General features: G+C 40.6%; 1 protein-coding gene across 2 annotated transcripts; it reads right to left on the bottom strand.

The window, feature by feature from the left end:
* Nucleotides 1-32,325: 32,325 nt before the first annotated feature.
* On the bottom strand, nt 32,326-132,053 carry CACNG4 (calcium voltage-gated channel auxiliary subunit gamma 4). 2 transcript variants are annotated; one of them, XM_026678706.2, is made up of 4 exons: nt 131,598-132,048; nt 48,793-48,876; nt 38,679-38,819; nt 32,326-35,163 (listed from the first exon to the last, which is right to left on the bottom strand). In XM_026678706.2, the coding sequence occupies exons 1-4, from the start codon at nt 131,824-131,826 to the stop codon at nt 34,628-34,630; spliced, it is 990 nt and encodes a 329-aa protein (XP_026534491.1). In that variant the 5' UTR covers nt 131,827-132,048; the 3' UTR covers nt 32,326-34,627. The 2 variants fall into 2 exon arrangements, with proteins under 2 accessions (XP_026534491.1, XP_087812223.1); XM_087956097.1 differs by lacking the exon at nt 38,679-38,819 and having other exon boundaries at nt 131,598-132,053.
* Nucleotides 132,054-144,179: the final 12,126 nt, after the last annotated feature.

The following is a 144,179-nucleotide window of genomic DNA, read 5'->3' as shown; positions in this document are numbered from 1 at the left end:
TCCTTCTCTTTACTAGACTAGCCAAGCCCAGTTCCTGCAACCATTCGTTGTATGTTTTACCCAGTCCCCTCATCATCCTGGTTGCTCTTCTCTGTACTTTTTCTAGAGTCTCAACATCCAGTCCAACTCCAGCAGGAGACATCTCAGCAGTGCCATTGGGGCTGGGTCTCCCTCCTTACCCCCACCCCCCGCCCCAAAAGGCAGCACAAATCTGACTGACCAGCACATAGTTCCCTTCCCTCCTCCAGCACCTGTGAAGGGGACAGGCTTGCCAAACACTTTCCATAAATTCTCAAGAGTAATATGGTGCAACATGATCTCTGTATATTTCTGAATCGCCAAGGCGCCGTAGATAGTTTTCTGCCCTTCCTACAAGCTCACGAAGTGGCTGGGGGAGATATTTGTGAAGAAGGCAGGGCCCCTTTCAAGCATGACGTCAAAATATCATTTTTTGTTTGTTTTACATGAACAGCTGCCTTCTCTAGGGTGGAGAATACCAGGTCCTGTCCCTGGAGTTTGAAAATCTAAGTTGACAGAAGAGGGCACTGGAGGGAGAGAACCAAGAAAACCAATGGGGGTGCTTGGGGAAAAAAAATCAGTCCATCTGATTTGCAAATTACTAAGTAAAAAAACTCCATTGAAAATGCACAAGTAATCCTCGATTTAACAACCGTTCGTTTAGTGACCATTCCAAGTTACAATGGCCTTGGGGGGAAAAAGTGACATAGGAGGAAGTTATTATGAAAATAATGGAATGGGCTGAAATTAGTAAATTGACATTTGGAATTAGAGAACAAAAAGATAAACAATATTATAAGATATGGGATTTATTTTATCAGTGATTAGACAAAAAAAATATGGAAATGAAATATTTTTGAGAATTTTACAATATAAGGATAATAAAATATAGAGAATATAACATAGAGATGTCTTATGGATTTATGATGATGTAATGAAAGTTATAACATAATTTAACTTAAAATGTTGAATATCTCGCTTAAAATGATGGAATAATATAGTCAAATAAATGATTAACAATGATAATAACACACACACACACGTACATTAGATGGATAATATGAGAAGTTATATAAACTATAAGTAAGGACTATGGAGATGATGCACAAAAGACTTGTAACCAACCGACACACTGTATGTAACTGGAAGATGGTTTTATGTTTTATGTTTTGTCTGTGTATGTTTGTTTAAAAAATAAAAAATTCTTTTAAAAAAATAAATGCAATTGTTGGGCACATAAAGAAAAAAGAAAAAAAGTGACATGACTGGGTTTTTTTTTTTTTCACACTTATGACTGTTGCATCATCCCTGTGGTCACATGAGCAGAATTTGGATGCTTGGCAACTGACTTCTATTCATGACCCTCGCAGGATCCTGAAAATGTGGGGTCCCCTCCTGACAAGCAAAATCAAGGCAAAAGCCAGAAACACCTAAACACAAATTCACTTATCAACTGTCTCACTTAGCAACAGGAACGTTGGGCTCAACTGTGCTCATAAGTCGAGGACTACCCGTATTGTTTGCTCTTCCTCCTTCATATTTCTCTGTCCTTGGGAGGTTTCCCAAGGACTGGACACAGCCCAACATAGCAGGTAATGGCACACAATGCTTTATTGCAGCACACACCCCTTTCCTGTTGCCCTGGGTTAAACTCCACCCTCCTAGGCTTCGCAAATTGATGTATCCAACCATATTTGATGGTTAGTCCACAGGACAAGTAGAAAGCTTAAAGGCTTGCCATTAACATTTTTTATTGAGTTATAAAGTATTACAAAATACAAAGTAAATAGAAAAGCAGCAGAGGGAAAGGGGAAAGAGAAGTGAGGAAAGATAAGAAAGAAAAAGAAAAAGAACCCTTGATTTCCGACTCTCTCTGTTACAGTAAAATAAGGCCTTAACATCAAATCACAGCTTTTTGCTTTTTCATAATAACATGAACAAGCCATTTCTATAAAGTTCTATTGGTCTAATCGGTAAAACTCAAAGTCAGGGTTTCATTTTTTTCCACATCAAGCACGAAGTTCAGAAGCAGTTTCTATGTGGAAACATAAAATACTTATATTTCTTTTCTTTTATCAAAGTGGTCAGTTTTGCCTTTTCAGCCAGCTCCATCAACTTCGGCAACCATTCGTCCATCATAGGAAGCAAAGTGTGCATACAATAGCCTTGCTGTTCTCAACATATGGAAGAAGGCTTAAAGTGGCACACACAGCCTTTGCAGGCTGTGTTTAAAAAGGGAGTTTACGCACAGCAAATTGTGAGTTATCTTTTATGGTCGAGGCTTATCTGGGTTCCTGGCATCTTCCCAACTGTGTGTGTGTTTTGCTGGCCTTTCAAGCCTGCAATTCCTTATCCTGCCCTGTCAAGTTAATTACTGTAAATTATGGTTTGTGTGGATTTTTATTTACAGTTTGTATGTAGTTCGTTTTCGGACTGAATTTCCTCTACTTAAAGACTGTTCTTGGGAGAGCTTTTTCTCCAGCCGAAGGTAACCTGGACATTGGGAGCAAAGTTGGAGATACTAAAGGGACTTTTCTTACTTATGTGACTGTGTTGCCTTTGTGCCATGCCCCTTTGGGTCATCACACAAGCAGACTTCAAATACTGAACAATCTTGTCTGGAGTAGCAGGCAAATTGAATACCAGATTTAGTTATGTCTGAATGGAAGAAGTCCCGATTATTTAATCTCTCAAAAATCAGGACTGATGAAAAGATGTCCCATCTAAGGCTTGGCGAAGGAAGCCCAGCCAGATTGCAAAAGAGTGACAGTTACTGTAGATATCTTGCAGATCCAGCATCTTTGGGACTGTATTCCTCGTTTCAAATGTGTGCCAACCTCAGATAATAAACCATAGAATCAATAATTTTAGCCAGACTAAATGTTTCTTTCCGCTAGCATGTTGAAATTTGGTGTGTTCACCACATTTCATAAATGCAGAAAATCAGGATACTTGCCAGTCTTCACTGCTACTTATTGTCAATAATTTTCTATCTACCTAACTCATTCGGACAGTTTCAAAACTCTCTGTTACCTTGAATGTTGGAAATATGAATTCTCCATATCTCAGTTCCAGGTTACTTATTTAATCAAATATTTCCAAGCAATCCTATATCATGCATCGCAGGGTAAAAAGTAAATTTGGGGGGTTGTTTCAGATAGCAGCCTGACATCATACATTCTGCACAAACTGTGGCCCTCATACCACTCTCAAAGGTACGGAGTGAATTGCAAAATGATCTAGATGAGATGCTCCCAGAACATGAAGTACTATCACTGTCCAGGAAGATTCATAGCTGTTAGTTATCCAAAGTCAGGCAAAATTATTTAGGGCCACCAAACTTACTTTGCTCAGGTAATAAAGATGAATCAGACCATTCTCATGCTACATATTGGCTCCTTCAATGAGGGTGAGCTACAGTTCTATTCAGAATAAATTTCACCTACTATTTGGAGCTGGGAGCTGCCAATCTTTGGGCTTTGAGGGAATCTGCTTCTATTCTTTGGGGCAAATCTTGGCAAGTAGGATACCACAGCACTGATGGCAGGCAGAAATAGGGCTAAGCTTCATCTGTATATTGTACATTGATGATTTCCGAAGGCTTTTGCAGTTTCAAATAGATAAAAAGCAGAAATGCGATGGAATGGGACCTAACCCTAACCCTAAAATGAATGGTAGCTAGTGTGTCTTAGAAGACACTGATCTTGGTGAGCCCACAATTTGGTGGGCTTAACAATTTAATGGGGGTGGAAATTAAGCCAATGACCCCATAGGATTTTTTCATCATTCCTCCATGATGTCTTCAGAACATCTAATTTCTAATATTACGAGTTGCAAATTGGAGTTGTAGGACAGTGATATCTGTACTCAGATAGCTCTAGAAGATGACATCTGTTCAGCTTAAGAACTATTAAGAATTGCCAGGCATTGCTGACTTTTCCAGCGTATTCCAAAAGAAAAATTGCCACAATAATAATAATTTACAAAAATAAAAACCTTCTATTTACCTCACTAAACATTGAAACCTGAATAACTAGAGTATTACTAACATGATGAAGGAGAAAGATGATACCCTGGAGACTTTTGTAGGGAGTGCCAGAAAGTAAAGCACTTATGGGACAAGGGGAAAGTTTAGCAGAACAAATATAACCAAATGACTCTTAACCAAGGAGTCAAGGGACATGCTGACAAGGAGGCAAAATTATAGGACAACCTAGGACGTGGTGAAATTCCTTTATAAAAATAAACTATAGAGAAGGATCGGTCTTGCTAAAAAAAAATAACATGCCCTCTTACATAAGTTCCTATCCCACATTCTAGACTTTTTTTAAAAAAATCTCTATTTTAATATAGAGCAATAAATAGAAATATATAGTTGACTTATCCTAACAAGGAAACAACTAGAGAGAATGAGAGTTTTTCATTTTGTGCTCAGTCTAAGGCATGTAGGAAGTGCCAACAGATCACTGCTCTTTCTTAACTATGCGCATAAAACTTAAGAAAACTCAAGATTGAGGGAGTTTTTTCTTAAGTGTTATTTAGGTAGTTTTGTCCAGATCATTCTTTTAAAAACATTTTTAAATATGGTAAGCCACCCAGAGTCTTTCTGATTTCAAAATCTAATTGATAAATAAAGAAGCCAGACAGCCAGACAGCAGAATGGAACAACTTGGCACTGCCAATTCGCCACGGCCAACTCACCGTGGGACAACTCAACAATTCAACTGAAGTATTTAAAATTGTTTTAAAAGTATTTTAATTTTTGTCATTCACATTTCATTTTGTCCCTCCTTTTGCTTCCCTTCTTTAATTATTCTATCCCACTGTTTCTTCGATATTAGTGTAACTCTTCTCCTGTGGTGAGTTGTCCAACAGCAAATTGGCTGTGGCAAGTAGTCCCACAGTGAGTTGGCTGCACCGAGTTGTTCTAGACCCAGCCAGCCAGCCAGCCAGCACACAAACAAATAATACTCACTGTGAGATCAGAAGTGATTAAAATCCTGCTTTTCTTTTCCTCTACTCTAATAGTTATCTGAATCTCTTAGCATTCATGCCCAACTGAATGTCTTAGTGATTATTTGAGAAATCACGTATGTATTGGATCAGGAATAACTAAATGTCTCATTCAGAGACTGATTCAGCCTCATGGGAAACGTAGAAGCAAAATGGGCTAAAATTGAACCTTGGAATGTATAATGGATCATCTTTTGCAAAACTTATGCTCTGTGAGACAGCGGGTTTTGGGTTTGTTTTTGTTTTTTGACAGTAGGACTATCTTAAGTTAGGAATATTCTGACTCAGCATAGCATTCAAGAGTGCTTCAAAAGTTTTCAGTTATAATTGCCATTCCTCTCAGCCAGCAAGGAACAGGGAATGGTCAGTTCGAAGCTTATTCATCTTTTAATATTTTAGTGTTGTCATGGGATTACTTAGAGAGTGAATATTGTAGAGTGAATATTTTTCAAAGAGGAAGGGTAAATCAGAGCAGGATGCTGCAAATGGGAACTGGAACATTGACCCAATGATTGCTGTTATAAATCAGCCTACGAACATCATTACAACTCCCAGTTGGTCCTTGTGATTCCAGTCTTCTCCATGGCTCAGAAGTGTGGCATGCTCCCTGGGAATTCTGGGAGTTGCATTTTCAACACACTCTCCGTGGTGGTGACAAACACAATCATGTAAGCCACTTAATCAGATGCAAATCAACCTGGAATCCCCAGGTCCCCTGGCAGAACTACAGATTGTCCTTGATTTATGACCACAATGGCTCAATGTTTCCATTGCTAAGTGAGATGGTTGTTAAGTGAGTTTCACCCCATTTGTTAAAAGAAAGGAAAAAGGCTGTATACATCTGCTCTGTTTTGTTAAATGGACGTAGGAGTTGGGCAGCTCAGGAAAAACATAAAAGTTGAAATAATTAGGAAGGAGGGAACTAAATCTGTGGTAAAACCAGAATGTAGATGAAGACTGTAAGATTGCAGAATGAATGAGGGAAGCACAGATCTTCACAACCACTAGATGGCAGCCTAGAGATGCAAAAAATTCTAACTCATTATTGCCACCCAGTGGGGAATAGATCAATCAGTCAGTTGGCCAACAGGCTCATAAACAATTAATAGAAATTATGTGGAGAGGGTGGAGCTGGCATCACAGCGGTACAGCATAAGATCTTTAAGCTCTAATAGTGGTACTGAAACAGGTACTGAGAAGAGTGAGAGAGATAAGAAGAGAATATTTATTCTTGACCAAAGAGTTACTTAAGAGAGGAATAAATTACAGATGGCTGATACCCGAAGGTCTCATGTTTACCTGGCAGGAACAAAGACACAGAATTGATACAGTTGAAAAAGCTGAGTTATTCTATCTGGAATATCTTAGAGGAAGGGAGGAAGATACAAGAAAAGAAGAGTCATTAATTGAATTTCAAGAGGAATGTACAGCAGTAATTGAAAAAGAAGAAGGAGCCGTAGGCAGTGTACCCAGAGAACAACGAGAACCAAGATCTACTAGAGCAATAAATCCTTCTTATAAAGTCTAAAATGGATGAGAAAAAACTGATTACAATTAATGTAAATGGGCTTAATTCAGCTATTAAAAAAAGAAAAGTATTTCATAAGTTAGAGAAATTAAAATTTGATATAATCTGCCTACAAGAAGTACATATTAAAAAACAACATGATTATATATTGAAACAACAAAAATTAGGGAAATTATTTACAGCGTTGACACACTGTAAAAAGAGAGGAGTGGTGTTATACATTAGAGATACAATCCCTGCGGAACAAATATATACAGATGATGATGGAAGGATTTTGATGGTGGAGATAATGGACAATAATCTAAAGACACTTTTAATAGCAATGTATGCCCAAAATGATAATCAAGAAGATTTTGACAGGAAATTACATAAGAAAATAATTGAACTGGACTATGCTAATATCTGTCTGATGGGAGATTTTAATGGAATAATAAATGACAAATTGGATTATAAAACACAAAAAACAGCAAAGAAAACTAGAAAGACATTGCCAAAATCCTTCTTTCGAATGGTAGATGAGATAAACTTAAAAGATGCATGGAGAGAGAGAAATGCGGAAAATAAACAATATACCTTTTATTCAAATAGACATGCATCATGGTCTAGAATAGATATGATATGGATGTCAACAGAATTGCTTTCTAACATACAAGACATTGAAATAGAAGCAAGTACCTGGGCAGATCACAATCCAATAACACTTGTATGGAAAGGACAAAAAATGAGATCTAGATGGACTTTAAATAATACAATATTAAAGGAAAAAGACTTTAAACAGAAAATTGAGAGAGAATTGACTTTTTTCTTTAAAGAAAATGCAAAAGAGGATACATCATTACAGAACCTCTGGGACACGATGAAGGCTTATACAAGAGGTTTGATAATGGAGTATACAAGGAAAAGAAACAGAAAACAGAAAAAAAATCCTTAAAATATTGGAAGATGACTACAAGAAGTTGGAAAAAGAACTACAGAAATTTCCACAAAAAAAGGACATTAAAATTAAAATGGACATAACTAAGCATAAAATGGGGCTAATGGAAAAAGAAGAAATAGTACAAAAAATTAAAAATGCTAAGCAGAACTATTTTGAAGATGCAAACAAAACAGGCAGATGGCTAGCATATAAATTGAGAAAGGAAAGAGACTCGAGAAGAATAAATCAATTGATAAATGAACAAGGACATGTATGCTATGGAAATGCAGAGAAGAAAAAAATTATTCAAGATTACTATGGAAAACTGTACCATCAAGAGAATGCTCATGAAGAAAGAATTTAACAATACTTACAGGAAGCAAATTTGTCCCAGATACCCAAAGATATTGAAATAATGTTAGAAAGTAATATAACAATGATGGAATTAACAGAAGCTTTAAGAAAGCAAAACATTGGGAAAGCACCAGGTCCGGACGGTTTGCCAGTGGAATTTTATAAGACATTCCAGGAAACGTTGAATCTTCACTTATTAGAAATTATGAATGAAGTTATGACAAAGAAGAGAATACCCAAAACATGGTCAGAAGCATATATCACACTTGCACGGAAGGAGGACACAGACCCACAGCAAGTTAAAAATTACAGACCTATATCACTATTAAATTCAGATTATAAAATTTTTGCTTCAATTCTGGCAGAAAGACTGAAAAGATAAACAATTTTATTCATTCTGATCAAAATGGATTTCTGCTGAAGAGACAGATTAAAGATAATATGAGAATAATTTTAGATACACTTGAATACTATGAGGCACATCCTGAAAAACAAATGGCTCTGATGTTTATAGATGCACAAAAAGCCTTTGATAATGTGAATTGGCGTTTTATGCTGTTACAATTGGACCAAGTGGGCTTTGGTAAAAAATTTACTCAAGCCATAGAAACGATATATCATAAACAAACTGCACAGGTTATGGTAAATGGAGAGTTAACAGACTTTATAGATGTAAGAAAAGGGACCAGACTGTCGCCTCTGTTGTTTGTGTTAACACTGGGAGTGCTGAATAAGAACATCAGAGAAGAAAAAGAAATAAAAGGAATGAAAATTAAAAAAGAAGAGTATAAATTACAAGCTTTTGCAGATGACCTGGTATTTATATTAGAGGATCCATTGGAGTCTGCACCTAAACCAGGGGTGGGCAAACTTTTTGGCTCGGGGGCCGCATTGACTTTTAAAATTTGACAGACGGGCCGGGTCAGCACAAGATTTTTTGGGAATCGCCTCCCCCCTTTCCCCCCCTCTTCTCCTCCTTCCCCTCCCCTCGGAGGCTCCCCTCCCCTCAGAGGCCCCCTGAGTCAGGAGTTGCTACCGCCGGCGCGGCTCCAGTCCCGCGTTGCCTCGGGAAGGGAAAGGCAAAAAGGAAGAGCCGCGGCGGTGCTTTGCAACAGGAGCAGCGGCACCGGAGGCTCAGGCTCAGTGGCTCCTGGTTTTGCCTTTTCCTTCCCAAGGCAATGCGGGACTGGAGCCGCACAGAGCTGCGCCGGCGGTAGCAACTCCTGACAGCCCCAGCCGGACACCTGAGCGGAGCCCGGGCGAAACTGCCTGTTGCTGCTGCCGGAGCACCGCCGGGTCGCCTCCACCAAGCAGCCTGCCCGCCCACCGGGCTTCCCCTCTGCCGCGCGGCTCGGGGCCAGGCGCAAGCGCCCGCGAGTTAAAAGGAAGCCGAAAGTTGCTGGGAAGTTGCTCGGGTGCTGGGAGCAGGCTTTTAAAGTGCCGCCCGAGCAAAGTTTAAGCAGCCCGCCCACCCGCCGGGCGGAACCCTTCCTGCTGCTCGGCGGGAAGACGCTCCAGCCTGCAAACTTTGCCTTTGCAAAGTTTAAGCCTGGAAGCCCCGGAAACCCAAGCAACTTCCCAGCAACTTTCGGCTTCCTTTTAACTTGCAGGCACTCGTGCCTGGCGGAGGGGAAGCCCGGAGCCTCCTCCAAGCAGTCCACCCGCCCGCCCTTGGGCTTCCCCTCCGCTGGCAGGCTTGGGGCCAGGCGCGGCGCCACGAGTTAAAAGGAAGCCGAAAGTTGCTGGGAAGTTGCTCGGGTGCTGGGAGCAGGCTTTTAAAGTGCCGCCCAAGCAAAGTTTAAGCCTGGAAGCCCCGGAAATCTGAGCAACTTCCCAGCAACTTTTGGCTTCGTTTTAACTTGCGGGCGCTCGCGCCTCGCCCCGAGCCGCACGGCAGCCCGCTCCAAGCAGCCCGCCCCGCCTGCCGGGCGGAACCCTTCCCGCTCCTCGGCGGGAAGACGCTCCAGCCTGCAAGCTTTGCCTTTGCAAAGTTTAAGCCTGGAAGCCCTGGGAAAAAAAGGGGGATCGGCGGGGACTCACCTTTGGAGAGGTCGCACTCGAAGGTGATTTCGAACTTCCAGCCGAGGCCTTTGCAAATTTCTTTTCTTTCCTACCTCTAGATCGCTCCGCACTGTTTTGCAGCTTTGGGGGCCACGCGGCACAGGGCAATACGCCATGCCCAGCGATTTTTTTTCAGGGGCGGGCCAGATTGGACAGACCAATGGCAGCTATTTTTTTTCAGGGGCGGGCCGCATTGGACAGACCAACGGGCCGGATGTGGCCCGCGGGCCGTAGTTTGCCCACCCCTGACCTAAACTGATAGAAAAGATAGAAGAATATGGGAAAGTAGCAGGTTTGAAAATAAATAAAGATAAAACAAAGATTTTAGCAAAGAACATGTTAGTAAGATGAAAGAAAGAATTAGAGGAAGTTTTGGGGATCCAGGTCACAAACAAGGTTAAGTATTTAGGGATACATATAGCACCAAGACGTAGCACACTTAAGGAGGACAATTATCTCAAACTTAAACAACAGATTGCGATAGATTTGATAAAATTGGAAAATTTACAATTATTACTGATTGGGAGAATATCTACAATTAAGATGAATGTATTGCCTAGAATCTTATATATATTCTAGACAATTCCAATCAGATTAGGGAAAGAATTTTTTGAAGATTTAAACAAAATAGTGCTAAAATACATTTGGCAGGGGAAGCAAGCGAGAATAAAACTTAAACTGCTACAAGACGTAAGAATAAGAGGAGGATTTGCTTTGCCCAGTTGGGAATTATACTACCAAGCGGCGAGTCTGATGTGGGTAAAGGAGTGGATAACACTAAGGAATGCTAGACTTTTGAATTTAGAAGGACATGACCTGCTGTTAGGGTGGTATGCCTTCCTCTGGTATAAGGGAAGTAAAACACAGGGGTATTTTAGAAGACATTATATTTGAGAAGCATTGTTTCTAAACTGGGAGAAGATAAAAAAAGTAATATTATTTAAAAATTCCGCTATGGTTATTTACTATTGAAGCTTTTTCCTATCCAATAATATATAAAAAGGAACAAACAGTTAGATATGGTGAGATATTGAATGAAAAAGGTGAACTTAAATCTATGCAAGCGTTGGAAGAACAAGGTGTAAAAATGAATTGGTTTTCATATTTGCAAATACAATCTAGATTTGATAAAGATGTTAAAACAGAAGGTATCTATGATAAGTTGACTGATTTAGATAAAATTTTGACAGGTACTGATGAAAAAGTAATAAAAAAACTTTATGGACATTTGCTGGAGTTTAAATTACAGGAAGAACAAGTAAAAGAAACAATGATTGCGTGGGGGGAAAATTTCGGATATGGGATTGATTTAGATAAATGGCAAAAATTGTGGTCTCAAAATTAAAATATCAACTGCATATAAAGAAAATTTGTATTAGATGTTTTACAGGTGGCACTTACCCCCGACGAGAATTGCACGGATGTTCAAGAATAAATCGGATAAATGTTGGAAATGTCATCAGATACCTGGTTCATATTACTACATGTGGTGGACATGCTCAGATGCAAAAAGATATTGGACTATAATCCACACATGGTTGGAAAAAATGACAAAACAACACATAGACTTTAAACCTGAGATATTTTTATTGGGAATTATACCAGAAATATATTATAAAGAATTGAAATATTTGATTGTAAATATTTTAACGGCAGCTAGAATTGTATTTGCTAAGAATTGGAAAAATGAAAAAATACCTATGCAGGAGGAAATTATTAAGAAAATCATGGACTGTGCCAAAATGAGTAAATTGACATTTAAATTAGAGAACAAGAGGATAAACAATTTTATATGATATGGGATTTCTTTTATCAATGGTTAGATAAAAAGACATGGTAAAGAAATAGATTAGTAAGCCTTACAATAAAAGTTAATAGACTGATAAAGAATACAATATAAAATATATAACCATTGGATGAATGTATAAGATTAAATCATGATGAAAATTAGAATATCTCGTATAAAATGATGGAAAAATAGTCAAATGAATGTTTAATAATTGATATTATATAAGCACATGCTAGACCGATAAGGTGAGAATTTATATAACTTGTGAGTAATGGTAAAAAAGGATAGTACAAAAGATTGTAACCAACTGACACACTGTATGTATATAATTGAAAGAGGTTTTTATGTTTTTATGTTTTGTTCGTATGTTTGTTGTAAAAAATAAAAACTTTGAAGAAAAAAAAAGAAATTATGTGGCTATCCCTTTGGAGAAAGGGTTGAGCATGGTATTCAGCCGGTTTGCACCGGATCGGGCAAAAAAGTAGCAAGGATTTGGTGTGGCTCGCTGAACCGGTAGTAAGTTCTGGCTGGCCACGCTCCTGACCCAGTTGCCCAGTCACCGTTTGTCCCACCTGCCCGATGCTCGCTCACCCCACCCACCTGACGCTCACCCCTTAAGGTATTTCTTTCTTTTTTCCCCTCCCAACAATCAGCTGATCATATGAACAGCTGATTGTTGGGAGGGGAAAAAAGAAAGTGCCGGGATTCTCCTTGCTGAGGCCCAGGAAGGCAAAAAAAATGGAGGGAGGGACTCATCCCCCCTCCACTTTTTGCTTTCCTGAGCCCCAGAGGAGCTGATACTGTGCTGCTGTAATTTAACAGGTGTGTAATGTTAAAGTGTAATGGGAGAAAAGATGGAAGTGAACTTTGGTGGAAACCCCTATCAGATTTCAATGAACAAGAGGAAACAAAGGTGTAATAAACCTTCATTAAGAAGTACCTTGGTATCTATCCTCTTCTATGACAGAATTTGGAAAAGTATTCACGAAAGCAGGCAAATGGAATTTCAGGTATGGCCAGTTTGATGCTGGCCTAGAAACCAGGACACCGTGACTTCTAGTCCCACCTTAGCCATGAAAGCCAGCTGGGTGACTTTGGATCGGTCATGCTCTCTCAGCCCAGTTCACTCACAGGGTAATTGTTGCGGGGAAAACAGGAGAAGGAAGGAGTATTAGGGATGTTCGCTGCCTTGAGTTATGTATAAAGTGGTACAGTGATAAATAAAAGTCTGATACATAAATAAAAAATAAATAAAAGAAATGTAACTGAGACTAATCTTTCCCTTCTGGGTGAGGATAGTCAAGTTCTGTCAATAAGGAATGAAAGAAGAGCTAGGAAAATAAACTTCATCTTAATATTCTTGATATGACATACTGAAATTAGATTTGTTCCGGACAGTCCTGCTGGCTGGAACAGATCAGATAACGGTGAAGGTTATTATAGAGTAAAAACCAATTTCTGTAAAAACTTGAAAGAGGGAAAACTATTAGCACTGGCTGATGGCAAAAAAAACCCGGTGTAGCATTGTTCAGATTTACGGAATGCCACGTCTTTAGCATTGCTGATTAGATAAACATGCATCCAAACATACATTTTGAATTGTTTTTTATTTTAAAAATAAGTACAGCGAATACATTTTGATTATACGGAGAAACCAGAAGCACATTTAAAACACAGAGACTTGGAGAAGAGAAGAATGAACCCTTCGCCATAATGCAGATACTGTAGTCCTCAATTTACAATCGCAATCGGAGCTGGGACTGTCATCACAAGTCAATGCAGTTGTAAAGCAAGAGGCCACCCCGACTGCACCAATTTGCCGCAGCAATCTTAACATTCCCCACTGCAGGACTTAACTAAGATTTGTGGGACATTCTCAATTACTGAATGTACAGAGAAGGAAATTTCGACACTGCCCACTCGGGAGCAACGGTTGGAGAAGTTGACAAATTTTGCTGAAATGGATAAATTGACTTCTTTGATTAGAGAAAAGATATTACTGTAATATTTATTGGTGACTGGAAACCTCTTAAGGGCTTTTTGTGTAAAAATAAAAAAAAATGAACTTGTGATTTAAGGTTTTGATTATTGGACAGATTATTGAAAGAAGAGCAATATGATATAGCTTTAGAAAAAGAGAGAGAGATTAAATGGATTTGTAATTATAACTGCTGTGAAGAATACCAGAAGCTACTTCTTTATATTTTCTTTTCTATTTTTTTCTATTTTTTTTATTTTACTTTTCTTGCAACTTTTTGCCTTTCAAAAGTTTCTTTTTTTCCTTCCTTACTTTCTATTAGTTTGTGTTAGCTTTTATCTTCTTGTTTAAAAGTTTTGAAATAGGAATAAACTTAAACTTAAAATCCACACAATGCAAATGTAATACATTTAAGATGATCAAAGACATGATGCTCATCCAATCCCCATTTCAATCTCACAAATCTGTGAGGTTGGTGAGATTTCAGAAATAGTGACCCATCCATCCATAATCCTATGAGTTGTAGGGCTGTGTGGAGATTTAAGTTATTTATTTATTTATTTATTTATTTATTTATTTATATTTATTTTTATTTGTCAATTGCTTACAAGATAATAGGTATAAGTAAAAACATAGTTATGAATGCATGGCTACATATAAAACAAAAAGACACAATAGGACAGGGACGGTAGGCACATTGGTGCGCTTATGCACGCGCCCTACAGGCCTCTTAGGAAAGGGGTGAGGTCAATAGTAGAGAGTCTAAGGTTAAAGTTTTTGGGGTTTGGGGAAAAAAACACAGAGTCAGGTAGAGTATTCCAGACATTGACCACTCTATTGCTGAAGTCGTATTTCCTGCAATCAAGTTTGGTGCGATTAACCTTGAGTTTGTATCTATTGTTTGCTTTAGTGTTGTTATGGTTGAAGCTGAAGTATTAATTGACAGGTAGGACATTGCAATGTATGATTTTATATACTATACTTAGATTGGACCAAAGGCAGCATAGTTCTAGGTTTTCTAGGTCTAGAATTTTGAGGAGTGGAGAACTCTTCTTGTGAAATATTTCTGGACTTTCTCAACTGTGTTAATATCAGATACGTAATGTGGGTTCCAGACTGATGAGCTGTATTCGATTATTGGTCTAGCAAATGTTTTGTATGCTCTAGTTATTAGTGTAATATTACCAGAGAAAAAGCTACATAAGATTAGGTTAACAACTCTTAACGCTTTTTTGGCTATGTAGTTACAGTGGGCTCTAGCACTTAGGTCATTTGATATGAGTACTCCAAGATCCTTGACAGAGTTTGGATCATCAACAAGGTCTTGACTATTCAGCCTGTATTTTATTTTCTGATTTTTTTTTTGCCAATATGTAGGACAGAGCATTTATTTGTTGAGATTTGAAGTTGCCATTTGTTTGACCATTCTGATACATAGTCAAGGTCTTTTTGAAGGGTAGCAGTATTGTCTGTGGTGTTGAATAGGTTTACATCATCAGCAGAAAGAACGCAGTTGCTCTTGATATGATCACAGAGGTTATTTATGTAGAGTATGAAAAGAGTTGGTCCTAGAACACTGCCTTGGGGGACACCACTGTTGACAGGTACAGAATTTGATAGGACGCTCTCAATTTTGACCATTTGTTGTCTGTTTGACAGGAATGCTTCTATCCAGTTATGCAGGTGTCCAGAGATACCGTAAGATTTTAGTTTTAGGAGTAGTTTGTCGTGTACCACTGAATCAAAGGCTTTACAGAAGTCTATGTAGATTGCGTCTATTGCTTTGCCCTGATTGAGTTGTGTAGTCCATATGTTTTTGCAGTGTAAGAGTTGCAGATTACATGATAGTTTTTTCCTAAAACCAAATTGTTTATTAGAGAGTAGGTTGTTTGTTTCTGAGTGGAGGGTGATGGATTGGTTAATAATTGATTCCATGACTTTAGAGGATAAATCATAAAGAGCATAAAGAGATTGGTCTGTAATTTTCAACTAGGCTGGGGTCTCCCTTTTTGAAGATGGGGATGACCGTGGCTTTTGACCATAGTTTTGGCAAGGAGCTAGTCCTGAAAGATTTTTCAAAGATTATGCTTAGAGGTTCAGCTATGGCAGTGGGTAGCTTTTTTAAGAAATAGGCACATATTCCATCTGGTCCAATAGATAGGGATGGTTTTAGATTGCACAGTGCTTTTGCAACAATGTCTTCTGTAAAATCAATATGTATTAGATCACTGTAGTTGTCTGTGGTTCGACTAGGAAATACTGGGCATGATCCATTGCTGTTTACAAATACTGAGCCAAAGAGTGTGTTAAAGAGATTTGCTTTGATGGTGTCGTCGTTGCAGTCTTTGCCATTAGGTCCTTTCAGGGATGGGATGGACCTTGAGTCTTTTAGTTTGTTGTTTACAAAATTGTAGAAAGCGCGGGTGGAATTGGTGCGTAGAAGGTTTTTTTCTTGTTTAATGTGATAATTGGTGCATTCAGTTTTTATCTGGTGGCATAAATTTTTGTATCAGCTTTTGAAGTTGGCAACATGACCAGATTTGTTTTTTCCGCCAAAGTGATTTCTTTTTGGATTGAAGCTTCCTTATTGTTTTGGGTAATTTGTTTTTTTCTGGTTTTGGGAGTTGTTAATGGTACATATAGTTTGATGACTCTTTTGACTTCAAGTAAAAATATGTTGTAATGGTCTTCTATAGTATTGCATCCAGAGAATAGAAATTGACAATCAAGGGATGAGAGATCGTTGTTTATAAGATCATAGTTGCCTTTTTTGAAGGTATAATTGGGGATTCCGCCATTGTGATGATTTTTGTGTGGACGTATGTTGAGACAAAAGTCAATCACTGTTGGAAAAGGGTTCTTTAATTTGTATTCCATAAATTGAATTCAAACTATTGCAGAAGATGAGATCGAGGCAGTTGTTAAGTCTAGTGTTGTTGGTTACTAGTTGTTCTAGTCCCAGATTTGTTACTGCATTGTAGAAGGTTGCATGTGTGGGTTCAGTTGTTCATTCGTTAAGGGTCCAGTTAATATGAAGTACATTGAAGTCACCAAGAAAGATAAAAGCGTGTAGGCAGGATGCTGCCCATGTTTGTAGTGTATTTAGCTTGTTTGCATGTTCGATGTCATAATCAGGGGCTCTGTAACATAGTAAGAACCGAAATGTGATATTTAAGGACAGTTCACAGACGATGGTCTCAGGAATAGCAAGCTCTTGGGTAACTTGGATGTTTTATAGATGTAGGGACTTTTTATAGAAGATAGCAACACCCCCTTCTCCACAGATTTCACGATCTGATCGGTAAACATGATAGTCTCTTACTGTGGTAATGGAGTCAGGGAGAGATGCGTTGAGCCATGTTTCACAAACAAATATAATGTTGAATTTAGCCGTATTTAGTAAGAGGAGAAATTCAGGTATTTTATTTACAAGGCTTCTTGCATTGAGTAGCTTGCATTTAAGGCCAGTTGTGGTTGGAATAGAGGTAGTTAGGGACGTGCACGCCTAGTTTTGAATGATGTTGGATTGGATGGGGTGGGGTTGGATGCGAAGTTGTGGGTTGTGTGACTTTCTTTTGATACAATCAGCTCTGTAGTCAATGTATAGGTCCTTTTCTCCATTGTCATTATCCAACTCCTATTTAGCTTTTAGAATCACCTTTCCTCAATTGCATGCTTTCTAAATGCATTGGAGAACTGGATACATCCTATCAACTTAAGCCAACATATCTTCACTGAAGAAGACTGTGCTAACCATTACAATTGCAAACATATATAACTATGATTAACTTACTAGAACCAAGACAAACATGTGAAATATTTTTCTTTCATATTCTGATTAGCTAGACAGAGAGTAGGTGACTGAGTCCTAAACTTTATATGTTCATCTATAACCCTGAATACATATACTGTACATTATAGCCGATATTAAAATTGTCACCATGATTAACAATAATTAACAATTATTTCTAAAGCACATAAAGTGTGCCGGATATTTTACATAGCATTTTTCATCCCCCCAAATTCAACACTCATTCTATCTGTGCCTTAAATGCACAAAATTAAAACAAAAACTACATTAATTAGTAATACTACAAACAATTACAAAGTTTTAGCCTCCAATCCTAAATGTGGACTAAATATAGCTTTTATAACCCCAAGGAGTATATCAGTACATCTCTAACATACTTTTTAATAGTAATTTTATTAAATATTACAATTTAAAACTACCACAATAGTAAGTATTACAATAGAAACTACTACAAACTAAGAAAAATGAATAGAAAGTGCAAAAAATAAATAAATAGACAAATAAGAATAAAGAAAGAAAAAGCATATAATGACAAGGAAAAAACAATTGTAATAATTTATTATCTTAAAATAAAACAATTATGTATTCTTCCCATATCTCATCCCTTTTATAAACAAATCCTTAAAACCTCATTATTGTGTCCTGATCATCAAAAGTTTATAGAGATAATACCATTTCTATTTTAATGTTGACAAATTAAACCAACTTTATACTCTTTCCTTTTACTTCTAACAATCTTAATCTTTAATCTCTTCAAATAGTGCCCTAGAATTTGATTTGTTTTCATTTTTTTCTTTGTCCCTTCCCACAAAATTCTTCAAAACTTTAACAAGCCTTTAACATATTTATTTATTTATAAAATTTATTGGCTGCCCATCTTACCACAGGGTAACCCTGGAAAATAGGAAAATACTCTAAATCATTCTTTTGGTTCATTATCTATATATCCCTTTTAGTTATTAAGATATCTGCCAGTTTCATTTGTTTTTTCCATATAATATTCTAGTAGGCTGTCATTTATAAACCCACTTCAATACTCACTCAAAGTATTGTCTGGTAAAACTTGTTCTTTTTTCATAACATCTTTTAAAAACAATTTACCTCTAATGGCAGACATTCCTAATGTCTGGGTCCATTGTTCACAAATATCCCTCAACAAGTCTAGTGTTAAAATATTTTGCTGCATTCTATATTAGTAAGTCAAATTTAAGTCTTTTTCTCCTTAATTGAAACCTTTAGGTTCTTCTGGTTCCCTCTGGTGTTCAATCTTCAAAATCCCATCCTATCATTTAAAAAAATAAGTAATTGAAAGCAATAGCATTTTCCATAGGAAATATTCTTATAATTAATTTCAAAATCTTATTTCAAATCTATCTGGACCCCTAGTCCATTTGTAACTTTCCAAAATCAATGTTCTAATCACCTTTTTACATTGTAAAGGTCCTTAAGCTTGCATTTAAAACTTCTTTAGCTAATGATTGAGGGAAACCCACCTGGTGTGAAATGTTATCATTTCGGAGGTTCCTAATATCTGAAAAGTAGTTAACAGGCATTGACAGGGAAGAAATGGCAAACTGAAGACAGCTTTGGGGGACTTCTCTCTGGACAATGTGAGGGCTTGAGATTGCCCACAAGGGCTCCCGACAATTGCTCATCATGAGGAGACAAGATAGTGCTTGTTTAAAGCAGGGGTCCCCAAGCACCGGTCCGCGGACCGTTACGATCCGTGAAACAAGTCCTACCGGGCCGCTGGTTTGCTGGCGCGCCATCTTTTTTGATGAAAAGTGCTTCCAGTGAGCTTTTCCGGGTGAAAGCTCACCGGAAGCACTTTTCATCAAATAGATGGCGGCGCCCAGCTGATGCCGGGCCACGGCTCCCAGCTGATGCCGGTGCCGGGCGCGGCATAAAAGGTTGGGATCACTGGTTTAAAGCACAAGTTCAAACCTCTGGGAATTGAGGGAACGTCATTCGTGTCTCTTTAACACTCTTGAAATCATATGGCTATATCGTCTTTTCATGAAATGGATAGGAACCTGGATCAACTTTTCAGTGTAGAGTTAAGGTGGGGGAGGGACATAGACTCATTATTATGAAATGGGCTGAAACATTGTTCACCCACTGAAGAGAAGTTGTCATTACATGTAGTAGTTCTCATATAGTTTTCTTTCACTTTAAATCTTATACATACATGCATATAATAGAAGAGAAGCCATACATCTGAACATACTTGGAACTGCTCACCAAATTCCCTTTCTTTACAAGCTCTTAGAATATGAGAAAAGATTTGAATTTATTTAATTTCTCCCCACATTACCTAACAGAAATGTGAAAAGGATATTGCAATATACTTATACAGGTAATCCTTAAAACCATTTGTCAGTGACTGTTCAAAAGTTACAATGGCACTGGAAAAAGCGACTTATGGCTGTTTTTCACAAAACTGTTGCAGCATCCCTATATGATCAGGTGATCAAAATTCAAACGCTTGGCATGTATTCATGACAGTTGCAGCATCCCAGGGTCACATGATCCCCTTTTGCGACTTTCTTGAAAAAGGCAATGTGGAAGTCAGATTCACTTAACAATCATGGTACTAACTCAACCACTGCAGTGATTCACTTAACAATTGTGGCAAGAAAGATCATATGATATAATGGGGACAAAATTCACTTAACAACTGTCTTGCTCAGCAATGGAAATTTTGGGCTCCATTGTGGTTGTAAGACGAGGATTACTTGTAAAGCCGCTTTATGGAATTGTTAAATTTTATCTACCAGGCAGCCTTCTGTTTCTCTTCTTGTATACATATCTGGTGGTTCTTTTTTTCTAAAAAAAATTACACAATTCATAAAAAAAATTACACAACATATGAAGTGAGGAAAGGGAATCACTCCGAAAAGATGATCAGTTATACATTTAAGCTCAAGGAGATTTCACTGAAGAGAAACAGTGCTTCCTGCATGTTTAAAGAGGAAAAATAGCAGTTTCAGATATGCATAATATTATACAGGAAAAGAGAAAAAATACTGCACAGTATTTTTTCCCCAAAAACCAAGTGCAACATCATTAATCTTCTTTCGAGTGTCATAATAGTCTCAGTAGCTAAAATGTCTGGTGCTGCTGAAGAGTTACAATATTCAGTGGATGATCCGTCATCAGACCAAAGCCTTCAGGAGCAACATCCTGATCCCTTGAGAATTATTTCCTGGCACGGGCAGCTTCCAAACAGAACAACAGGCCAAAATATATTCCAAGGGCTTACAATTTTCAGTTACTTGATCACAATTAGAGATTCCATCAAATAGATACATATAAATGATGCAACTGGAAATTCTACAGTTGGGCTTCAGGGTGCATCTGCAGGCATGTCTATCCAAATTAGGGAAGCAATCGATCCAAGTTAAACTAAGATTTCAATTTTCTTCTTTCACCCTTGGTTAATTGTTCCTGGCCTCACACTGAGAGAATCCTGGAGTTCTTCAACAATACACCATTTAAACTGTTTTGTACAAGGTAATCATGTATACCAATTTATCTTGTCAATTGAAGTTTGCCCTGTTTTACATGCTGTGACATTCCCTAGAAGGAAAAATTAATAACCAGGAAGCTTCTTTAAGAATAGAAAAGGGCCTGGCTGCTTTCAGATTGGTAAATTGAATTAGGACTTCAACTTGCTCACAAGTTAAGTAGCAATCTCCTTTTCTTTCTGACTATTTTAGGACTTAATTGATTAGCAGAGACATTTTCCTCTGTAAAATTTTGACTCGTGATGTCTCTCACCTAAATTTATGATATGTTCAAAGCTAAGAAGCAAAAGAAAACAGGAATTTCTCTTCGTTTCTGGAACAGCTATTAAACCGAGTTTCTGCTTTCAAAGCCTTGATAGGCTTTTAACTTAATTTTATGCAGATTAAAAAAAAAACTTATACAGGTAGTCCTCAACTTACCACTGTTCATTCAGTGACCATGCAAAATTACGATGGTGCTGAAAAAAAAATGGACTTACAACCTGTGCATGAAGTAATGACTGTTGCAGTGCTCCCTTGATCACACGATCAAAATTTGGGCATACACTTATAACCACAGGAGTGCTGCCAGCCTCCTCACCTGCCTTCTATCCCTTCTCAATCTTTAACCTTTTAGCTGACCTGCACAGCACCACTGAGCAGTAGCACCAGGGCTGGGCTGAAGAACAGTCAGTAATCTCAACCAGCTGCCACTTCCTCCAGACCTCTTCTATATCTGTCACTGAGAAATGCCACCTCAAGTCCCACCCTGCACTACGCTGGCACAATTCAGCATAGCCTCAGTTGCTCCTGCCCCCTGGTCTCCACAGGATCTACCAAGCTTCCAGTTAGTTTTGCTGTTTTTTTCCCCAGCTGCTGACTGGTATGTCCAGCTTATGTGAGGCAGTTGCTGGCAACTGAGGCTACCTCACAATATTGCCCAAGCAGGCATCACATTCTCTTGATCCTTCCAAAGCTTCATTTCACAAATAATGTGATATTTTTGCACCATTTCCCAAATCACATGGTTTGGGAAATGAAGCTTCCGGATGTTCTGGCCCAGCTCCCCAAACACGACAAACCCCCTCAAATTAAATCAATGAGTCCTTTATTAGGAGGGCCAGCAGCCCTGGCAAAATGTTTCTCTCTCACCTCAGGTTAACAAGTCTATCTGACAGGGAGATGAATAGTTGTCTGCCATATCTATTCATCTCCGCCCGCTGCCTTTTATCCCCAGAGCTAGGGTGGGGCTTTGTTAGCAGCAGTGGCTCTTCCTTCCCTAGGATCAGCCCACAAATTTCCACTGCTCTCCTCTCCTCTGCCTTCTGCACATCCTCGTGTCAGGCACTGAACCCAGCTACTACTCCTCTCCCTCATCAACCACCTCCAGACCTGGGAGCTGTTGACTCTCCATCTGAGGGCTGACAGACGGCCCAGGCTCCACCTCTGTCTCTCTCTCTCTCTCTGCCAGCTCCATTCCCTCTTCCCCCTCAGAGTTCTCAGGTTGCCTTGATGCTGACCCTGATTCCTATGCCTCCTCGTCATCTGATTCAGCTGCTGACAGGCCACAACACCAGAGTTTCGTGAGAATGAAGCCTACTGTTGTAGTGCTTCAGAAGCCTCATTCCCCAAATCGCCCTTATAGATCAGGAGGGAAGATAGGGGTGTGTGTGTGTGTGTGTGTTGGTGGGGGAGTTATAGCCCCCCTGCATTTTTAAGTGCTGCTGGGCTGGACTGAAGCTTCTAGAAGTGGCTGCAGCTTTGTGTTGCATTGCATGCCCCGAAATCTTTTGTGGCCTGCAGAGGGCCTTCCCCATCCCCCAAAGGCACCCTTCTACTCCTGACCTGTGATGCTATCTGTTCCGAACTAAGCAATTCGTTAGTTTGGTATTCTAATAGTTTTCCTTCCACGACAGGCTCGTAAGCCTGCACTTCTGATTGGCCCGCTAATAGCGGATCGTGATTGGTCGTTTTTGGCCAATCTGATTGGCTGATGGCGGGTCGCCGCTGATTGGACGCTCCCAGCGCGGCAAGCTCAAATCATTGGGTGTTTGACAGCAGCCAGCTCTATAAAAGGAGCTGCTGCTGCCCAAGTATTTTAGCTCTGTTCTGAAGTTACTAATAAAGAGTTGGAGTCACTATTCGATGCCTCGTCTCCGTTCTTTGCGCCCACTCTTCCCGATAGAACACTGGCGACGAGGATGGGATGCAGAGACGATAGAGCTGACTGAGCACTCGCTGAACACTAACAGAGCACGTGGCTGATAGCGCACCAATAGCGGCAGAATGACCAGCAGCGCCATACCACCCGCTCCATTTGACCCAGCCAACGAAGACTGGGACTCGTATATGGACAGGTTTCAGATGTTCCTGGAAACCAATAACCTGAAGGATGCTACGCCTGGCAAGAAACGAGCTGTATTCCTGACCCATTGCGGACCCACCGTTTTTAAGATGGCAAAGGCACTTGCTAAACCAGCAGAAGTCAAGACGATGGATTGGGACAACCTCGCCCCAATCCTCCGGGCCCATTATGCCCCAGCGGTGCCAACACTCATCAGGAGACACGAGTTTTACCAGAGGGACCAACAGGAAAGCGAAAGTGTTGGAGACTTCATCGCGGACCTCAGAAACCTGGGGGGACTCTGTGGCTTCACAAACCTAGAGGAAGCCATGAGAGATCGAATCGTTCTGGGTCTAAAAGACCCCACAACCCAGAGCAAGATCATGGTAATGGGAGACATCGGCCTCACAGATGTCATCGCCGATGCTACTGCAGCAGAAGCAACCAGGAAGTCGGCAGCTCGAATGTGCCAAATGAACGGACTGCACCGCCAACTCACCAGTGACACTACGTCCTTTTCTGAGAAGCACACAATGACCACCCACCATGAAGACCTCGAATCCTCATCAGAAAGCGAGGAAGAAGAGGTCAACAGACTCAGGTCAGAACGCGATCAGCGAGACCAGCGGAATCGCAAACCTTCGTATCAGTGTGCTGGATGTGGGGGAAACCACCCGCGGTCAGACTGCAAATTCCTAGACGCCCTCTGCCGTTCCTGTGGAAAGAGGGGCCATATTACAAAGGTCTGTAGAAGCAAGCGAGGGTCCAGCCCAAACCGAAGAGAAATTAATTTCTGGCAGACAACAGGCACCCCACCAGTAAATCGGGACCGCCCAAGCAACCAATGGAACCACTACTACAGAAATCGAGCACCAGCCACTTCTACCAGACGAGAAGAGGCGCACCAAACCATCACCATTGGCCACGCGTCATCCCTTGATGCAAGAAAAATCCGAGTAAGGGTCACCATTGAGAATCAGCCATGTGTTATGGAAGTCGACTCTGGGTCTTCCCTATCGATGGTCTCGTGGAAAACCCTCAAACAGCTGATCCCTGACATCCGTCGCCAGGACCTCAGCACACAGAAGATTATATTAAAGGACTACCAAGGAAATAGGATCCCAGTCGCCGGTTCCAGCCACGTCCAAGTCTCCTTCAAAGACCACACCGCAACCCTATCTCTTACCATCGTCGATAAAGATCGACCCAGCTTACTAGGCTTGCAGTGGTTCGCGCCTCTAGGAATCGAACTGGCGGGCATCAACCAGACCGAAAGCAATGACTGGGAAGTGGCCCTCGTCCAGGATTTCTAGGAAGTTTTCACCGAGAAGCTAGGCAAGTACAAGGGATCCCCCATATCGTTTAATCTCTGCCCTGATATTGCGCCCATTCACCTTAAGCCTCGTCGAGTGCCCTTTGCACTCAAGCCAAAGATTGATGAACAATTGGACAAATTAATAGCCCAGGGCGTGTTGGAACCGATTGACCACGCCTGATGGAAGACCCCAATTGTAACCCCCATAAAACCTGATGGATCTCTGAGAATTTGTGGGGATTACAAGGCCACCCTAAACCACGCACTTCAGCAGAGCGCTTATCCCGTACCTGTGGTCCAACACCTTCTTCACTCCCTTGGGGGCGGAAAAATATTCGCAAAACTGGACATAGCCCAGGTGTACCAGCAGCTGCCGTAGATGCAGAGACCGCAGAAGCCCAAACTATAGTCACGCACAGAGGTGCATTCAAGTGTAATAGACTCCAGTTCGGAGTGAGCGTAGCACCTGGCATCTTCCAAAGTTTGATGGAAAGGTTGCTGCAAGGCATAAAAGGGGTTGTGCCCTACTTCGATGATGTCTTGATAGCCGCCCCCACTAGAAGTCTACTAGAAAAGTGACTAAGAATGGTCCTCCAAGAATTTAAAGACGCTGGCCTGAAGGTCAAGAAGGAAAAGTGCCAACTATGCACTGAAAGGGTTGAATTCCTTGGTTACCTTCTTGACAAACAGGGAATTCACCCTACTGAAAAAAAATTGGCTGCAATAAAAAACGCCCCTATACCTAGAAACAAAACAGATCTCCAAGCCTTCCTGGGACTCATCAACTTTTATAACATCTTGCTACCCCAGAAGGCGACTGTTACTGAACCCCTGCACAGGCTCCTCGACAAGAAGGCTTCCTGGGTCTGGGGACGTCGGGAAGAGCGTGCTTTTCAGCAAGTAAAAGACCTTTTAACATCAGATGCTGTATTGATACAATATAATGAGACTTTACCATTAACTGTCACCTGTGACGCCTCACCGTTTGGAGTAGGAGCCATCCTGAACCACGTCCTGCCAAACGGTACTGAGGCACCCATTGCATTTTTTTCAAGAACTTTATCTAAAACTGAGAGAAACTATAGCCAACTTGATAAAGAGGCTCTCGCTATTGTGTCAGCGATCAAACGATTCCATGAGTATGTATATGGAAGATCCTTTTCTATAATCACCGATCACAAACCATTACTTGGCATCTTGGCGGGGGATAAACCAACTCCCCACATCTTATCGCCAAGAATGACACGCTGGTCAGAGTTTCTAGCCGCATATGATTACCAACTGCAACACCGACCCGGAAAAGCCATTCCCCACGCTGACGCCCTGAGCCGCTCTCCACTACCAGAAGTCCTAGATGACCCAGCTCCAACCCTAACGACACTGCAAATCGAGACACTTCCTTCACCACCACTAACTGCACAAGACATCGCATCGGAAACAAGGAAGGACCCTTGTTTGGCACAAGTCCTCAGCTGGGTGGAAAGAGGTTGGCCTGACAACGAACCCAACGACACTTTCAAGCCCTTCAAACACAGGCGGACAGAACTTTTCTCCCAAAAAGGATGTGTTTTGTGGGGAGACAGAGTCATCATCCCAGGAAGACTACAGCATAAGGTCCTAAAACTACTGCATGATGGACATCCGGGCATCGTGCGAATGAAGGCACTAGCAAGGAGCTACGCTTGGTGGCCAGGTATGGAAACCTGGGTGGCCACCTGTAACAAGTGCCACGAAACACACTCAGCTCCACCAAAAGCACCACCAACAGAATGGGAAACGCCCTGAGGTCCCTGGTCCCGTATTCACATCGATTTTGCGGGACCCACCAAGGGGCATACATTTCTCATAACAGTGGATGCCTATTCCAACTGGCTTGAGGTCCACAAAATGAAGAGCACCACCACAGAGGCCGTCGTTAAAAAACTAAACAGACTATTTGCCACACACGGGTTGCCAGATGTCTTGGTTTCAGACAATGGCCCACAATTCACCGCCTTAGCATTTGAACAGTACCTAGCAGACCGGGGGATACGCCACGCCTTAACATCGCCTGCTCACCCTGCGGCCAACGGTAGGGCTGAACGAATGGTCCAATTCACAAAGAAAACCTTACACAAGATGGAACAAGGGAACATCCACGACAAGGTGACCAGGATGCTTCTCCTCCAACACATTACTCCAAACAGCACCACAAACAAAACCCCAGCCGAACTCCTGATGGGCAGGAAACTTCGATCACACCTTGACTGCCTACACCCTGCTTACACACCGGAAAAGCCCCTGGGTTCCAGCAGCAAGTATCGCACGTTCAAGGTAGGCGACCCGGTTTTTGCAAAAAACTTTACCGGTGACCCATTATGGGTCCCCGCTACCATAACTCAACTTACGGGTCCCTGTTCCTACCGTTTACAAACTGCTGATGGGAGACTGTGGAAGCGCCACATCGACCAACTACGCTCCAGGTTGGCACCTACCCCCTTCACAAACCCTGAACTCCAAACCAGGGGGGGGAAGGGAAATCGAGGGGGCCGAAAATGAACTAGTATCCGACTCAGTACTCGAAACCCGGCAATCAGCGCAACCAAACCCAGAATATTCACCTTCCGAAGAAGAGCCGGAGCAGATGGTCATCTCTCCACGAAGCAGCATTGCGGCATTGGCAGACTCAGAGAATCCAGATGACAGCCTTGACGGGAGTAGGAATGACAACCCCGAGTCACCCAACGGAGAAGTCAGATCATCATTACCACCGAGCTCAATGAACAGCCCACCGGAACCAGAGTCCAGGCAAAGACTGGTGGAGCAACACAAATCAGGTAGACAGGTGAGATGACCTGCCTACCTGCGAGAATACATCACCCCACCCTTGAGACGGAACCTAGGGGAGAGGGGTGTTCCGAACTAAGCAATTCGTTAGTTTGGTATTCTAATAGTTTTCCTTCCACGACAGGCTCGTAAGCCTGCACTTCTGATTGGCCCGCTAATAGCGGATCGTGATTGGTCGTTTTGGCTAATCTGATTGGCTGATGGCGGGTCGCCGCTGATTGGACGCTCCCAGCGCGGCAAGCTCAAATCATTGGGTGTTTGACAGCAGCCAGCTCTATAAAAGGAGCTGCTGCTGCCCAAGTATTTTAGCTCTGTTCTGAAGTCACTAATAAAGAGTTGGAGTCACTATTCGATGCCTCGTCTCCGTTCTTTGCGCCCACTCTTCCCGATAGAACACTATCTGCTTTACAACCTGTGATTCTCCTTTTAACGACTGCAACCTGGACTATTGGGATTGTGGTTGTTGAGCAAACTGGCCATGTGAAATCTCAGTTTACTGCTTTGCTTAACAACTGAGATTCCAACTGTGGTCATAATGTGACGAGTGTCTAAAACTGGACAGAGTGGAATACGAACTATTGCATGCCAATGCTATCTTATTGATAGTCAAATATTTTATACACCAAAATGTGTTGATATTGTGCAGGAGTTTCATAATTTAATGGGTCATTCAGTTTATTGGAGAAAATCTCATATTTCCTATAGGTTCCTATGTTTCCTTAGTAATTTGTCAAAATAGGGGTTTACTTGTTGCCTCAATTCTTTTAAAAATAACTTCTCACTTACTAATAATTATTTGAAAGAAACTTTCTTTCATTTGCGGACATAAATATATCATTTTTTAAAAATTCAGTTAAAATCTACATAATTAAATGTTTCAAAATCCCATTGTGTATATGGGAAAACCATGGTTAGAAAAGTGAATATTGCCTCAAGACTGATGTATTTATTTAAAGGCACTCTTATGCTAATACCTTTAATTTACTTTAAGCAGATTAATATGAATACATTTTCTATGGAAAAGATAATCTTTTGGATTCTTTTTAGCTAAATCTCACCTGTCATATGATGATGGGTCACATATTTTATAAAAATATAATTTCAGGATGGAATACAAAGGATCCATTCCAAAAACTAACGTGGTGCAGTAAGAAAGATGTGACTCACCCCAACATCATGGAGGCATACATTTTTAGCCATCTCTCTCTTGCAATGTTTCTCAACTTTGGCAAATAAGGGTATTTAGATGAGTTTCCTGCAATCAGGTTTTTAAGCCATTTGAGGGTTTTTTTTTTCCCCCTGAGGAATTTGGATTGGCTCCAAATGAAATGTTACCTTTTACATCAGATTTTGGTCCATATGCATTAACAGAAAGTAAAGTTCCCATCAGTTTTGCTGGATTTTCCTAAGTTTGAAATAATCTTTTTAAAAGAGAAAGAGTATTCCTAAGACAGCATTGGTTATTTGCAAGAATTTTGAAATAAAAAGTTGGCACGCCCCATATGAACAAATCAACAGCTGAGACTCCTAGAGAACATCATGTGTGCTTCTTATATTCTGAACATCACTCTGGATGCAATTCAAGGTGCTGGTTGTCACCTTTAAAGCCCTTCATGGCTTGGGACCAGGTTAGCTGAGGGACTGTCTCTTGCTGGTCACATCTACCCAACCCACCAGAACGGGGAGGCAAGGAATGTTGTGGGTCCCATCCCCTAGGGAGACACACCTGGTGAGATCCAGAAGGTGGCTTCTCTGTGGGGGCTCCCTCTCTCTGGAACATCATTCCCCACTCTAACACTCATCCGGAAGGTGCTGAAAACCTGGTTCTGCTAGTGGGCCTGGGGAACCCAGAGTGGGATGGAGCTCATTAAATGGCTTATGTGATGTGTTGTCACCGGGGTGGTGAGTGGGGGGTTATTTTAATAAACTATTTTATTAAATTATTATATGATTCTCTCATTTTTATATTCTTATAAGCCGCCTTAAGTCACCATGTGCAAATAGGCAGCAATACAAAAATTTCTTAAATAAATGAATAAATTTAAAGAAATATATTGCTGCCTCCTCCTTCAATTACTGGGTAATTTAAAAATTCTCTGTTTAAACAGGGCTGGCTGTCAATCTCACTATATTGGAAATTTAAGGACAAAGAGTTATGGCTATGTCATTCTATTGTTGTTTTGATATAATGTGCATGTGTTTATATGGAGTTACAAAAATCAATATAACCTAAAGGTGTGAATGTATTCTTGAATTATAGACCAAAAGCTTTGATCATATAAAATTATGAATTTATGAAATATCAGGAGCTTCAAAAGAAATTATTCTTCCGTTAGAAAATTGTTCTGTCCTAGGCCTCCCCAAAAAGCACTGTCAATTCTGAAGCCTGGCAAAAAAACTTAGTACATTAATGGAATTTATTTCATTCACAGTCAGCCAACTGCTTGGCAAACAGTCTTGTGAAGGTATACTAATGAGTTCAGACCTTTATCAATCCTCAAACACTGCCTGATAAATAGTTCCACACTCATTGCTGGCAAGGAAGGGCTGGGTTATACAGACAAATCTCCATAAGGCTGGAACAAATGATCGAATGAGCGAGTTGTTTCCTGCAAAAGCCCCCTCCCCTTTTGCTTCTCTTTTAATCCTGATGGGAGGGGCCATTCATCATCCACCTGTGGACTTACTCCCACATCTACCCTGAGTTCTTAATTGTGCCTTCCTTTTGGCAGCTCTGCACATGCACAGGCTAGGAACCAGTTCTAGAAGCTCCCCCATTTCACTGCTGTCCGAGCCCGAAGGCAGCTGATGACTGCCAACCTGCTCTGGCCCCATCTCTGCTTCTGATGCAGAGCCCTCATCCGAGCCTTCTTCAGCCTCCAGGAATGGCCCAGGTTCCTCTCCAACCTCCTCACTACTGTCTGACTGCTGCCAGTTCCGTCAGCTGCTGGTGGGCCACAACAGAAAATTGTGAATCCAGATTTACCTAATAAATGCTTTATAAATAGGAAGTTTATTGGCTGTCTATCCCAGAAAAGAGTGATTAGTATTATTCCATGTAATTAAGGTTTAATGGTTTATTTAAAAATTGGACTAAATCATATCCTGTACAGCATAACAAAAGAAAAAGAAAGCAGAAAGGGCCATTAACTAAAAGAAAGTAGAAAGTTCCATAAGCCTCCCTTATAACATATGATTATCTTCAGTCCCTTATAAGTAATTATTCATGTATAATTTTCCCACTTTTAAAATGCTAGTAATCCATTCTTTCATTTTATAATAACCTTGATGGAGTGTTTTTAAATACAGTCTTTTTTTAATCACTATTACTGTTTGCATGCAACTTTCAATAATTCTTTCTTCTGGAAGATGATTGCACATTTTTGACTGAAAAGGTTTTCTTCAGTAATAACATCTACCCCACTGTGAAGTCAGATAGAATGACCAACTTCATTTCCTAAGGAATTTATACAGTAGTCTTTCATATCCCTACGTGAGGCAATTTTATACTAGTTATTTCTCTGATTTATGGCAACCCAATGAACATATTTTTAAAAAGTAGATCGTTGACCGAACTGGTTTGTCCTCAATAATTTTTATTTTATGGACCAAATTAGAATTAACTGTTGCTAATATTTCTTAAAGAGTTAAGACTGTTCATTTTCCTCTTGGGCAGATATGTTGCACACATAACTTCAATGTCTTTGAATTTTTCAAAAGAATACTGTATGGAGAAAAATGTGTGTTCTTTGCAAACCTCTGGGGATTTTCCCTTCCTCCTCTCCTCTTCCCAGTTTTTGAGCTAGAAAATCGTGCTTTGTAGTCAAAGATTAAGAACTAAGCACTTGAGCTCAAGCTTGTAAAATTTTCAGAATAATCAATGAACACTGCATTTAATTAAGTTTGTAATAAGCTATTTTGAAGGCTTGCTTTTAGCTGGCAATCCAGGGCCAAATATTACAGATTGGAAAAACTGCCATTTTACACTCAATTATCTAAGAGTAAGTCTAGCTGAATTCAACACAGTGTAGTTCTGGACAGACACACATCAATTTGTATTGGAAGAGAGGAAATAGCCCACATATTTAAAAAAAAGATGTATGGCAGTATTCCTTGTTTTGCTGGCTAAGTTTGTATGACATTTAAGTAATTCGGGGATTTTTTTTTTTTTTAAATTAGCAATAAGATAAACAAACATTTGGGTTTTTTTTACTTCCCGTGTATAATACAAAGTAGCATAGTACCAGGTGATATCAGTGCACAAAACATGATACAAATATATTTATATATATATATATGTGGAATGGTGCAGGAGCTAGTCAACTATCAACAAAAACATAGCCATTGAAAGAATATAGTCAATTTTACAATGCAACAAATACCTAATCTTAATGCAGTAAATTCTTAGACAGTGCCATCCCACAATCTTCAAAGGGGGTGTGTGTGATAATTTTGTTGGATATCTAATTAGAGCAAATACACATGAGGACTAAATTCTACCTGTTAGTTTATTAACACAATAGGAAAACATAATTGAGAGAAATCACACTTGAATATACAGCAATGAAAAGAGATATAAGCACTTAATAATGACACAGACACAAACTGCTTCTTTATGTACTCTTATCATAGCTTTATACTACTCCTATCAACACTTTAAGACGTCTCAAAGAAGAAATAACTTATCATTTGTAAGAACATGAACAGGTATACAGACACAAGTAACCTCTCTAGCGTTTTAAAGTAAATCTTGAAACAAATGTAACCTTCGTGCAGACTCTTTTGTCACATAAAAAGGGTTAATGGGACATTAGCATCAATCTTACATAAAATGTAGTTGCATCTAGTTGTTTAGGTGGTTTTGCAAAAAGGCCTACAAAGGTAGGCTCATGTGTGGCCTGCCAGGTGTTGCTGAACTGCATTCCCCTTGTGCCTTACATCATTAAGTGTGTTGGAAAGGCCTTTGATGTTTGGTTGGCATTCATTGCTGATCCCTGAACTTGTCAGAATCATGGTGGATTCATCAATGGCCATTAACCATAAAATCTAAATGAAGCCTTAGTTGCTTTAAAGTAAGGAGGCCATTGGTTTGCTAGGCTTTGGTCTTGGCCAGTACTGGTTGAAGACTGAATGCTGGAAACAGTGGAGTTTGATTTGGAAAAGATGCTTTACAGTCTTAAAATACACCACCTTCCAGCCTTCATTTCAGTTGCTTTTTTCCTCTCTTTTAAAAAGATCTTTTTGAACTATCAAAGTAGCTTTTCCTATAAAAAAAAAGTTATCTCTACAAATATCTCTAAAATTGGCTCACATCAGCTCAGCTTGTATTATGAAGTAGGTAAAAACTGAATGCAATGCAAAAGGATTCTGCGGTGATATTAAGAAAACTTAAGGCTTTGCAAGAGAACAGATAAATTTGAATTGGCATTAAATATAAACCGAGGAAATATGAGGTGGGGAATCTCCAATTAGAGGGTGAGAGAGGTAGATCTTCCATTTAATTCCATTCCTTCCCTCTATTAGTAATTTTGGGAAGTTCCTTTGCCCCTTAGACATTTCCAGCAACCTCTTGCATATCTTTCCAAGAATAGGAGAGATTTTTCCCTAATAAAAGCAGCAAGGGTACACATGCTTGATTCTGCAATCGCCCTCTCAAGCAAGAGCTGTAGTATTCAACAAATGCCCCAGCAGTCTTTTTCTAGGCATTAGATAATTATATTTTTCAAATGCTGCTCTTTGTTAAAAAAAAAAAGTAAGAATCTATAATGCAATTAATTTGTATTCAAACATGAAACTACATTAATAGCTTGTTGTTCCTATTTGGAATCAATAGCCCTTCATAGAAAAAAAATATATATCTGCAATTCCTGCCATTAATACAGTCAAACTGCTACTTCCTTACTTTGTTCTAAGCCTCTGGTCAATATTTAAAACATGTAAGAAGGGATGGAACTACACTTTTAACATGCTAGAACAAGTGTCATGTGTATTTCATAGCAGCTCAAAGTAAAGGATTACTTTCCGACGAAGTGCCTAGAAAATTATGGCTGCAAATAATTGGTTTAGTAAAGGCCCCAATCGCCAACACAGGTCTATTCAAGTTATGAGTTCTGGATTTATTTATTTTTATTTTTTGATACAAATATTTGAAATCTAGAATGTGGGGTTAGCTAAACTTACCTCTGACACGTGTTTGGGAAACTTGCTTTACAGATATATAGCATCAGTTCATATCAACTCATCCCCAAATTGTTGCATTTGACTTTGCAAATTCACGTTTTTCCAATCCTTTGGGGATGGTTATTCATTTATATACAGTAATAAAGGATGGGCAGGTTTCGAAGGAACTGATATTCTTCATCCAATCACAGTCTTTACTTAAGATTGCACAGAATAAAAAAGGCAAAAGCAAATGACTACTGGACAATCCAGTAAACAAGGAAGAGAGGGCATTTGGAGTCTTACATCTACATTCTTATAGTGTGTTTAAGGTCAGACACCAGATTTTTTCCCCCAAGGATGCCTAAGGCTCAGAGTAGAACTCTGGTTTCAATGGTTCCCCTTCACTAGTCTTCAAAAGTTTGAACCAACCGCACGCTTCCTCCCCACCCCCATTGTTTGACTTTTGCTCTAAAAGTGGAGTGTCCAACCTTGGCCCTCGGTGGACTTCAACTCCCAGAATTCCCCAGCCCGCCATTCTCATTCATGCCTTTTTCTTCTGCTCTAAAGAAATATAAACATTAGGCAGCATTGATGATGAATTTCAGATTGTACCAAAGGGCCGGGTTATAGAAAAAAGTCCACATTGAAAATTTAAAAATCTATTTCCACTAAAATATTTTCCAGGACATGAGTTACACAATACATACTACAAAAGTGCAGGGACTGGAACGGCTGATTTTAATTTCTGTATGTATTTCTTAAACATTATTTTCTTAATCAAATTTTGAAAGAGCTTATAAAAATCAGCTAAAAAGGTATTGTTCCATCTCTCCAGGTCATTGTGTTATGCTAATGTCTCTGTCTGCAACTTCATTCTGGGATTTTTATTCCTGAAGTATGCAAGAGCATTTTCAAAAGACATGCTTTTCACCTACAATATAAAGGATCTGGATTTTGCTTCCTTTGCTTTTGTTTCAGAAAAAAAAGACACCACCAACAAATCCCTTCAAACAGGTGTTGTTCTCCTGTTGACCATATTGATATGAAGTCCCTCTTTGAATTCCTTTTGAAGGAAATTGTGGACTTGAAGAAAGCCAGCATCTTGTTCTATATTGTAACTTGCTGCTGTGGTGACCTTGAGAGGTTCCCTGGAGAGCGTGTACATGGAGATTTCATTCATCGGAAGAGAACCTGCCATCTTCAATCCAACTGGAGAAATGTCCCTGGATGGAGAAGGTTCTGTGGATCGAGAACTGGATCTGGACCTTCTTCTTCTATATCTGTAGCTTGGCATCCTCGCGTAAGGGGAAGCAGAAGTCTTAAGGAACTGCTTCCTGGTCTTAAACCTCAGCTCTTTGTTTTTATCAATATAAATGTTCACAGCCAGCACACCAACTGTTTCTGCCACAATGAAAGACAAGGCTCCAAAATAAAAAGACCAGCCGTAACTGTATTGGTTCTTCTTATCCTCATCCCGCTTGTCACTAGGATCACCTGCATTGCTGGAGATGTAGACAATAATTCCTATTATGTTACTTAATCCTGGAAAGAAAATAGCGGGGAGAAATCTGGTTAGGAGAAAAGCTCCAGGAGACAATGATCACGATAACTTTCTTGCCACATCAACTTGCATCTTACTCTTAATTAGTCCACGGGCTAATATATTTTCAGGCAGTTCTGAGCATGATTTTATCTGCTTTACATTGTTGGACCATAACCTTAATTATACAGTATGTATAAAATGAATAGTTTCCCAGACTTGAAGTACAAAACACTTGGAGGGCATCAAGAGCTTTGATTCTGCTTATGTTATCTATGTGGTTTAAGGCAACACTTTCCAACGAACTCTAGCAATGTTCAAGAATAAAATCAATAGTGTAAGTCACAGATAACAACAGTTACTCAAGTATGTTCAGTATGTTCGAAGGCTTGTCTTAATTAAGGTAGATAAAAAAGGTGAAGCCATTGGAAGTGCCTCGGGGGAGTCATGGGAAGTGCCTCGTGTTATTTTAATTTTTTTTAGATCCAGTAGAATATACTGTAGCTTACACCGTATAGGATACAGTGTACCATCTGCTTAGTTTGGAAAGAATATTGTGGCAAATCTCAAGAGAAGAACAAAATAGGGTACACCTACTTTATGATGATGAGGGATAGCATTCTTTTTTATGTGTCAATAACTGCTATGAAGGAGCTGGGTATCCTGTGACCCCCAGGGAGGTTTCACAAGACCCTGGCAGCTGGAGGAGAGGCTACACACACACACAAAATCTCTGCCTAAAAAAAGTCTGTAATAAGTTTGAGCCTGAATAAGGTAAGATTTAATTTTCAGGCTTTCACTTGTTACAACAAAAGCTTATTGCTCTGAGATTCAAATGTAAAATCTCAGGTCTCTTTGGGATTCACATTACAATAGCAGTAATAATGGAGGTTGTCTTCATGTTTATTATTGGTCTACTCCCTAGTTCTCCATCCCTGTTGATTAAAAAAAAACCCAAACCCTGTAATATGTTTGCCCTTACTTTTGAATGAGAGATGACTGAAAACAGTCCATGGAAGAGGCTGAGTTAACACTTGGAAGAGTTACAGGATTGGGGTTATCTAATAAGATTTCATTATCTTCTGAACAGGAGGCTAGTTAGAAAGATAAGAACAACAAATGACACCATAAAGGTACTAACTCTGTTCTGTTTATCTCCAGTTTTGCAAGCTTTAGCTTCCACACAGAGTCAATATCATCCAGATACTTCTGCAACTGGGGAATCACTGCATGCTCAATCATCTTTCTTAAAGTGGAATATTTGTGACTGGGCGGTCTGTAATTTTAAAAAGTTTTCTAGAAGAAAGGAGGATTCCTCTCAGTAGAGATTCTTAGCATTGCCTTTTTGACAGTGGGAAATGAATTCCTGCCACAAGACAGAATTGATAACTTGAATCATGGGCTGCATGTTCCCACGCTGGCCAATTTAATTAACTACAGGGCCTACTGAGATAGTAGCTCTCACTTCTCCATACGTACAGTCTATATTTTTGAGATCTTCAAATAGAAAAGATTCCTCTATGTGTAAAGTAAGTGATGGCCAAACCTATATCCCTATGATGTGCACTAACATTTCTGGTCTGTAAAAACAGAACTAGTTGAATTTAACCATAAAGAATAATGTAAGCTGCTCTAAGCAAATCTAACTATTTTGTATTGTTTCCCCTGCAAATCCTGGATTCAGAGTAAGATACAAGTAAGTTTGGTCTATTCTCTGTGAATGTAATGAAAATAGATTTACCTGCTATAGTTGCTTGTAATGCTCTGGGTTCTTCTAGAGCAGGGGTGTCAAACTCAAGGCTCACTAGCTGGATCCAGCCCGTGGGATGCTTAAATCTGGCTTGAGAGGCCGGTCTGGATATAGCAAAGGACTGGCCTGTGGTGCCTCTGGCAGCCAATGCCCCCACTCCCATGCCCCATTTTCAGCCTGGATGGGCTCCTGCAGCACCCTTCTGACCAAAATGGGGTATGGGGGCCCGCGAGCGCCCCCCCACCCTGATTTGGCCTGCAGGGTGCTGCAGGAGGCGTCCATCCCATCTCCCCGCCCCCCGGCTGCCTGCAAAGAAATACAATGCTGATCCAGCCCTCGAAGAAATCCAGTTTGAAACCCCTGCTCTAGAGTTATCCTTTCAGTGAAGACCTACCGGCATTCCTGTAAAAATGCAGTCCCAAGAAACAACATAATCCTGAATAGCTCATCTTTCTTGGCAGTGCTCAAATAGTTGTTTTCTATGTAGCTATATGGTGGAACACACCTTCCTTCTGACACCTTTGATTTATATCCTGTTTTTCTACCCAGAAGACAAAGTATCTCCCAGTGAAACTAAGAGCCTCAGAAGCCTCATTGTTAATCATTATTTGATTTCAATATAACCTTAGTATTACTAATGCTAATCTAACTCTGCTACATTTAAATTGAACATTCCAAATGTCCAGTGCAAACTAGATAGAATCCACAATTACATCCTAAGAGTGGATAAGAAGCGGAAATATGAGGCATTTACTGTGTGAGATGTCAGAATTAAACTAAGGGAATATAACAACCATGTCAAGGATTAGCAATCTGGTACCAAATGGACTTCAGTTCCCATCGGCTGTAGCCAGTTGATGCCAAGGGCTTTTTAGGAGCCAAAAGATATCAGACTATCTACGACTGAACCATGGATATATTGCAAAACTGATCATTTGCCATCTTACTTTTCAAAAAGTGTCTTTTTAGAAGGTGTTGATAGAGAAAAATAGCAGCAGAGAGAAGTACCTGACCGTGATTAGTTCTTGAGTTTTTAGAGGAAGACCATGATAGAAATATAGAGGAGGATTTTATCTTGCTTCTCTAGAAACCTAAGGCCTCCTCCCATTTCATTCAAAAAGCGGTGTCAAAATTTGGAGGAGTGGTTTCCATCAAGGTGTTTAGAAAGTCTGCAGAAACCTACTTTGGTTGTCTCCAGGCTGTTTGAATTTTTTTTTTTTTACATTTTTATGTAAAGTGCAGTATCAATTATATCATTGCCTTCATTTTCAAGGATGATTCTTGATATCCTGATTTGCTCCATGAGCCAGATGGATGGTTTAACCTAAGGGTGGTTTGGAAATGTGTCCACCTGCTTCCCAGGAAGGGTAAAAGCAAGCAGGGCTCCTGAAAAGTGCTTGGGGAATGGGGACTCAGCATGGCGATAGGTAGTATTCTGTTAAATCCATGCTTTGTAATTCATTCCATTACTCCAACACTCCTTTTTATAGCCATGTTGGAAAAGAAAGCAAAGCATGAATTGTGCCTCCCAGCCTGAAGTCTGCTGACTTTATATGGTGGCAGTTGGAGCTGTGGAAGGGGAAGGGCTGAAGAAATAACATTTTTGTTCTCTTTCAAATCCAGCAGAATTGGCTCAGTGAAGGTCTGATCTCAACCAGTAAATCATAAGATCCCTTTGCTGATATTATTTGGAGGACATGACCTTTTCCATTCCCAATGCCCACTGAAAAATTAAAGAAGAAGCCTATAAAAGAAAGATGAAGTTACCTGCTGCTACAAAAAGAATTCCAGCACTAAGAATAATGTTGTTTTTGCTGCTGTAAATCCTCCCAGCTCCAATGCAGAGCCCTCCCAGTAATAGCAAGATTGTGCTTAGGATGGGGAACACGCTGGAGGCACGTACTATACCTGAGAAAGAAAGGGGTCAGGAGAGAGAGAGGGGACCATAACAGAGCAAGATTGTTTTGCTATCATTTTTTAAAAAGAAATATAGCAATTAAAAACCATATTCATGTGTTCAGTGACAGTTTATTAATCAAATCGTATTTACACTCAGCACTTTGAGCATTATGTTACTGAAGCTGCTTCCAAATAACTACATTATTGTCATCAACATCAGGCATTCGTAGAGACTGTAAAATCAGCAATATTTTACAGTTGCACCCTAGTCACTTCCTGTCTTGACTGACAACGTGCTCTACATGGGCTGCCCTTGAAGAGCATCCGGAAGCTCCAGTTGGTGCAAAATGCAGCGGCCCGCATGGTTTTGCACAGACCCCGGTATGCACATGTTTCACCTCTCCTGCGGGAGCTGCATTGGTTTCCGATTTGCTTCCGGGTGCAATTCAAGGTGCTGGTTGTCACCTTTAAAGCCCTTCATGGCTTGGGACCAGGTTATCTGAGGGACATCTCTTGCCGGTCACATCTATCTGACCCATCAGAGCGGAGAGGCAGGGAATGTTGAATGTCCCATTCCTGAGGGAAATATACCTGGTGGGACCCAGAAGGAGGGCCTTCTCTGTGGTGGCTCCCTCTCTCTGGAACATCATTCCCCCAGAGATTAGAATGGCCCTTGCTCTGATACTCTTCCAGAGGCATTAAAGACCTGATTCTGGCAGCAGACCTGGGGAACCTAGAGCGGGGTGGAGCCCATTAAATGGCTCGTGTGATCTGCTGTCGTCAGGGTAGGGGGCTGATTTTGTTATATTGTACTTTATTAATTTATTTGATTCCTTTTGTTAGTTTTTATTGTTTTAAAATGTGGTTTTATATTCTGTAAGCTGCTCGAGTTGCCATGGGCGAATAGGCAGCAATATAAATTCAATAAATAAATGAATATAAAAGTGACACCAACAGAATATCAGAAAATTGCAGGAAACACTCTCAAGAAAGGTGAAAGAAAGCCAAATGGTTATCAACATCCTTGAATCTGCAGTGCACCAGGTAATTTATCCAGCAGTGGCAGAATCACCCTGGCCAATATAATGATAGGGAGTGATGGGAACAGTAATGCAATTGGACTACCAGTTATGAGAACAAGGAATGTTTTGTATTTGGGAAAAATGTTTGCCTCTGGAATGGGAACCCTCCCCCAAAACACTGTAAATTTATGAGGTTATTACCATAATCAGCTTTCTAGAGTCACAATATGGGGAAACATCTTCTGACAAGCTACCAGCTAAAGGGGTTATAAAGAATAACCCAGAAATTAATGCATGGAAGAGTAATGAAAAATGCATGAGCAGATGATGGCATAACGCCAGAGAGACAATATTATGAACAGCCACTTGTAGGCATGTGGATTTGGATAATTAAGACTGACTGTATGGGGGCTGTCTTGACCCATCCAGCCTTCTCTGGGGCTGAAGCAGAAAAGAAGCAACACATATACTTTAAGGGGGAGTTTGCTTAGAAGAGGGCAGAAGGGGCATTGGACGGTCACTGCCTTCTGAGTCTAAGCAATAATCAGCCTTCTTTGTTACCCATTCAAGATCTGGGTTGATTGATCAACTTGCATGGTGTTGGGCTTTCTTCTTTGGTTCTACAGTTCCTTTACTTCATGTTTGCTGATTTGTTTATTTATTGCTTTGAAAGTCAGCCTCTTTTCTGCCTCAGCAAATTCTCCAACAGCACTGGGTGAAAGGGGCACAAACCATAAAAGTAAAATCAGAGAAGCTAGGGAAGAAAAAAGGGAAGGGAAGAAGAGTAGTGCTGAGGAAGATTGACAGAGAGGCTTTAGAAGTAGAGGAAAAATTAGGTTTCCAGCATGTTGGAAATTGGCTCTGTCAGGAAAGATCAATACATGAGCTTGTTTCACAATGTCTCTTTTGCAGATTTTACCATTAAGTAATCGCCATTTTTTTATTCTACACTAAGGGTAAATTGCAATCACAGTGAGGTGCTTACTGATTTGCAAGAGAATTACCTCAGGCAAGAGCTTCAGAACAGGCTCACAATTACCTAGAGACAGAGAAAGAAGAACAGTGGTGCTCATAACTTGGTTTGGCATCCTAGGACAGAATGGATTGAGGACACAAGGGCTGGGTTTATTTAGTATGATAGAACTTGACCTGGGCTTGTTTGTCAAAAGAACTATTTTAATATGATCTTATAGTATGATCCAGTTTAGCGAAGTGGGGAAAGTTGTGATATGTTACGTGACGCTGCGATGACAACACGAGTTTGACACCTCTGTGCTAGGAGAATGAGTGTTCTGGATTAAACATATTCAGATGCAAAGAATCAGGGAAGCTGCAGACTAGTAGAATCTAGAGGACAATATATTATTTATTCTTGTTGCAATCCACATTCCACATTACATTGGATTGCTGACCAAACCTGACAAAAAGCTAAGTACGGTACATTCCTGTGATTCTTGCCACTTACATAAATATTCTCAATAATAGAGATTCTGTCAATTGAAATAGGAATAAAGGCAGGGGTGGGATTCAAATATCTTAACAACCGGTTCTGTGGGTGTGGCTTGGTGGTCACGTGACTGGCTGGGTGTGGCTCGTATGTAAATATTGTAAATATGTATGTAAATATTGAATTTTTTTATTAAAAAAGAGCAACTTTTACCCCAAATCAGGCAAAGCAGGCAGGCAAATTGAGTTGCTCACAGAATCACAGATTCACTCAGAGATCTACCTTTCTGCAATCTATTGCCTGAGTCTGCACTGAAAAATAGAAGCTAGGAAGGTTCAGCTCTGCTTTTAGATTAGCTAGAAAGCAAGAAACCCAACGATTTCCTGCTTTCTAGCTAATCTAATATCTCATCACAGCTGATAGTCAAACAGTTGATGGTCGGGGAAAAAAAGGAAAAATAGGAATTTACCAAAAATCAGATGAAGGCACAAGGCAGGCAAGTTGGATGGTGTGCATGCCAGATAAGGAGTGAATGGGTGGGGAGGGGAGGGGTGGGGCCAGCCAGTGGCGTGCGATTTGCCAGTTTTCCAAACTGCGCAGAATTGTAACCAGTTCTGTAGAACCGATCCGACCAGGTAGAATCCCACCCCTGAATAAAAGAAATTTAAGTTCTGTCATCAACAGCATTGTCGTGAAAATCTTAATAATATTGTATTAGCCTCTAAGGCCAGCAAATGATGGTTAAGATGAAAGGGGATCATTAGAGATATTTATAAAATGCTGTTCCAACATATAAGGCTGTTTAAATAAGGCTGCATGATTGCTCCACTTTTGTTTAATAATAATATCTATGCCATGATGAGCCTTTAGGCAACCCAAATGTTCATCTCCTAAACTGGCAGATGGATTTATCTCCATCTTACTCTATATGGGTAATGTAGTGATGCTGTCAAGCTCCCAAGAGGCTTTAGAAGAGTCTTGTGTGTGCTGGTTCAGTATTGCCAAGAAGATGAAGTCACAATCAATTATAACTATGTCTTTGCAAAGACATAGTCCCTAAGTGCTGTATGTTGTCATATTTCCAGCTATAAATTTATAGTGTTATAAACTGAATATCAAAATAGTTTTTTATTTGGAATCTCTCCTTTTATATATTGAAGTATACTTCACTGTAACTTAAATTGTATTTTTTATGGCAGAGGTGATAACCTTATATCCAGGCCAAAGACCATAACAATACCTTCTTGTAGATATTTTCTTCATCATCATTTGATAAAGTTATTTCAGGAAATAGTGCTTCCCTTTTAATAACAAGGACTTGTTTTTTCTTCCTTCCCTGCAAATGAATGTTAATTTTCTAGAATTGCAGACTCAGTTCTGATTATCCTGAACAGAGACTAGTAAGAATGTAGCTTCCTCTTGAAAACTGTCACAGAATATAGGTTTTGCTCTACATGTCTAGAAATGAAGCAATGTGAGCAGACGATGCTCCAATAAAAGTCCCCATGAAGCATTGCAATTCATTATGCAAGGGTGGTAGAATGTGGCAGCTGTTCATTCCACTTGGTTTCCTTCCAGGCTCTAGGATAAAGGGAAGATTAGAGACCAAGACTTGCTATCAACTCAGTCACGCAAGCTAAGACATTTTTTTGTGCTAAGTATAGCCTCTTGATGCCTGAATATTTTCAGACATCATCATACATGAGTGAAGATTGATTTCAGGGAAGTTGCACCTGCTGTAGTGAAAAGGGTAAATTGGCCTCACACTTCTGGATGTCCAGCATCTGCTCAACTTCTCAGGCAACCTCAGAAACCATATTACAGTCAAATGGATATTTCAGCATGACAACAAGTGGCTTTCATGTTAGCTGAAGTTCTGGGCAGACCAAGACACGGAGTATCTTGCATTCTTACTGATGCTGCTGTACAGAAAACTCTTAGTTGGAAAGCAGAATACGTCACATTTATGCTCCTGTGCACATTTCTACTACTTTCTTTCCTGAGGTCCAAGAAAGCTCTTAAAAACCTGGTCTTCCTCTTAGAGGTCTGGATATAGTGAAGTTTGAGAGCATTGTATTTTGATTTCTTGTTGCTGTTACGATCGTTTTAGACTGGGCTATCTGTTTGGTTTATTATTATTTTTAATTGTTTTTTTTTTTTACTTTTTTCAGTTCTTTATGCTAGTCAGATTCCATCTGAGTTGGATGGCTATAACAAAGAAAAAATATGAAATAACAGTTCTTTAGCTGGCCTTCATATGCATTGAATTCTTCCCAAGAACCTAGAATATTGTAATGTATTGACATAGTATATGTCTGGATCTAAGGCACCCAATGAGCTAATGCCCACTGGGGCCATTTTCAATTTTAATTTTCAGATTTTGATATTCTGTGATCTTCTCCAATTCTTCGTCTTTTATTCCACTATCTCCTGGTATTGCCACACCAATTATCCACACTTTATTATTATGAATCATTGCACAATCAGCCAGATATTCAGACTGGATTTAGTATTTTTGTCTAGCTATTGAGTCCTTAACAAGGACCTGGGATAGGCAGATGTCGATGTTTGATAATGTTAGAGATATTGTCCAGGATGTAAGCTGTTCCGAATAAAGCTGCCCTTTGCAATTGACTGATAATGAATTTGTCAATGCCAATGTTGTTCAAATGGTTTTCCAGTTGTTTTGGGATTGCACCCAAGGGGCCAATTACTATTGGTATTACCTTTGCTTTATTTTGCCACAGTCATTCTATTTCCATTTGCAGGTCTTTGTAATTTGTCATTTTTCTCCAGTTCTTTAATTTCTATTCTGTTGTCTTCAGGTACTAGCATATCCATTATCCAGACTTTTTTGCAGGGGTGGGTTTCTACCTGTTCTGTCCACCTCTGTAAAACTGGTAGCTCTGAATAGCAGCAGACACAGAACCGGTTCTATGTCTGCTGATGTTTTGCCCACCCACCCACCCGGGCTCTTTCCTGATCTTTATTTCCTGATTGCTGAGGCACAGCTGCAGTCAAAAAAGCAGGAAAAGAGGGCTGTTTCAAAGGCTGCTTCTCTGCACAGCAGGTGCCGATGACGATTTACAGATGCGCAGCTCACAGCGTGCAGGGAAGCTCGTAAATCCTGAACCGGTAGTTAACCCTGTCGTATCCCACCCCTGCTTTTTTGTCTTTCTTATCTACAATTGCCAAATCTGGGGTGTTATGTGGCAGGTGCTTCTCTGTCTGAATTCCAAAATCCAAGAACACTTTAGCTTCTGGCAGCTGTGATCTCACATTGTTGTGTGTATCATAATATTAATACCTGGCATTTTTTTCTTTTATAGAAACTTCATTAAGTAAAAGAATGATAGAGAAATGGACAAAAGGAAAGAAGGAACTAAAGCCTCCTTTTCAAAATAAGTGTGGAATGACTAGCACTAGCAACCAGCTGTGTATGGGCACTATAAAAATAATAAATTCCAATAATTTTGATTGTTTAATACTTAAGGAGAGAGAGAAAAATATTTCTCATGAAAAAGGTAACTAAAGACTTTATTACTATTGTTGTCTATTTCAGCCATTCAGGAAAATCTTGTAAGGTTAAATAGACTCATGCTTATTATAATTCCTTGGTGTCATTCCCTAGAACAGCATACCACAACTAGGCAATCTCTGGATATTTCATTATTTAATTTATATGCTGCTACAACTGGGATACTAATTTCCATAACTTTTACCCACTGGCCAAACTAGCTGGAAGTTTTGTGAGTTTTGTAGCCATAACCCCGGATGGGAACTAAGTTGAGGAAGGTTGTTCGGTTAATATGTAAGTATTTTTGAACTTTCAGAGAATTAAAAAAATATATTCACCAAGCTGACAATTTTTTAATCTCATGCAAGACTAATTAAATCTTGGACTTCAAGTCTTTGCATCTTAAAAAATGAAGAAACTAATCCACTCTGGTCTTTTCACGAAGAATAATACCAAAACATTTCATTATTTAAATTTTTCTTCTTTTTACTGAGGAAACAAACTTCTAATTTGTCTTAGCTTAAAAATGAGAACCAATTATCCTACCATTGTCTAACAGGTATGTTTTATTATGAGGATTCCTGCTAAATAATTTGATATAGGGTATACCAAAAGAGCTAGTTGTGCATAGCAAACCACTTCGGATTCATGCTTCCTTTACTGGTTGGGTGGCATAGAAGTTTATTTTAATTTGTCTGCAAGAAGGGATTCTGTTTTTGTTTTTGTTTTAATTTTGAATGACAATTCCCTCAATTTCCTTAAAACTGAATCCTGAAAACTGCTGGATAATTTGAAAATAAAGGCAGCATGTTGCTATCAGCCCTTCTATAGTTAACTGTATTAGATCAGTGGCCTAAGGCTGAACTGATTACTGATCCGTGTCATGTGCTTTTTATCTTAGCACCTTATTGTTCCCTAATACTGTGACAGAATATATTATTTTCATGTCACTGCCTGTACATTTAATTTTTTGTCTAGTTGCTTTATTTAAAATTGCTTTAATGCTACATCAGACTTTTTCACTACACAGCTAATGGCAAAAAACTTTAAAAAAAAGATACCTCCCTCCTATAATATATATAAAAATAATGTCCTTGGTACTATGATTGATAACATCCCTAATTTAAAACAATCTATGAGAATACTCAATAAATTACAGCTATTCTGATAGTGCTACCATTATCACCATCAGATAATCTGTTCCTTAATTCTACCCTCCCAAAGGATCTTTCAAAAAGACAATTTTTAATAACTTTGTAAGAATCACAAATAGGAATATAGTTCTAGCGCTAGAGCTCCTGGACACAAGTCCTCTCCTGCTGAGTCTGAGAAGACATGGAGAGACACAGCAAGGATCTCCTGCAGATATGCCTTTGGATTAGTGGTGGTATTCAGCCAGTTCGCACCGGTTCACACAAACCAGTAGCAAGGATTTGGTGTGGGTCGCCGAACCAGTAGTAACTTCTGGCTGGCCACGCCCCCCAACCCGGAGGTCTGTTTTTTTCCCTTCCTGGGCCCCAGGGAAGTTTTCTGCAAGCAAAAATGCCTCCCGGATGTTTGCCTGAGGCCCAGAAAGCCCAAAAAATGGAGGGGGTGCTGCAAAAAAAACACATGCTCACCCAATCACATGGCCATGCCCACCTAGCCATGCCCACCTAGCCACACCCACAGAACCAGTAGTAAAAAATTTTGAATCCCACCACTGCTTAGGATGGGTGGGTAGATTTGTGTCTACCCACCCATCCTAAGCAGTGGTAGGATTCAAAACCACCCTTATGGTAGACCAAACTAAGCAACTTAATGCCATATCAGCCAAGAATACTTTTTATTGTCACATCTGTAGTAACAGAATCTTGCAAGTCCAGAAGTGCTATCCCCCTCCATCACTTATCTTTGTGTAAATTAGGAAAGGGCCTAGATCTCTCTAATTAGTTGTTTGGAATAGGTTCAAGATCACCTTATCTGATTGTTGCCTTTGTAGCAGCTCTTCCTTCTCTCCTTCTAGACCAGGCCTGTCAAACTGGCAGCCCACAGGCCAAATGTGTCATGTGCAGGATACGATCACCCTGGCTCCGCCAAGGCAAAAAATGTTGCGATACATCAATCAAGTTTGACACCCGTGTTCTAGACGATTCCCAGTACCCTCTACAGTTTGGAAAAAACCAGACTCTAGGCCTTGTAACTCTTTTTAAACTATTATCAGCATCCTGCACTGTGGTAAAAATAGTTGGGAAGACAATGCAGCTCCCACAGTATCAATGTTATATGGCTATAGCTAGTAGACCCAGTCAGCATGTAAGCAGCTACTTCTGCACCAATTGAGGTTTCCAAATGCTCTTCAAGGGCAGGCCCATGTGGAATGCATTACAATTGTCTATACATGAGGAGAAAAGGACATTGCCAAAACCTCCTGCCCCAGGAATGCTAACAGTTGGCAACCCAGCTGTCGTTATTTGGCATTTTATTATTACAAGTTAGTGTTAAAAGACAAACTTGATTTCTAAGAGTTTATAATGTAGGTATTTTCAGCAGCATTAATGCATGCAGCTTTTCAAGTAGCTGTAACGCTTCCAATATGAAAAAGCTAAAAAGATAGGTTTAGCTATCAGCAATTTCGATCTCTTCTTCCTTAGGCAATTTTTTTTTATTTTCTAATTTTTCTGACAGATTGGCCAGTGTTTAGAAAACTGAACTGAAAAATCAGCTGGCTAACAGAGAGTGAAAGCATTCAGGAGAAGCAATATAGACCATGGTTGAGAAACAGAGCTCACAGAGAAGAATAATTAGGTGTTAACATAGGAGAGGAAAACAGTAAATGAAAGCATGCAAATGTGGATAAATCAGGGAGAAAAGAAGGAGGCTCACTGAGATAACATAAAATTGATGCCATGTACATCTTTTTGAGGGAAAATCAGAATATAAATGAAAAATAAATAAGTAGCAGAAGCAATAAAAGATTACTGGGTGGGGGGGATAAATGTGTACAAGTAGCAAAGATAAGAACAAACTGACTGATGTTCAAGGTATAAGTGGTGGTGGGATTTTGCAAATTTGCCCCAAACTGACCTGGATCAGTGAGAAATACTGTATGATTTAGATATATGTCATCATGACCTGTTTGCTCAAAGCTATTGATCAAATTCATTTATCACCCTCTCTACCTCTGTTGAGTAAGGATCATCCTCTCTTTAAATCAGCTTTCATGGGTTCTTAGCTTCATATCCTGTCTTTGAAAACTGAAGTTGGATCTACCTGTCACACAATGCCTGGGAATAATCTCTTTTGGATGCCTTGCAAACTTTTTTGGATGGAAGAAAGCTGGAAGAAGGTTGTGTAACTTTTCTTCGGATCTTTGACAAGTGGGACAATTCTTTAATGAGTGGGAAGTCATTTAATAACATGGACTGTTACTTTATTCTCAGGATCTTGGAATGTAAACGATTAGGAACTTAAAATGTACGGTGGAATTCAGCAGCAGAAACCTGATAGCAAACTGTATAAAGTCTATTGCAAAACAAAGGAAGAAAATGGAAACCACAGTGGCGTTAAATAGCCATATTTATCCCCTCTCTCATTGCAGACTGTTACACTGAGGCACTGCCGGTTACTTCTTTTATGGTACTTCATAGGAGATTCTGCCAAAACCAGAACAAATGGACCCAGCCACAGAAATTTGGCAGCCAAATAGGTGGAGACTCCAGGAGCCGCACAAAAGCCTTCACAAGCTGCTTACATTTTATGGAATATTTGTCTTTGGTACAGATATACCAGTGGATTTTCAACAATGTAAAATTGAAATCTTGTTAATTAAAATGACAAAATGATTGATTTAAAATTTCTGGGGGTGTTAATACAATGGTATCACATTCATGCTTGCAAATCCAAGCATTATATTCAGATTGTTTTTCTAAAAAGAAACAAATCACACAGATATCCTCTTCTAAGCACCAATACCTATTTAGATATATTTTGGCTTTTTTTTTTTTTTTTACTTACGGAGAAGATATTCAGAGCTATCGTGATCATAGTCATTGTCTTCGGGAAAATGGTTGATTCGAAAACAGTGTCCTTTGTATATCCCTGCAAAAAGAAGAAAACATCCAAAGACATCAATGAAGGAGGGCGATTTCCTGGAGATTTACTCAGCCAAAAGAACCAAGATTTCTGAAGTATTTGAATTCTTCCCTGAATTCAACAAGTGATTTATATTATTATTTTGGGACACATATTAAAGAAGCAGAAAGAACTCTGTTAATGCAAACATGCCTCATCTCGTCTGTCCAAGAGCAAGACTAGAGTTTCTAGCTCTGTGCCTTTAATACCAATATCGCTTTCAATTTCATTGTATCATGTTTGAAATGTTTGGATTTTACTATTTTTTGAATTGATGGTGTACCTGGCCCATAAACTCTTCATAATGTTCCTTTCCTTCCAATATATGAACATTTAGGAGTCTTAAAGTACATTTTTTTTATTTCCTGTCTCTTTTAATTGTTTTTAGTGTTATCTGTACAGTATTAAACTTCTAGATTTGTGCCATGGTCCAGGGCCCATGTGACTGACATACTTGTTGTTTTTATTAACAGAACAACACCCACACAAGATCTTTTCATTCCTTTCCTAATAATGCTTTTTACAACCACCTCACATCGAGTTGATTCAGTGGAAACAAGTGGCCAACCATATTGTGTGTCAATGAGATTCTGCCATCTAGGAACACCTACCTAGTGAAGAGTAATATAAACAGAGAATCCCCGAGCACAATTTTATTTGTCCCAGTAATAAGAATGTAGGGTTTTGCGCCTACATTTTTCATGAAGAGAGCCAACTTGCCTTTTCATTCTTTAAAACTAGTTGATAGGATCTCCACACATATTCACTTTAGATTAGAACAGAGGCAGAATTGGTTTATATTAGCAAGCAATCCTGTATCTGTCTTTTCAGAAGAAAATCCTCTTTACCATCAAGGTAATTTGCATAGGACTGAATTATTGGTGTACTTAACAGCTGTGCCATAAACAATTAAATTGTGTGTTGTGTCAACTCTCAAGTCCACATAATGACTCACTTAACTAAAAGGGGATTGGATAAAGTAAATTGTTTTGTCAAGAGCAGTATGTCATTATCTACCTGGAGATTAGTGGCCACACATGGGGTGGGAAAAGGGTCAGAGATGCATAAGAATAAACAAACGTTTTGGTTGTAGAGACAATCTTTATTGCACCATACAGGTATTGGGAGTAGTAATTCCTGGTCTCCTTAGCACTTGCCAAGCAAGCTAAAATAAACAGGCAAATTCATAATACAACCAGCCAGACTTTTGAAGTGAATAACAATAAATGTAGCAATAATAATTATAGCAACTCCTGGTTTGGGTGCCCAATACATATTGCGCAGAGTCCAATTTTCTCAAATCCTTGTTTCCAATCTTTCTCAGGTAATCTGCTGTTATAATTTGCACATTTTCAGCTCATAAACAACGGGTCTCTTTTGATCTGAGATTCTCCTTCTTGATCTCTGACAGAAGTAGACCATCCTTTTCCCCCTTGCTCCTTCAAGGAGGCTTTAATTTAAATGTCTAGATGAAATGTCATTTTTGTGGGATTCTGTAAGGAGGTGTTGAAGGTTGTCATATGCCTGTTATGCCCACCGAGGTAATTGATCGGATGTGCTTTGTGGAGATTGATGCATTACAGATTTGCTTTATGGAGAAATAAAGGGAAAACGGTGGCTGGAGGGAGAGGAAATCTGAAAGAAAGAAAAAAACTACCTGGAGGAGATTGCACATCTGGTTTTGAGACACTGAAAAGAGGAAGTTGCTCTGTGAGTTAGAAAATAATATTTCCAGGAGAAAAAATGCACAGAAAGAAAGAAATTGCATCAACCAATAACTGTTTGACATTCTGCAAATTAGAATACTTATCCAGATGCCTGACCACATGTTGCTACTTGGCATATGCTCTGTCTTAAAGTCTTAGCTGTACCTGAGACAGGGTTTTTACTGGAAAGAGACTCTAACTGCATCTGTGTGCAATGACAAATGTTGCTTTATGTTTTATGAAAACGCCTTGGAGCATGTGCTCTCTTACCCCTCCTGCTCCTGCAAGGCTAAGAGGAAAAGATAATCAACTTTCTTTTCTATTTTCAGTTAAATATAATACATCCGAATCCTAAAATGTGTATTGAAACAAAGCAGCTCTGGAAGTCATTGAAATGGGCTTGCTTCTTGTCCTACACTGCGCACTTTCCTGTGAACCCATTCAGAGAACTTAACGGCTGATCAATGCATTCTGCAAATGCTGGTAACATAATTATGAAAATTTGTTAGTAAGTAGATGTCAGGGAAGATAATTGCAAGCATTTGGAGTTATATCAATCAGCTTCCATTCTTGCTGTGTTAATAACTCGACTGCATTTCAAATAAGCTCTTTTCTTGTGGCTGCTACTCCCAAGTGTGATGGTGTCATTGTGCTTATTAAAAAAAGGAAAATCACATCCCAATCCTTTACCTTGTTATGAATCCCCTTTCTACAGATGAATGTGATGGAAAAGCTTAGTCTAATTACAAATGTTCTCAGTTGGGGAATAGGAATGACATCAAAATACAGAATCAGTTGCAAGTGACCTGTTATCTGATCAAAACAACGTGATGATGATCGTACACCTGATTCAGAACCAAAAAGGCAGCTGGTAAAACTAGAGCAATTTCAAAAGAACTATAGGAAAAATAGAAAACGCTGTAGGCTGGAGTAAAGGAGAACAAAAAAAAATCCCAATCTTACATATTCCCCAGTTGATTGAAGGATGGTGCTCATCATAATAATTGATTTGAAGATTTCTCCTGTTGAATTTTATTGTTTTCTGTAGTTACACATTATCCAGAATTCACCAAGAAAGGGGCAGATTATACATACTGCAAACAAATAAAGAGGCTTTTTTTAAGTTTCAATGGGTCTCTTTTATTATTTTCAACTGCAAAGTTCCTGATATTTAAACTACTGGTGCTTATATTTACAGAGTCCTCCTCCTCTTTCTACCTCTACCCTTATTTCTTCCTACAATCCTGTCTACTCCTTAAGTTCATCTGAATAGAGCTTTATTTTGGTTTCTCATTCCAGGTTGCTGTTATCCAAGATTTTAGCCTTTAGAATCTGGCCCTATTATTCTGGAAACCACCACTTTAATGTCAGGCCCAAAGAACCAAGCAAAACACATGCAGTTACCATACTACTGAGTACTTCCCTGTATTGTTGTTCACTTACAGACAGAATCTTGTCAGACTAAAGCAATTAGCTGCACAACTATAGACATCCTTTTTGAATTGTAAGGGAGGGTCTGTCCTTGCCTTCTTCCTGCCTACCAGACATTCCAAGTTCTGTTGTCTTTTTGCCTTCCAGGAAAGAGCCCCTCCTTCCAGGGACTCCAGACTACATTCTACCACACCTCTCTCTGTAGAAATATGATGATCTTTAAAAGGGAGTGAAATACATTTTATTTCATTAATGTGTTAGTGAAAAAATCTGGTTGTTCCATATCCCTTTTACTTATCTGATGTTCTAGGTAATAGCTGTTTACACTAGAGATACATTCATTCAATTCTATCCTCAGGATGTTGTTTAGAGAGGGCTGTAAAGCACTATGAAGCAGTATGTAAGTCTAAGTGCTATTGCTATTATTACAGTTAATCGCATAGTCAGCCAGATGTTTAGACTGTATTTGGTACTTTCATACACCTATTGATGAATGAAATCTGGGATAGGCAAACATTGTTTGATTATGTTAAAGGTATCATTGCAAGACATAAGCTGTTCCAAGTAAATATGCCTTTTGCAATTGATTGAAAGTGACTTTGTCAACACCAATGATATTTAAGTAATGTTCAAGTTGCTTTGGGATTACATCCAAGGTGCCATCACTGTTCATACTATCTTTGCTTTCTTTTTCCATAGTTGTTTTATTTTTACTTGCAGGTCTTTGTATTGTGACACCCCTCCCCCAGTTCTTTCTTTTCTATTCTGCTGTCTTTAAGTTCGGCCATATCCACTATCCAGACTTTTTTTGTCTTTCTTATTGACAATTGCTATCCCTGAGGTGTTATGCTGCAAGTGCTTATCTATTATTATTATCATCATTATTTTATTTATACAATACATAGGCCTGATTTTTCTTTATCTCCACCTGAGATTGAATTTTGATCTGAATAGGATTCTGGGTTCCACTGCAGATAGTCTGTTAGTGATATTCTGACAACTCTGAGCTAGACTGAATCCAGTCTTCCTCAAACTGGTACCTTCCATTTCCACTTAGATTACTATTCCCATTAACTTCAAGATGTCATGGAAACAGCCAATACAACAAACATTTATTTTATCTGTTCCTTGATATTGCTCTCAAGCCTGGCATTACAATAAACCAAACAAACTGGCAACACTATAAAGTAATCACTGCTCTGTGTATCAAAATCTTCTTTATACCATTTCCTCAAATCAGCACAATCTAAAATATTTGCAATTTGAATGCAATTCTGGTCGAATACTATGATACTGCATATTATACAAACATAAAGCAATTCTTGCTCTGTACTAGGGGTTTATATAATAACATTCTCCAAAAGCTGTTATAAATCAATGTAACTCAATGATATATTCTTTTTGTTGGTTATAACAGTTGGAGCATTTTCAAAAATTCTTTTCATTAGTCTTTTCATAAGCCAAGCAAAAAATCTTCAGTAAGTATTCTACTACTGAGCAATGCCTTTCATAACATTGACAATCGAATACAACTATGTCAAGTTTCGGACAGGCAAACAGATAGACCTTTGCTCCATCACTTTCTTTATAGAGGCATGCATTTTTCTATCAAAATTGGCTTCTGCAGGAAACATTCATTCCCCAAAATCAAAGTCTTTGAAAAATAAAATACTATTTTTTTTCTCATGACAGAAAAATATCAGTGTCCCAAAATATTTAAACTCATCAACATTTCAAATGTTCTTCAAGTAGAGCAATGTTGCTGTTAGTAACATAACTACAACTGCATTATATTCACCACTATTGCAACACTATTCTGTTCACCTTCCTCCTAGGTATTTTTCTTCTACATCTACTCAGCATGTTGTGTGCTTATTGGACAACTAGGGTCCTGCCCATTTGCTTCAATATCATGGTTGTCCAACCTTTTGGGTTGCCTTGGCTACATTGAATAAAGAGGAATTATCCTGGGCCACATGTAACATATATAATTTAGTTAATGTACAGTATATCTTGTGGGGCTGCATTGCTAGCTGTCCAGGGCTGCATGTAGCCCATGGGCCATGGGGTGGACATGCCTGATATATATGTTTAAATCTTCTAACCATTATTAACTTCCTTGATAGCTAATTAGTCATCATATTAATCTAAAAAGTTCAAGTCCTGTACTGCAAATAAATCATTTCATGAATGAAAGTTACAGGGTGAATTAATGTCATTACTAAGCATCTGCTGTCCACCAAGGTTCTAGTGAAATAAATAGACACTCTGGACTATGCTACAGAAATGGTTTCCTTGAATTAGAGAGACCTAGTTCATCTGCTAGTGACAAACTAGTAATGTGCTTTTACAAATTATATTATTTACTTATACAGAATGCAACATTGCAGACTAACTGAGCTCACTGCCAGGAATTCAATCTCACTGGTTGAAGGTTGACTTAATCTTCCATCCTTCCGAGGTCGGTAAAATGAGGACCCAGATTGTTGGGGACAAACTAAGGCTTCAAAAGATGGCGGCGGCAGTAGCGGCAGCGTGAGGAGCTCCGGCGGGCATGGGCAGCGCCAGTCAACAAGTCCTCAAGTCCTCAAATCCCTGCGGGTCCAGCCGGCGAAGTGGAAAGCCTAACGCCCGAGACTTGCCAGCAAGCCATAAAAGAGCGCCATTCCTCAGTAAACGCTCAATTCAGAAGTACCCGGAGATTTCAGATTCTTCCCATCATTGACCAGCACGCCAGAAAAGAGCTCATTCCTCGGTAAGCGCTAAACTCATACTAACGTTCTCCTGAGGGATATCGTTGTCCGGGAGCTCGGCGGAGATGCTCGGTAAGTCCTGAATACCCAGTCAGGGTCCAGGAGAAACGCGGGCCGCCGAGAGCGCGTTTCAATCGGACCGCAGGCGGGCGCCGAGTCTCGAGAAGGTCCCGGGTTCGGCCCAAAGAGAAAGGAGCCCGTGGAGGAATCGAGCTCGGAATCCCAGCGGCGCCGAGCAGCGGATTTCCCAGTGGAGTTTGGGGAAACAGCCCCAGAGGGGAAAGGAAACAGCCCCAGAGGGAAAGAGAAAGTGCCGGGAAACGATCGGGAAGGGCCGGGCAGAATCATCTCCCCAAGAGAAAGTGGGGACTGCAGGCGCGATCTTATCAGCGCCCCAAGAATCTGCCTCGGATGGCGGCGCCCGTGATCGGATGGCGGCGCCCGTGATCGGCGGGCAAGAAGACGGTGAGGGAACGGGCGGCATCAGGCGAAATTGCCTAGATAGCCTGACGGGCGGGCACGGAGCGAGCTGCTCTGACGACCCGCCGAAAGAGCGCAAACAGACAGCCCGGAGGCGCAAAGGCAAGCGGGCGAGGGCCATCTCATTCATCAAGGAAAACAAAAACAAATAGTTTCCTGTGAGCTGTTCAATCTTTCCTTCACTCAGATAAAAACCCTTGGATCATTGTGTTACAACTTCCTGTTTACAGAGTAATAGCAATCTGCTTTTCAAACAGCGATAAATTCCTCCCATTCAGCTGCCAGTTAAACAATTAACCCGTTCCTTGCAGACTCTTAATACTACCTCATTACCTCAAATCTTACAACTTTTCTACCTCATCACCTATATCAACGATTAGATAATCAATTTCTATAAAATATTTTATTAATGGTTTAACTGATTTATTGTTTTTAATTGATTAGTGTGATTAGAGTGTTTAGTGCAAATAGTGTGATTACTGACTAGTTTAAAAGATCAAAATTCATGTAATTTAATTGAATAGCAAAATCATTGATCTAGTGAATTTAAATGAACAGTGTGATTAATGATTAGTGTAATTAATTGATTAGTGATTAGAGTAATTAATTGTTCAGGCTGATTGTTGCTCAGGAATATTATCTGACTTGAGAGATTACTGCAATTGATTGTTTGATGTAATATTGGCTATATAGATTACCCAAAATTGTTCCTTTAATTAATTCAATCAACGTACTATTTTAACAATCCTACCATGCCAAAAAGAAAATCCTACGTCAAACCACAACCTAAAGAGAAGATGATCCCCACCAATGAACCACAAGACTCCTGCACATGCCTTAAATGCTACAAAATCTAAAGGATAATGAAAACTCCATCAAATGTTTTCTGTGCAAAAATACACTCATCATGACTGCTTGGGATTACCTGAGCAGATGATTCAATACCTAAAATCATCCAATGAGTTTCCATATTTCTGCAAATCATGCAGACCCAAACTGGATCTGTCTGAAAGAGTTGATACCATCGAAACCATTGAAACATCCCCTACCATCGAAACCATTAAAACATCCCTCAACATCATAGTAGCATCCCTGGACGCCGTAAAAGAAAGAATATCCAACCTTGAAAAAAAAAGACACAACGCAAAAACCTGAACATCCAATAGCTACAAACCACATCTCTACCAATCAACCACAATCCAATCCAAAACCCAATCCACAAATAAACACAACCCAGACAAATATTGATATCCCAATCCTCATCAGAGAAGCCGCTGAGCGTGAACGGAAACGTCCAAACGCCATCTTATTTGGTCTAGAAGACATCAATGTCAATGATGACATCACAACTGTCCGAAACATCATCAGAAATTATCAAGCATCAACCATCTCCGCTGATGAAATACTTGACATTTCCGCATTGACCGAGAGCTCAAAAATAGAGACGGCTCTGTGGCCCCACGCTTGTGCAGGGTCATTTGCAAAAATGAATCAAGCAAACGTAAATTCATTTATACTATAAACTCACTCGCCAAAACCAACACCAACCATAAGAACCTCCATTGCCGCCCTGACCTAACCATACAGCAACGTGCCCGCTCCGTGTACTCCACATCGAACTCAAAAACTGTCTAGACAATGGAGAGAAGGACCTGTACATTGACTACCATGCTGACTGTATCAAAAGTAAGCCACGCAACCCAATACTCAGCTTTTACCCTCAACCACAACCCTACCTCAACCCATCCACCATCACCCAAGACTAGGCACGCACGCCCCAACTACCTCAATTCCAACTACTGCCGGCCTTAAATGCAAACTACTCAATGCAAGAAGCCTCGTGAATAAAATACCTGAATTTCTCTTCCTCCTAAATATGGCTAACTTCGACATTATATTTGTCTGTGAAACATGGCTCAATGCATCTCTCCCCGACTCCATTACCACAGTAAGAGACTATCATGTTTACAGATCAGATCGTGAAAATCGTCGAGGAGGTGGTGTTGCTATATTCTATAAAAATCCTTACATCTAAAAATATCCAAGTTACCCAGGAGCTTGCCCTTCCTGAAACCATCATCTGTGAACTATCCTCAAATATCACAATTCGATTCTTACTATGTTACAGAGCACCTGATTATGACATCGAACATGTAAACAAGCTAAATACATTACTAACATGGGCTGCATCCTGCCCATACCCTTTTATCCTTCTTGGTGATTTCAATCTACCTCATATTAACTGGACCCTAAATGATTGTACAACTGAAATCATACACACAACCTTCTACAATGCTATTACAAATCTGGGACTGGAACAACTAGTAATCAACAACACTAGACTAAACAACTGCCTCGATCTCATCTTCTGCAACAGTTTGAACCTAATTTACGGAATACAAACTAAAGAACCCTTTTCCAGTAGTGACCACAATATGATCGACTTTTGTCTCAACATACATCCACACAAAAATCACCACAATGATGTAATCCCCTATTGTAACTTCAAAAAAGGCAACTATGATCTTATAGACAACGATCTCTCATCTCTTGATTGGCAAACTCTATTCACTGGATGCAATACCGTTGAAGACCATTATAACATATTTTTACTTGAAGTCAAAGAGTCATCAAACTATATGTTCCAACAACAACTCCCAAAACAAAACAAAAAAGCAGATTACCTATATCAATAAGGAAACTTCAATCCAAAAGAGATCACTCTGGCGGAAAAACAAATCTGGTCACGTTGCCAATTTCAAAAACCGATACAAAAATTTATGCCACCAGATAAAGACTGAATGCACCAATTATCACATTAAACAAGAGGAAAACCTTCTAAGCACCAATTCCACCTGAGCTTTTTACAATTTTGTAAACAACAAACTAAAAGACTCAAGGTCCATCCCTCCCTTGATAGGACCTGATGGTAAAGACTGCAACGACGACACCATTAAAGCCAACATCTTTAACACATTCTTCGGCTCAGTATTTGTAAACAGCAATGGATCATGCCCAGTATTTCCTAGCCGTACCACTGATAACAACAATGATATAATACATATCGATTTCACAGAAGACAATGTCGAAAAATCACTACGCAATCTAAAACCATCTCTATCTATTGGACCGGATGGAATATGTGCCTACTTCTTAAGAAAGCTATCCACTGCCATAGCCAAACCTCTAAGCATAATCTTTGAAAAATCTTTCAGGACCAGCTCCTTGCCTAACCTATGGTCACAAGCCACAGTCATCCCCATCTTCAAAAGGAGACCCAAGCCTAGTCGAAAATTACAGGCCAATCTCCTTATGCTGCGTCACCTGTAAAGTCATGGAATCAATTATTAACCAATCCATCATCCTCCACTTAGAGTCAAACAACCTACTCTCCAATAAACAATTTGGTTTCAGAAAAAAACTATCCTGTAATCTGCAACTCTTACACTGCAAAAACATATGGACGACACAACTCGACCAGGGCAAAGCAATTGACGCAATCTACATAGACTTCTGTAAAGCCTTTGATTCAGTGGTACACGACAAACTACTCCTAAAAATAAAATCCTATGGTATCTCTGGACAACTGAATAACTGGATAGAAGCATTCTGTCAAACAGACAACAAATGGTCAAAATCGGGAGCGTTCTATCAAATCCAGTACCTGTCAATAGTGGTGTCCCCCAGGGCAGTGTTCTAGGACCAACTCTCTTCATACTCTACATAAACGACCTCTGTGATCATATTAAGAGCAATTGCGTTCTCTTCGCTGATGATGTAAAGCTGTTCAATACCACAGACAATACTGCTACCTTACAAAAGATCTTGACTATGTATCTGAATGGTCAAACAAATGGCAACTTCAAATCTCAACAAATAAATGCTCTGTCTTACATATTGGCAAAAAAATCAGAAAATAAAATACAAGCTGAATAGTCAAGATCTTGTTGATGACCCAAGCTCTGTAAAGGACCTTGGAATACTCACCTCTAATGATCTAAGTGCTAGAGCCCACTGCAACTACATAGCCAAAAAGGCATTAAGAGTTGTTAACCTAATCCTACGAAGTTTTTCTCTGGTAATATCACACTACTAACCAGAGCATACAAAACATTTGCTAGACCAATACTCGAATACAGTTCATCAGTCTGGAACCCTCATTACGTATCTGATATTAGCACAATTGAGAAAGTCCAGAAATATTTCACAAGAAGAGTTCTCCACTCTTCTACTCGTTGTAGAATACCTTATGCCACCAGACTTGAAATTCTAAAACAAGAAAACCTTGAATTATGCCGTCTTCGGTCTGACTTAAGCATGGTATATAAAATCATACATTGCAATGTCCTACCTGTCAATGAATACTTCAGCTTCAACCATAACAACACAAGAGCACACAATAGATACAAACTCAAAGTAAACCGCACCAAACTTGATTGCAGGAATACGACTTCAGCAATAGAGTGGTCAATGTCTGGAATACTCTACCCGACTCTATAGTCTCTTCCCCAAACCCCAAAAACTTTAACCTTAGACTGTCTACTATTGACCTCACCCCTTTCCTAAGAGGTCTGTAGGGGGCGTGCATAAGCGCACCATCGTGCCTACCGTCCCTGTCCTATTGTTTCTCTTATTCTTTTATTTTTCTTATATGTACCCATTTCATGTATTCACAACTATGTATACACTTATACTTATTATCTTGTAAACAATTGGCAAATCAAATAAATAAATAAATAAATAAATCTACAGACTCCGTAAACTGCTTAGAGAGGGCTGTAAAGCACTATGAAGCTGTATATCGGTCTTAAGTGCTATTGCTATTTGTATCTCCCTCCCTTTCACACATAATTCATTTTGCATCGGAAAAGTATAATTGCACTCATCTAACATTTGCCTGTCCTAAAATTCTGAAACAAAACAATCTGTTTCATTTGAAATAATCACAGTTCCTGGCTAACTCTTGTCAATATGCAAATCAGGGCATTTTGGAAAGCTGCTTTATCTTGAGAAGTGTATCAACATGCAGTGAAATTTATTCATGATGTTTGCTGCAAACACTTCATTCCATGCTTAACAATTTCAGTTTACTGAATGCTTATTGTGAAATTGTTGATCCTGTTCAGAAACTAGTTATAGCTCACTGCATATAATGAGATTACTGACTTTATTTAAAAGTAAGCATGCCTACATCTTTCCTTTTAACTTTTCGAATGATTTTTTTTCAATTAAAAAAGAAATTTGAGGCATGTATGGAAAAGAGTGGCAGAGTAGACAACCTGAGGCCCATTGTAATATTTGGTTCTTAGTAATATTATCCAGTGATCTATAAACAGTCACATTTTGAAATCTTCTTTCCTCCCTCTTCTTATTGAGTCAAAAGGAAGTAACTCACTGGATACATCCATTATGCGAAGTCCTATTTTATTTAACTATGCGTCACTGAATAGACTGCAACTGGCAAGGTTCATGCAGAATACTTGGCCTTAAATCTTTGATTACATACCATAGTTTCACAAAACTTATCAAACCCAGTTCTCCATACTGTAATTTAATGTATTGGGAAAGCCTAGTCATTCACTTATTCACATTTACTTACAGCAAGATAGAACCTTGCTTTTCATCCCAAGTCCAGCTAGATGGAGTTAGGAGATTTTAACCCCATTGTAACCAGGAATTCCTGTTGAAAATTAAGCAATAGGGTATCTATAAGAACGAATTAGTCATGGTGGCAATTATCTCTCTTTTTCCCCCCTGTCTGATGTCTTATTCAAAGCCAAATTATGAACTCAGTCAAATCTTAAGCAAGTTCAGAGGACCCAGTACTAATTAGCCTAAACCTATCTAATTTTCCATACTATTAAGCCTGGTTAATAAGTGACCAGCAGTTTGATATTTCCATTTATTATCAAAGCTAGCAGTCTTCTCAAATTGCTTGTTTGATAAAAGAATCCCAACATACAGCTGCTTCTTGTATTTTCTAGTCTCCTATACCTTACAGAACAAATACCCTTGCTTTTTAACTATGAGAATTGTGACCCCAAAATGCCTGAGTTGTCCTGCAGAACTACTTCATTTCCTTCCTTCTGCTTCTTCTTTGTAGTTTTGCAAAAGGAGGGGGAAAGAAAGTCTTCTCTCATTGCTGGATTGAATTCTCCCGATGAACTTTTTCTGCTGCTGAGCCTGCTTGACAGAAGCTGTTTTATCTTCATTCCTGTTTTTTTCACTTCACTTTTTCTCTTCCTCTTTTTTTTTAAACAATTCATAGACTTCAAACACTCTTTAGCATCTCACATTGACTTTGCCCGAGCCAGCGGGATTGCACCAGGATGAAATAATACTTCAAGACTTTTCTTCCCCTGCATACAGGCAACCACCACCTGTCATTTTTGCTTTTGGCTTACAGTTTGTATGATGGCCGATTTTACCAGTGGCAATCTCTCTCTCTCTCTGAACAAATTTCCTTCTTTTCTAGGGATTCTGTTACTTTTCCTTCCTGCAAATTTGATGTAGCCACATCAGACCCCAAATATGTCATCCATGGGTAAATGGAAGGAAGATATGTCTCAACAATATCCATCCAACAGTATCCATCCATCAAGAAGCAATGGGTGGAAACTAATCAAGGAGAAATCCAATTTAGAACTAAGAAAAAAATTCCTGACGGAAACAATTATTCAATGGAACGACTTGCCTCCAGAGGTTGTGGATGCTCCAACATTGGAGGTTTTTAAGACAAGATTGGACAACCATTTTGATTACTGAAGTTTTATTTCTTCAGCTAGCGTTGGCACTAAATCTGAGCAAAAGCTGACATCCCCAAGGGGATTGGTGGTAAGGGAAAGAAAATACTTTAAAAGCATTGCCCTGAAACAACTCCACCTTCTCCAATACCTGCATATGAAAGCTTTTCTCTTTAATGTTAAGGCTAGAGAGCCTGTTTGTTGTACTGAAGATGTTTGAATAGGAGCAGGGCAATCAAATTTTAGTCCAGTCCCAGACACATAAGCTTGCTTGCGACTTTTGAGGCAGGGCAAGACCATATTCTTTCCAGATTATTCTCCTTTATTCGAGTTCAGAAAGATAGGTAAATTCAAAAAGCAAAAGCAAAGCCAGCCATTAACTAAGCCTTATCAAAATAGACAAATGCTTTCACTTATAATCAGCTTCAACATTAATTGTTTGCATTATTTAGTACACAGTTTCTTGCCTGCCAAGTGATATTTTGATAGTCTAAAAGTACCAAACGAGTATAAAACTGTTTGCTCTTAAAAGCATTCTAGGTAAGCATATCTCCCTGTAATATGATGCGTATTTAATAGATGGTTGTTCCTAACATTTGTTCACCCCCCACAAGATGTAATTAATGTTTCTCTCCTATTTACCATTCTAGTTCTAAGAAAAAGTGTAATTAATTGTATGGTATCATTGGCTTGCAGACTATAGAGATGATGGTGGCTAGTTATTTTGATACGTAAACCTTTGATCTTATTTTCTATCATCTTCAAGCCTGCCCTTAGGTTCATAATGGTCATATCCCCAAGACAGAATGTAGTCTTGAACTCTTTAGCATCCTAGTCTCATCCATGTTCTAATTCCTAATTAAAGTGCGCAGTTTAATCCAGGTTTAGATATATTAGCCAATGTTACTCTGGATAAAAAGCAATTGACCAATATTATATTTTCAACAGCTAGTAGTGTTGCCTAATCCATTTCAGCCATGGTAGGACTCCACCAGCAAATCCATTATTGCTTCTTTCCAGAATACTCTGATGGTAGTATAATATCTTTGACGTTTGCAAACTCTCTATCTTCCTCTCCTCCTTCTATGAAAATATAAACTTGTCAGGGTAATGACTTACGAGCTGACCAGCTGATGTCAGCAAGGTTTTGGGCTGTTATCTCTTTAAGAGCTTGTATAATAAGAAGAGGCCCTGTTAGGGCATCTCCTTCTTGCTGTGTGTTCTTCCCTGCTGTAATTGCTACTTGTTTGGTCTCTTCCTATAGTAAGTGTATGTATATATTCTTTTGTAGATAAAACCACTATTTATTACAAACCTCTGTTTGCTGTTATTGTTGCTGGCATGTCTCACGTAGTAAAGCTGTGCACACTCTGACAAAACTAAGGTTTTTTTCCTATTCTCAGGAAGCAAAACACAGAATAAAAAGAAAGAATTTGGTGCAATTTCCTTCCTACTAACACAGCTGCAAAAAAACTGCAAAACATCACAGCACCAAAGTGTGGATAATTGTCAGCTTCTAACACTTAGTTTTAGGTATACGTGCACACCAAGTTTTATTCTAGGCGTTTGCCTGTTTTTTTTTCTTTTATATTTGTATGTTGATTTTTGAACCACAGTACATTCTGATGCTGCAAACTAAAAAGAAATACAGTAATAAAACCCACTTCCCAGCCTTTTTAAAAAATTGGTTCTAGTTAGGTTACTTATTGTTCAGAGACATTAGGAGTAGGTGAAGCTGTGGCACTAACTGTCCAAGGTACAGTATGTAAATTCTCTCATACATCAAACAGGGCCTGAAGAAGAGGCATTAAGAGAGAGCAATCTCTAACTACAGAGGAAGAGAGGTTTAAACAAAGCCTTTCATCTTTGGTTTCCTTTTTGTATGGTATTTTTGTGATGATCATGAGTATGGAAATGTGTGCAAGGATCTTTGGCCACTACTGTCTGCCTTGATAATGTCTTGCTGTGTTCTCATGAATCACTAGATAGAGCTGCATGTGCTTTGTTCCTGCACATATTAATTAACAGTCTGCAATTTCAGTCTTCAGTTCCCTAAACCTGACAGTGAAATTAAACCATTAAAACTAACAAGGGAAACAACAGCTGACTGCATATTACCAACAAGCCCTTTTTTAAAAGGACTCCATTTTACTGGAATCCTTGGTCCAAAACGTGCTGTTTTAGCACAAGCTTTGATTCTGAAAACATGAACAAATGGCAGCAAAAAGGCAGCATGTGCCCTTTTAGTTTTAATTATTCATCAGACAAGCTTTCTTTTTTGTGCAAAGCTTCAGAGCAGAGCTTTTAAGCATGCTATTTGCTCATTGGTCTCCATGTTAGAAGCAGCATATAGTTATTTGTTTTCAGAAACACTTCTGATTTTGGTTAATGCCTGTAAAATGATTTCATCCATCTGATTGCCAGTAAACAATACAAGAACAAACTAAGTTTAATATGTTGTTTGGTAGATACAAAATGCTGCACTTTTTTTTTTTAAAGTCTTCCCCCACCTTACTAACTTACATGGTGCTGGAACAGTTTCAACTATCAAATGCTTTCAAACTGAGGAGAGAAAAGTAAGTAGGCGATATATTATTGATGAATTTTTGAACTAAAATGGCAGCACAGGAGCTCTGATCTTTAACAGCTTCTTCATGCTTCAGATAAAGTACCTATCTATCCAAACCCCTTAATCAAAAGCAATGAAGGAACAGCTCTGTAACTATCAATGAGCAGCGTCATTGTTTTCAACACTGTGATGCACTAGAAATTATACTAATTCAGTATTTAACACTCCCTAAATCAGACTATTGATCTATTTTGATACTTTTATTGGGTGTCCTGATTAACACTGGTCTTAAGAAATAATCTTTGATATTAAACTTGTGATGTGATATTTCTCCTTCATTTGCCATGACAGAAAGTGACCCTTTAATCGACGCAGAGTAGCATTGATTCCAATGCAGTGATGCCTTTTAAAAGATAGGTCATCAATAATATTTTAAAGTAATTTGGGAAAGAGGTTGATTTTTTGTATCCCACTTTTTCCCAGGTGATCAAAGCAGCAGATACAGTTCTACCCCCTTTACTTTCTCAATAAATAATACTGTCAGGTATCTTATCTTCAAAGTGGCTGTCCTAAGACACCTAGAGAAGTTCATGGCTTCTCTAGATGTCTTTGTCACTTTGTTTAATCAGGAATGAAAAAGGAAAACACATGGGAAGAAAATCTAGGAAAGCACATCCCAATAAAATAATATTAGTCTCCTCTGAAAATAGTTTGTCATTCAATATAGAATCCTATGTTTAAATCAATGAATAGTTTTTTTCTTCCATAACTTCCTCACCAGCATTTCCCCCAGATAATTGTTGCTGAATTCGGGTCTAGTTTGTATATGGTTTGACTGATAGAGGACAGATAGAAAAGAAGCTACATGGAGGATGGTGAGAGCATAATTCCTTTTTCAAGTTATTCACCATATTTGCCTTTCTGCTACAAATACCAGAAATAAAATGTGTACATGCTGAAGTAGGAATGCAGTCATCAACAGATACATAGAGATACACAACATGGCTGACATATTTTTAATGTTGACCCTTCTCACAAGGTAGCCAAGGAGTATTCATGATATTTTCTCAAAATTCCAAGTGTACCCAACAGCTCAAATACAAAAACTTCTGATATACTGCAGTATTTTACTGGGACAATTACAAGATCTATAACTTTCAAAAAGATGATGGAAGTTTGAATGGATTTGCCTAGTTTCTAAATGTGCTCATAACAAAGCACGTATAACACACAGGCCAAAACAGCCTTTCATGGTGAAAACCAAGTTAATTGAGTCCAATGTTCTTTTCTAATAACAGGCAGTAACCTTTAGATAATTCAGAACACAAATCTGATGGATGTATGGCAACTTTCTCCAAGTTAATGCCTTCCAGTTGTGTAAGGAATTCTGAAAGCCAACCTGAAAAAGGAATATGATAGGTATAGGGAATCTGTATCTCTCCAATCACTACAGAATCACACTGTTTTTCTTCACTATTGGGCATGCTGAAAGGGGCTGTTGAAATTTCTACTTGTTTAGCAACTGAAAGACTTCTGAGTTCTATTCTAGTTTTTAATTAGCAGGCAAATCCATACATAGCTACTAGGAAGATATGAAGGCAGCATCTTCAGTAATTAGACTGCTACACCTACAAAAGTTTGTCACAGCAACTACCAAGGCTGAGGAACTACAGTATTTACTCAAAATGAAAACAGTCTAAATTTAAGAACATCCACCACCACCTCTTGAAAGGAGACAAAATCAAACAGAAGCAGCCTTCAGTTCCCTCCAATATCACAAATAAATCTAAGATGATTCTACAATTTTAAAGATAAATTACTTAGGGAAAAAGACTAGCTTTCTTTCCTAGTATAGTCAGCCATGTGTTTCATTGATTATTCTTTTTATAGAAGCCAAGAATCTACTGTTTCCATGGCCAAAGAGTAGTATGCTGTCTCATTGTTATTTTGGAATTACAGCACAGAACAACGTGAAAATAATTAAGAGAAGACAGAATCACAGAATGTATTTTGCTCCTTTACAGTTAAACCTTGACTTAGCAACCGTTCAAAGTTATGACAGACCCACCTTGGGGCTATTTATGACCTAGATCCAAAGTTTTAACTGTTGTCCCCCCTCCATGGTCATGTGATCAAATTTTAGGCACTTGGAAACACTGCTGCATTTGCAGCCATTTGCAGCATCCCGTGGTCATATAACTTTTTGAGGATTGTGCCAAAAACCAGCCCTTCCTTCCAGTTTTTGGAAAAACTGAGCCCATAGTGAACCACCAGTGTTCACTGAATGTCCACTTTGATTGGCTTAACAATCGTATTAGATTAATGGAAGAGATGCACATGTATTCAGGGAACAGTGTCACACTGAATCATGCAATAATTTAGTAATTGTCATTGAGATTGCTATAAAATATAGATAATTTGCAGTATTGACCTATTGTTTTCTCTGTAAATTGATCCAACACACACACACATACACACACACACACAATCCCCCATAAGAATGGAGATGAAAAGGTAGTATTCAGGAAACCTGACATAGGAAATATGTCCTCTACATTTCAGGGACCTCCTCTGTTACACAGTGGACACCTGTCCTTCTCACTTTCTTTGTATAGATGCTTCTTGTCTTTGGGTAGGAAGTCATCAGATGATAGAACAAAGATTAGAGAATTCCATCCGAGTATGACATAGTTCTGGGAGAGATACTATTCTATTTGGTTTAAGTAAGTTAGGAAAATGACAAGATAAAAAAAACAGAAAGCATGACTTCCATAACTATCCATACAAACCAACTGGTGAATAAGAAAACAATTGCATCTCAACTTGAAAATAGATAACTCTTTCAAAAATACTGTAATGATAGATATTCAAGATTCTTTTACTAAATCATCTGCTTAATAGTTCAGAAAAGTGTCTTGATTTCACTTATGTGAACAAGCAGCTTAGAGATTGTGGGCATCTCTTTGAATTAGTATATAGAAACAATGTAAAACAATGTAAAAGTGGTGGACTAAGGTAAATGTCACCTATAGCAACATGCATTAATTTCTAGCACAGGAAGCAGTACAAAGGAAGCCTTAATTTTTCATGCATGGTGTATATTTGACCACCAGTAAAAGTCATTACTGATGGTGCCTGGATACAATTCCGTCAGGCATATGCTGGGAAGCGGATTGCTTGCTAGTGGGAAAAAAAGCAATTTAGAAAAGTAAAATAAGAGATGTGATAATTGTTAACATTTTGAACTTCAAGGTACATCTCTCTGAGCATTGGTGTTGACAGGGAAGGAAAAGAATTCAGATCCATGGCCTTAAAGAAATACCTGTTATTTTTGTCCAAATGCAGGACATCTTGTAGAAAAACATGAAGATTGCAGAAGTGCTTTATATTTCTCACCCATAGGTGGCCAAGTTCAAATGATTCATCTTTTGGAAATGTTCACCAATGGAAAAGACAAAGAGCTTGTAAGAATGTTTTGTTTTATTTAAATCTACTTAAAAATTCAGAATTTAAATCAAGGGCATTATGACTGCTTTATCGTATTCAAACTTTCCCTCTGTGACATATATGAAAGAAGATTCAGTGCTCAATACTGACAGGCTGACTCCTCTGAATATGTGCACTATAACTATGAAATTCTTGCTGGCAAATAGATGCAATTTACTTTGGAAATTGATCATTCTGTGAAACTAGTTGGGTGGAGAAAATGCATTCGTTACTTCCATCACTACCTAGAAAATACAATCCTGCTCCCATCCAGAACATGGTAATTTAAAAACAGCAGTTAAAAATATTCTGAAAATTATAGTAAAATACATCTGTGCTTAAAGAGCAGAAAGTCAGAGATAACAAGAAACAGTCCAATAGCCCAAGCACATGTCCATCTTAATATTTCTCAACACTGCAACCAATGAACAAAGCTGTATATTTACTCTGCTCGCCAGTACAGTTCGCAATCTGTATCGCTCCTAATAGTCCTTATAGTACTACAGTATTATTATTATAACCTGATTTACCTTACAGAAAGAAACTAGAGTTTCTGTCACAAACATTTTGCTGACAATGTGATGTATCAGCAAGCCTTAATTTATTTTCCTATCCAGAAGCCATCAGGAAAGATGTTCCCAGGGGATTCGAACAACCTGGGTGCATTATTTCCCTTCCAAACCCCTCCGCTGAGTCCTTTTCTCTAATCTTTTTCCAGCACACACATTTCCTTCTCTTTATCAAGCAGCTCTCTATAACATATCTTCTCTCTCTCTCTTTATTTTAATTACTTTGAATGCAATTAGGATGAGGGAGGGGGAGGAGGAGGGGGAGGGGGAGAGAGAGAGAGAGAGAGAGAGACTGACTGACTGACTGACTGACTGACTGTGGGTCTTGGAGCTACACCCAGAAGTATGGCTCCAGCAGCATCTTTGAAAATGCTTTATCTTTCTTCTTTTTTTCCTTCAATACATTTTTTAACCAGATTGCAATATTATATGAGAATGGGGGATGGGAGTACACAAATACAGATTCAATGATCAGCAACAAGTTTTTTAAAAAATAATCCTACAGCATAGATTGGCTTTAAAAACACTGAAGTATTGTTTTTTCTCCAGGCTATACTGCAGATCTTTTTTTTTTTTTTTTTACAAATTGTGTTTCAGAGGCATCTGATATAAATTTGATGTTGCTACCTTGTTTTATTTTTAAAAATGTAGTTGAATATTCACCAGTCATATATCGTTATGAATATACCTCAAAGTTAACCAGAGAACTGAATACATTATATCCTTCACTCTCACAGGACTAAGTAATTATTATTTGGGGAATAAATATATCCTGATGTCATAGTTAGCCCTGTCAAAACATATAAATAACTGGAACTGTGTGGCATTTTGTTCATCCACATCTGGAAAAGACACCGCTCAGGTGCCAGGAAGTCACCACAAAAGAGTTCAGTAGCTTCCTTTTGGGGAAAGGAAGAAGTGCATCATAATCTTTGAAACTTGTAAGGTCATATGGCTACAAAGATTGACTTCAAAATCCAGCATCAATCTGTGGAACATGGTACCTTTAAACGTACAGGCTGAAAAGGTGTTGTTGTTGTTGATGCTTAGGCTAGAATACCAAGTACATGATTCACATAACCTGCCAGCTATGGTTTACTTAATTAATGAGTGTGAGAGATAGCATCAATCTTGATTCCAAAACTACAGGAGGCAATAGGTTTTTTCCTGGCACAATATAATAAAAATGATTTCAGAAGTTTAAAAGTTGGTTCAAGGATTCAAAGAAACACACACAGTCAGTCGGTGAAGTAAGAGAAATGCCTTTTCAATTCTATTGTCCTTTTGTTTGCACAAATTGAATTGTAAGAAAAGAAAATCTGATTTAAAAGGGAAGAGACGTCACAAGGCTTTGCAATACAGAATAAGGAGAAACAGAAACGTCTGAAATGATAAATGGATGACTGTATTCAAAGTCACTCTTTGTGCTTAGCATTCACTTGTTGTTTTTTTCTTATACTTCTAACAAATCTTTGCAGCTAATTCTTTCCAGGTGCCTGAGAAAAGGAAACAGACTTGTGTGCTACCTCAATAAGGTACACCAGTGTAGGATAAAATGACTTCTCAGAATTTCAGACAGGTAATTTGGGTTTGCACCAGAAAAGAAAATTGGATTTGTTCTCACAACCATACTCTATCCCCTTTTCAGTATTAAGCTAAACAAAGCACACTGGATAACATAATAAAACAACAGGAAGAGGCAGCCTGGGTATGTAAAAAAAATGTTGAATGCAAAGAGAATGGGACATTCAAGAAGTGAATAAAGACACAGAGTCAAACGCAAAAATTAATACCCAATGAATGTGGACTGAATACAAAAATGATCAATAGGAATGAAGTATGGGAATCTGGTGTGGTCATTCTGGGATAATGAATTAGGATTGAATTGCAAAACCAGTATCAGTGAATGGGTTAAGAAACAGGCCATGGAAGCTGACACTTAATGATAGAATACAGAATATCAAAGTTAGAAAGGACCTTGGGGGTCTTCTAGTCCAACTCCCTGCTCAAGCAGGAGACCCTTTACCATACTGAAGAAGTGACTGTCCAATCTCTTCTTGAAAACTCCTGGTGAGGGAGCCCCTACAACGTCTGAAGGCAAGCCATTCCACTGATTGTTTTCACTGCCAAGAAATTTCTCCTCAGTTCTAAGTTGATTCTCTCCTTGATAAGTTTCCATCCATTGCTTCTTGTTCTGCCTTCAGGTACTTTCAAGAATAGATTGATCCCATCTTCTCTGTAATAATCCTCAAGCATTGGAAGCCCGCTATCATGTCACCCCTAGAACTTCTCTTTATTAGACAGACATATCCAGCTTCTGCGACCGTTCATTGTGCGTTTTAGCCTCCAGACCCCTAATCATCTTTGTTGCTCTTCTCTGAACACTTTCTAGAGTCCCAATATTTTTTTTGTATTGTAATGACCAAAACTGGATTCAGTATTTCACCTGTGGTCTTACAAAGCAGTACTAACACTTCATGTGATCTTGATACTCTTGATGCAGCCTAGGACTGCATTGGCTTTTTGGCAACTGCAGCACATTGCTGGCTCATACTTAAATGGTTGTCCACCAGGACTCCTAGATTCCTCTCAGTTACTATTGTTGAGCCACATAGCACCTATTTTTTTATTCTTGTGCATTTGGTTGCTCTTGCCTAAGTGTAAAATCTTACTTTTCTCACCAGTGAATTGCATTTTGTTGAATAGAGTCCAGTGTTCAATCTGTCTCAATCCTTCTGGATCTTGAGTCTATCTTCTAAAGCAGGGGTGTCAAACTCACATCGTCATGGTATCATCACATGACATATCATGACTTTTCCCCCCTTCAATAAATCAGGCATGGGCATGGCCAGCACATGACGCATCCAGCCCGCAAGCTACAAGTTTGACATCCCTGTTCTTAAGTGTTGGCTATTCCCCCCCTCAGCTCCCCTTCTATCCACTCATCTAAATAATTTGTAAAGATGTTGAAGAATACTGGGCTTAAGACAGAACTTTGGGAGAGGGAGTATCGCACTTCATGGTTTTCTCCATGTAGATGTACTTCCATTGAGGTACGTTGAGTGTGATTGGTCAGCCAATTACAAATCCATCTTGTGGTAATGCTGCCTATCTCACATAGTTTATCTTACCAAGAAGTAGGTTGTAGTGTACTTTGTCAAATGCCTTACTGAAGTGAAAGTATACAATTTTCATAATATTTCACTAGTGTATTAATTTAGTCAATTTGTTAAAAATGCTGTTAGGTTTGACTGGCATGATCTGTTTTTGACAAAACCATGATGGCTCCTAGTAACCTTGCTTGTTTCTAGGTATTCACAGATCTGTTGCTTAACTTTTCTACAATCTTCCCAAGCATTGAGAATGATAAGTCTGTGATTTCCTGGATCCTTTTGGTTTCGTTTTTTGATGATGGGAATCATTATAGTGGATGGTTGACCATTTTAAAAAAATCTCAGGCAATGTATAAAGTGTTGCATACTTATGGTGTAAGCTAAGATTTTGGGAACTTCCTCACTGGAAGCTTTCAAGAAGAAACTGGATTGCCATTTGTCAGAAATGGTGTAGGGTCTCTTGCTTGGGGGGGAGTTGGACTAGAAGACCTACAAGTTCCCTTCCAACTCTGTTAATCTGTTAAGATAATTTCCAATTCTATGTTTCTATGGCTTTCTAAGCTATTAAGAAGAAAAACATATTTCAAAAAATAATCTTTAAAAAGACTTGCATCATGATTATGTCATCATATTAACTTTGAGGAATGAAAGCCCAGAAACACTACAAAAGACCAGCTGCAATGATCTCTGATAAACCATTATCTCCAGAATATCTATTCTGTTAAAATATCATGTGCCAAGTAACTGGAATGCCTGACTGTCTAAGGAAACTGTATTCTTCATTGCTTAGTCTGCTCTTAGCATTAAGAGTTAATATTCCAAACAGGATAACAGAGTCTAGGAAAAATGATTTCTGATTTCTAATACAACAAAAAAGTATTGTAAATTGGAGCTATTACACTGTGAATTTTAATGACATTTCTAATCTAAATGTCAATTTTAAAAAACCCTCAAACTAACTTGGAATGGAAAAAATTGCCAGCTAATGTTTTTGAAACTTTAAGAATGGTTCAAAACAGAATGTAACTATGAAACTTAGTTTAGAAAAATAGTATTTTACATTGGGAGTGTTCCCTCCTACTTTTCTCCCCAACAATCCCGTGAGGTAGGTCAAACAAAGAAAGACAGACTAGTTCAATGTCACCCAATTAACATTTGCAGCTAAAGTTCAATGGTGAAACTTCTTTTTAGGTGTAAAGAGAAGCCCATGACTCCAAATATTCCTGAGTCTCAATTCTTCAACTCCAGCCCAATACTAAGAAATTTTTGGAGTTTAAGAATTCATTCAAAATTTGGAGGGCCAGAGACTCCTTATTCTATTTTAGGTCTTCTCAACAAGGCTTCCAATTGCAATAGTCAAATTTTAACATTGAACAATGGCATGCTTCTTTAGGAACTGAAACTGTTAGATCTGGAGGAGTGGGCGCAATAACGGAGACAAGGCATCGGGTAGTGACTCAACTCTTTAATAGTGACTTCAGAACAGAGCAAAACACTTGGGCAGCAGCAGCTCTTTTATAGAGCTGGCTGCTGCCGCAATAACCAATGGGAACGAGTTTAACCACACTTAGTCTTCCAATCAGGGATGGCCGCTGTCAGCCAATCAGGTTAGCCGAAGGCAGCCAATCATGATCGCTTACTTGCGGACCAATCAGAACTACAGGTTTACGAGCCTGCAGTTGGAGCGGAGCTCGAAGAGTTTTTAATAATGAGTTTATTTAGTTAGTTCGTAACACCCCTCCCCCCTAGGTTCCGTCTGAGGGGTGGGGTGACGTATTCTCGCAAATAGGCAGGCCGTTTCACCTGCCTATTCGATTTCTGCTGTTCTACCGGTTTCTGTTCAGGTTCCGGTGGATCGTTTGTAGAACCGGGTGGTGACGACGGTTCCACTGTCTCGCTGGGTGAATCAAGGCTGTTTTCTTGGTTGTTTTCTGGGTTCTCTGGGCTTGCTTCCCTCACTGGGCTGCTATGTGGCGAGGCCATCCCCCGGCTCGGGCTTCCGTCGGGTGGTGAGTATCCCCTGGCTGGTTGTACCGTCTGCTGGGCTTCGCTGATTGGGTCCTCTGTTATTTCTATTTCGGCCCCCTCGTCTTCCCTTACCCCCCCAGTTGGAAAATCAGGGGGTGAGAGAGAGTTAGGCGCCAAACGGGAACGAAGTTGGTCTATATGGCGCTTCCACAGTTTGCCGTCATTAGTCTGCAAACGGTACGATCTGGGGCCTGTTAGCTGCGTGATGGTAGCGGGGACCCACAATGGGTCAGCCGAGGAGTTTTTCGCAAAAACTAAATCGCCTACCTTGAACGCACGACACTTGCTGCTGGAACCGCAAGGTTTTTCTGGCGTGTAGGTTGGGTGTAGGCGATCGAGGTGTGAGCGAAGTTTCCGGCCCATCAAGAGTTCGGCCGGGGTTCTGTTCGTGGTGCTGTGCGGCGTGATGTGTTGAAGAAGAAGCATCCTGTTTATCTTGTCGTCAATATCGCCATGTTCCATTTTGTGCAATGTTTTTTTAATGAATTGTACCATACGCTCGGCCCTGCCATTGGCCGCAGGGTGAGCCGACGAAGTTAAGGCATGGCGGATGTCCCGGTCCGCTAGGTATTGCTCGAATGCAAAGGCAGTGAACTGGGGGCCGTTATCCGAGACTAAAACGCCCGGCAGTCCGTGCGTAGCGAATAGTCTATTTAACTTTTTAACGACAGCTTCTGTTGTGGTGCTTTTCATTTTGTGGACTTCGAGCCAGTTTGAATAGGCATCCACCGTTATTAGAAAAGTGTGTCCCTTGGTGGGTCCCGCAAAATCAATGTGGATGCGGGACCAGGGGCCACGAGGTGGATCCCATTCAGTTGGAGGTGCCTTCGGTGGGGCAGCGCGGATTTCCTGGCACTTGTTGCATGTGGCCACCCAGGCTGCTATTTGTTTATCGATACCTGGCCACCACGTGTAACTTCTCGCTAACGCCTTCATCCGCACGATGCCTGGATGACCGTTGTGCAATAGTTTTAGGACGCTGTGTTGTAATTTTTCAGGAATGATGACTCTGTCTCCCCACAAAACGCAGCCCTTCTGTGAGAACAGCTCCGTCTGTCGGTTTTTAAATGGTGTGAAGATGTTGTCGGGTTCGTTGTCAGGCCAGCCTCGTTCCACCCAGCTGAGGACCCGAGCCAATGTGGGGTCCTTCTTTGTTTCCGCTGTGATGTCTCGTGCAGTCAGGGGTGGCGAAGGGAGTTTCGATCTGGAGCGCAGTAAGGGTTGGAGCTGGATCGTCTATGGCTTCTGGCAGCGGAGAACGGCTCAAAGCGTCAGCGTGGGGAATGGCTTTCCCTGGGCGGTGTAGCAGTTGATAACTGTATGCGGCTAGAAATTCTGACCAACGGGTCATCCTTGGTGATAAGATGTGGGGAGTAGGCTTGTCCCCCGCTAATATGCCAAGCAATGGCTTGTGGTCGGTTATTATAGTAAACGGCCGTCCATAGACATATTCTTGAAAATGTTTAATAGCGGCTACAATAGCAAGAGCCTCTTTATCGAGTTGGGCTATAGTTCCTTTCAGTCTTTGATAATGTTCGGGAAAAGAAAGCAATAGGTGCCTCATTGCCGTTTGGTAGAACATGGCTTAAAATGGCTCCCACCCCGAACGGCGAGGCGTCACACGTGACAGTTAAAGGCAAAGTCTCGTTATACTGCATTAATACAGCGTCGGAGGTCAAGAGATCTTTTACTTGCTGGAACGCTCGTTCTTCCCGTTGTCCCCAGACACAGGAAGCTTTCTTGTCTAGCAGACGATGTAGGGGCTCAGCTACAGTCGCCTTCTGGGGCAAGAAGATATTATAAAAGTTAATGAGTCCCAGGAAGGCTTGGAGGTCCGTTTTATTCCTAGGTCTGGGGGCGTTTTTTATGGCTGTTACTTTTTTTCGATAGGATGAATTCCCTTTTTATCAAGGAGGTACCCCAGGAATTCAACCCTCTCAGTACAAAGTTGACACTTGTCTTTCTTTACCTTTAACCCGGCATTTTTGAATTTTTGGAGAACCGCTCTGAGTCGGGTCTCCAACACGTCTCTAGTGGGGGCAGCTATCAAGACATCATCGAAATAAGGCACGACCCCTTTTATGCCTTGCAGCAATCGCTCCATCAGGCTTTGAAAGATGCCTGGTGCTACACTCACGCCGAACTGGAGCCTATTACATTTAAACGCACCTCTGTGCATGACGATAGTCTGGGCCTCAGCAGTCTCTGCATCTATGGGTAGTTGCTGGTATGCCTGGGCTAGGTCCAATTTTGCAAAGATCTTTCTGCCGCCCAGGGAGTGAAGAAGATGTTGAACCACCGGTACAGGATAAGCGTTTTGCTGAAGCGCGTGGTTTAGGGTGGCTCGGTAATCCCCACAAATTCTTATCGATCCATCCGGTTTTATGGGTGTTACAATCGGGGTTTCCCAATGGCCGTGATCGATTGGTTCTAACACCCCTTGGGCTATCAATATGTCCAATTGTTCATCAATCTTTGGCTTGAGTGCGAAAGGCACTTGACAAGGCTTAAGGCGTATGGGCGCAACATCGGGGCTGAGGCTAAACGATATGGGGGACCCCTTGTACTTGCCTAGCTTCTCTGTGAATACGTCCTGGAACTCCTGGACGAGGGCAGCTTCTCAGTCACTGTTCCTGGTCTGGTGAATGCCGGCTAATTCAATCCCCAGTGGAGCGAACCACTGTAAGCCCAACAAACTGGGCCGGTCTCGATCGACGATGGTAAGAGGCAGAGTTGCGGTGTGGTCTTTAAAGGAGACCTGGACGTGGCGGGACCCGGCAACGGGAATTTGGTTTCCCTGATAGTCCCTTAATATGACTTTCTGGGTGCTGAGGTCTTGACGACGGATGTCAGGGATCAGCTGTTTGAAAGTCCTCCACGAGACCATTGATAGGGATGAACCCGAGTCTACTTCCATTACGCATGGGCGATTCTCAATGGCGACCCTCACTCGGATCTTCCTTGCATCCAAGGATGAGGCGTGACCGATGGTGATGGTTTGATGCGTCTCTTCTCGTCTAGCTGACGCAGCAGGCGCTCGATTTCTGTAGTGATAGTGGTTCCATTGGTGATTCAGGCGATCCCGGTTCACGGGCGGGCTGCCCGTAGCTTGGCGGGAGTTGTTCTCTCTGGATTGGACTTGACCCCGCTTGCTCCTGCAGACCTTTGCGATATGGCCCCTCTTTCCACAGGAACGGCAGAGTGCGTCGAGGAATTTGCAATCAGCTCGTGGGTGATTTGCCCCACAACCGGCGCATTGACGCGAAGGTTTTTGGCTTCGCTGGTCTCGCTGGTCGCACTCTGACCGGAGTCGGGTGACCTCTTCTTCCTCACTATCCAATGGGGATTCGAGGTCTTCATGGTGCGCCGTTGAGTGCTTTTCTGGGAAGGGCGAAGTATCATTGGCGAGTTGACGGAGCGGTGCGTTGGTGCGGCGCATTCGAGCGGCCGACTTCCTGGTTGCCTCTGCTGCAGTAGCGTCAGCGATGACATCTGCAAGATCGATGTCCCCTTTGGCCATGATCTTGCTCTGTGCCGTATGGTCATCTAATCCCAGAACTATGTGGTCTCGCATAGCTTCTTCGAGGTTTGAAAAACCACAGAGTCCACCCAGGTTCCGGAGGTCAGCGATGAAGTCTCCAACGCTCTCGCCTTTCCGTTGGTCCCTCTGGTAAAATTTGTGTCTTCTGATGAGGGTTGGCATCACGGGTGCATAATGGGCCCGAAGAATAGGAGCGAGGTTATCCCAATCCATTGACTTAACCTCTGCAGGCTTTGCAAGTGCCTTAGCCATTTTGAAAACGGCAGGCCCGCAATGGGTCAGGAAGACCGCTCGTTTCTTGCCAGGTGAAGCGTCCTTCAGGTTGTTGGTCTCCAAAAACATCTGGAACCTGTCCATATACGAGTCCCAGTCTTCGTTAGCCGGGTCAAATGGAGCGGGTGGTATGGCGCCGCTGGCCATCTTGCCGTTGTTGACACTCTTTCAGCCACGTGCTCTGTTCTGTGCACAGCGAGTGCTCAGTTGGCTCTATTGCCTCCGCATCCCACCTTCGTCGCCAGTGTTAGATCTGGAGGAGTGGGCGCAATAACAGAGACAAGGCATCGGGTAGTGACTCAACTCTTTAATAGTGACTTCAGAACAGAGCAAAACACTTGGGCAGCAGCAGCTCGTTTATAGAGCTGGCTGCTGCCGCAATAACCAATGGGAACGAGTTTAACCGCACTTAGTCTTCCAATCAGGGATGGCCGCTGTCAGCCAATCAGGTTAGCCGAAGGAAGCCAATCATGATCGCTTACTTGCGGACCAATCAGAACTGCAGGTTTACGAGCCTGCAGTTGGAGCGGAGCTCGAAGAGTTTTTAATAATGAGTTTATTTAGTTAGTTTGTAACAGAAACTACTATGGAAAAAAGTTGGAAAGAAGTAATTTAGTCTTCAGCTGTGTGTTCAATTAATTTCATCTTTGACAACACTGGTCTGCAACTATATCGTTTTTATTTATTTTATGATTAACTGCTTTGAACCTTGTATTTTTAATAGAAGGACAAGTCCTGAAAAGCATGATTTCTTGTAGAACCATAAGCAACCATAAATAGGACCATAGGAGCCTAGAAGTGACTGTAAGTGATGTTATGGCTTCAGCATGGAAAGATTTCTGTACTTGCTGGGCCCTTGTATAGACAGGGCTTCTGGGGAAATTGGCAGCAGCAGAAAGAGGCAGGGACAGGCCAAATGTAACATCTGAATTAGGCCAAATCTATAATCTTGTGGCACCATTTTTAGCAATTTATGAAGACTAGTTTCATATAGTTTAATTTAGACTCAAAAAAGAGAAAAAAAAGAAATTGATACAAAAGCTACAAGATGAGACAGGTACAATCCAATATAAAAATGAAGACAAGAAAAAAAAAAGAATTTTATGAAAAATTATATAGTAAAGAAAACATACCAGAAGACAGAATTAAACAATATATAGAAGAAGTTAACCTACCAAAAATACTGGACGATGTGAAAACAATGTTAAATGAAGGAATTACAATGATGAAGTTAACGGAAGCAATCAAGAGGCAAAAAAATAACAAGACACCAGAACCGGATGGGCTACCAGCGGAATTTTATAAACACGAGAGATCTTAGGCCCATTCATGCTGGACATCTACAATGAAACATTGTCGGAAGCAAGGATCCCTAAAACATGGACAGAGGCAATAATAACATTGATACCTAAAGAAGATTCCGATTTACTACAAACAAATTCTCTACACCCTCATTTTCTAGAAAAGGACAGTTTGGCTACAACTGGCATGTCTTTTAATCAGGAACTAGGCTTCAGTTCAACTCTGTCAAGAACTGCCAAGTGATTGCTCTTTTTTTGCAAGATGGCATAGGGATTTACCAATAATTTGCCTTCTAGGAAGGAATTTGTAAGTCAAGAGAAGGGATAGATTTATATACCAGAAAAAAGGTTGAAAAAGAGCAGTGGGTGACACCTTGCACTTTTGTCAAGAGACACAACTGTTTTCAGCTACAAGTTTCTGGTTGATAGCAGACAAGGTTGGTCAACAACAACAACAACAACAGACTGTGACCCTACTTGCATAGATTTTCCTATAGTCTCTAAGCTTTTTCCTTACAAAATATGATTATTCAGACTGTGCGAAAGATACTAGCCAAATGGGAAAAGAATGCAATGATTAAGCATTCACTTTCTATTATAAACATTAACTGAGAAAACAAAACTCTGTATACTTGCTCTCAGTCAATATGAATAACATGAGCCAAAATTAATATCTGGGATCCAGAGGCAGTAATATTTTATTCAAACTGTTCTAAATTCAATTTAAAAATTGACTACAAACTATAATGGGGTTATGTAAACATGTAGAGCCCTTCCTTCCTTTTCTTTCTTTCTTTTTTCTATTTCAGATAAGAAAGAAAGAAAGAAAGAAGGTAGCTGCTTTATACAAGGTTTAGTGATAATTAGAAAACTTTTCTATCATCTATTTAAAAGCAAAAAAAGCAGGGATGAAGAAAGGGTAGCACAGCAGTCTCCAAATTCTCCAGAAAAAAGAAAACTTGTATAGAAAAGTTCCAAAAGATATACTAAACTAAAAATAAACTTTCAAAAACTGATTTAAAATATATTTTTTATTAAAGATCAATGAATCTACCATTGTGTTTTCCGTCAAAGTAACAAATACTACCTGGTAACCTCAAAACACGATGCTGAATGCCAGAACTACATAATATGTTGGAACTATAACTCCCCTGCTGGGTGATTTTTGAATGATGTTAAACCACACATTTGGGGGCCACAATGCTAAACTAGCTGCAGAAATGGTGAATGGGAATTTCAGCAAGTTTTATTAATGGAGTAAATACAATTATATAAAGAACACCAGTTTTGTTACAGCAACTTCCTGTCCACTAAAGTGAAAACAAAAACAAAATAAAAACAAATTCAGGGAGATTTTGTGATGGCTCCCTGACTGTGTTTGATATCATCCTTTCTTGTTTTGTATGCCTTTTTAAAATTATTTTAAATTGTCACTCTTTTTATATGTATTTATTGTTCTTTAAATAAATGATGCATGCCAGCAAGAATCACTTCTTGTGAGATGGGCAGCTAAATAAATGAAACAGATGCTAGATAGGTGAGAGTTTCTAGCACATTGTTACTGCCATAAGTTAGTGACTTCTAACATTGGAAACATTACTTTTCATTCAACCCTTGAAGGTGATATTATGGAAAAGTTTGAAGGTGATAGTCTTTTAAATTTTAAGATGGAAGAGGAGGTAGTTAAGGAAACAATGGTAGTGTGGGTGAAAAACGTGGGACACAATATAGATCTGGAACATTGGGAAAGAATGTGGGGGACAAATTATAAATTAACTCTTTCTAAAGTGTATAGAGAAAACATGTACAAAATGTTTTATAGGTGGCACTTACCCCCCCGCAAGGTTAGCAAAAATGTTTGTGAATCAAAATCCAGAATGTTGGAAGTGTAAGAAAGGAAGGGGTACCTACTTTCATATGTGGTGGACCTGCCCAGAAGTCAAAAAATATTGAAATACAATTCAATTATGGTTAGAAGAAATAATAAAACAAAAGATTGAATTTCAACCAGAATTGTTTTTCTCAGGTATAATAAAGGGGAAAATATAGTAGAGAATAGATATATTATGCTGCATATATTAATTGCTGCTAGGATCTTATATGCACAACTTTGGAAACAGGGAAATATGCCATCAGAGGGAGCAATCATAAAGAAAACATTAGACTGTACAGAAATGGACAGGCTGACTCTAAAATTAAAAGATAAAGAGGAATCGACATATTATATAGTCTCGGACGCCTGGTATGCATGGTTTAAGAATAGGACGAAAAACAATGTTGTGATTAAGTAAGGAATAGGATATGTGTGTGTGTGTGTGTGTGTGTATATATATATATATATATATATATATATATATATATATATATATATATATATATATATATATATATATATATATATGGCATTCAGCTTTGTTTGGGTATTTTCCCACGTCATTGTAGTTGTGCTTTTAAAGTTGTAGCAACGTTTCAGCAGAATCTCAGCTACAACTTTAAAGCACAACTACAATGACGTGGAAATACCAAAGCTGAATGCCATACATGTAAGTACCCGCGAAAACTTAAGAAAAATATAAATATATATGTGTGTGTGTGTGTGTGTGTGTGTGTGTGTGTTTTTCTGAGGTTCTCACGGGTATTTGTATGTGGATCTTTGGTTATTGGGTTTTCTCCGCGTAAAATTGGAGAGTATCTAGGCAACGTTTCGATGAAGGCTCATTCATCATCTTCAGGCTTGTGTCTTCGGATCTGTGCTTCTCTGTGCTCCTCTGAGAAGCACAGAGCCGAAGACACAAGCCTGAAGATGATGAATGAGACTTCATCGAAACGTTGCCTAGATACTTCCAATTTTACGCGGGAGAAAACCCGAATAACCAAAGATACACACACACACACACACACACACACATATATATTCTTAAGTTTTCGCGGGTACTTACATGTATGGTATTCAGCTTTGTTCAGGTATTTTCCCACGTCATTGTAGTTGTGCTTTTAAAGTTGTAGCAACGTTTCGGCAGAATCTTATCTGCCATCATCAGGCTGTATTGTATTGTGTTCGTCTGTGAGTCAGACTTTTACAGTGGTTTCAGTTTTAAATTTGGGGCTAGCCTATTGCTCTGCCAGAATGGTTTTTTCTTCATCCTGATTGGTTGGGAGTCTTGGTCTGTGTTTATTGGTCTTGGAGTTTGCTGTGTTCTGCTTGATTGGTGTTTCTAATATCTTCTGTCTGTTTTGTGGCTCTTTTTGTGTCTTGATTGGCTGGCAACATTGTGTTCCTTTATTGGAGGCCTTTAGTGCAGCTTGGCTCCGAGTAAATGGACGGCTATCATTTGTTAGGAAGCTAGGTTTCATCTGGGTGCCTGGTTGGGGTGTGTTTGAGCTGGAGGTATCAGGGGGGATCTGTTTGTGCCCAGGTGTTTGCCTGGCTAGTGGTGTGGAGATTTTTTTGTTTGTGAGTGCAGGCTTCCAAATGATTGACAGTCTGGTGGAATCATCTCTTCTATTCATGCTTTCAGGTCTTTTTTCAATCTCTATGGCTTCTCTGATAATTCTGTGGCTGGGGTTTTCTATAGTGGCTAGGGTTTTGGTGCCATTGAAGTTGATGCTATGACCTGTGGCTTTCATGTGTTGGACTAGTGAGGAAGTGTGTTCCAGCTTTTTTACTGCATTTTTGTGTTAATCCAGGCGGGTACTTATTCTTATATATATATTCTTAAGTTTTTGCGGGTACTTACATGTATGGTATTCAGCTTTGTTCGGGTATTTTCCCACATCATTATAGTTGTGCTTTTAAAGTTGTAGCAATGTTTCGGCATAATCTCATCCGCCATCATCAGGCTTCTTGTGTGTCAGGCTTAGCAGACAAGATTAAGAAGAACCCAATACACAAGCATGAGGATGACAGATGAGATTCTGCCGAAACGTTGCTACAACTTTAAAAGCACAACTACAATGACGTGGGAAAATACCCGAACAAAGCTGAATGCCATACATGTAGTACCTCTAGAATATATATAATATATATATATATATATATATATATATATATATATATATATATATATATATATATATTGTGTGTGTGTGTGTGTGTGTGTGTGTGTGTGTGTGTGTGTGTGTGTGTGTGTATAAATAGAAATATATGATGAAAATATGTGATATATATTTAGAACAGGGGTGTCCAACCTTTCACCTTCCCTGGGCCACATTAGAAGATGAAAATTTGGTTTGGGCCGCACATAATTAAATTAAATAATTAATTAAATTAAATTAAATTATTAAATTAATAAAATAAAATAAAATAATTATTATTTATTAAAAATTATTTATTTTTTATTTTATAATTTTCCGGCCAAATTTTGTGGGGTGGGGGGAGGGGTGGGAAGAAAGCTCGCCCGTCTCGTGCCTACCTCTCCTCCTGCAAATTATTTATTTTTATTAATTTTCCGGCCAAATTTTGCGGGGTGGGGGGAGGGGGAAGAAAGCTTGCCCGCCTCACGCCTACCTCTCCTCCTGCAAATGCAGCAGCGGCGGCGGGGGCAGAAGCAGCAGCGGCGGCAGCAGTGGCGGGGGCAGAAGCAGCAGCGGCGGGGGCGGGGGCAGAAGCAGTGGCGTCGGCGGGGGCAGAAGCAGCAGCGGTAGCAACAGCAGGAGGTGGCGGGGCGGGACTTTTGGGCTGCGGCTGCCTGCCTTTTCTGTTGCTCGCCTTGCCCCGCCTCGCGCCTGCCTCTCCTCCTCCTCCTCGCTGGATCTTTCATGAAGGTTGGGGTGGGCGTTGGGCCGCATTACGAGGCGACCTGGGCTGCATGCGGCCCATGGGCTGCGGGTTGGACAAGCCTGGTGTACTGTAAAATAATATCCAGAAAATTTGTAAAAAGAATTTGCAAAGGAATCATTGAAAAACCATCAGGAAAAATAAGGAAGTCAAGAACAGGTCATTGGAAAGAGGCTGAAACAAGTAAAGCTTTCTTAATTTTCTTTTCTTAAAATCTAGAATTCCTCACAGATGACTTTCTAAAGCTGCTCACAAGTCTCCATACAGCTCTATAATTCATATTGTTAATACTACACATAGTTGCAAAAATTCTTTCCTGTTGAAATAATATTCTGGCCAATTGAATGACACACACACTAAAAACCACTCAATAATTGTCTTTAAAGCATTATTATTTTGCAATCCTCTCTAAAACAAGGGGATGTTAATACATTTTGTACTAAAGTATCTTTTTATTCATCCTAACCTGAGAAAGGAGTTTTGAGCACTTTAAATGTAAATAATGCAGCAAAAATGTTTAAGAAATATATTTTAAAAAGTTAAAATGGTCTCCACGTTTTCCCCTCCCTCCACATTTCAACACACTCAAAATATTCATATGCAGAAAATAACCCCCTGCCCCTTTTTTTATAACAAACCTGGATATTAGTCTAAGGAAATAAAAAGTCCTCCAGTGCTCTATTTCAGTAAATGATGGTGTTTTTATTACAAGAATGCTATAATTTTTGTGCTCTTTTCAAATCAGGACATCTACTAAATAAACACTATTATTTTAATTTGACCTGAAGCAACACCCTCCATTTTTTATAACTTTTTCCCCAAGTTAAAATCTCCAAACACCACTTTCTCTTTCAAATAACTATATCCAACATTTCCATGAAAATACAGACCATGTTAATTAAGAGCACAGGTTTTTGGGTTGCCCTGAGATGGCACTGTAAGGGAGACTGGAAGTCTTTTAATCCTGTGTGTGCAAAAAGGCACAGCGTGCTATTGAGCAATTTCCTCCCTAGCAACAGCAGCACCATTTCACGAATTAGATGTCTATAAAGCCCTGGCCTGAGTATTATTTTGACCATCTTCATCATACAGAAGAGAATGTGTGTATAAATGACAATGTAGTAATGTAAAATATAAATCAATTTTAGCAATAAAAAATATGATTAGAAGCAATATGGTAACTTAATGTCAACCCTCATGCTGTCCAAATATTTAATAATCACCTTACACAATTCTAGCAGTCTTGCAGACTGAGTGTGAACATATAAAATAAGCACCTTGCTATGAAATTAGCATGCTTTTTAAGACAGCTTTTTTTCAACTGTTGTTTTTTAAGGCAACATGCTTGGTATATTCACAGAAAGAGCTTCGGGCTGATTTCTGTATAATTTCACCAGCAACAGTTGGATTAAACCAAGGATGAATTTGGCCTTTTCAGTAAAGTGTAATTTTCTCCATGGTTAGTTATTAAATGAAATCAAGAGAGCTGGGTTGCTGCTTGCCATGTGCTGTAGAGGTCATTCTTTTCTCCTTTGCAAATAGAACATAAATGAAATCTAGCATCTTCATTGTGCTAGCCCATTCATCACACTGTGAACTAAAAATGAGAACACAAGTCACATTCTAGGTTTAAGAACGTTTCCTCACAGCCATACTAATGTGCTTCCTTCTCAGCCTTAAATTGGGAAGACAGAATAAATTGTGCTACCTCTTCAGCCCATCTTTAACACATTTCAGCAATATTGCTGGGCAGCACTGATCTCCCCACACAATTTAGTATTAGGTAGTTTCAAGGTAGCTGTTAGGAATGATAGTAACCTAACAGTTGGGTTGGCAATATACACTGCTCAAAAAAATAAAGGGAACACAAAAATAAGACATCCTAGATCTGAATGAATGAAATATTAAATACTTTGTTCATTACATAGTTGAATGTGCTGACAACAAAATCACACAAAAATTATCAATGGAAATCAAATTTAGCAACCCATGGAGGTCTGGATTTGGAGTTACACTCAAAATTAAAGTGGAAAAAAACACTACAGGCTGACCCAACTTTGATGTAATGTCCTTAAAACAAGTCAAAATGAGGCTCAGTAGTGTGTGTGGCCTCCATGTGCCTACAACGCCTGGGCATGCTCCTGATGAGGTGGAGGATGGTCTCCTGAGGGATCTCCTCCCACACCTGGACCAAAGCATCCCCCAACTCCTGGACAGTCTGTGGTGCAAAGTGGCATTGGTGGACGGAGTGAGACATGATGTCCCAGATGTGCTCAATTGGATTCAGGTCTGGGGAACGGACGGGCCAGTCCATAGCATCAATGCCTTCGTCTTGCAGGAACTGCTGACACACTCCAGCCACATGAGGTCTAGCATTGTCGTGGGAGGAACCCAGGGCCAACCGCACCAGCATATGGTGTCACAAGGGGTCTGAGGATCTCATCTCGGTACCTAATGGCAGTCAGGCTACCTCTGGTGAGCACATGGAGGGCTGTGCGGCCCCCTAAAAAAATGCCACCCCCATGCTTTTTTATGGTATAAAGGAACTAAAACACAGGGGTATTTTAGAAGACATTATATACGGGAGTCTCTGTGGTTAAACTGGGAGAAGACTAAAAGGCAATGTTATTTGAAAATTCCAGTCTGGCTATCGACTATTGAAGCTTTTTCTTATCCTATAATATACAAAAAGGAACAAACAGTTAGATATGGTGAAATATTGAATGAAAAGGGTGAACTTAAATCTATGCAAAAATTAGAAGAACAAGGTATAAAGATGAATTGGTTTTCATATGCACAAATACATTCAAGGTATGATAAAGATGCTAAAAGAAGGTTTCTGTGATAAATTGACTGATTTAGATAAGATTTTGACAGGTACTGATGAAAAGGTGATTAAAAAATTGTATGGATATCTGTTAGAAATTAAACTAGAAGAACAAGTTAAAGAAACAATGATTGCTTGGGGGAAGAATTTTGGATATGGGATCGATCTAGAGAAATGACAAAAATTGTGGTCTCAAAATTATAAAATGACAATGTCAGTAGCATATAAAGAAAATTTGTATAAGATGTTTTACAGGTGGCATTTCCCCCCGACAAGAATAGCAAGAATGTTCAAGGATAAATCTGAAAAATGTTGTAAATGTCATCAAGTACCTGTCTCATATTACCATATGTGGTGGACTTGTGCAGATGCCAAAAAATATTGGACTAAAATCCACACATTGGTTGGAAAAAATGACAAAAAAGCATATAGACTTGAAACCAGAGATATTTTTACTGGGAATTTTACCTGAAACATATAGTAAAGAATTGAAATACCTGATTGTAAATGTATTAACAGCGGTTAGGATTGTATTTGCTAAAAACTGGAAAAATGAGAAAGTACCATCACAGGAGGAAGTTATTAAGAAAATATTGGAATGTGCTGAAATGAGTAGATTGACATTTGAAATCAGCGAACAAGATAATAAACAATTTTATAAAATTTGGGATCTATTCTATCAATGGTTAGACAATAAAACATGGTAATGAAATAAGTAGATTTTTAGAACATAATGAATATATAAAAATGTATTTTTTTAATTATATCTACAAAATGATTGTAGGATAGATCTGAGATGATAATATGAACTGTCACAAAACAAATTAGATAAAATATGGATTATCTTGTAAAACATGAATAAATCATAGTATAGTCAAATGATTGATTAATAATTATATTAACGTATTTAGGAATATTTGATTGACAATATGAGAATATATACAATGTAATTGTAATTGAAGACTACAAAGTGGAAGCACAAAACAATTTGTAAACCAACCGACACACTGTATGTATATATATGGAAGATGGCTTGATGTTTTTATGTTTTGTTTGTCTATGTTTGTCTTAAAAAAACAATAAAAATAAAAAAATAAAAATAAAAATAAAAAAAAGAAATGCCACCCCACCCCACACTGTCACTGACCCACTGCCAAACCGGTCATACTGGAGGATGTTGCAAGTAGCAGAACGTTCTCCACGGTGTCTCCAGACCCTGTCACGTCTGTCACATGTGCTCAGTGTGAACCTGCTTTCATCTGTGAAGAGCACAGGGCGCCAGTGGCGAATTTGCCAATCTTGGTGTTCTCTGGCAAATGCCAAACGTCCTACATGGTGTTGGGCTGTAAGCACAACCCCCACCTGTGGACGTCAGGCCCTCATACCACCCTCATGGAGTCTGTTTCTGACTGTTTGAGCAGCCACATGCACATTTGTGGCCCACTGGAGGTCATTTTGCAGGGCTCTGGCAGTGCTCCTCCTGTCCCTCCTTGCACAAAGGCGGAGGTAGCGGTCCTGATGCTGGGTTGTTGCCCTCCTACGGCCTCCTCCACGTCTCCTGATGTACTGGCCTGTCTCCTGGTAGCGCCTCCATGCTCTGGACACTACGCTGACAGACACAGCAAACCTTCTTGCCACAGCTCGCACTGATGTGCCATCCTGCATGAGCTGCACTACCTGAGCCACTTGTGTGGGTTGTAGACTCCGTCTCATGCTACCACTAGAGTGAAAGCACCGCCAGCATTCAAAAGTGACCAAACTATCAGCCAGAAAGCATAGGAACTGAGAAGTGGTCTGTGATCACCACTTGCAGAACCACTCCTTTATTGGGGATGTCTTGCTAACTACCTATGCTTTCCACCTGTTGTCTATTCCATTTGCACAACAGCATGTGAAATTGATTGTCAATCAGTGTGGCTACCTAAGTGGACAGTTTGATTTCACAGAAGTGTGATTGACTTGGAGTTACATTGTGTTGTTTAAGCATTCCCTTTATTTTTTTGAGCAGTGTATAAACCAGGATAGTCATTTAATACTGTTGTATCTTTAAGTGAATGCTGTAATTGTGATTGGCTGGGGTTCCTCCAACGGCCATAAGATTGAGCCAGAAACCTGGTTTGCTCTCTTCTTGCATTTCCTGTTTTGCCATGTTGCACGATCGTCGTTCTACTTGGATTGCTGTGAGTCTTGCAACTGTTAGCAAACTCCATTTACTGAACTCTGTTTATGATACTTGACTTTGTTTTTTGGATTATCCCTGGATTGATACTAACTGCTTTAACCATGCATGATTTGGACTGTTTGTTGGACTTTGTTTACCTGTTTACTGGAAGTAAAACCTACATTTTACTATTCAGTGTATCTGTATGCTGGTTGTGTGTTATTCAACATCACTTCACTACGTTTCCCTGAGTGCACTCATTCTCCTAACGGGGAATACATGAACAGTAGCAGTTAGTGCAGGGGTATCAAACTCAATTTCATTGAGGACCGCATCACGGTTTTATTTGACCTCAGGGGGGCCAGGGGCCTAGCCAAGGTGGGCATGGCCAGCTCAACATCATTCATGACAGGAGCACCTGTGGTGGCTTGAGCACTCTGCCAGCAAAAAGGGGCCCTTGCAGGCTCCGTTTTTGGCTGTGGCAGCCTTCTGCAACCTTCTGCTAATGAAAACAGAGCTCTCTCCCAAGCCCCATTTTCGCTGGCAGAGAGGCACTGCGGGCCAGTTCTTCACTATTTCCAGAGCTGTGGGCCAGATCTAAGCAACCTGCAGGCCAAATTAAGCCCACGGGCTTTAGTTTGACACTTAGTGGATGTCTTGTTGCCCTTTTTCCTACTAGCAGGAACCAGGCATCATTGTTCCCCTGAACATGTGATGGAACAGAGTTGGGAATTCAAGCCTTAATTTGTTGCTGTTTATTTATTTAGACTTAATTTATTTTCAGACTGCTTCTTTGGCAGGTCTATCGATTGCTCAGGAAAGTGATATTCCTGGGCAACAATTTTACAAGTATTGTAAAAATGTTGCACAAGTGCAAAATTACCTGCAGTAATAGAACTCAGAGTCGCCTGAACTGTGAAATGGGCAGCAAATAAAATTTGACAAATAAATAAAATGGGTGTAATCTTTAGGTGGCAGTATTTATGAAATCTATGATATCTATAGTATGCAAAACAACACCCACCCAATTTTTCCTGAGTGATCAGAACAGCTGATCTGAAATACAAAACAAATACAGGTAATCCTTGACTTACAACAGTTCATTTAGTGACCATTCAAAGTTACAATAGCACTGAAAAAAAGTGACTTATGACTGCTTTTCACATTTAATGACCATTGCAGTATTCCCAGGGTCATGTGATCAAAATTCAGTGGCTTGGCCACTGACTGATATTTATGATGGTCGCAGTGTGCTGGATTATGTGATCACCTCTTGCGACCTTCTGACAAGCAAAGTCAACGGGGAAGGCAGATTTACTTACCATGTTATTAACAATTGTGATTCACTTAACAACTGTGATAGGAAATGTCGTAAAGTGGGGGCAAATTAACTTAACAAATGTTTCACTTAGCAACAGAAATTTTGAGCTCAACTGGCCGTAAGTTGAGGACTAACTAACTATAAATCCAAATCAAAAGGTTTCAGTGCTATTGTGCCTTGGGATCCTTCTTTCCTTTCTGTCTCCTGAAGCGAATGTCCTCTACTAATTATTTTTGGTCAAGCAAAATTCCAACATTAACACACACACATACACACACACCATTCCCTTTTGTGCATGGATGAATGTCTCTCGGATTCTCTACCTTCTTTACAATCTATTCTAGGAGAATGAAAACCTGTGTCAAGCAAAATCAAAATGGCAAGAGAGAAACAGCACTCAGGAACTGGAGATCTGTTTGCAGCGGATCAGCAGATCTCTCTTCTGTAGGATATCATCCACCGGACCATCTACAACCCTGAATTGTTCACAAAAGAAGTTTTGTTGTCAGGCAAAGAAGCAAAACCCCACTTATAAATTGATACAACTGATGATGCCTCTAGGCTCTTGCAATGGGCTGGGGAAGAGAAAGAGGTAGCACCGTTACCATTTCATAAATGGTAACGCATTGTGTGACAACAAGCAGGCTGTGACTAATCCCTCCAAACATTTGTTTTTCCTTATTAAGAGGAAACTCAGAGTCCATAAAAAAAAATAAACCTCCCCCCCTCCCAATAAGAACCCTATAACATAACAACAGTATGGTAATAAAAACAGAATCCAAGTAAGCAAAAATCTGAACAATTTAACCAATGGCAGAGCCAAAGTTAACAACAGGCAAGACCAGAATTACCCAAACATTTTTCTTCAATGGGCAGAATTTAGCCTTTTCAATAAACTGGTCAAAATCTCAGCCTGCCATATTTCATTGGGACGGGAACTCCTTCATGCTGAGGCCATAATTGAAAAGACCCTGCTCCAAGAAACATTTACTAATTTTGTTTAACAAAGAACCTCAACAGTAAAGGGTTTTATGTTGAAATGAACCTCTAAGAGAGAGAGGTGGGGAATGATGGCCCCTTTATGACTTCTGGACTTCAACTCCCAGAATTCCTGAGCCAGCCAATTCTGGGAGTTGAAGTCCACAAGTCATAAAAGGGAAATCGTTCCCCACCCCTGCTCAAAGATATCCAGGAGGTAGTCATGCCAAGTTTGTACAGTGATGCATCCTAACTAGTCAGCTCCAGTCACCAACCTGGCCACTGAAGTCATTTATCAGTTGCTTTTTTTTTTAGTAATCTACATAGATTCCATTACTGTAATAAAGTGTAATTGATGTAATTAGAGTATGAATGATTATGACAATGTGTCCTAATTCATGGTTTATCCAGTGTATTTAGGAAAAGGGTGCTGCTTTTTCTAACTTTACCTCACACTCTTAAAGCAGAATCGGTCTAAGTATTTGCAGGGGTCTTGGGGCAAGGGTATTTCTCTGGGAATCAAAAAATAAAGGTTAGATTTCTAACCAGATTTGATTAGATTTGATCCACTGAATTTATTTATGTAACGGCTACTAATACACTTGAAGATCTGAGCTGCTTGCAAAGCTTGGGGGTTGAAGCCTTCCTTTAATGAAGCTTGTGGGCTTTGTTTGAGACCTGGAGACATATCTGAAAATAAAAATTACCCTGGAGGTTGATAGTTTGCTTTCTTACTAATCTTTTCTCCCTCCTCTTTTTTTTTTTAAATTACAAGAGTTTTTTAAAAAGTTTTTTAAAGGACAGATAATTTGATGGATGCCAATGAAGCTGCTTGCCGTGATACCTGTACTTTTAGATACCATCTTGTCAAAGATCCTTGACTTAAGAGCTCCGTGAATTTTGGTTCAAAAGCTAGAAAAAGAAGAAAATGGGATTTCAACCATGGATCAATATTCCTTCTTTATAAAACTGTGGTAAGCAAGGACTTTTACAAACCACATCCCTGTATTCCAACAGTAGTATTCTTCATTTTATAGGTCTCTGTTGCTTAACAATGCAATTTGGCAAGAAAACCTGGTTATTAGGCTGTAAGTGCAATTACTGATCTGTTCAATGTTTGGGGAGCCCATGCACCTGGACGCACCAAATAAATATGCCTGTATACTAAAACAGAAATCATGTTTATGTCGGAGAGGAGGAACATTAACTAAAAATCAGAGAACTCTTTGTACTGAATGCCAAGCTGCTGAAGCAAAAAGAAAAAAAAAGACTTTGGTGAAAAGACTCAAACGCAATCATGTTTCAATACACAGCTCCGGGATGGCCAAAACAGAAAAGTTGGGGGAGAGGAGGAAACCCACTCTGATCATGAATGTGAGCTTGTTATCGTTGCTTTTCAGGGGGAAGGGAAGCCGGAAGCAGGATCATGCTGGCTAATTGAAGCTTACAATGCAGTCACATCCAAGCACTACATTTTAATTATAAACTGGTGACAGCACAGTCTCACGTTGTGCTTGCCCATTTCAATTATAAGTACATATATAGGAATCTTCCTCTTCATTATCCTGTGTTATGTTAGCAGGCAGGTGCTTAATGACATATTTAATGCTAAAAACCAGTTCTGGGTTAAATTCTACAAAAACTAGCAGGGGCAGGTTAGGGGACAGCAGAAACCATTGCCATATACAGTGTATCCCTGTATTCTGGTCATATTTCTCATTAAGAAATTACTACAAATAGCCCTTGAATTATGACCACAATTGAACTCTAAATTTCTGTTGCTAAAGCAAAACAATTGAGTTTTGCCCCATTTTATGACTTTTCTCTCCACAGTGGTTAAGTGAATCACTGCATCTGTTAAGTTAGTAATGTGGTTGTTAAGTGAATCTGGCTTCCCCATTGACTTTGCTTGTCAGAAGGTCACTAAAGATGACCACATGACACCGGGAGACTGCAACTGTCATAAATATACGCCAGTTGCCTGCCATCCCAATCTTGCTTGCATGTCCATGGGAATGCTGAAACAGTCAGAAGTGTGAAAAATAGTCATAAGTCACTTTTTTAGTGCGGTGGTAACTTCGAACAATCACTAAATGAATGGTTGTAATTGAAGTCAATATAACAACAGGGAGATGTACAAACATCTTAGGCAGGGCTGTCAAACTTGCAGCCTGTGAGCCAGATGCATCACGTGCTGGCCACGCCCACACCCGGTTTAGCGAAGGGGAAAAAAGTTGCAATACCTCACGTGACGACACCGTGACTTGTGCGTTTGATACCCCTGATCTTAGGGGACACTGTTAAAATTCAGAGGGATTTTGATAAGTTGAAACAACAGTAGAAAGCAAAATGATGAATTTCAACAGAATTAAGATTTGTTGGGGAACATAAGTGTCAGCCATATATGTGGAAAAAAAATTCTGAGTATGACCCAGCAGTGTAATGTTACTGCAAAAAGAACAAACAACAGTCCTAGGATACAGAAGTACTCTGGAAGATTAAGAGAAGTCACTGGAAGATCAAGAGAAGTCACTGGAAGATCAAGAGAAGTCACTGGAAGATCAAGAGAAGTCACTGTTTTTTAAATACTGCACTCAGTTCTGAGCACCACATTTTAGGAAAGAGACAGATAAACTGGAACATGTCCAGAGAAGAGCAACCAAGATGATAAAGATCCTGAAAGGAAAAACTTGGAAGGAATTGTTAAAGGTGATGAAACATGACTCTAGTCTTCAAGCAACTGGAAGGTTGTATTGCAGAAAATGGAGTAGACTTGTCCAAGTTGTTTTGGAAATAGTAAAAATGGACTTAAATTATAAGAATGCAGATTTGGGTTGGGAAAAAACAATAACGTCAAGAGCTATAAGGATGGATAAAAAAAAGGTAGCCATTCTTCACTGGAGGTGTTTTAACTACCCAATACAATATTTCTCAACCTTGGCAACTTTAAGATATATGGACTTCAACTCCCAGAATTCCCCAGCCAGCATACACTGACTTTATGGATTTCTACGGTGAGCTGGGTGTTGGAATAACCAGAAGGTCCAATCCGGTCTTTACATTTTACGATTCCATTATTCTTTCAAAATCAATCTAAAGTGATTAAATAATGCAAATGATAAAGCAGTATATTAACCATATTTTAATCTCTGTGAAATTTTGAAATTCATTTTTTCAATAACTTAATTTGAAAACGTATTTCATCTTGATGGGACCAAATCATAATTGCAATGTTTCAGAATTTTACAAGTGAGCTGTGCCATTTGTCTTTTGATTTTTATTCTGTAAAGTTGTGGGACATATGGGACATTGGTATAATTACCCATGAATGTCCTGTCTCGTTGGACTGCAAGAGAATCTAATGTGGGTAATCCTCATCTCATCACGTGACTGAGCCTGCCAAATCATTGATCTTGCCACCATTGCTATGGATACCCCAGCTTTTCGCAAAGGATTCTTGACAGATGTTTTTGTGTTCTGAAAAATATTAAAACATCCTTCTCCCCCCCTACCAGACCTCCTCAGGATGGGCCTAGACTCTCTTACAATTCAATGAGAACAGATGTTCACAGGTAAATATACCAATGTCCCTTCTCCGTTAGACTGCTGCAAGAGTCTAGTGTGGGATTTACCAAAGCCAGCATGTCCCCTGGGAGGGTTAGGTCTGGTCCTCATCCGCCTGCTCCGATACAACTCGCCGGAGCACTCGTCTGCCAAAAGCCGCATCCGCAGATGCAAAAGAGTCCAGACGGTAATGACGGATAAACGGGGAAGGAGATGACAGGTGGCAGCCCAGCAAATCTCCTCAATAGATGCTTGAGTAGCCCAAAGTGTTGTTGCAGCTGCACTCCGTGTGGAGTGAGCTGTTAGTCTACTGAGCACAGGGAGACCCCGAATCTCATAAGCCGATGCTGTGCAGGATCAAATCCACCTGCTCATAGTAGAAGGGGAAATCTTGTTTCCTAATGAAGCCGGTTGAAAGGAAACAAAGAGAGATTCCGTCTTTCAGAATGAAGAAGTCCTTTTAACATAAATCTTCAATGCCCTGCGAACATCCAGAGCATGCCATTTCTTTTCCAGTTCATGAGTCAGATTAGGACAAAATCTGGTTAATACCAGTTCCTGCACTCTGTGGAACAAAGAGTTAACTTTCAGAACAAAAGTGGAATCTAGTCTCAGAACCACGTTGTTATGGTGAAAGATGCAAAGATCTGCCCTAATAGAGAGCGCTGCTAGTTCCTAAACCCTTCTAGCCGATGTGATAGCCACCAAGAAGGCTACCTTAATAATCATGAAACACAGGCCAATAGTTCTTAGTGGCTCAAAGGGAGTTCCTATAAGTCCACAGACTTTGGACAGGTCCCACGTAGGGTACCTGTGGACTACCGGAGGACGTAGATTTGATGCCCCTCTGAGAAATCTGTGGACTAAAGGATGGTGAGCAATAGATTCCAATAACCCCACAGATAAGACAGAAGAGAAAGCTGCTATCTGTATGCAAAGAACATTAGGCGACAGCCCTTTGTCCAACCTGTCCTACAAAAATTCAAGAATGTCCCCAATAGAGGCCTCCATGGCCAAATGACTAGTCTTATTGCACCAAATGCAGAAGGTCCTCCAAGTTGCATCATAAATGCAGTTGGTAGAAGCCTTTCTAGATGCCTGTACAGTATCTATGACTCTAGCAGAGAAACTGTCCTTAACGATCCCCACTCAATCTCCATACAGTTAACTGAAGCCATTGGGGCTCTGGATGCAGCAGAGCTCCCTGGCTGAGAGAAATCTTGGACAGAGGAATCCTCCATGGGGGAGCCACCGATAGGTTCACTATATCCATGAACCAGGGACATCTGGGCTAATGAGGAGCCAGGAGTAAAACCTCTGCCCTCTCTGCCAATAATTTCCTGATTACAAGCGGAATGAGAGGGAAAGGCATACATTAGAACTTCTGGCCACTGGCACTGAAAAGCATTGATCCCCTCTGCCCCCGTTGTGTAGAACCTGGTGAAATACCTGGGGAGTTAAGCATTGTCTGGGGAAGCAAAAAGGCCCACGACTGGGGCTCCAAAAATCCCAGTCATCTATCTGAATAAGTCCAGATGGAGACGCCATTTGGAGTGGTCTATCTTGGCCCTGCTCAGCTAATCTGACTGTACATTGTCGACCCCCGAAATGTGCTCCATTCTCAGAGATAGAAGGTATCTCTCTGCCCAAAGGCCTAGCCTCTCTGCTTCCTGCATAAGGGCCCTGGACCTGGTTCCCCCTTGATGGTTGATGTTAGATAAAAGAGACAAAGGTACAGTTTGACGCTGTCTGATCTGTTCGGCCAGCAACTGCAAGCTCTGCTGATGATCTGGAGATAGGAAGACCTCACAGGCCACCATGTCTATTACTGCTCCCAAGTGTAGAAAACGGTTGGTCAGTTCCAGATGATCCTTCTTGATGTTTATCGTGAACCCATGCAACTGCAGCACCTGCAAGGTAATTCGGAGGTCTCTTCTGGCAGTGAGTTCTGAGGACGATTGAATTAAAATATCATCCAAGTAATATTGAACTCTCACTCAAGGCTTGCAATGAAGCCGCCAGAGCCACCAGTATCTTGGTGAACACCCTGGGGGCCGAAGAAAGGCCAAAGGGTAAGGCCCTATATTGATAGTGCTTTCCATCATAACAAAAACAAAGAAATTTACGATGAAATGTCCAAATTGGCACATGGAGGTAAGCCTCCGTCAAGTCAATGGAAGTGAGGAAGTCACCCTCCCGAATGCTCTCTAAGATAGTTTGGAGTGACTGCATTTTAAAATGCCGGTAAAGGATATAGCTATTCAGAGGTCTAAGATAGCCCTCCAACCCCCCCGAGGCCTTGGGGATGACAAACAACCGGGAATAGAATCCCTGCCCTTGCTGATCCTCCGGAACCACCTGGATGGCATGAATATCAACTAAGTGTTGAATGCCGGATTCCATGAGGATCCTTCTAGCCTTGTCCCTAAGATGGGACAGCTATGAATCTGGAACCTGGGTCTTGCCTGAAGGACGATGGCCGGTAATACAGTGCTAGTCTCATTTCAGATCTCTGAACATCGAAGGAAGCATCTTTCGTTTGTCTCGAGTCTCTACTAAAAAGGGTTCCAATGCATCTCCAAATAGTTTGTCCCCTTTTAAAGGGGCTGAAGCCACCTTCCATTTCCTCCAGGCATCCATCTGCAGTTGCGGAGCCATAAAAGCCTCCGTGCAGTGACAGAGGTAGCCATGGCCTTGGAGATAAACTTAGCTGAATCAAGAGTAGCATCAGCGGTGAACTCCGTGGCGGCTATAATTTTGCTCAGATCCTGATGCCTCCTGATGTCAGATGCTGGCCCTCGCTCCTGCAATTGTTTTAACCAGTGGAGCAACGCCCACATGAAAAAAGATGCCGCTGTAGAGGCACAGACCACTCAGGCCGAAGCCTGGTGGGACCTCTACAGGATGTTTTCTGAACATTTGTCCTCCCCCTTTAACACATCTTCTGGTTCCAAGGGGGTCCCTGAGGAAGATGCGGAACTAACCACTGGTGGATCCACTGAGGGAAGCTGCAAAGTCTTGGCCAAATCTGGACCCACATTATAGAATTTTTTCTCTGAGTAGGATGGGTTAAGGCCAGTGCCTGGAGAAGCGCATTGCTTCAGCACTACATCCATAAATAGTCTAGGTGATGGTAAGACCTCTGCCTGGACAGTGGGCTGGGAGAATAAGGAATCCCCTTGGGGTTGTCCTTGAGGGCTTGGCTCTACTGAGGTCTCATCTGGGGCTAACTGGGCCTTGTGTAACAAGGATTTGAATAGGGAGTGGTCAAATAAACCTGAAAGAACGGGTATTTCTAATGAAACATCTTCATCTTCTGAGAAGTCAGAGCCCCTCACCTCATCTTCCTCAATGCAGGGGATTGACTGCGTTCCGTACTTTCCCTAGAAGCAGCCTCCTGATATCCCATCCACTCACTGTGGGTTAGGGTAGGGGGCTGTCTGGCCATACTGGAAAATTCAGGCCTAGTACTAGTGGATGGAGTACCAGGTGGAATCTGGCTGGGATGGTCCTTCCACAACCCAGAGACAATCCCAGAAGGGCCTAGCAGATGGTGGATCCCTTCTGCAATACCCTACCTGATGGCTGAAGACACCACCTCTCTCACAGAATCTGACATGTCAGTCCCTGAAGGACCCCCTGGGCGAAGTCCTGCAGCTGAGGGAAGAAAAGTGGATTGAGCCATAGGCAAGGGCCAGCTAAGAGGTTGACTAAAAGGCTGACTAAATTGAGGGAGGGCAGGAGCAAACCCAAGCAACAGGCCTGTTGCTGGGTCCTTTTCTGCTTAAAATCTTGAGGAAAAACAGGATTGAACTCATCAGCTCCCTCTGGTGCCCAAGACTGCGGGATCTGAATATTAAGTTTCCAAATCTGCCCCAACAACAGTTGGCCCCTCCCCTCCCTTTGCTCCCGGCCCTTAGCAAACTGCCTTTTAAGGGCCTCATGTCTTCACTTTTCCACTCATTCCTCTGCCTTGGATTTTTTCTTTGTGGTCATAGCTTTGGCCTTAATCCTAGCTGCTGCCCCTTGGGCTGAGGAATGCCTTCTGGATCTTCTGCTGTGCCTTGAAGAAGCTTGTGCCATTACAGGGGACAGGGGCTCTTCTCTGCCTGCTTCCCCTTCCATTCCTTTGATTGGGAGTTACTGTTAAGGAGTCACTTGTGCCCAGACCATGCAGACTAGAAAGTCCTGAGGCTTCAAATCAAGCAGGGGATTGATCTCTCCCACCCTGCAATACACTCAGTCAGCTGTGCAGTGGGAGCTTCAGGCAGCGTGAAAGAGGGGAATTAGCTGATTAGGGCAATGTAACCCCTATCACTGCTCTGCTCGCTCCCCACAACGACTTAGCCTGTAGTCTTGATCCGCTGGTGTCCTCAGCGCCAAGATCGATCATTGGCCCTAGAATCACCTTGTGGGGGGGGGGGGAGGTTCCTTCCAGCCCCGTTGTGGCATCTTCTTGGTGGTCCCAGGTCCCCAGGAGCTGTTGCGATCTTCGTGCCAATCAGCTGTTTGCTCCAAGATGATCGCGCTTATTTTTACTTTAATTTTGAGTTTTTTTCTGAATTTGTTAGCTTTCTTTCTGAGAGAGCCTACTCAGAACACGACTGTCTCGATGAGCAGACTGAGCAGAAAGCTGGGATATCCATAGAAATGGTGGCAAGATCAATGATTTGGCAGGCTCAGTCACGTGATGAGGAAATGAGGATTACCCACACTAGACTCTCGCAGCAGTCTAACGGAGAATATCCTGATAAATTGCTTTTTTGCTACTTATTCAGGTCACTTAGTTGCTGGCTCCTTGAGCCAGAAAGCATTTTCTTCTGCTTTATATATAATAAAGGCACTCCCCCTTCTTCCAGAGAATCGTAAATTGCTAAGGCTACAAAATTGGAATTGTGGCCATTAATATTGAGCCGTTGCTTAGCAGTTAAGAAATAGAGGAAACTATTGCAGGCATGATCTAGGTTGAAGCCTCTGCTGTGTGGGAGGGTTTATGGCAGCAGTTAATTTCCCAAGATGCAACTGGACTTTGATAAGAAGGTATAGGAGAGCCATAGATGAAAGCTGTGTAATCAGCAGCAGCTGCAGTTAACTGTGAGGATATCAACACAGAGACAATGGATATGCTTGTGATGGCATCATCATACAAATGTCACTATTATGTACTTTCTCTCATCAGATGCTAGTCACAGACCCTGTGGTTGTGAGAGAACTAGAGATGCTTTAATGCTTTAAGCCCAATTTTCTTTTTGCAAACATGAAGAAGTCCAAACCATTGTTCTAGATGCTCATTTGTTTTTCTAGGTTTGTTTTAAAGTTTGGTGTAGTGGTTAAGGTGTTGGTGAAGAAACCGGAAGACCCTAGTCCTTCCTGAAGCACAGAAAAACAAAAAAACCACCCCAACTGGTTGACTTTGGGCCAGACACTCTCTCTCAGCCCAATCTGACCTCACAGGTTTGCTGTTGGAAAAATATAGGAGAAAAGAAAATGTGTTATATTCACCACCTTGAGTTATTTATAAAAATAATAAAGGCAGAATATAAATAAATAAATAAATAAATAAACCCATCCATCCTTTGGCTGACCAATCCCTTGAGTGAGCAGAGATAGGAACACATCTTCCTCCCTCCCTCCCGCTCTGCCATGTTTTAGTCAATTTCAAGTCAACCTTTTCACTAAGTCTGACCATGTCAAATTTCTAACCATTTTTTTCCATACAGTACTCAGTGAAAGCACTCTGGATTGATTCCTGCTTCTTCCTCTTCATTGAACTAGACTTCATCTAGTTAAACTTCCAGAAATAAGGTAGATTGTGCTACAATTTTTACACATACAGAAGCAACAATTGAGTTAATTAATTGTTGTGGATGGGGGAGGGGGAGAGAAGGAATCCGATGGAGAAAAAAATTAACAGTCTTGAAGGAAAATTGCATCCAAAGGATCAGTTGGAATGGGTGTGGTATGTTTCAGATGAGATGTAAATTCCGTGTGAATACATATTTATAGGAACTATTCCAACAACACACTTAATTCAGTCACTAACCCAATCAAATCTCCTTAATGCTTCTATCTGCACAGTCACCTTAAAAAAAATATCTCCATTTGCGGGGGGTGATTCTTGAACTGCCTTCTTCAATCACTAATGAGCTGCCCAACGGAGCTGCTTGTGGCATCCAACCCTTGGAAGACAAGGGAAAGGAGGCCCACAGATGTTGTCGTTTTTCCCAAATGGTTTCTTTTTTGTGGAACTGTTTTCTCCCAGAAGTTTAATTAGCACTCCCCCCACAAGTTTTCTGAGAGAGAGAGAAAAAGACCAAGCTTTTCTACAAGAAATCAAAGTGACTCTATTTTTTTTTGTCTACTGATTAGTTTGTTAATATAACAGATTTCATCAATTTTAAAATTACTTTTTCACCATGGATGTTTTTAATGCATGTTAGTTTGGTACTAGTCTGAGATTTTTATTAGTTTTTTATTTATTGTTGATCACATTTGTCTGCTGCCAGACTTGTGTTTGTGAAATAAAATGGTAAAAAAAAAAACGCCCCCTCGTGGGCAGTTATACAGTGGAAGGGTATGAGTGTGTGATGTGGGAGCAAAGTGAAAGCCATGAATTTTAATACCATCCTAAAGATCTTTGGATATGATGTATAGAGGATGATGTTAAAATTCCTTCATCCACTGCCTATCAACGAGAAGTGACAAAAGCAATTACAGCATGGACTTGCTTATTCTCCTAACATGACGCAGGAAAATTAGGGGCAAATTAAGTTACAGAAATGATGTGCAACTTCATTAACTTCAGTTAATTTCATCCAATTGCAGCCACAGCTGCCAAGAAAACAAGTTGCGGCATATTCGATAGGAACAAAACACTTCTATTCGGATTCCCCAGGTCCAGTTTAGATCAGCAAGAGTCGTTTAGTATAATTCAGAATGCCATTCTGAATGGAAACACAGATTCTAAGCCATCTGTTGGCTGTTTATTCTTTCATCGGGCAGAACAGGTGCATTCTGAGGAACAGGATAACATACAGGATAACATAGGTGGCAGTTGAAGAGGTAAGAGAAATAAAGGGATTACCTAAATCACATTAGGCCAAATCAAAATGGGGATTAAAATAGCTAACCAACTATAGAAAGAAAAAGTGATCTGATGAACTAGATCAGGGATGTCAAACTGGCAGCCTGCGGGCCAGATGCATCACATGCAGCCACACCAGCTGTGAAGGGGAAAAACATTGAGATACGACATATGTGACAACAACATGACGCCACAAGTTTGATACCCATGAACTAGATAAACAGTGATTAGATGAAGTCAGCTACAGTACAGAAAGTCTTTGAGTTACAACCATTCATCAGTGATTTCATCAACGGCACTGAAGAAAAGTGACTTATGACCATTTTTCACACTTATGGCTGTTGCAGCATCCCCATGGTCATGGGATCCAAATTTGGATGCTTGCAGGGATGTGATTCAACCGGTGTAACGATTGGTTCGGTAAGCGCACACTTTGCATGCACAGAGGGTTTGCTACTGACCTACTCCTGCAATCCTGAAATCTTCCTGTGTGCTAAACAGCTGACACGTGGCAATCACCTGTGCCACACAAAGCAGTTAAGCTTGAAAACCAGGAAATAAAGGTCAGAATGGAGCCAGGATGGGTGGGTGGGCCCAACAGATGATCATTGGAGCTACCGGTTCGGCTGAACCGGGCCGAACCAGTAGAATCCAATCCCTGGATTCTTGGCAACTGATTCATATTTATGATGGTTGCAGTGTCTTGGGGTCATGTGATCACCTTTTGCGACCTTCTGACAAGCAAACAAGTCAATGAGGAAGCAAGATTCAGTTAACAACAATGTTACTAACTAAACAATTGCAGTGATTCACAAAACAACTGTGGCCAGGTTGTAAAATAGAGGAAAATTTACTTAACTTGCTTAGCCACGGAAATTTTGGGCTCAATTGTGGTTTTCAGTCGAGGACTTACCTGTACATGTGGATGAAAAAGACAGTGATGCTAGCAGAATTTTTTAAAACAAACACACACACACAGAAGGAAGGAGAGGGAGAGAAATGGAATAAAGGAAGAGATGGCTAGTGACAACAAAAGGTGACAGTCTCCTAGTCCTTTGCAGCAGTAATTGGCATCTAAAGAATTGGGCCCAGCTATCTCCAAGCATTCAAATTACTAACAAGGACAAGAAATTAGTTTATCCTCCTCTCACATGGGCAAGATGTCTTTTCCTTAGAGCAGGGGGCCTCAAACGTGGCAACTTTAAGACTTGTGGAATTCAACTCCCAGAATTCCTCAACCAGCATAATCGACAAGTCTTAAAGTTGCCAAGTTTGGAGACCTCTGCCTTAGAGAATGTCATGGTCCAGACTAACAATCCTTCTCTCTTTTTTTAAATAAATAAATTTTATTGATTTTACAATTAAAACAAACCAACAACACATACACAAATGAAAGAAAAGAATAAAAGGGAGAAGAAAATAGAAAGAAAAAATAGAAAACAATTAAAAACATTCTCATCTTCAACAGTTTGTAAGATCTCTTTTTTTTTTAACCCTTAATTTATGCCATATACACACACCTAATCCTTACATATATCTGTATATCACTACTATGGGTTTATCCTATCCTCTTTTACCTTATAGTGTAAAATCTATCTTTAGTCTATCCATTTGTACCAGCAGTTCCAGCTATTGTAGTATATTGAGGTGTCTTTATTTTTTAGTGCCAAAGTTAATTTGTCCATTTCTGCACAGCTTGAAATTTTTTGAATGTTCATTTCCTCTGATGGAACCTGAGGCTGCTTCCAACATTGGGCAAAAGCTAATCTGGCCACTGTCAAAATGTGTATTATTATGTATTTCGCTTTTTTTGATATTTGTTTGTCAAAGATCCCTAACAAAAAGGACTCTGGTTTGTATTCGATCTGCTCTCTTGTCATTTCTTCCAGCCAAATTCTAATTTTCTGCCAATATTTTTGAGCTTCTGTACAGGACCACCACATATGGAAAAAAGTTCCCTCTTTTTTTTTGCATTTCCAGCAATTCGGACTCATATTGGGGTGCATCTTCGCTAATCTCGAAGGAGGAAGGTGCCATCTATAAAACATTTTATAGGCATTTTTTTATATGCTACCGACTTTTGTAATCTTATTGTTTCTACCCCAGACCTTTTCCCATTCTGTTAAGGTGATGCTAGGTCCTACATTCCTACTCCAGGCAATCATGTTCCCTTTTACAATTTCTTCTTCTAATTCGACTTCTAATAAATAATTATAAAATTTTGTTATATTTTTTGTGCCTGATCCTAATAAAATTTTATCTAATTGTTGAAGTTTGTTGTTGATTCCGAATTCTTTCTTGTCCTGTTTATACCTACTTTGAATTTGAAGGTATGCCCACTGATCAATTTTTTGTCCTCGCTCTTGAAGTTCTTGCCGCGATTTCAAATTTCCTTGTGTATCCAATAGGTCCTTATATTTAATCATTTTAGTGATATCCAGATTATTTGGGTGGATCATTGCCTCCATTGTTGAAATCCAGATTGGTACTTTTAAATAGTGTTTTTTCCGTATTTTCTTCCAATTAGTTAATAATGAGTCTCTGATTAGATGTCTGTGGAAATATTTCTGACTAGTTTTCCCTACATCCCATAAAAAAGCGTGCCACCCGCTCTGCAAATCATGGCCTTCTAAAAATAATATTCTCTTGTTAGTTAAATTCAACCATTCCTTCAACCATACTAAAGAGGCAGCAATATAATACAACTCCCAATTTGGAAGTGCCAGTCCTCCCCTGCTCTTCATATCCTGCATTGCCTTTAAATTTATTCTAGTTTTTTTCCCTTGCCAAATAAATTTAACAGTTATTTTGTTGAGTTCTTCAAAAAAAATTTGTGTACTTTAATTGGGATCGTCTGAAATAGATATAGAAATTTTGGAAGAATATTCATTTTAATGGCAGCGATCCTGCCTAATAATGAAAGTTGCAGCTTACCCCATGTTTCTAAATCCTTCTTTACCTGTTGCATCAATTTATCATAATTATTTTCCTTGAGTGTCTTACAATGTGCTGTCAACCATATTCCTAAGTATTTAGCTTTCTTTATCACTTGTATTTCCGTAGCTTCTTCTAACTCTATTTTCTGTTTTTCTGTTAAATTTTTAGTCATTAATTTAGTTTTCTTCCTATTAATTTTGAGTCCTGCTACTGCTCCAAATTGTTCTAATTCATTCATCAATTTTTGTCCTCTTTCTATTGGTTCCTCAATGAAAAAAATCATATCGTCCGCAAACGCTTGCAACTTATATTCTTCTTTCTTAACCTTTAATCCTTTTATATCTGGGTTCTGTCTAATTCGCATTAATAATGTTTCTAATGATAATATGAAGATCAGGGGTGAGAGTGGGCAGCCCTGTCTGACTCCTTTTTCTATTTTTATTGGGCGGGTATATTCCCTGTTCAATATAATATTAGCAGCTGGAGGAATCCAGGCTTAATCAAGGCCATCCATATAGGGAGCAACCTGGGCATGACAAATGTGGATTCCTGGCTACAAAAACATCCTTATATTTGATTTTTGTTTACTTCTAGACTTTCCCATTCATTTATCCCTTTGGACACTTTGGACACTATTTCAAAGTGAGCTTGCTTTTGTGTTCTGACCTGAATTTATGAATATGAGATTTAGCTTAATGGAATATGTGTGGTAATAGCTTAGATAATAAGCTCTCATTTCTGAGACTGGGATCCAGTACAGCTAGCTTACTAGAAAAAGTTGGAATCAGATAACTCTATGTAGGAAGGCCAAGGAAGGGCTGGGTTGCCCAATTCCCTCTTTAGAATTGAAACAACCCCAAACAAGAGAATTTGGTGGTAAATCACCCATTAAATTTAAGCTTGTACAAGAGAGATTTGCTGCATCATTTTGTACCCTCTCCATTAGGCTTGCTGTGCTAATGTCAACATTCAGCAGTCATTTACTAGAGAAGGAATTTGTATCTCAGAGACCATGGTTTCCATGTGGATTTGAATGCTAATACCTCTCATTTGAGTCTTGCTGGGAAGAAGGATGTTATTAGCTGGAAGGACTGAGGACTTTTCACCTTAACATGGATAGAATGGGCGTTGGTAGAACGCCCTTTCTATCTATGCTGCGAGAGACCCCAGGATGGGTTGACTCCTTCCTATGACAGCATAGCTGAGTCTGTACTAAGATATAAAAGCCAGCCCCCAGGAGAGACCCCAGATTTGGCGAAGACACTTGACAGACTGAAAGGTGTCTCTGAAAGCCCAAAATAAATACAGAAATATGTCTTACCCTCTCCGGACGAATCAAGGGAGGGGCTGGGCTCTCTCGCAGCATAGATAGAAAGGGCGTTCAAGGTAACTTCTACCAATGCCCATTCTCCTCCATGCTGCATTGAGAGCCCAGGATGGGACATACCAAAGCTTGCATGTCCACGGGCGGGTCCTTGTCTGGCTCATCACACCGACTGTGGAACCACTCGTTGAAGCACCCGTCTGCCAAAGGCTGCAGTCGCCGAGGCAAAAGCATCCAGACAGTAGTGTCTGATGAAAGGAGACGGGGATGTCCACGTGGCTGCACGACAAATCTCCTCCAAGGATGCTTGGGTCGCCCAGGCAGCAGAAGTGGCCGCGCTTCTGGTAGAGTGCGCCGTCAGATCTCAGGGAACCGGAAGGGCCGCAGCTTTGTAGGCCTGCTCAATGCAAGACCTGACCCACCTGCTAATAGTAGGAGAAGAGGCCTTGTGCCCCAAGTGAGAAGGGAAAAAGGAAACAAACATGGCTTCCGACTTCCTGAAGGAGGAAGCGCGCTTAATGTATATTCTAAGAGCCTTTCTTACGTCTAGCGTGTGCCACTGCCACTCTAAGTCATGGTGCGGGAGAGGACAGAAGTCAGGCAAAACAATGTCCTGGGACCTGTGAAACCAGGTGTTAACCTTCGGAATAAATGAGGGGTCCAGACGAAGAACAACCCTATCATCATGAAAGGAACAAAGGTCCTGTCTGATGGAAAGAGCAGCAAGCTCAGAAACCCTCCTGGCAGAAGTGATGGCAACAAGGAACACTACCTTCAGAGTCAGGAAATGGAGAGACACTGTTCTAAGGGGTTCAAAGGGGGGCTTTGTAAGGGCATTAAGGACCAAATGAAAGTCCCAGGAAGGATACCTGTGAACCACCGGAGGGTGCAGGTTGGAAGCCCCTTTCAAAAACCTCCTGACTGAAGTGTGATGGGATAAGGAAGGAAGCGAACCCCATAAAAGGACTGAGGAGAGGGCCGCAACCTGCCTGCGTAAGGTGTTGGGGGCCAAACCTTTATCCAGCCCATGCTGAAGGAAACTAAGAACTTCTGCCAACTGGGCTGAAGCAGGAGAAAGACCCTCCCTGAGCCACCATCGGGAAAAAGCCTTCCAGGTGGCATCATAGATGCACTTTGTAGAAGGTTTGCGAGAAGCCAGGATAGTGAGGATGACCCTTTCTGGAAGATCAGCCTCCTCTAGCTGCTGCCGCTCAAGTGCCACACGGTCAGCTTGAACCACTGGGGCTCTGGGTGAAGCAGGGCCCCCTGGTGAAGGGAGATTAGATGGGCAGGGATCCTCCAAGGAGAAGCCACCGATAGGTTGACCAGGTCCGCAAAGCAGGGCCTCCTTGGCCAATAGGGTGCCAGGAGGTGGAGCTCCGCACGTTCCTCCAACATCTTCCGAATTACTGCCGGAATGATGGGAAGCGAGGGAAAAGCATAGAGGAGACCTTTGGGCCATCTGCACCGAAGAGCATTGGTCCCCTCCGCTCCCTGGCAAGGAAACCTGGTGAAGAATCTGGTGACTTGGGTGTTTTGAGGAGTGGAGAAAAGATCCACCTCCAGTGTTCCGAATCTGAGGGAAAGATCCCTGAATAGAGACGGAGGAATGGACCATTCTGCCTGGTCGACTAGGCTCCTGCTGAGCCAGTCGGCCTGGGAGTTGTCGACCCCAGAGATGTGGTCCGCTGAGATCGATAACAGGTGTTTCTCTGCCCATAACCCCAGCCGTAGAGCCTCTCTCATGAGGGCTTTGGACCTCGTCCCCCCTTGCCGGTTGACATGAGCCTTTGTGGCCATGTTGTCCATAAGGAATAGAACATGAGAGCCGGTCACTGATTGCCTGAAATGCTTGAGAGCCAGAAAAATGGTTCTGAGCTCTAGCCAATTTATGGGAAGGGTCTGTTCGGATCTGTGCCAAATGCCCTGAGCTATCTGGCCCTGCATATGGGAACCCCAACCCAGGAGGCTGGCATCGGTGGTTATCACTAACCTGTCTGGGTCCCTGAACAGGAGTCCCCTCCAGATAGATGGGGAATGCCACCAATTGAGAGATCTCCAGATTTGTGGCGGGAGTGAGACCTTGATGGATGAGTGGCTGGTTCCTGCTCATTGGTAGGGAAGCAGGAACCACTGGAGGGCTCGGGAGTGGAGCCGAGCCCACGGGACGATGCCAATACAGGAAACCATCTCCCCCAGAAGTTTGGACAGCAGCAACAGGGGAACAATTTGATGTTGCTGGATCTGGCTGATGATCTCTGCAAGGCTCTTTCCACGAGCTGGGGACAGGAAAACCTGGCACGACATGGTATCGATGGCTGCTCCCAAGTGTTGCAATTTGGTTGTAGGAGAGAGCTGGCTCTTTTTGGTGTTGATGGAAAATCCGTGGCTCTGGAGACATGACAGGGTAATTTGCAGATCCCGATGGGTTGCAAGGATGGAAGAGGAAAGAATCAAAATGTCGTCCAAGTAGCATTGGATCCTCACTGGAATAGAATGCAGAGATGCCACCAATGCTGCCAGAACCTTTGTGAAGACCCTTGGAGCCGATGAGAGGCTGAAGGGAAGTGCTTGATACTGGTAATGGGTATTCTGATAACAGAAACGGAGAAACTGGTGATGATGAGGCCAAATTGGGAGGTGGAGGTAAGCCTCAGTGAGATCAGTGGAAGAGAGGAGGTCGCCCTCCCGAACGCTCTCTAAAATAGAATGCAGAGTCTGCATTTTAAATCACCTGTATTTTACAAATTGGTTGAGAAATTTTAGATCAAGTATGGCTCGCCACCCCCCTGAGGCTTTGGGAACGATGAAAAGGTGAGAGTAAAGTCCATGTCCACGTTGAGACGGGGGAACAGGTTGAATAGCCCTGATTTCAAGAAGGTGCTGAATGGCCTGATTCATGAGGGCTTGCCTGAAAATGTCCTGAGACACAGGACAGAGCAAAAAATTTTTTTTGGGGGGTGGGGTTAGGAAGTCCAATTGTAACCCTGACCTAATGGTGCTGAGCACCCAGGCGTCCGTTGTTGACTCCTCCCATTTGGAGGCAAAGAAGGCTAGGCGACCTCTGATGGGTGGGGAGAACGAGGGATTACTTAGAGCAATGGAAGGAATGACCCCCTCCCCCCTGAAAGGGCCGTTTACCAGTAGACGGTTGTTGCCTGCCAGATGTTTCCGCCCGTTGGTCTTGGCGTTGGGAGTATGGCCTGTGAGAGCGGGGGAAACGAGATGAGGTCTCCGCTCGGAAGGCAGGAGGGCGATAAGGAGCAGGGCAATAGTCGGCTTTCTTCCCAGAGGAAGAGAGAATTTTACGTTTATCTCTGGTTTCGATGAGATAAGGTTCCAGAGCATCGCCAAAAAGCTTATCGCTTGCGAATGGAACTGAAGCCAGCTTCCATTTTCGGCGTGAAAGCCATAAAAGTCTTCTTGCTGCTACAGAAGATGCCATGGCCTTGGATGCAAATTTGGCGGAATTGAGAGTGGCATCCGCAGTGAATTCCGCTGCTGCAATAATCTTATTAAGGTCTTGGTGAGACCGAAGGTCAGAAGCAGGCAATCTATTCTGGAGTTGGCGCAGCCACCGTATGGATGCCCTGGTGAAGAAGGATGCTGCTGTTGAAGCCTGAACAGCCCAAGCAGCAACCTGGTGATTGCGCTTGAGGGTCTGTTCGGAACGTTTATCATCCGGTTTCAGGATATCTTCTGGCTCCATGGGAGTGCCAGAAGATGAGAACGAGGCCAGAACTGGAATGTCAACAGAAGGCACTGCCAGGGCATTGTCCAGAGCTGCACTGACATTGTAGAAACGCTTATCTAGAGAAGATGGGCAAGGACCTGCCGAAGGAGAAGCGCACTGTTCCTTGACCATGTCCAGGAACAAAATGGGAGAAGGCAAAACCTCTGCATGCACTACAGGCTTGGAGAAGAGCGAATCCCCTTGGCTAGAGGGATTTCCTTGTGGCTCAGGAGCCACTTCCTCTGGCGACAGCTTGGCAGTGACCAAGGCCTTGCTGAGTAATGGTCTGAAGAGAGTAGGTTTGAAGACCAATGCAGAGGATGTCTGCTCTGGGCGAGAATCCTCTTCCTCTGAAAGATTTTGGTCAAAAATCTCACCCTCTTCACACTCTGAATGAGAAGAGCAACTGTGTTCAGATGGTGAAGGCCTTCCCTCCTCATCAACCTCCTCCCATTCTGGTAGAGAAGAATGGACCCTGAGGTCCTGAGGCCTGTGTAAATCAGGATGATGAGGCAAGGAACTTATAGATTGAGAAGGGAGAAGGGCCTGAACCCTTTCCAGAGGTTGAAGAATTTGCTTGAAGCCTTCAGCCAATCCTTGCCTAATGGCTAATGAGACTACATCTTGGATATCCCTTGGTCTATGCTCAAAGGTAGAGGCAGAAGGCCGAAGGCCTGCTGCTGTGGGAGTGAAGGTGGCTTCAGGCCTAGATTGAGGAGAGGTTCGAGGCCTGGAGGGAGGGGGAGGAGCATAGGGCACAGAAGCCTGTTGGAAATAAGGCCCAGATCTGCTTAAATCCTGAGCATCTGACTGTACAGCAAGAGCCTCAGGAGACCAGGATGGAGGATGGAAAGGCTCACAGATAACTTCTCCTCCCCTGGGAGGGCTTGGTTGGGGCCCACGAGTATCACCTGAAACATGCTGTAGTTGCACTCCCTTCTGTTGAATAGTTCTGTTGAACTGCCTCTCTAGAGCTGCATGTCTGCGCTTCTCTGCCCTCAATTCAGCCTGAGTTGCCTTCTTAGGGGCTAGCTTTGATATTAGCAGCCACCTCCCTCTGGACTGATTGGGTGCGTTGCCTACGTCTTTTTCTCCTATTGGGCTTAAGAGACTGTTCCACTGGGGGGGGAAGCTCTGCCAGAGCCTTATCTTGCTCCATTTGTAAAATAAAGGCTCTTGTGTTGGAAAGAAGCTGTTTAGAAATTTTTCTATTAAGCCCCTTAGGGTATAAATGGCCACTGGGCTTACAAAATGGCCGCTCACCTCGTGGTGGAAGGCTTGAATCCAAGATGGCCGCTGACTACAGGAAAACAGGCTCCAAGATTGAAGAATCGCTCCTTAGGCTATACAGAGCCCCAAGCAAAGTCAACAAGGGAAAAAACACAGCAACCAGCTACACGATCAGTTGGCTGGAGCTCTTATCAGTTTGCCGATCATGTTTACGATTGCTCCAAACTGCAGGCGTGGGGGAGGTCTGCAGACGCTGCCCAGCTTGCCTGCACAGAGCTCTGTGGCGCTGCTCCCAACATTGCAGGGCTCTCCTGAAAGAGCAGCTGCCCAGATCCCTGGGAGCTGCTTGAAGAGAGGAAAAAAGTACTGAAGATCGCTGGTGATTGCTATCTAACAGAATGCTTTCAGAGACACAGCTACTGACTGAAAGAAGCTGAGTCAAAAGCTGGGGTCTCTTCCGGGGGCTGGCTTTTATATCTTAGTACAGACTCAGCTATGATGTCATAGGAAGGAGTCAACCCATCCTGGGCTCTCAATGAAGCATGGAAGAGAACTTTCTCTCTCTCTTTAAGAAGATCCTCAGGTATCTAGCTCTTTTTTAAAAAATCATACCAGGGCAAAACTATCACAGAGAATCAGCTGGATTTAAATTAAATTAATAAACATTCCAATTCATTTCTTACTTTGTGTTGCTTTAGGATAGTATAGGATCTCTGTCAACCTTCACTGCAATTAGAGACACTGATATAGATGGTGAAAATCAGACTTTCTAAATAACTATATTAAGCTCCCCAACCTGATACGATCTTCAGATATGTTAGAACATGTGTTCGATTGGAAATTCTGGAAGATTCAGTCCTATACATCTGGGGCCAGTTTAGGGAAAGTCAGATTATGTCCAGTATTTATCACAAAAGAAAATGCAATAGAAATTATTTTCTTTTCAGTGTTAGATTTTCCCCCACCCAAAATTTGATTTATGGTCAAATTTAAAGACATCTCTTTCAAATAGTCCTAAAAATAGGCAACCAATTAATATTGCATTAAAATTTCTACCAATTAATTTGTCCTATATAGAAATACTTTTCAGTTTGTGTTTGAAAAAAAGAAACAAGCAAGATCAGTAATACCAAAGAAATTATTCCCTAGATAAATTGTCCAGCATTACTGAATTGATCTTGTTGCAATACATAAATGCAACTTTTAGGGGGGTATGATTATCTATGCTTGCCTCTTTCTTTCTTTTATTTATCATTTTTAAATGAAAAAAGACAAACAAGCAAAAGGAAAAAAAAGAAAAATAAGTGGTACAGAAATACAATATTCATAAGTGGGCAAAGGAATTACTAAAATTTACAGTTAGTGTATAGTATATATTTTTTAAAATGTGGAGGATGGAAGGCATGGGGGGGGTACTAAAAAATACAATATTTATAGACATTTGAATTCCTATTGTCTTTAATTTCAGTTCTTTAGTTAGTTCTTTTTTTCTTAAAAGCCATATTCTAGATACTTATATTTGCCTTGCTAAGTAATATATTGTATTACGTAGGCATATTTTGCTTAAATTTGGTTAAACTTTTGTTGTGAATATATGCTGCCAATTTAGCCATTACTGAATACTCTCCAAGCCTAAGTTCTCTGTCTTGATATGCTCAGAAACATATCTTACTTCCAATGTTGTATGGAATTCATTCATGGCATCATAACATGTACTTTAATAAATTATGCTATTTTTGTTCATGTGTACTGGGGTTGTCATAAGTAAAAATTATTTTAGCTTCATTTAAAAAATTATTTCTAAAGTTCTCTGAATAATGTTGTTTATTTCTTTCCAGTACTTTTGAGGGTTTGTTTTTTACATGTCTACTACTTATGGTAAAATGTTCCATCTTGTGGCATTGTCAACGTGTATTATTATGTGAATTATCTATTTTGACAATTACTGAAGATGTTGGGAACAGTACACAAATGAAATTTGGATGCTGGATATATTTAGGGAATACATCTTACGAAGAACAAGATCAAGGATGGATAATCCTAATCTGCCTCCTGGACCAATTTAGAATAAACCCAAGATATATTAATATTATTTTACACTAGAAAATATATTTACCTAGAGATATATTTTTTTTTGGGGGGGGGGGAAGGGAGGGGAACAGACTGATATATCAAATTTAATACCTCGTTGCATTAAAGCATGATTTCAATTCTATTAGAGCAGCAAGACAAATAACATCATAATTATGGAGCCTACCAGGAAGACCTTACGAAACACCTGTAGCAACACTGAAATACCAACAAATCAATGGGAGAAGGTAATAAGGGTCGTGTCCATGGGAGCCATGAACAGCTCCTGGAGATTGGGAGAGAGGTGCAAGTTTGCAGATAAAATGTTTGGGAATATGTAGTGTGAATCAATCATTACAGCCTCATAGCTTTTAAAGAAAATCTAGGTGAGGCAGGAGCAAGTTGGATATTTTGCTCTTGCTCTATGCTCAATTCTTCTATGATTTAAGATTCTAAAGACCTAGATTGGGTCTAAAAAGAGTTCTATTTAGAATAGAATGGCGATTAACATTTGCCCTATTACTATATCCTAGATTGGTACAAATAGATCGATCAGCCTTAGGAATACCAAGGAGCACTTGCTATAACTACGTACTTTTAACTGAATTACTGATTTTGTTCTTGTTCCAATAGAACTACAGCAAAAATTACACTAGAAACCAAATCCTAATGCTGTGGCTCTCAAGAGCTAACTTATCATTATGACATCATGCATTTGGCTCCATGCCCCCCTAGCCTCCAATATGTTTCCATTGGTTAAATAAAAGAGTAGGGTGGCACAGTACACATCTTGACTTATTTGGTGTACCTGTTCAATGTTTTTCTGGAACCATGTGTACAAAACACACTTTTGAGGGACAGAGCTTTATTCTACAGAAAATCACGATGTGTTGAAGTCAACACATTTTCTTGCTCCAAACAGCTCAGATACAACCTCAGATAAAGGAATGGCTATTTCAAGTACATGGCACATAGGAATTTTACCAACCTAGCCTGGACTAGACTAGATTTATGCTACCTGGTATTCCTAGTCAGGATGATAAACAAACACAGTTAATTTTTACAATAGTGAATGTAAGATCAAACTATTTTTGAAATAAAAATGGAGAGGTCTTAAAATCTATCAACTAGCAAGTCTAACATAAAACAATATAATTCTATCAGACAACGCAACATTTATTCTCAAAGAACTGGTATAACATAGTGGTTAGTTACTACCTTATAATCTCCATGCCTAATGTGGAATGCAGACTGGTTGGCCTTGGATTAACAATTATTTATAGTTATTTATCAGTCTTTTTCATGGGGCTTTTGTGAAAATGTAATGATGAAGGAGAAACTGCCTTGAAGATAAAATGAATATGCATGCAATTAGTTAATAATATATCTAAGTAGAGATTTGGATTCTAAGGCAAAAAGGTAATTGGAATATACCTATTTGTAACTCTGTAAACCAGGTATGCCTTTTGCCAGAGCACAGAGGTGCCATTGCAAGAAAAGATTGGGACTGCTTTAAAGAGTTTTAAACAGTTGCAATGTGCACATCATTTCCACTCTAAAATACTTTTTTCTCCTTTGAATCCAAAGCACTGTCTCCTGTTGCACAGGGAATTGACACAGCAAAATGAAAAGCGGCACAGGATTGGGGCACTTTTAATTGGGTCCAGGTCAGCAGACAATTTATTACTGATGCTTTGGCCATAACATCTATGTCAAATTTACATTAGATAGCCAAAAGCTATATAGCCAAAGCTTTTATTTATTGTTGCTGTTTTTATTTTGCAGGGCTTTTTTTAAAAAAACGGAGTGAGTAATTTTCCAGGATTCATTTGCTAAACAAATCTACAAACCTGCTTTGATGGCATCACCTTCGCTGCTAATTCCATTTTATTAGCTTGTCACAAACATTTGTTCAGGCAATTACATTTTGTTAACTAGAACATCTGTGAAAGCAGAATGTTGTGCCAATACTACTTTACTAACTCATAGAATAACCTCTAATAAGCAAATAAGAACTGCCATGCCACATCAAAACGGGCACACAGCTGTGCCAGTTCAGGACCTCAAACTGTGGGGTTCACACACACACCCCTTCTCTGCTTGAGGGACAGGCCAAGGAGATTGTGGATTGTAGGCAACTTTAATACATATCCTTCCTTGCAGCTTAACACTTGGGAGATTATACCTCTCAGAATTCCTAGCTTGCAGTTGGTTGTCTATTATTTCTTATCAAGCTTGAGTCGGTAGCAAGGAATACTAGGATTAGAGTAATACAGTATCTTTTTATACAAATATACTATAGTACAATTATATTCAACATTAATAAATGGTGAGGCATTTGTGATACATATGTTTCAAATAGCTCTGTGTATCCAGTATGTGATTTATGAACACTTTCCTTCTGTTCACTCCAAATATCCAGTCAAAGAATAGTAACAATGCTATTTCATTTAAGTACCCTTTCAAAGAGCTAATTTCAGAGTTAAATTATTAAAAGCAAGTACTACAGATATTAACTGAAGGCGAGTTGCTAGACAGAAATACGTTTAGAAGTACTTCACAAATAAAGCCAATTCTACAAATTATGTAGCTCATAGGCAATTCCAAAAATATATAGTCAGCAATAATGTAGGCTAGGAACGGCCAATATGATTCAGCAGCTTTCTTCAGTTGCTATACAATTGAGGATATTCTTCCAGATCTACTGGATTACAACTCCTGTTGCATCTGAAGGACATAAGATTGATAAAAATGATGCTACTAAGCAAAACAATGCAGTTATGTGAAAAAAAAGTCAATATGTAGGAGATAACCAGTGGTGCCTGAGGGCAGGATTAAAGGCATTATTGATTTGGAGTTGTTATGTTCCCACAAGAGACCTAAGACTTGAATTCCATTGACCCTTATTTGGCTCCAATTTGGCTTAAACTTTAGATCAAATTCTTGTGTATAATTAGCATGAATAAAAAGTTTTAAGAGCTTTTAACTCTACCCATTCTGGTTTCTTGTGCTTGACAAATATGCCCTAATGATTTTTCCTCCAACATAGAATTCTTTATTGGCCAAGTGTGATTGGACACACAAGGAATTTGTCTTGGTGTAAATACTCTCAGTATACATAAAGAAAAGATACATTCGTTAAGAATCAAGAATCATAACGTACAACACTTAATGATAGTCATAGGGTACAATCAGCAATCAAATCATACTAGGAAACAGTCAATATAAATTGTAAGGATACAAGCGACAAAGTTACAGTTATACAGTCACAAGTGGGAGGGGATGGATGATAAGGAGTGATGAGAAGATTGAGAGTAATAGTAGCGCAGACTTTATAATAGTTGAACAGTGTTGAGGGAATTATTTGTTTAGCAGAGTGATGGCTTTCAGGGAAAAACTGTCCTTCTGTCTAGTTGTTCTGATATGCAGTGCTCTATAGCGTTGTTTTGAGGGAAGGAGTTGAAACAGTTTATGTCCGGGATGTGAGGGGTCTCACATATTTCAATATACTATTTGAATACAAAAAAACAATATGTCATATATGTTAAAGAAGGGGAAAAAACCACATGGGATGTACTTACATTTTCATATGATTGTATAAAGTTGTAACAACAAAATAAATTACAAAAAAACATTTATTCAAACATTTTCTTCTGTGGAAGAAGTAAGTACACCTTGGCTTTAATCCCTGATATTGCCCCCTTTGGCAGAAACCACCTCAAGAAGGCATTTTCTATAACTGTCTATCAGTCTCTGACATTGGCTGGGAGGACTTTTTTCCCGGAACTTTTTCGTTGTGTGATGTTTGAGGGGTTTGTTGCAGGCACAGCCCGTTTCAAATCACTGATGGGATTTAGATCCAGGTTTTGACTTGGCCATTCCAGAACCATCCATTAATTGTTTTTTCAGCTATTCCTTGGTGGATTTACTGGAAAGTATCAGGTCATTGTCCTGTTGCAATTTTCACTTTTGGCTGAACTTCAATTTTCTGACATATGATCTCACTGTTAGGCTCTGGGTGTTTTCCAACCTGTTTGGAGCCCGACACATTGATGGGGCACGAGGGGTTGCTGATGGTAGGCTGCAGTTGCCCGGGACTAAGCACCAATTACCTGGCGATCCAGCGCTCATTGATCTGGCATGAAATCCATTGGAGCTGCTAGGCTGGACTAATAAAAGCGGCTGCGAGGAATGTGGGGATTGGAATGCGCAGGGAAGCACAGAGGTGACAGGATAGCATAGGAGAGAGATAGCGTGGAATAGGTGGTTTTGGGTAGCACAGGGCTATAGAAATGGGGGGGTGATAGGGGAAGTGAAGTGGGGGGGGGTGATAAGAGAGGCAGGATGGCAGGTGTATATTAGGAGAGTGCGGCTTTAACCACTCCAGGAGGATGCTGGATAACCTAATGATGGACAACTGAAGAGGTATTTAAAGCGCTGAGAGAAGCTAGCTCTCAGCACTGGCTTTTCACGGATTGTCCGTTGTTGCTGCTGTTACTTCCGAGTTCTCAAAATAAAGCAGAAACGTGACTGCATCAAAGTGTGAGTACTGTTTGCTTTGTGAGTAACTGCTCAGGAGTTACTCACAAAGCAAACAGTATCCTCAGGCATACTCTGGTACAATGAAGAATTCATAGTGGATTTTACACTAATGAGCTGCCCAGACCGCTCCCCTTGCAGCAAAGCAGCCCCATTTTTTTAAAATAAAATGTTTGTCTTTAGTTTTTGCCAAGTTTGTTTTGCAGTGTTGTGGTCAAATAGCTATCTCTACCTTGTCTGTTAACAAACTAACAGAGCTGGAAAGGACTTTTGAGGTCTTCTAGTCCAACCACCTGCTCTGGCAGGAGACCCTATACCATTTTCAGACAAATGGTTGTCCAATCTCTTCTTAAAAACTTTGTGTTGGAGCATCCACAACTACTGGAGGCAAAATGTTCCACTGATTAATGGTTGTAACTTCAGGAAATCTCTCCTTAATTCTAGCTGGCTTGTCTGATCAACTTCCATCCATTGTTTCTTGTTCTGCCTTCAGGTGCTTTGGAGAATTGGTTGACTCCCTCTTGTTTGTGGCAGCCCCTTAGATATTGGAACATTGCTATCATGTCACCCATAGTCTTTCTTTTCATTAAACTAGGCAGGCTCAATTCCAGCAACCATTCTTTATATGTTTTAGCCTCCAGTCCCCTAATCATCTTTGTTGCTCTTCTCTGCACTCTTTCTAGAGTCTCAGCATCTTTTTTTTTTTTTTACATTGTGGTGACCAAAACTGGATGCAGTATTCCAATTGTCATCTTACCAAGGTATTATAAAGTGGTATTAACACTTCATGTGATCTTGATTCTATCCCTCTGTTAATGCAGCCTAGGACTGTGTTGGCTTTTTTGGCAGTTGCAGCACACTGCTGGCTCATATTTAAGTGATTGTTCTGTCTTTGAATTAGGTATTCTTTGTCCAAATTTAGTCTTGCCCTTATGTGCATTGTGGATAACAAAAAATTCTTCCTGGCATACCTTCCACATAGATTTAATTTGTATGGCTTCTTTCTAACAGTACACTCATGCACTTCAACATCAATATAGGATTTCTGCTCACAGACTGAATTAGCTTGGACAACTTGGCCTGAACAAGTTGGCAGTGTTTGAAATTTTCTCCATTTTTAGATGTTCTTCCAAGCAGTTATTCCTCCAGACAGTGAGATGATTAAGGTCCAATTCTTTGGCAATCTCTTTAAATCCTTCCACCAACTCATAGGCATCTTCAACCTTCTTTCTTTCTTTTTTTAATAAAAGTTTTATTTAAGTTTTCACAAAACGTACAAATACAAATAAAATATCTTTTTTTGAGAACAGCATGCCCCCAGGTTATCACTTCTCCATACAGACATAAACTCAATACATATTTATCTTATATATTCTAATCCATATCTTATAACTATTTTCACATTTTTTTCAATAGCTTTTCCCTTTCTTTACTTCCTATAGCCTTATTTTAAATTATCTCATTCCTTTCTTAATTCAATTACATATCTTTTTCTAATTTTAAAAATCTTTCTAATCAATGTTTTTATACTTTTGTCTGTCCTGTTTACAATTTCATATTATCTTTTCTCATAAAACAAATTTCCCCTGTAATTGCTAGACTGAAGTGTAACACCTTTGTATCTTTTTTCAAATCTTGTTTAAAAATTTAAGTTACACCTTTACAGTTATAACATTCAATTTCTAACCTCTATTTTATAACACGTACCTATTTTCAATCGAATTCTGCTTGGTACATTCCCTTAAAAATACACACTAAATTCTTAAAAGAAAAAAGTATATATGTATATACTGTATATCTGTGTATATATGTATAACAATAGCAAATGGAATAATTATTCTATTCAAGTACAGCTCTGCCATTAATATTAATAACAATCTTTTACATTTCTATTTCTTTTAACAAACATTACCTAGTAATATCAGTTGTCTTTCACTTTCATCTATATTTCACATTTTACTTATTACTGTCTTTAAATAAAAAACGAAACAATAGTTATAAACAGTAGTCAATAAAGTTATTATTCTTATTCAAGTTCAACTTGTCAACTGATAAAAATCTTCCATGTTTCTTTTCAGTTTTTTTAAAACTTTCTTTTTAAATCATTGAGAGCCTTATTATCTTTACAAACAAATATTCCATTACACATCAATATAAATTTTTTCTATCACTTTAATCACCTAACATATTTTCTAACCTTTTTCTATTTCTAATATAACAATGCTATCCCATGCACCCTTGCAGAATCCTCTCCTTAAGTTAAATTTTAACCATTGTCTCTGTGTCTTTTAAATAGGTTTATACCTTTAATTCTTGTATGCTTTTCTTGTACCTCTATATCTTGTTTCTGTCCTTTGTAGCTTCTTTTCCTTTCCCTCTTCCCTCTCTTCTTCTCCCTCCCCTTTTTTAGTCCCTTTTCTATCTGATTCTCCCTTCTGTGATCCTCCCTTCTGCTTCTTCCTGATATTATGATTACTTTTCAAATTACTCTTTTTTGTTGTTGTTGCTTCAATGCTTAAGTTTTTAACTCCCTTTCCCCACTTTCCATTTTTTGCCCCGCTTAAAATTGCTTGGTCATTAAAGATGGCTTCTTTGTTGTCCCGCCCTTGTTCTGCCACCATTTCTTCTTGTTTTTCATAGTTCAAGATTTCCATTTCTAAAAATTGAAATACGAAGCCAAAAGATCCTCTTCCCTCTTGTGCTTCTTCTTTTTGTTCTTTAAGTCTCATTTTTAACTCTTCAAGAAGTGATGCCATTTTAAAAAAATTTAAACAACCCCCAATTGATTTTATTTTGTTTCATTAGGATTCTCCATGCAAAGTTCCAGGAGTCATCCAATAATCCAAAACTGTTTCTTGCTTCTTTTCTCACTTTCTCTTTACAGGGGCTTTGTTAGTGTTGAGGTAATTCCCCATTAGGAGAATGAGTGCACACAGGGAGACGCAGTGACAGTAATGTTGAATAACACATGACCAGCACACAGATACACTGAATAGTAAAATGTAGGGTTTTACTTCCAGTAAACGGTTAAGTAAAGTCCAACAAACAGTCCAAGTCATACACTGTTAAAGCAGTCAGTTTTCAGTCCAGGGATAATCCAAATAACAAAGTCCGGTATCATAAACAGTTCAGTAAATAGACTCACAGCAATCCAAGAAGAATGATGAGCAGCAACAGTCAATAGGAAAAATGCAGGAACCAAAAACAGCAAACATCAGAACATCTAGCAACAAGCAATTCACAGCAACAACAGAACAACCCAGGTTTCTGGCTCCATCTTATGGCCGTTTGAGGAACCACACCCAATTACAGTTTTAGCATTCCCTTAAAGAGACAGTATTAAATGTCTATCCTGGTTTATATATTTCCAACCCAACTGTTAGGTGACTATCAATTCCTAACAATTATTTTGTAACAAAGTTTCAGCTACAATGTATCTTTTGCAAGCCTTGTTAAAATTTCACTATCGATTTTTTAAGTTCCAAGTGGTCTCCTCCATTTTCCAGATTCCACCTTCTTTTTTCCTTTTTCCCTCCACTGCTTTCTTTTTTTAAAGAAAAATTTTAAATTATCCAAGAATCTTTATCTCTTTGACACTTTGTTTTCAGCTAGAAATAGCCTATTAAAGTCAAAGTGGATTAGTATCAATATCTTATTTGAATCTCTTCTTCTTAGCGTTCCAAGTCAATTAAAACTGTCAATGTGAGAGGAAAAAAAGCCAATTCTGTTTCCTTTCCCTTTCTCTTTCGCAGCTTAAAATCTTTTTGAGGAATAGTATTAGTCTTTAAAATTCAGGTTCCAGGTACCTTAAATAGATGTTCTCCATTCAACCCGGTCAGTCAAACTTTCTCCTTTAAACTTCCTCCTGCACAATCTTGTCCGGTCAGGTTCTTCTTTGAAGTGGCCATTTCTGACCACCGCTGCAACTGTCTTTGGGAAAGGGAGTAATGGCCAGCCGAGGAAGAGAGATACGGCTCTCCTCAACCCCGCTGACGGCTCCCCCTTCTTCACCACCTCTATGGGGTGGCTTCAGCCCTGAATCCGGGTGGCTCGGGACGCTCCAGCAGTGAGCACGGATCAAAACTGTGCATGATTGCAATTTTGGTCCATTGCCGAAGAAGCCCAAACAAGAAGTCATCTCCAACCTTCTTTCTGAAGGTCTCAGAGAGCTCTTTCAATCTAGACATACAATACCAATATATATTTCACATCTAAATCATTGGACTTGCTATCTGGGGATAGCCAGTTTATCTAAATCAGACAGAATAAAATATCTACCTGCAGAATAGCCTTTGCCTGGATTAGAATATGTTACTCTACCAAAGGACACTTGCTGAAACTCTGTACCCATCAACTTCTGGTAACACTCTGCCAATTTACTAAAACCATTTGAATTGTCAGCAACTGAAAAGTGGAAAGTAATCCTGGAAAAGTTTACTGAATACAGGGATTTGCTGTTGAAAATAAATTCAATAAGCTGAAGAAAGAAACACTTAGAATTTTGATTTCGCAAACTCTTCCATGATTTGAGTCAAGAGCTATTAAGAATGTATTGTACACATGTGTCTTTCTGAAATTAGCTTATTCATTAATCCATCCATCCATCCTCAGAAGTCTCTTACCGCCCATAATAGAAATAACAAATCTTCAATACCAAAAGGGTTTCTCTCTATTTCTTTCACCCTTTAAATAGAAGTACTGAAATAAGATTCTAGTCCATTTTTTCCTTCTCACTTCTGAATCAAGCAAACCAAGGGCAAACCCTTCTTAATTTGAATGTGACTTTAATAGGATATCCAAGCATTGGCATTCCTCGTTATCAGATAATTCCTTTTTCTACTTACTTCTATTTATCAAAACGGACCAAAGTGAAATAACATATTTACGTAGAAGTTCTTATGCAGAGGGTATCTTGAAAGAACTCTTTCTTCAGAGTTTGACTTCTGCTTTGGAGCAAAGGTTGATCCTAGAAAAGGGAATTCCTGTGGCATGCAAAAAGTGAAATATGCTAAGCCAAAAAAACCCATCTGTTTTGTTTTTAAGGCCTTAATTGCCAAATGATATTACCGTATATACTTGAGCATAAGCCGAGTTTTTCAGCCCATTTTTTGTGCTGAAAAAAACCCCCTCGGCTTATACTCGAGTCAGATTCCCCTCTGAAAAAAAAATGGTGTGGAGCTCCGGAGCTGGGCAGGCGCTTCCCTGCTTCCGTGTTTCCTTTGCAACTTTTAAGCATGGGGGTAATCGGAAGCAGAAAAGTTCTTGCATGAGGATATATTGTTTTTTCTTTTTTTAACTGTTTTTAGGGGGGGGAGACCCACCGTCATGTGAGAATGCTCAGACACGAAATCTATCCGCCCGAAAATAAGTGTGTGTGTGTGGGGGGAATTTTAACAGAGGGAAGATGTAGGGAGAAGGCAAAAGCGACGAAAGATCCTTCAGGGGAAACTGAGGGGAGACTCACCTTGGTCCAGATGAGCCCTTCCCCACCCTAAGGAAGCAGAGGCAGCCAGCAAGGGCAGGCAAGCCCCACTTCACAGACTCTGTCCGTCCTCGCTCCCACCCAAAGCCACGAAGTCCCCAATCGCGCAGCCCAGAATCGCCCTCCCTCAGGGGGCAGCAACGACGGCCGGTTTTTCCCGAGACAAGAAGGTCCGCCATGCAATGAAAGCGCCCTGGCTCTAGGCTCGCGGGCTCAGAAAAAACGCGAGCCGAGGTCGCTTCGCTCCGCTCGGCTTCTCCAACATCCGGCACCGCCTGTTCTATGTGCCGGGCCCGGCAAGTCCGAGCAGCCAGCGCGTGGAGCAGGACGGCGGCGGACATCGTTGGCTGCCTCTTTCGCAGCACGGGAGGCCTCCCCACCAGCCGGCCGGCTCTCTCCTTCTCTGCCTGTTTGTTCTGTGTGACCGAGGAGGAGGAGACCGGCCGGCTGGTTGGGGGAGGCTTTCTGCGCCGAGGGAGGTGGCTGCTGGTGTCTGGCTTTGCTCCGCTTCTCCGGCGCGGCCCTGTTCTTTACTTGGGCAGCCGGGCGCCCGCAACGGCGCCCACGGCGGCAACAGGCAGTTCCGCCCGGGCTCCGCTCAGGTGTCCGGCTGGGGCTGTCTGGAGTTGCTGCCGCCGGTGCGGCCCCAGTCCCGTGTCGCCTTTCCCTTCCCGAGGCTCCTTGCGCTGGCTGCTCGGATTTGCCGGGCCCGGCACATAGAACAGGGTGGTGCCGGATGTTGGAGAAGCCGAGCGGAGCCGAAGCGACCTTGGCTCACGCTTGTTTTCTGAGCCTGCGAGCCTAGAGCCAGGGCGCTTTCATTGCACGGCGGAGCTTCTTGTCTCGGGAAAACCGGGCGTCGTTGCTGCCCCCTGAGGGGAGGGCGATTCTGGGCTGCGCGATTGGGGACTTCGTGGCTTTGGGTGGGTGGGTGGGTGGGAGTGAGGACGGACGGAGTCTGTGAAGCGGGGCTTGCCTGCCCTTGCTGGCTGCCTCTGCTTCCTTAGGGGCGGGAAGGGGACTCATCTGGACCAAGGGTGAGTCTCCCCTCAGTTTCCCTGAAGGATCTTCCGCGCTTTGCCTTCACCCTACATCTCTGCTCAGGTGTCCGGCTGGGGCTGTCGGGAGTTGCTGCCGCCAGTGCGGCTCCGGTCCCGCGTTGCCTTGGGAAGGGTGGGGCAAAACCAGGAGCCGCTGAGTCTGAGCCTCTGGTGCCGCTGCCGCTGTTGCAAAGCGCTGCCGTGGCTCTTCCTTTTGCCTTTCCTTCCCGAGGCGACGCGGGACTGGGGCCGCGCCGGCGGTAGTGACTCCTGACTCAGGGGGCCTCCGAGGGAGGGGAAGAGAGTGACTCCTGCCTCCCGCTGTCATCATCATCTTCTTCTTTTGGGTTAGTGAATCAATTAAACCTTTCATGATAGTGAGATCGTTTCCCAAATTAATTATTTTTATTTTTGAAATTTACCAGTAGCTGCTGCATTTCCCACCCTCGGCTTATACTCGAGTCAATAAGTTTTCCCAGTTTTTTTGTGTAAAATTAGGTGCCTCGGCTTATATTCGGGTCGACTTATACTCAAGTATATATGGTACATATTTGACTGTCTAAGATATACTATATAGATACTTCACTTACTGAATCACTCCTAATTAGCTCTCTTTGCTGCTATAGTCTTTTAAAAAGGCATATTGTGGAAGGAAAATACTGCCTGGGTATCCTGCTGTTAAATTCCTTTGGGCTACATCTTTCTGATTTCACTCTGAAATCTTATGAAAAGAGTTAGCCAAGAAAGCTTTGAGAAACTGGCTAATTAAGAAGTATAGAAAATTCATTTCTCCTTAAGAATATATTAAGTTTAATAAAACAGACATTCAGGTCTAGAATTGTGTTTTGTAAATTGAAGTTACAGTGAAATGAATGCCTACTGATATAAGTTTGCTTAAGTTTGGACGTCTTTACAGCAAACACAACAGAGGTATCCAAAAATGATAGAACACATGGCATGATGTCATGACTCAAAATCCAAAACTTACATCCTTGTTTCAAAAACTGGCACACAAGCATGTAAAGGCAGTATTTGCATTGCGACACCACCATGTGTATGATCATTTTGATATAATCTTAGTTTGCTGCTGATGCCCACAAAGTCATTAATTTTTGGAACTTGCTCCTAAAATAAATGAAAGTTTCAGAATTATTCCTGGGGTTTCCTTTGTGTCACTTCTGTACTATCTGATATTGAAGATTAAACCCAAACATCTGCTTTGCCAAGTTTGTGGGCTATGTTGTGATGACATAATTGGAGAAACAGAAGCTCCTATGCCACAAATATTGTTTTGGAAAGAAGCACACTCATACCTCTTGCTTCAAAATGAAATAAAACATGAATAGATTTTTTTCCCTATCCAGTTTCCACCTGTATCTCATTCTTATTATGGCCAGACTATTGACCAACGATGCTGCAACAAAGGCTGCTGGAAGCTGGCAACATATAAGAGCACTGTGATTAGCTTTTGTGTCAGAGGCTCAGCACTCTGACCTGTGGCATTTGTTCCCTCTTTCCATGGTTTATTTTGCCAAACTTGCTTAGCAATCCTTGCATGTTCTTGTAAGAAGCATCTAGAACCCATTCTAGCTTAGCTTGGTGAGAGCCAATTAGGACAGCCTTGAGGTTGAGATTTTAGGTAAGTCTTAAATCAAAGCTAGTGTCGCCTTGCTAACATCTCAAAAAGGCAGATTTCAGGAAGACTGATTAGATGCAGTAATCCTTAAACTGAACCCTATTTCTGCTCTATGCTCACTCCAAACAGAAGTGGGCAAAACTGTTGAATGGAGCATGTATGTTAATTAGCTGGCCAGTAGGCTTACCCATGGTATGGTCATGTCTACCATGAGTAGAGGGTCAAAATCTATCTAGCTACTCAATCTATGTAATCTATCATCTATCTATCTATCTATCTATCTATCTATCTATCTATCTATCTATCTATCTATCTATCTATCTATCTATCTATCTATCTATCTATCTATCTATCTATCTATCGGTATCTATCTATCATCCATCCATCCATCCCTAGGTATCTCTGATCATCCTTATCTTTCTATCCATCTTTAGATATCTTTCTGTCTGTCTGTCTATCTGTCTGTCTTTCTGTCTCTATCTGCGTATTGTATATCTGTCCATTTATCATCCCCCCCTGCCCTTTTGTGGAGATTGAGTATTTCCACTTGCAGTGGCTTTGTGTTCCTACTTTCAGCCTCATTTTTGAGTTTTCAGTCAAAAGACTACAATCTGGCAACTAAATTCCAGTTGCAAAACCTTAGGATGTTTTGGAGGTTGAATGCAAATGAGGATTGGTAGGCTGCATGGTGCTCTCTGATTGTCCACTCTTGCTTTAGGAGCTATTGGGATTAGGTCTGTCAAACTACACAGAAAGACACATGTAAGCAAATGATTGAAGAGAAAGTGTTTTTCCCCACTTCCTTACTATCACTGTCGTTCTGTGGAATCCAGAATGATAAGGCAAATAACTTTACTGATACTTCCTTCCATTTGCTTACCTATTGCCAAAGAAATATTTACTTATTAATTTTCACTCATTTCAAATTTGCACTCCATACAATCAGACCAACTATGATTTACAAGCAGATAAAACCAAAAAAAAACCCTATAAAATTACAAAGGTTCCATGGCAAATCATCAATAAAACAGTTAACTATAGGCATACAGATCAGTATACAGATCAGCAATTCTTACATCTTGAAGACCTTATAGAAAACTTACGTTTTGACAACCTTCTGGAATGATGCCAAGGTGGGTACCTATAGGACCTCTCCAGGAAGGGTGTTCTGCAAGGTTGGGGCTACCATAAATAAACACTTTCACATCACAAACGGGGGAACTATTAACATCCCCATTTGGGACACTTCCATATGGAGGAGGCAGACTTGAGGATACCTAGGATCCTAGGATACATAAGATTTTGCATGTTAAAACCAGTGCTTTAAATAGTACACAGGCTGCTGCCTTTTGTACCAACTGTATGTCTATGGAGATTCTCAATCATCCAAGTCATGGTTGTGCTTTCTCCAAAAAGCAACTGGTGTTTCTAACTTTTTTTTGAGGGGGGGAGGGAGTTTTGCTTCTTCATCCAATCCAAGAGAATTGGAGAAGCTTCTTGGGTGAGAAGCAGAAGGTGTTTAAAGAAAAAAACCAAGAAAGTCCAGTTGCCTTTTGAAGAAAGCACCTTTGGGGTATACCAACTATAGTTTAACTTAATATTTGGGAAAGACAGCCCATATAAAAATATGCTGCAGGAGTTCAGTATAATAATGATGAGAACATAAATTACTGCAATCAGGGTCTCCCACTTCAGATAGGGCACCAGCCAAACATGACTGAAGGCTACCTTGAACTTGAACTTAACTGTTAAATCCAGCAGGACTCATGAATATAAGAAGAATTAAGACTCACTTCATTGAGATAGTAACACCCCAATCATTCATAACTAGGGCTGATAGCCAGATAATTTCTAAACAGACAGCAACTTTGTCTTAGTAGGATTCAACTTTCAGCCTTTTACAACCTTCAGAAGCCTTCAGGTCTACATTGCCACAACATCTCCAAATTGTTCAGTGCGGTGATATACAATTAGATAGCAACAGCTCCAAATGACACATAACTTCTCCCAATTGTTTCCTCTATATGTTAAAGAATAAGGACGAAGGAGCCAAAGCATGTAACATTCCATGTGGAAGTATTCCCTAGGCCAACCTCTCTTCTCTGCCCCCCCTCCACCCTGCTTAGAAAAGAGTAGAACCATTGCAGAACCTCTACAATAAAGCAGGCTATCCAGAACGATACCATGATAAATGATAAAGAAAAAACACTGTCAAAAGTACTAACAAAGTTACCCAAAGTGAGTACATCGATTTCTGTCCAATGGCAAGGCTTAAACCTTGACTGATTGGGTTCTGGAGAACCCTATACTTACAAGTCCCACCACCTTTCTTACAAAGTAGTCAGCCACAATAGTTGTCCAAGATAACCTGATCCAGGGAAGCCTTCTTCAGATTAATACCACCACTCTTTTCAAAATATCCAACACAACTCACTTTGTCAAGGAGATACTGAATGTTTTCTTAACACCAGCTCCTCCTCACCTCACCCTGCTACCAGCTACCCAAGGGAGCCCATAATAAAGAGTTTTTATGAAAAGTACTCTATCCACTTCATCAGAGTCTACAGACCAAATAAACCGTACGTGATATTACAAGATGCTACTCCAGTCACCACTTCAGACACTGCCTCAGAAGGGTCAAGCTTCTTGAATATGAGTGATTTTTCTTAGGCAAACATGTCACAGGGTAGCAGCATATCTTTTTATCTGCTATTTCCCACAGCGAGCAGGCTAGCTTAAATAAAGCTGCTGGACAAACAACTTGCTAATGCAATAAGTTCACAGTAGTACTGATGCTTGATGCAGACTCAAATTGTTTGGTCAAGTTCAATTTTGGTTTTTTCTACCAGTCATCTTGTCTATTGCTTTGCCTCCCAGAGCTCTTTATAAACCAAGAGACATTCCAGATTGGTGGCAGACTACTTGAAGGGCAATTACATCAAGTATGCTGGCCATCTTCAACTCCAGCTCTCAACCAAGCACTCAGCAGAATTGCCCAACGGAATCTCCCACCATTCACTGGAATCTATAAGGTACTTAGTATCAATCATCTTAATCCAGCCCATCACCCCTGTGGTGCTCTTAGAAGGCAGAAAATCTAATATGGGTCAGGAAGTGATGTGATCTTGGCAAAGGATCAAAGTAACTTCTCCCATCTTCAGATCACATCAACTGCTCGAAACAAAGAAAACAACAAACATGTGTCCTTTTGTACGTGACAGGTGAGATCTGGCCTGGGATAAGTTCACTGCTGCTATAGAGGTCATGAACCCCTGAGCCTTCCCAGATTCCTCCTATCTCCAGCAAGAAGGTGGAAATCCTCCAGCACCAGCTCAGCCATGTGGTTCAGAAAGGGATCCTGTAAGGCAGCAGCAGGGGTGAGATTCAATTTTTTTTAACAACCTGTTCTGTGGGCGTGGCTTAGTTGGTGGGCGTGGCTTGGTGGTCATGTGACTGGCTGGGTGTGGCCAACTCAACATCACTCACATTGAGGCACGCATCTCCTCGCCTGGCCTCTTGTGACTATGGTGATGCTGCAACAGTTGTAAGTGTGAAAAATGGTCATAAGTCACTTTTTTCAGTGCCATTGTAACTTTGAATGGTCACTCCACTCAAGCAAAGTACCAGCAAAGGAGGGAAAAAAATATCCAGAAAAGTTCCAGAGACAGGAAGCCTAGGCCTGCCAAAAATGTAATAAGGGTTAACGGAGAGGCAGTTTCTGTAAGCAACACCAGAATGTTTCCTTCCTGCCTTCCTTACAGGATTAGGCCAGTAATTTCTTCTAACAACCGGTTCTCCGAACTGCTTAGAATGTTAACAACCGGTTCTAGCAAATAGGTGCAAACTGGTAGAATCCCACCCCTGGGCAGCAGGGCAAGCAGTATGTAAATGGGATAGTCTACCTGTCAGATTTCAAGTTCTCACTCAGCCTCTTTCACCCAAAGAACAGAAGCCAAGCTATCTTTCATGAGTTTCACTACTCATTCTTTCCAGATTTAGCATCACAATTTACACAATCATAATTTCCAACATCCTTCACTCTACACCATGTGGCATAGCACTGCTGGGAATCATATAATTCAGTAATATCTAAAGGGACACTATCCCCATTCAGGCAGAATATGAATTCTGAATAACTCATCTTCTTTCTGCTTACTATGTTGGTTAAAACTTACAGGAGGTAATGGAAAACCATTCGGAAGCCATCCTCAAAATGATGAAACAGAGAGCCCAGTTCCCAACAATGGCAGACAGAAAATTAAAAGATAGTATAGTAGGGAAAGGAAGAAATTGGAAAAGAAGGGAAGCAGGACGAAGGATTTTTCCAAATAGTTTCATTGTTCTCCAGAAGTCCCATTTCTACAATTCTATCAGAGGTATCTCAACATAATAATAATTAAAAAAATCACAAAAGATTATCTTTCGGCTACTCAGGGCAATGGAAAGACTGGCTGCAGCTTCCATTGACTCACTATTGCCCCAGAACAGCCATCTCACTCACTTTCCTGAGTTCATCCTTTGGAAAGACCAGAGTGAGAAATGAGTTCATTAAGTCAATGTTCTCCTGGTACGTATTCTCATCCAGAAAGGTTTCGTTTTTTTTAAAAAAAGCACCATCCAAAGCCTCGGGTGAAAGAGTGGGGCTACAGAGGTAAGGACCATTTCTTCTTTTCCCTTGCTTGAACTGGGTGCAGGGGAGGGTACAGCAATGAGTCTCAAGCTGGAGTTTGAAATGCGTGGTGCTGTTGTATTCCCAAAAAAGGGGTGGGCAACCTCATCCTGTTCATTAGGCTACCTTGAAAGAGCATGATCTGCTTTATCAGCTCCCCTGCCGGACCTCTTTCTGGGATTTTGTCATGTTTAGGAGAAAGATCAGCAGTAAGCGGAAGGCTGACACACACACACACACACACCCATTGACATGGTGCTAAACTTACTCTATAATCGGCTCTATATTGCCGAAATGATTTGATCATGATGAGCTCCACTAATAATTTGTCATGCGTGTCACTGAAAAATTAAACACTAGCATATTATTTTGAACAATCTCCCAAGTCTAACGTGTGTCATCCTTGAAAGAAACTCTCTAGCTGAACCTTCCCCAATGTAACCCCTCAGCCTTTTGCTTGGCACTATAACTCCCAGAATTTCCAGTTGGAATGTTAGTTGGGGATTCTATAAACATTGTTCTATAGCTCATGTGAAGGGCACCAGGTTGGAGAATATTTTACTAACTCGTACACAGACATGTACACATTCACAAAAGATGTCTTTAGTATTCTTCAGACAGTAGTAAAGCCTCTTTCTTTCTCTCTTCCGTCCCCAATTTCTTACCCACTTTTTTTTTTTTTTTTTTAAATCCATTCTTTTGCATTTCTTTCAATCTTTGGCTAAGCTAATGTGTCCAGGAAAAAGGGTTAAGACTCAACAAGGCTGGGTTGAGGCAAAGCAGACACCTTGGGTTAAGCATCACTCCCTCTGTCCGGTTCCCATAGCAATCAGAGAGACATCGGTTACCAAGGCAACAACGTCCTCCCTCCCAGACAGTATCAGAGCAGAAGTACCAACTCGGCTGCGGCCAGCTGTATCTGGAGAAAAGGGTGTGTGTGTTTGTGTGTGTGTGTGTGTGTGTGTGTGTAAGGGAGGGAGGAAAGAACGAGAGCATGAGAGAGAGAGAATGAGAATGAGAGAGAAGGAAAGAAAGATTACAGCTCCAAAGCTTTGCCAGGAAAAAGGGAGAACTGAAACTCCCAGTCCCTTGGCCAACCTCCGGTCTCTACATGAAAGCCTCGCATTGTTCCTCAGTAGCCATTCCGAGCGAGGAAGTTGGGCACTTTTCCTGAATCTTTTTCCTTCTTTCTTTGTTTCCCCTGCCATCGCTCCCGCACATCCGCGCGCAGACCGAGCCAGCCCTCGACCACATTCTCGCCCGCCTCGCCTCGCCCCGCGTGTCTGAAGCGCTCGCGCTCGCCCTTCCTGCCGGGGCTACTACCTTCAATACAGCAGAACCTCCAGAGGCCGGAGTGGGTGAGGTCGCCCTTCACTTTTTTCGGCTGGCTTTGCGCCGTCTCGTCCGTGGCGGTGACATTGGTCCCGTTGCAGAGGTTGGCGCTCGAGTAGAGCCAATAATCGGTGCCGATAGCGATGGTCATGAGGCTGAAGGCGGCGAAGGCACCCACCGTGGTCAGCAGCATCTGGATCCCACGGTCGCACCACACCATGGTGCTTCATGCTCCACCCGACGGGCTCAGGGGGCAGCAAGAGACAGACGCAGTCGAGCACTGCCTCCCCCTCGCCGCGCCCGAGCGCTGGCTTCCCCTCCTTCCCGCTTCTCTTTCTCCCCCTCGCCTCCCTCCTTCCATTCACCCAGGACGCGGCAAAAAAGCCGAGACATGGGCGGAAGGGAAGGGGAGGGAGGGAGCGCCAAAAGGTTCGCACCAAAGCCCAGCCCAAAAAAAAAAAAAAAAAAGTGGCCCTCAGAAAGGTCGCCGCCCTTTCAGGAGTAAGAGGAGCCCCTACCGACCCCCGAGGCTGTTTCCCCTCGGGGCGCTCCCTCGCGTCTCCAGCGCGCCACGCGCCCGGCGGCACACGCCGCGAGTTGTCTCTTCCCGCCGCCTAAATTCGGCAGAGGCAGAGGAGGCGGGTCGCCTAAAAGCCCCTCGAGGCTACTCGGGCTCCGCCCCTCCCTGAGAGAAGAGCGGGGGGGGTAAGGGGAGGAAATTAGGGGGTGAGGGTCGTAGCTTGGCCGCGCAGGCCCCTCCGCACAAGCCTTCCGGAGACGCGGGCGAACCGCGCGCAGGTGGAAGAGATGGTCTCTCGGCGCGGTGGGAAACGGCCGAATGCTCTGCTTGAAAGGGGCGGGGATGGATGGCGGGGCTTTTGAGGAAACTATAAGTCCATTGTAGCCTGGATTTCGAGGTAGTTTCCTCTGGAGTCTACTTTGGAGGAGCTTGGGAATAAAACCTGTCTCTCTTTGGGGCTTAAACTAACGTCTTATCCATGTTTTCCTGGCCACTGTTTCTTTCAGGCTAGAAAGTGCCCAAAGGAGGGAGTAGATTTACTCAGACTAGGGATTCAAATATAAAGTAAAATCTGTAGTAGCAGAGGATCTCTCTCTCTCTATTTATCTAGCTTTCTAGCCATATCTAGCTATCATTTATCTATCATTTATAATTTATCTATTTAAATTTATATGCCACCCATCTCACCATCCCAGATGACTCTGGGTAGCAGTACTGAAGCTTTTCCCTAAATTGTTCAGTAGTCTATGTCAATCAAAAAGATTATCACACTATGCACTTGGGCATAAATTAACTTTACTATGAAACTGAGCTATTTTCCCATCACTTTATTTTGGCCACTTACCTGGCAACCTTTTCTATTAACCAACTTATCAGTATTTAGTTTTGTTGTTGCTGAATGACCACCTAAACTGGTTTTATCACCTCACAAAAAACAATTATGGGCAGAAAATTGATTCCAATTCTACCAATCAATTAAAAATGGAATGATAGTTATGGAAAGAAAAAAATCCAATTTTGTTTTCATATTAGTAGATTTCAACCACTGGTAAAGTGCAGCAATTTCACCAAATCCAGCTCAATTTCAGACAACTTTGAATGCAAAGTAAGCTAAAACAAATTAAAAACTCTCCCATGAAAAAAGCAATGCCCACTTTTAATTAAAAGGATAGACTGTTTTCCCAGCCCAAATTGCAAGAACTAGGATATGTTCCTGGTTCAGCCCAGGCATGGTGATATGTTGGACTCCATCTTAAGCTATGGGCATCTGTAGGAAATAGTGCTTTTATAAGTTCCTCCTGTTCCATATGTACTTGTGGATGTTGTAATACACATATGAAAGGGATGTGGCTTTCAGCACAATGCCGTAACATTTTTTTCTCATTCTACCCCCCGCTTGCCACTCCCCATTTTTTTATCACTCATGGACACTACTTTGTTTTGACTTTGTTTTGATTCAGGGTGTGGGCTCCACCAAATGACCTGAACTGGAGGGTCACGGGCAGCCCATAGACTGTGAGTTTGACATTCTGAACTCAGAAGCTGGCCTTTAACAAGGTTTGGACTAATTTAGATTGTGCTAATTTTGTTTTAATTTCAGTGATATCAGTTTCACTATTAACATATAGTTGAACAAAGAAATCCTGTTCCAGAAGGAGAAATTTTCATAGAAAAGAAGAACACTTCTATAGGAAATTTAAGAAGAAAACTAGGTTAACTAAAATTGGGGAGGATCTTCAGATAGTAGCATGTCTTAGTGGACTATTTCTTTGCTCTTCCTACTCATTGGAATATTTAGAGGTGGTGCTTGCAAGGAAGGTCTCTGGAGAATGATCTCAGCATCTCCGCTTCATGTGTCAATGTATTGCCTAGCCCTAGAACATTATTGGGGGAAACAAAGAAGTCTTCCCTGGTCTCATGCCTACCAGAAGTGCTAGCAATGTGTTGGCAGGGGCATCAGGAACCTAGCTGTAACCTTAATACTGCTGGCACATGCCAGGTTGCAGAAGACAGGTCTTCACCATGAAAAGCATATCTGTTTCCTTTTTTCTGATGAACTGAATTCTTAGGTTAGATAAGCCACTTACTAGATGCTTCTCACATTTGTCCACTTTTTAAGAAGTCCAGACTTGGTGAGACAGGATGGGAAAGTCCTTCCTGTACCCCTCCCCTTTATCCCTGTTTCAGTGAACATGCTTTAACAAGCAGTAGACTAAGGAATCTGCAGAAATAAGTACAAATGAACTATTGGAGCAGGGTATGAAAATTTGATCAAAGGAAAAATACTTCTACCTTTTACAATTCTAGAAAAATAGAAATGAAAAAAATAAAGCATCATCTCTCGAAACATATTGTTGTTTCACTACAGAAGTGATAAAGAGTAGAAAGAAAAGTGACAGGGAAGAGGAAATCAGCCTAATAAAGTCATTCATAAAATATGTCACAGGGAGGTAAAATAGGAAAGAATTGCCAAATGGAGAAATTTCCTGATTGAACACATTTCTTGCCATCTCAGAAGTTCAAATGACCTTCCATTTAATTTAATATTTGCTATTTTATTACCATTCTCTACCCTTCTGTTTTTGGACAAGGTTATTTTCACTAAATCTGTTGCTGAGGCCAATTCATGAACTTTCATCCATACCCCATATTGTGTATAAACTCAGAATCTATACAAGCACATTTTCTCTCTTTGCTTTTCCTATCAGTGAATTCATCTAAGGTGTCATCAAGTGTCATCCAGCCTTTGTTGGGTCAAAACAGCAGCAGCCATGAAGACAAGATTCATATACCTGGGAAAATGGGCTCGCTCTCTCCTTTTCAGAGGTGCACACACAAACATTTATTCTCCACAGCCACATCAAGCATAGCACTTTTAAAAGACATTGATAATTTATCAAGCACAGGTGAGTGAGTGGGGAGGAGTTATTTCGAAGGGGAGTGGCATTTCTTGTTTCACATTTCTAATAGCTTTCTTTGTTTTTCAATATACCAGTAGTCCTTGACTTACGATTGGTTGCTTTGTGACCATTCGAAGTTACAAAGGACCTCCCCAGAGCTCCTATGATCTGGATTTGAAGTTCCAACAGCTGCCCCTCCCAGTCATGTGATTGCATTTTGGGAACTCTGCATTTACAGCTGTTTGCATTGTCCCCCAGTCACATGACTACAATTGCAATTTGCATTTTTTTTTTTTGCTGAAAACCAGTATTTCCTTCAAGTTTCCAGCAAAAAAAAAAAAGAACAAAACACCCATTGCAAACAATGGATTTGCTTAATGGCTGTGGCAAATGAGTGCCACAAAAGAGGTTGTAAAATTGGTCATATGGTGATTTGCTTAACCACTGGCATAACTTACAGCCATAATTCCAGGATCAGTTACGGATGTAGGTCAGGGCCTGCCTGTAATCCTGTAGAAAATGAAGTTTTGTACAATTGGTGCAATTATTAATAAATTATTATAATTACGATTAGCCAAATAACATTGTGTTATAATGAGAATGTAAAGGATATTTGAAAAACCCATTCTGAAAGTATACCAAACTTGTGTTCATACAGTATATTTAATTTGGTTACTGAAGTTCATTTACTGGGTTCATACAATAAATTAATTAAACCAACTGGGATTATACAATACACCAAGCTTTTTATTGAAAACTCATTAAAACTATGTTTGTTTAAAAAAATGAGCCCACTCACATTAGTTATGTGGTCAGAAAGTGGACGTTTTGGGAGAGCTATTAAGAATCCTACATACTTTTCGGCATCCTACCTAAGAAAAGTAACTAGGGATATAACATAAAAAAATCTAAAAACTAAACAGCCTTGATATAAATTGAATATACTATCAGGTAATATAGCTGAGGTTTGGCTGATACTGGATAGAAGGAGTAATAGCTGAGTTCCATGCATGCAAAGTTAGAAATACCGTACTATTACTAAATACTATACTATGCTAATACTAAATACTGTAATCCACTATTTTCAGTGGGATTTTTCGCCCAAGAAAATTGTTTTTAGGATTGGAAAAACTAAGCCCTGCACGCAGAAACATTGCCAGCTGATTGGTTATCAACAGAACTGTTAGATCTGGAGGAGTGGGCGCAAGGAACGGAGACGAGGCATCGAATAGTGACTCAACTCTTTATTAGTGACTTCAGAAAGAGAACAACGCGCTAGGGCAACAGCAGCTCCTTTTATAGAGCTGGCTGCTGTCACAGTGTCCAATGATTCAAGTTTGCCGCGCTGGAAGCGTCCAATCAGCGGCGACCCGCTATCAGCCAATCAGACTAGTCAGAAACGACCAATCACGACCTGCTAACTGCGGGCCAATGAGAAGTGCAGGATTACGAGCCTGCTGTGAACGTAAAGCTATTGGGATTTAAAACCAATGCGTTTGCTTAGTTCGTAACAAGAACAATGATGAAAGAGGAAGGCTGACTGGTCCTAAAAGAGTTTCGGTGGAGACAATGATGTCCAGCAGTCAGAGGGCCTTCACAATTCATGTTAGAGAAATAGAGAGTAATTCCCTATTTATAGAAGAGAAGCTTGGTGACAAACACTCTGTATTTGCATATTTAACCTTGTCAAGTGAGCTAATCTTGTTTCTTCTACGTCAGTAGAGGTTTATTTGTCGTTTTGGGTCTTGATCATTTCAGAGAGCAGGAGCAGAGAAAGCGTGCATACTGGCTAGAACTGAAGAAAAGCAAATCAGAAGAAACAACATGGATCTGTTCATCATTTAAAAGACATTTTAGAAGGTCACTGGCAAGAATGCTTTTACTATTTGTTGTGCAATTTTTAATGGGCTGAGAGCCATTAACATGGGTCCTGGGAGGCACATTTTAAAAAGTGATATAGGATCAAGACAGAGAATGACACGAAGAGAAGACCAAAACTAAATTCGACCCGATTTAAATTTACATGAAATCAAATAAAGCAGTTAATATGTACTTATAGTTTACACGTTTTTCAAAAAAAATATTCTGATCCATAGAAAAGTATAAATTAACATCCAGTTTTGAAAGAAGTCTGGGTCCTATTTATTAATTGTTGAGTCCATCATCTGCACCTCTGTAACTGTCTGGTTTGATTCTGCAACCCAATAGGACAGAAACAGACTTCAGAGGATAATTAGGACTGCAGAAAAAACAATTACTATCCACCTGCCTTCAATCGAGGACCTGTATACCGCACAAGTCAAAAAGAGGACAGTGAAAATATTTACAGACCCCCCCTCACATCCTGGACATAAACTGTTTCAACTCCTTCCCTCAAAACAACGCTATAGAACACTGCACACCAGAACAACTAGACACAAGGACAGTTTTTTCCTGAAAGCCATCACTCTGCTAAACAAATATTTCCCTCAACACTGTTCAACTATTACGAAGTCTGCACTACTATTACTATTAACCTTCTCATCACTCCTTATCACCCATCCCCTCCCACTTGTGATTGTAGGATTGTAACTTTGTCGGTTGTATCCTTACGACTTATATTGACTGTTTCCTAGTATGATTTGATTGCTGATTGTACCCTATGACTATCATAGTGTTGTATGTTATGATTCTTGATTCCTAACGAATGTATCTTTTCTTTTATGTATACTGAAAGTATTTACACCAAGACAAATTCCTTGTGTGTCCAATCACACTTGGCCAATAAAGAATTCTATTCTATTCTATTCTATTCTATTCTATTCTATTCTATTCTATTCTATTCTATTCTATTCTATTAAGGCTTGGGAGATGCATTGATTGTTTATTGCAGTCATTTTACATTTATTGAACTATGCTGCCTTGGATTGTTATATGAATTGTATATTATAAATTGATGCATATGTGCACTTGCACACACACACACACACACACACACACAAGTAAAAATAGAAATGAGGCATTTGAGTTTCCGTCAATGTGAATGGATTGCAGCTGTTCAATTGCTATGTCATGTTCAACTCTTCAGGAGCCCATGGACCACAGTACGCCAGGCCCCATTGTCTCCCAGAGTTTGCTCAAATTCATGTTCATTGTGTCAATGACCCTATCTACCCATTTCATCCTCTGCCATCCCCTTCTCCTTTTGCCTTCAATTTTCCCCAACAACAGGGTCTTTTCCAATAAGTCCTCATTTCTCATGAGGTAGCCAAAGTATTTGAGCTTCCCCTTCAGTATCTGTCCTTCCACAGGACAATCAGGACTGATTTCCTTTAGGATTGACTTATGGACTGCATTGCAGGTCAGAAAATGTATTGGATTGACTATGGCAATTTACCATTTTTGCATCTGAATCAGAGAGTCAAAAGCCTTGAGCTGGAGAAAGTATGTTAGACTGTCTTATAGAAAGGCACAACAGGATGCTTTTAAAAATACAGGGATTCCAAGTTTCAGCTTGATAATGTCTTTCTTCTTGTTAAAATGGTTGACCTTTCATTAACATTTATCCAGTTTTAATGTAGAGCACTTTCAGTTCAAAACATGTTTTTGAATAGACTTCAGCCTTATTTTTCTCCCCTGGATAACTCGCAGGTTATCACAAAGAAACACAGAGAGAAACAGAGTTGGCTTTGAACAATACAATTTTTTTCACACTATTATTGAAAACTGAGTTGTTTATTATACAGAAATGTCATCTTTCTATTATTATTTGAACTTACCTTTCTGTCTGTCAGAGATAAGCCCAAGACTTATAAAAGCTAAACGAATCCTGTTTCAAAAATAGTGGCCACATTCACACAGCACGATAAGCTAGGATCTAGAGATTTAATGGCATGCTGCCCATTGACTCCCATTAGCTCTGGGAATTGTCTACATAATATATCCTTCCTTCCAATATCTGCCTACTATTGCTCAATTCTAATTTTTACCTCTTTTTAAAGATTATTTTAATTTTGCACAATTGAAGAGGAAGCTAGTTTGCTGAAAAGCAGTGCATCTGGTTCCAGAAGCCTATTTATTTTTGAGAATAACCTCAACTTCTAATACATTATTTATATAGTCTTGATATATCTACAATCCAGTGGTGGGATTCAATTTTTTTTTACTACCGGTTCTGTGGGCGTGGCTTGGTGGGCGTGGCAGGGGAAGGATACTGTAAAATCTCCAGTCAGAGGTGGTATTTGCTGGTTTTCTGAACTACTCAAAATTTCCACTACCGGTTCTCCAGAACTGGTCAGAACCTGCTGAATACAGCTTCTGCTACAATCCAAATTTTGTTGCTTATGGAGAGGCAAAGAGGATAACCAGAAGCAGCTTCACCAATCTGCTTTCTGGTAAAGTGAGGTTTTGTGAATAGGGCATTGCAACCATCATTTTTGCATTAGCAAAGCTTCTCAAGAGTAACCATATTCTTTGTTCTCTAAATGTCAAAAGTGCCGATTCGAAAGGATTTTGCACTAGTGCAAAGAGTTAAACAAGATTTTTCCATGTAATCCATCTTTAAGTTCTCCAAAGCACCTGAAGTTCATTCAAGAGCCAATGGATGGAACCTAATCAAGGAGAGAACCAACCTAGAACTAAGAAGAAATTTCCTGAACGGTAGAACAATTAATCAGTGGAACTGCTTGCTGTCAGAAGTTGCGGGTGCTCCAACAGTAGAGGTTTTCAAGAAGAAATTGGACAGCTATTTGTTCAGAATGGTATAGGGTCTCTACTTGGGCAGGGGGTTGGAATAGAAGATCTCCAAGGTCCCTTCCAACTCTGTTATTTTGCTTCTGATATCCTTTTGATAAGCCAGGAGCAACAATTTCACCGTTCAGGTGGAATTAGCTGGATTCAACAGGATTTAAGCTTCAGCTGGACAAAAGATGAAATAAATACAGAAAGAGGCTCCCAAACATTTGCCCACAACAATTCAAACAGAACTGTGTATGGTTGTGTGTGAATTCTATAAGACATAGGTGAGTGGATCATTGGATATTCAAAAATAGTCAGAAAGAGGCAAGGAAGGAAGAACCAGAAAGGCAGAAATAAGAGAAAAACAAGAATGGAGCGGCAGGGAAGGAGAAGGAAAAGCGGAAAAGTAATAGGAAGATGAGGGTTGCTAGTGCATTGGGCTGAATTCACCCTTTGGTTTGGCTGAATTTGAGAATTTGTGGAGAATTTGTGGAAAGAGCAGCTGTTCTGTACGAGCCATTAGCATACTTGGAAGCGCCGCATTGTGATTGGCCAGAACGCACGGCAACCTGATTGGCTGAGCGAGCCGCACTGATTGGCCCGCCGTGAATCCCCGCGATTGGTGGATACTAATCGCGGGAGATTCAAAGCGGTGCCATTGGCCGCGGCCGCCGCAGCCAAAGAATAAAAGCCGCCGCTTTTCTCCTGTTGCCCGAGCCAATCTCGGGACTTAATAAAGAGCTGAATCAGAGTCACTGGCTCCCGAGTCTCCTTCCCTGCGACGGACTCGACAGCAGCCATGTGCCAGTCAGAGAAAATTTCATTATTGATGCAGGCCTCAAGGCTCTGATTCCATGGAAGAAGTCTACTTATTATGCCAAAGCATAAGCAGTCTTCACAGACTGATAGTCTGCAGGTAAGTTGCACCAAATTTTTCCTCACCTTCAGGTAGCATTGGCAGACAGTAGCCAAGACAGTAAGCTGGAGAACAGTCACTGAGGGCAGGGTGAGAGCTTATTTATTCCTCTCAACTTTAGGGTGCATAGTGGAAACCTTTGCAAACTCAGGATTTCTTAAGTGTTGATAGTGTTGGTCTTTTTTTCCCAATGATTCAACTCTGTTTTCCCATTGGAAGATTTGCTTAACTCACTTCTCCTGACTCTGTTGACTACCAGGAGGCAGTATGTGGTTGGTTTCATCCTTACTGGGAATCATTAGATGATTGTGGCTGTGGGGGTTCAAACCTCCTGCCAGGGCCTGAAATCATCTACTATCCGAACTTTATTCAGGGCATTAGCTTTAAGAGCTACTACTTTCAATCCTGGAGCTCAGCAATGTTTCAGGAAATAATATACTGTATATTATATACATCTAACACAAGGGTATATCTAGTCCACTTCAAGATCTCAGAGAAAAAGAGGTAACAGTTCTATATCTGCATGGGAAGGCAAACTGTATATAATTTTCTGATACTTGCAACGGTGGTGAATATCTGTAGCTCAGGTGGAGGGTGGAGATTCGTTCTTTGAGTTTGTGGATTGGTTTCCAAATGTTTCATTACTGTGCTAGGCAACATCTTCAGCAGAGTTTAGGAGATGTCAGTGTCAGTGTTCCTCTGACACTGACATCCCCTAAACTCTGCTGAAGATGTTGTCTGGTAGAGAAATGTTTAGAAACCAACCCACAAGCTCAAAGAATAAACCTCCACCCCAGAGGTGGAATTCAGCAGGTTCTGACCAGTTCTGGACAACCAGTAGTGGAAATTTTGAGTAGTTCAGAGAACTGGCAAATCCCACCTCTGACTGGCCCTGCCCCCACCTATTCTCTGCCTCCCATTGAGTCCCAGCTAATTGGCTGGGTCTTCTTTTGTTGCCCTGCACAGGAGAACGGAGCTGGAAAGCAGGTTAGTGGGTTGCGAAGGGAAGGGGATTTTGCGGTAACCTTCCCCTGCCACGCCCACCAAGCCATGCCCAGAGAACCGGTAGTAAAAATTTTTGAATCCCACCACTGCTCCACCCTCATTCTGATACTTTCTTCTGACTCCTGAGCTTCAGCTTAGTGTTCGTTTAGCGACCGTTCAAAGTTACAACAGCAAAAAGTGACTTATGACCATTTTTCACACTTATCATTGCAACATTCCCACGGTCATGTGATCAAAATTCTGACACTTGGCAACTGGCTTGTATTTATGATGGCTGCAGTATCCCAGGGTCATGGGATCACCTTTTGCAACCTTCTGACAAGCAAGGTCAGTGGGGGAAGCCAGGTTTATTTAACAACCGTGTTATTAACTGAACAATTGCAATGTTAAGTGAAACAACTCTGGCAAGAAAGTCTGAAAAACTCACTTAACATCTATCTTGCTTAGCGACAGAAATGTTGGATTCATTTGTGCTTATAGGTTGAGGATTACCTGTATATGGAATTCTACCTTGGCAATTGAGATAAAATAGCCGAACAGGGTTATAAAGGAAGAATTTAGAAGATGGAATAAACTTGATTACTGTGGAGGAGTTGTTTTATTTGTTCTTCAGTATTAGAAAGGGGGAGGACACTAATGAACTGAAGGTAAAGAAAGATGTAGCAAGTTGCATTGTACACAAAAAAGGAAACAGTAGCAACCATAGCAAAAAAAGGAGGAATACAAAATAAAGTCTTTAGGAGACTTTTAGAAATTTTAGAAATAAGAGAAGACTTCGTAATCTGGAGGGGGGGGGGGAAGGAAGCTTCACCATCTTCAAGTTTGACTACAGTGGCATATCTGATGTGACATTTTATCTCTTCGTTCAACAACCCCCCAAACATTGGCATGACCATGGGCAGCATAAGTGCCTTCAAAGAAGCAGCTGCTTATATCTACTAGATTTGTTGTTCTCTATGAGGTTGACATGATAAGTCTCAGACAGTACCAAACAATGGAATTTTGAGTGAAACATCAGAAAATACAGTGTGAAGCAATGCAACAACTTAGCTTAGACTTTAGAACAATACCAAACAATGGAATTTTGAGTGAAACATCAGAAAACACAGTGTGAAGCAATTCAACAACTTAGCTTAGACTTTAGAACAGGGTTGGGCAATTAACTATGTCCCGTGGATCTCAACTCCAAGAATTCCTGAGCCAGCATGGCAGGCCCAAGACTTCTAGGAGTTGAAATCCACAGGTCGTAGAGGGTCATAGTTGCCCATCCCTGCTTTAGAAGCAGCTGTAAGTGTGAATCCTGCTTAGTACAGGTAATCCAGAGGTGGCGTTTAGCATGTTCTAACCAGTTCCGGAGAACTGGTAGCAGAAATTTTGAGTAGTTCGGAGAACCAGCAAATGCCACCCCTGACTGTCCCCGCCCCCATCTATTCTCTGCCTCCATTGAGTCCCAGCTGATCGGCTGGGTCTTCTTTTGTTGCCCTGCACAGGAGAACGGAACTGGAAAGCAGGTTAGTGGGGTGGGGGAGGAATGGGGATTTTACAGTATCCATGCCCTGCCACGCCTGCCACACCACACCCACCAAGCCACACCCACAGAACTGGTAGTATTTTTTTTTTTTGAATCCTACCACTGAGGTAACCCTCAATTTATGACCCCAACTGAGCCCAAAATTTCTGCTGCTAAGTGAGATATTTGTTAAATGAATTTTGCCCCATTTTACGGCCTTCTTTGCCACGGTCGTTAAGCAAATCACTGCAGTTGATAAGTTAGTAATATGATGGTTAAGCAAATCTGGCTTCCCCATTGTCTTTGCTTGTCAGAAGTTGCAAAAGGGGTTTGGGACACAGCAACAGTCTTAAGCATGAACCAGTTGCCAAGCATCTGAATCTTGATCATATGATCCTAGGGATGCTACAAAGGTCTCAACTGTGAAAAATGGTCATAAATCACTTTTTTCAGTGCCATTGTAACTTTGACCAGTCACTAAATGAACTGTTATTAAGTCAAGAACTACCTGTAGTTTCCAATGGACGCTTTGTGTGAAGGGGTCTTGAAGGAAAGCCACTTTTCACAGGCCTATTGCATGTGCCTCTGACATGCTTGTATGCTGACAGGATAGAAATTGAGATATTGAAAGAGAAATGCACCCTGGGACCTGCTTAGGTGCACCTGGCTCAGGAATGGAGAGATCGGCAGTCAGTGGCTCACATGCAGCCATCTTACCAGCTTGTTGCTTCACTGATTGCCAGCCAGAGCCTGTTGCTTCCAGGGAGCGTGGGGAGAAGACAACCGATTTCCCTGTTAACTATTGGAAGGACCAGAGGAAATGTTCCTTGGAGAAAATGGAGAAATCTCTCTACACTTTTGGTGGATGTTTCAGGATGTAGGGAATCTGCTGTATTGGGCTTGGGGAAAGGTTGTGCCTTTATATCAGGGGTGTCAAACTCACAGCCCGAGGACCAGATGCGTCACATGCTGGCCATGCCCACCCCCCCGTTTTAGTGAAGGGAGA

The sequence above is a fragment of the Notechis scutatus genome, chromosome 2 (genome assembly GCF_049901735.1).
Source record: "Notechis scutatus isolate UNSWTSFEM ecotype Mainland chromosome 2, rNotScu1.2, whole genome shotgun sequence".
Taxonomy (NCBI): Eukaryota; Metazoa; Chordata; class Lepidosauria; order Squamata; family Elapidae; genus Notechis; species Notechis scutatus.
The sequence above is the reverse complement of the archived record's forward strand: the minus strand, read 5'-3'. Positions and strand labels throughout refer to the sequence as shown.

What these genes read in the sequence shown, in the direction of transcription:
- CACNG4 (XM_026678706.2), bottom strand. Translation starts at nt 131,826, where the DNA reads ATGGTGTGGTGCGACCGTGGGATCCAGATGCTGCTGACCACGGTGGGT. An exon ending in TAGCTCTGAATATCTTCTCC is followed by an intron (nt 38,820 to 48,792) that starts GTAAGTAAAAAA and finishes TTTCTTTCTCAG; the next exon opens with GTATAGTACGTGCCTCCAGC. An exon ending in AATTCTTTTTGTAGCAGCAG is followed by an intron (nt 35,164 to 38,678) that starts GTAACTTCATCT and finishes TTTTCTTTCCAG; the next exon opens with GATTAAGTAACATAATAGGA.